Genomic DNA, 144,179 nt, shown 5'->3' on the forward strand with positions numbered 1-144,179 from the left:
AAGGAGTTCGACAGAATATTATACACATGGTCTTTATGCTTACGTAACATGTTATGTTGTTTTCAGGGGATGTTCCGCATTTAGTACTTTATGCATCCATTGTAAGCCATCTGGTTATATTAGAGTATTCTACGCAAGGTGTTCTAGGCCTACGCAGCATGCTCAACCGTGCAGATAGATTAAGGTACACGAGAGGTCTATGCGTACACAGCAAGCTACAGTACTCTGACGGCGTACTAGACGCGGGTGTGTATGCATACGTAGCGAATTCTCTCGGTCCTATTGGGGACTCCGACCGTGGGCACACTGAGACTTGATGCCCCCCGGAGTCCGGGGTGCCCACTGTCGGACTACCTATACTACCCACTTCACGGGGGTATTAAGTGTAAACAGAGATATCTCTCAACAGCCCCATAGGGCCCCTCAGAACACGGAGGGTGGACACGTAAAGGAACCATAAATCCCGGTAGCGGTTGGGGTCCACCAAAATTGATATCAATAGCTGGGGGAGGGGCACAGTTTTGTTATAATTGTTATAATTGATAATGTTTCGCATTCTCTCTTTCCATGTATCACTGCTCACGCACTAACATATCCAGTGTCCGTGGGCAGCTATGGCCTGAGACCACTAAACCAGAGGCGGGCGGCCCCTAATGGGTACATCCCAACCCAGTGCTAGGGTGGGCATCGTTCACAGAGGCCCCCATGGAGGGGATACCCCATACTCGCACAAGTCAGGGCACTCATCACCTAGGAACGTCAGAGGACCCCCCCATGTGATCCCCATGTGCACCTCCTCTCCCCTTGCACCCCCACACCCCTGTTCTCCCTTCCCACCCCCTGCCATCTCGGAGCCTGAAGGCTTTTACTCACGGGGATGGGCGCAATTGCGCCTCCCACACTCCACCAATAGCTCCCTAACTTGCTCAAGATTAGCTTTTTTCACCGGTGTAGACACCCTCTTGGTACAGGTATCCATGTCTTATACTCCCCGGTATAACGGGAGAATGGATCTGGGTCCCACGCACCACATCGGACTGGCGATTAGTAAGACCAGTCTCTTTTCTACCTCTTTCTTCTGTTCTTCCTCTCTCTCTTCCCTCTTCCTCCATCTCCTTCCCCCTCCTGACCCCTACCCTGCGGCGGGGAGCAAAAACGACAGAGACCCACGACAGGAACCGTATAGGCTTCCTCTTGACAGACCACGGAACGGGGGCAAACGATCCCCAGGCTACTATCAGCACGATACAGACCCATGTAGATGGCTCTAAAACTAACATCATTGAATGTGAAGGGACTTAATGCACCAAAAAAGAGAAGGCTCATGTTTAGGGAAATGAAAAGGCTGAGGGCGGATATAGCTTTTTTGCAGGAAACACATTTAACCAAGCGCACAACATTTCACCTTAGTAACCGAGCATACACCACTTCATTCGAAGCTAGATCACACTGCAAACGCAATGGGGTGGCTATACTTATACACAACACATGCCCGATGCTCATACAATCTTCCGAACTAGACGAGGAAGGGAGATATGTAATAGTAACAGGCACCCTCCATTCCCACCTGATCCACTTGATTAATATCTATGCCCCCAACGCACCGGTAGCTGCCTTTTGGGACCAATTAACCACTAAAATTAGGGCCTTGCCCCACGGAATGATTGTACTGGGGGGGGACCTCAATGCCGCACCGTCCCCAGCTGCAGACAGGAGCTCCCGGGGGGGTCAACCGAGATCACAGGGCAGAGGGGGCCAGGACAAACTACTTCACGACTTCATTAGACGCACGGCTCTTATGGACGTCTGGAGGGCCCAACACCCCAGTGAGAGAGATTTCACCTTTTACTCTGCTCCCCATGGGTCCTACTCGAGGATTGACTGCTTCCTTCTAAATAACGCTGGTATGGCAAGAGCGATAAAATCGGAGATAGGGTCAATCACGTGGTCTGACCACGCAGAAGTATCTCTCACATTGGGAAACCTAACAACGGCAACCCCATGGACTTGGAGGCTGAGCCCGGGTCTACTACAAGACAAGAATACCCAGGAAGAAATCAACACATACTTCCAAGAAAATGACACTGAAGGTATGGCCCCTGCTATTGTATGGGCGGCCCACAAGGCGGTGATCCGGGGCACTTGCATCAAACTAGCAACAAGAAAAAAAGCAAGAAAAATGAAGACCCTGAAACAGCTCCTTGAGACTCTGCGACAGACTGAACATAAACATAAGTCGGCACCCACACCACCACTGTATGAACAACTGAAAGAGGTCAGGAGATCTATATCAGAACTACTCCTGGATGATACGGCTAGGGCAATGGCGTGGACAAAAAGGACATACTACGAGAAGTCCAATAAAATGGACACAATGCTCGCCAGAACCCTGCGCCCCAGACAAAACCGAACTCCCATCGCAGCGATCAAACACCCTGACGGGACGACTAAGACATCGCCCATAGATATCAACAAGATTTTCACAGACTACTATAAACGACTATATAACCACTCTCCTGGGACCACGAGCGCGCAAGCCGAATCGCTCGAAAACATGCAAACCTTCCTAGGCGACTTGGAGTTACCGAAATTACCCACAGTAGCATCAGCACAACTAAACGAACCCATCACGACAGAAGACATTGATAAGGCTATCACGGGATTGAAGGGCAATAAGGCTCCAGGACCGGATGGCTTTGATGGGTCGTACTATAAAACTTTCCGCGAAGAATTATCACCAAGACTGGAAAAACTCTTTAACCATTTCATGGACGGAGGAACGGCGGAAGGTGAAATGGCCATGGCCAACATAATCCTCCTACAAAAACCAGGCAGGGACCCCATCCAACCGACTAACTACAGACCCATCTCCCTGATTAACCAAGACATTAAGATCTTAGCAAAAGTACTGGCGGACCGACTCAACCCCCATCTAAAGACACTGATACACCCAGATCAAGTGGGGTTCATAACTGATCGACAGCTTTTCGAAAACACCAGGAGAAGCGTCGACCTCATATGGAGACAAAACAAAGTTGGAGAGCCAACCCTGGTTGTATCTATAGACGCGGAAAAAGCTTTTGATAGGGTCGCATGGCCCTACCTCTTCGGCCTCCTGGAACATCTGCGTTTCCCAGACAGATACATAGCCTCAATTAAGGCAATGTACACCCATGCCTCTGCCCAAGTTAAAACACCCGGTGCAAACCCCGAACCCTTTAAACTGGGAAACGGGACACGCCAAGGATGCCCTCTATCACCACTCCTGTTCGTGCTCACTCTGGAACCATTACTACAAGCATTACGGCTACACCCGCACATCAAAGGGATAAAGGTGGGAGGCAGTGAGTTTCTCGTCTCAGCGTATGCGGATGACGTCCTACTGACCCTCACAGACCCAATGGAATCCATGAGAGCATTACAAGAAACTCTCGCCCGATTTGGGGTCTTCTCCGGCTACAAAGCCAACTTAGACAAATCCAGCGCACTCCCGCTGGGGATTCCAGCGGGGGACGTGGCGGCATTGGGGGACACCTACCATATACCCATAGCTAAAGATCATCTTAAATATCTAGGGGTACTACTACCGAGTGACCCGGATAAGCTTTATAACCTCAACTACGCCCCACTTATACAAACCCTGATTCGAGACATAGATAAGTGGCAGGATAAACCCATATCCTGGATAGGCCGCCTGCATACCATTAAGATGAATGTCCTCCCCCGCATATTGTTCCTTTTTCAAGCACTACCAGTAAAGATCCTAAAATCAGATCTTGCCCACTTACAAAGGGCTATAGGGAACTTCATCTGGCAAAATCGTCGCCATAGGATATCCAGGAATATCCTGTACAGACATAAACAGAGAGGTGGGATGGGCCTACCACACTTATACTATTACTACCTAGCAGCCCAACTGGCACAGGTGGCAATGTGGCACGCGCCTCTGGAGGAGAGACGGTGGGTGGACCTAGAATCCCTGATGACTGGCCTAGATCTCCCACAATATCACATGTGGCTCCCAAAGCGGGACAGGCCTATCCTAAGAGCCACGTGCCCAGCAATCTTAAACTCCCTGAGAATTTGGGACCAGACGGCGATAAAATACAAATTGGCATCGTCCCCATCACCACTCACTCCCATCCTGAGGAACAGGGGTTTTCCGCCAGGAATGTCGGCAAGGGATTATAAGAACATAGAGAGGGTGGGCATACAAAGAATTTGTCATATGTACAACGGAGACCAATTGGTACCCTTTGCACAATTACAACCACTAGCACACCTCACCCCCACAGACTTCTTTAGGTACATGCAAGTTAGGGATTACGTACAACAACCAAAAATACAACAGGCAGCCCGAGGTACCCCCTCTTTCTTTGAGAAGATGTGTCTTAAAGGAATTGCACAATGAGGACTCATCACTATTATATATGCACACCTCTGCTCAGAAACACGAGAATGGGGAACCCTAACATACACAGATGCATGGGAACGAGACTTGGGGGAGGTGCTGGAGGGAGTGGAATGGAGGGAAATATGGGAGGCCAACACCTCGGTATCCATGTGTGTCACCCACCAGGAACAGGCGTATAAAACTATGTTTCGGTGGTATACCACACCTGCTAAATTGCACTCTATGAGACAAACACCCACTGACACTTGTTGGAGGGGTTGTGGAATAAAGGGTACTTATGTCCACATGTGGTGGGAATGCCCCCTAGCACACTCCTATTGGTTAACAATATGCCACCTAATAGAAAGGATATTCCACAGAGCGCCGGCCCTGAACCCTTGGACGTACTTACTGAACCGATCGGTTGATGGGTGGACACGGCGGGAACAAAAACTGATCCATAAGATCACTCTAGCAGCAAGGAAAGCAATGGCACAGGCCTGGCTACAAACGACACTACCACCCATACAGAGGGTTATATCCGACCTAAAAGAAATACACCTCATGGACAACTTAACCGCTCGATTGAAGGGAACATTACCTAGTTTCGACAAATTATGGGACCCATGGCACAGTAGTGACGTGGTCTGACCCACCCACCCTGACCCAATTGCGTAAAGGGGGGGGAACGACCCAGGACAGAACACAAGTAGCAACCCAGTTAAGTACCGGACATACCACCGCGGACATAGACAACGTATATGGATGCGTTGCACCGCTGCAGGACCCCTTCCCCCCCCCACCCCCTCCCCCTCTCTCCCCCCCCCTTTTTTCCCTGCACTCTTCCTCTACTCAATCTTCTCTTCTGCCCCTTACTCGTATACTTAACTTCCTACTCTTCTTAATTCTTTCTCTATATACTCATGGTGACAACATAAATTTAAATATGCTAAGCAAAAGTAGGTTATAAGCCTACCTGTACACTATATTAAGCCCACGTTCGAGGTCGGCAAATGTGACACATTTATTGATTTTCATTGTTTATTATACATATTAATGATAAAGCGCTTACAAGTTATGTATGATATTATTCAGTTATTGTTTATATAAAAAAAAAAACCCTTGACAAGGAGACAAGAGGACTTACAGCTACACAGCTTAAGGTTTATATTATGGAAAAGCACATGCTGGTCAGAACCGTGATTACTTGGGCTTCTGCGAAAGCCATGATCCAACTGTGTGTATCCATGTTGGCAAAAGCCATATTGCAACTGTGTTTTATCTATGTCGGTGAAAGCCGTAATGCAACTGTGTTCACCTAAGCTCTGTCAAGTGAAAAATAAAGAAATAAAAAAAAAAAAAAGAAGGGTATTACACAAACTCCTGCAGCATGGCTTGTACTGTAAATTGGAGAAATGTAGCTTTGACCAGTCTCAGATAGACTTTCTTGGATACGTGATTTCTGGGGAAGGCTTTAAGATGGACCCTGACAAACTCCAGTCCATTTTAGAGTGGCCTTTGCCTAAGGGACTCAAGGCTATCCAGAGGTTTATTGGTTTCTCCAATTATTATAGGCGCTTCATTAAGGGATACTCTTCTATTATTGCACCTATTACCAATATGACCAGACAGGGGGTTGACACTAAGACTTGGTCTAATGAAGCTCTCGCTGCTTTCAAGACTCTCAAGGATCTTTTTGCTTCTGCTCCAATTCTAGTCCATCCTGATACGACTCTGCCGTTCCTACTCGAGGTCGATGCCTCTGAGACAGGCGTAGGGGCTGTTCTGTCGCAAAGGTTAGGGGTGGATAAACCACTACACCCTTGTGGTTTTTTTTCTAAGAAACTGTCTGGTCCTGAAAGTAGATATGACATTGGCGACAGGGAACTCTTAGCGGTCATTATGGCCTTAAAGGAGTGGAGACATTTATTGGAGGGGACCTTACATCCTGTTACTATTTTGACAGACCACAAGAACCTGTCCTATATTGGGGAGGCCAAGCGCTTGTCCTCCAGGCAAGCTCGTTGGTCTTTATTCCTCACGCATTTCAATTACGTGCTCACTTATAGACCTGGTTCTAAGAACTCCAAAGCTGATGCTTTGTCTCGCCAATATGAACCTTCTACTATATCTGAACCGGTTCTTTCCTCTATAGTTCCGAAATGCAATATTATCGCCAACACGAATCTCAAGATTCACTCTCCGTTACTTGCCGAGATCATTAAACTGCAACATCTAGCTCCTAAACAGACTCCTGAAGGTCGACGTTTCGTTCCTCCTGTTCTACAACTGGAACTGTTGCAATGTTTCCACAACAGCAAGGTGGCTGGACATCCTGGTATTCGCAAGACATATGCTTTGATCTCTAAGGACTTCTGGTGGCCTGATTTACGGAAGGATATTAAAGATTTCATCGGTGCATGTGAGGTTTGTACTAAGACCAAGCAACCTCATACCCTTCCCTGTGGATTTCTGCATCCCTTAGAGGTTCCAGAGAAGCCATGGTCCTGTTTGGCTATGGACTTTATTGTCGATTTACCTATCTCTAAAAAACTGACTGTTATCCTCACCGTGGTTGACAGATTCACCAAGATGGCTCACTTTGTTCCTCTGCCTAAACTCCCGTCTTCTCCCAAATTGGCGGAGATATTCGCAAGGGAGATTTTTCGATTACATTGGATACCCTCCCTAATTGTATCTGACAGAGGTTCCCAATTTGTTTCCCGTTTTTGGAGGTCCTTCTGCTCTCAACTGGGTATCAAATTGAATTTCTCTTCTGCCTATCATCCTCAGTCTAACGGAGCTGCTGAACGCACCAACCAAAAGATTGAACAATATTTACGTTGTTTTGTTTCCGAACACCAGGACGATTGGGTTGGTTTGATTCCTTGGGCGGAGTTTGCACACAACAATCTCGTTTGTGATTCTACTCGTTCAAGCCCCTTCTTCATGAATTATGGCTTTCATCCATCTATTCTTCCTTCGGCTTCTTCTTCCCAGGGGGTGCCATCGGTTGATGTTCATGTTGCCAATTTGAGGAAGTTGTGGGATCAGACTCGACAGATTCTTCTGCACAATTCTATGCTGGTTAAGAAACACGCTGATAAACGTAGAAGGGCGGCTCCGGTGTTTGTTCCAGGTGATAGAGTATGGTTGAGTACAAGAAACATCCGTTTAAAAGTACCTTCCATGAAGTTCGCTCCTCGTTATATTGGACCTTACAGGGTGCTAACGCGCATTAACCCAGTTGCGTATCATCTAGCTCTTCCAACTGCCTTACGCATCCCTAACTCATTTCATGTTTCATTGTTGAAACCACTAGTCTGTAACAGATTTTCCTCCACATCATCCTCTCCTCGCTCTGTTCAGGTGGAGGGTCAGGAGGAGTATGAGGTTAACTCTATTATCGATTCTCAATTCTCCCGGGGGAGAGTACAATATCTGGTCGATTGGAAGGGATATGGTCCTGAGGAGAGGAGTTGGGTACCTCAGGAGGATGTTCATGCTCCTCGTCTCCGCAGGGCGTTTCACTCCCGCTTCCCATCTCGTCCCGGTTCCTTCCGCCCGGTGGGCGTATCTGAGAGGGGGGGTACTGTCAGGGTACCTGAAGTCTCTACCTCCGAGAGAGGTAGAGACTTAGACGTCCATCCGTCCGGACGGGCTGTTTCCTCTGTTCCTCACGGTCCATCCGGTCACGTAGACGCCGGCCGCGAGGGACTCACTCCCTTTTCTAGCATGACGTCCGGAAACCGACGTCATGACGCCAACCCGGAACGACCTGTCACTCAATCCTTCAGAGACTAATCAGGACTCGTCGGAGGCGTGTCTACCCTTCCGAGCCAGGGTATTTAAACTTGCTTCTCCCATTTGCTCATTGCCCTGTCGTGGTTCTAGTCTGCCTAGTCACACAGTGCTCTTGTATTTCTGTTATCCCTTTGGTTCTGACCCGGCTTGTTTGACTTACTCTGTTTATCTCTGTTACCCTTGACCCGGCTTGTTCCTCGCTTACCTGTCTTCTCGTTCCCTCGACCTCGGCTTGTCTTTGACTATTCTCTATATTCTCCGTACGTTAGTCCGGCCATTCTAAGGTCCGGTATACGTATCCTGTACCTGTTTGTACTCTGCGTGTTGGATCCCTGTCCCGATCCTGACAGACTGCTAGGAGTGTTGGTTTTGGTTTTTCCTATTCGGCTGTTTACAGCATTCGTATGGTTCCGGTTCGGCTGTTTACGGCATTCATATGCTTGTCCGGTTCGGTGGCTTGGTGTCTACAGTAGCTGCCTGTACATCTGGAAGGGAATATCTCCTAAACGGCTGTTAACCCCTTTTATGCCTGGGGGTGCCGTTACATGACCTCTTTCACATTCCTATATAATTTACATTAACCCCTTCTAAAATCTGTCCTCTATAATCAAATTGGCCCTTGCACCTCTACCAAGTGGCCAATTCATATATGCACTACACAAATTACATTAAATGGCAATATTCTATAGTGCAACAACGAATTATGCACCCTTGCCATGACACCAGATATCCATCAGACTTCTCCTAGGATGAGTAATCAGGAGAATCTATGGACATAGAGACTGACAAGGACGCCCCACGTGTCTCTGAAGAGAAGCAGCTTAAGAGAAGGCGCAGGAGACTTCCTTATGTTAGGAGGAAACGCAGTCCATTACGGAATTTCTCAAGCCAGCAGAGGTGGACCATTTAATAAATAGAGCAGGCATAGGCAACCTTTGGCACTCCAGATGTTTTGGACTACATTTCCCATACAGCAAAAATGCTGACAACGCATCAAGGGAGATGTAGTACACAACATCTGGGATTGCCTATCCCTGAACTAGAGTTTGCAAGGACTCTGAGGCATGGGGCACTGCTCCCATAGTAGATGCGGTGGTGAGACTGGTTAAACGTACCACTTTACCAGTGGATAATGCATGTTCATTTAAGGATCCTATGGACAAAAAGATGGACTCCAATCTTTCCCCAGCATATGTTACTGCTGGCTCAGGATTACAATCGGCAGTAGCACTAACTTCTGTGACCAGAGCAATTTAAATGAAGGTCTAAGATGGCAGGAGCAGTGTGTGTGTGTGAGGGTTGCAGAGTGTGGGGTGTTGAGTGTGAGGGATGCTGTATGTGTGTGGTGCTGTGTGTGTTGAACGGTGCAGTGTGTGAAGGGTACTGTGTGTGTGTCAGGGGGTGCTGTGTGTGAGGAGTGCTGTGTGTTTTTATGAGGGGTGCTGTGTATGAGGAGTGCTGTGTGGGGGTGCAGTGTGTGTGTGAGGGGTGCTGTGTGGGGGGGTGCAGTGTGTGTGGGAGTGATGTGTGTGAGTGGTGCTGTGTGTGTGTGTGTATGTGTGTGTGAGGTGTGCTGTGTGTGTGTGAGGATAGATGTGTGTGAGGGGTGCTGTGTGTGTAAGGGTTGCAGAGTCTGAGGAGTGCGGTGTGTATGACGGGTGCTGTGTGTGTGGTGGGGGTGCTGTGTGTGTGAGGGGTGCTGTGTGTGTGAGGGTTGCAGAGTGTGAGGGGTGTTTTGTGTGTGTGTGTGTGAGGGATGCTGTGTGTGCGTTTGTGTGAGGGGTGCTTTGTGTGTGAGGGGTGCTGTGTGTGTTAGGGCTGTGTGTATGTGTGTGAGGGGTGCTGTGTGGGGGTACTGTGTGTGTGTGAGGGGTGCTGTGTGTATGTGAGGTGTTGCAGAGTGTGGAGGTGTTGTGTGTGAAGAGTGCAGAGTGTGAGGGGTGCTGTTTGTGTGTGAGAGGTGTGCTGTGTATGTGTGGAGTGATGTGTCTGTGTGAGGGTTGCTGTACGTGAGGGGTGCTGTGTGTGAGGGGTGCTGTGTGTGAGAGGGTTGCAGAGTGTGAAGGGTACTCTGTGTGTGTGTGTGTGTGTGTGTGTCAGGGGTGCTGTGTGTGAGGAGTACTGTGTGTTTTTGTGAGGGGTGCTGTGTGTGAGGGTACAGTCTATGAGGAGTGCTGTGTGTGGGGGATGCAGTGTGTGTGGGAGTGCTGTATGTGTGAGTGTTGCTGTGTGTGTGAGGGGTGCTGTGTGTGTATGTGTATGTGAGGAGTGCTGTGTGTGTGTGAGGGTTGATGTGTGTGAGAGTTGCAGAGTCTGAGGGGTGCTGTGTCAGATGGTTGTTTTTTGTATGTGTGTGTGTGAGAGAGGTGCTGTGTGTGTGTGAGGGTTGCAGACTGTGAGAGGTGCTGTGGGTGAGGGGTGGTGTGTGTGGGGGGGGATGCTGTGTGTGTGTTTGTGTGAGGGTTGCTTTGTGTGTGAGGGGTGCTGTGTGTTTGAGGGGTGCTGTGTGTGAGGGGTACTGTGTGTGTTAGGGCTGTGTGTATGTGTGTGTTAGGGGTGCAGTGTGTGGAAGTGTTATGTGTGTGTGAAGAGTGCAGAGTGTGAGGGGTGCTGTTTGTGTGTGTGTGAGGTGTGCTGTGTATGTGTTTAGTGCTGTGTCCTTGTGAGGGTTGCTGTGCGTGAGGGGTGCTGTGTGTGTGTGTGTGTGTGTGTGTGAGGGGTGCTGTGTGGGGGGGTGCTGTGTGTGTGTGAGGGTCGCAGAGTGTGAGGGATGCTGTGTGTGTGTGTTTGTATGAGGGGTGCTGTGTGTGTGAGGGTTGCAGAGTGTGAGGGGTGCTGTGTGTGTGGGGGGGTACTGTGTGTGTGAGGGGTGCTGTGTGTGTATGTGAGGGGTGCTGTGTGTGTGTTTGTGTCAGGGGTGCTGTGTCTGTGATGGGTACTGTGTTGTAGACTCAACTGCTCTCCCAATGGCATATGCTTATTGAAATTATCAACAGTTTTTTTAAAGCCTTTCCTACACTTACTCTTTAAAACACCAGAGCTTTTTTCCTGCAATCTCCTAATCCAGTGCAGTATTGTCGACATTTCCTCATTTTCTATTTATGCATGGCCATGTATACATATGTGAAATGTTTTGTGTCTGCATGTCTGTTAAACAGTGCACTCCAAAATTGAAAAATAAAGAAAGTAAAAAAAAAAAAAAAAAGAAAAAGATTATCAGGAGTTATCTTCTTTAGAGAGAATAGATTATACAGACTTGGAAGAGAGTACAGGATATCTAAATCCTGGAGAAATAGGCAGTCTGGAATCAGAGGAGGAAGACCAAGAGGAACTTCTTCCAAAAGCTCCATAGCATTATGACAGAGTTCTCTCCAAGACGCATGGAAGAAATCTACAAAAGACAAGTAGGTTCTAGACATAATCCGAAGAATAAGAATTCGACAGGACTCCTTGATTCTTTCAAATAACAAAATGGCCAAGAGACAGAGAAACAGCTATCGCCCTTCAGGAATTTATTACCTCTCTGGAGAAAGAAAGAGTTATTACTCAGGTGCTAAAGACAGAAATATTGCAGGGCTTTTACTCTCATCTTTTCTTGACAAGAGAAGCCTCAGGTGGGTGGAGGCCCATTTTAGATTTACACAGAGTGAATCAGCTGTTTGCAAATTCAAGATGGAATCTCTTCAGTCCATAATAAAGACACTTTTTCCAGGGCAATGGGTGATATTGATAGACCTTTTGGGTGCTTACTTTCACAACAACAGAAGTACCTATGATTCCCGATGGAAGAAGGTCTCTTTCAATTCAAAGCTCTTTCTTGTGGCCTCAGCACGACTACAAATACATTTACAAAGGTTCTAATTATCCTCAATACAGAATTGAGAAAACAAGGGATATTGATCCTTCACAACCTGGACGATATTCTGATTACAGCAGACAACAAGGAGATCTTATCCTCTCTGAGAAAGATCTGTACCCAGTTTCTACAACAACATGGCTCGAAAATCAATTTCAGCAAAAGCCATCTATCCCCTTCCGAATCCATAAGTTACTTAGGAGCCCTGTTTAACACATCAGCAGATACGGTTCAGCTGTCTCAAAAAGAATGGTGATGCTAACCAAGAAGGTAAATTAAATTTAGTTATGCGAAATATCCCAGGCAGAGAAAACCATGAGCTTGTTGGGTTCCATGTCTTCCACCATAGGTCTGACAAGGTGGGCTCAGTGGAGAATGAGGGCCTTCCAAGTAAATTTCTCTTTCGCCAGTTCACTTTGGGGAAATCTTCACCAACTCATCAGAATTCAAACACTGGTCCGTCATTCTCTGATATGGTGGTTGCACAATAGGTCTCTAGTCAAAGGCTTTCCCCTAGGAGATATTACATGGACTGTAGTAACAACAGATGCCAGTCAATGGGGAGCCCACTTACAAAACTGTTTAGATTAAAGGAGGTGGGTCTTCACAACACAAAACACTCCCTTCAATCTCCTGGAACTTCGGGCTGTTCTAGAAGCCTTAAAACATTTCTCCACAGGTGGGTAAAGATAAAGACAGACAACGCCACTGTAGTCGCCTACATCAATCATCAAGGAGGGACGAGCAGATGCAAAATTGTGGAAATTATGTAGAGGTTAATGTCTTGGGCTCAAACATACCTGGCAAGTCTGAGAGCGGTCCATCTTTCAGAATTCAGGGTTCAGAAGCGGATTTCCTCAGCAGAGTCCAGCTGGATGCAGGAGAATGTAGACTTTTAGGGATTGGGGGGGAGCTACCCATTGTTGTGCGGCCATGGTCTATGACCAGGGAAAAGCAAAATATATATATTATATATTAAAAAAATATGTATATATGTGTGTGTGTGTGTGTGTATATATATATATATATATATATATATATATACAAAAATAGAAAAGCAAGGCACTCCTCCTGTAAATCTTTAAACAAAATCAAAACTGCCTAGGTGCAATCCCGCGTCAAAAATATATACTAATAAATAAAGGGAGCACACTAGGGCTTCTATTAAGTGAAAACATAGTATTTACTGTATAAAGGCATAATACAAATCCTGTGCAAAAAAAATCGACGTTTCGACCCTCCTGGGGTCTTTATCAAGATCACCACCCCAAGCTTTATTTCATATTTTTTTATTGTGGATCTCTCCATCTTCCTTGTCTCCATATCTCTCCATATCATGATGGTTATATTTATCTTTGGTGGAAGACATCGAGTTTGATTTGAAGAGCCCTTTTACTTCTGTTATTTTGTAAGTGTATTCAATAAAGCTACTTTTTCAATACCATACAGCTATACACTATGGTTTGCCTTTGTGCTTTGTTTTAAGCATTCATCTATATATTGAGAAGAGAAGAAGCATTTGAAGAAGACTGACCAAACCCTGCCTTTTATACCTTTGTTTGTGAGTGCATTTTAGTTTTCTTTTATTGTATGTTTTTTATTTTTTAGTTTGCACCTTTGGTCTCCCTTTGTATCTCTTAGGTTGTGCTTTTTAGTGTTTTAGATGGTCATCTAAGGCAGGTATTCTAGATACAAAAGCTTCTGCCGCAAAAAACCTGTATGATGGAACCCATAGTTTACATAAAAGGGCTCGGACCAGAGGAATCATGATTAGCATTTTTCCTAGTCAAGGCAGCCAAAGGCAGAAAGCCGGACCAATTTTCCTTTACAAAGTAACAGAGGTACTGCTCCAGAGACTGGTTTAATATTTCAGTGGCACATTTGTTTGGTGGTGATACGCAGAGGTGAAAGACAGCTTGATGCCTATCACTTCACAGAATTTTCTTTAAAACTGGGAGATGAACTCAAGTGCGTTGTAACACCTTCCACGTTCAACAGAAGATGGTAACTTAGGGGAATTAAATTAGCCATTTTAGAAAGTTAGTCACTAAACATAAGAATGGTAGTGAAACCTTGAAATGGAGGCAAAACTACAAATAAATCCATGGAAAGGTGTGGCCATGGACACCTCGGAAATAGGTAGTTGAGGATGTAGGCCACGGGGAAGGGAATGTCAAACCTTGTTCTCGGCATAACTGAAATGGGCAGCTACAAAGTCTTTGACATCCTTCAGCAATCCTGGTAACCAAAATGCTTTGTATAAGAGAAATAGTCTTATGAGTAACCGTATGCCCTGCAAATCTGCAGATCTAGAAGTTTCCAACAGTTGTTTCAGAAAAGAAGCAGATGTGAACCATTCCAGCAAATGGTTGGCACTTCTGTACCCAGGACATTATATGTATAAGTATGCATTAGAATACTTTGTATTATTATGCCAAGTGTCCTGTACATTAATCTAACTGCAAATTTAAAAGATATAACTCAAAAATTTATTTACAAATAAACTACATAGAACATTGACAAAATAGCATGTTACCCACTGTCTAACACTAAACTTTACCAGGAAATATAACAAAAATCCCTCAATTTTTTTTCCATTGTTGTGTGATTCCATGTTCCATCCATGCTTTATATTTTTTTTTTTACATAAGAAATCCATAATATTTTAGATAAAAGACCCAATTTAGTTGTGTCCTAAGGTGTTCACTCAGTCCTGTTACTCTAACATATTCCCCACTCTGAAAAACTTGGAGCATTCCAAGACGTATTTTCAACAGTTAACTGCATCAGCTGGAACTTCTTGGGACATGAGAAGACAAAAAGTACGTTAGAATGTCACTCACAACGTTCTATCCTGTTACGGAAATTATGTCTTAAATGTTGTTTGTTTTAAATTGCACATTTTTGGTAAATCACTAGAATTTACTCAGTGTCTCATGTGGCTATATCAGTCATGTTACTCAAATAATAAGTAACAGGGCTGAGTAACAGTAACAGGAGTAAGTAGCGCCCTCTGGTGTATTGATTTGTTAGTGTGTATTTTTGTTGACATATAGTACTGTTCACTTGATTTTTAAGCTTTACAGTTGAAATTACCGAAGTTTAGACATTTAAGATTAATTTTACAAGATGAATACCTGTCACGGTTTAGTAGATAGAGCCCAGGATGCAGTAGCAAACTGAGAAAATCTGAAGCGAGGTACAGTTAAGGATGAGGCAGAAGTGAGGTTAAGCAGGCAATAGGTCAGGCCAGGCAGCACATATTCATAAACAGGAGACAAACAAAAGGACAAATACCAGATATTCAGAACAGAAGCAAGGAAGTAACTGATATCAGCAAAGAGCACAGAGTACTGAGCACAGGTAGCATGTATAAGCATATTTAACCCCTTAAGGACACATGACGTGTGTGACATGTCATGATTCCCTTTTATTCCAGAAGTTTGGTCCTTAAGGGGTTAAAGGAGAGAAGGAGCACAATCCCTTCGGTGTCATACCCTGGTACTGCCTCCCTGATACTTCCCCTTTAAGGAATGGCCATTTGCCATTTAAGACGCTCTGGGATCGACGTGCTTAGAACAATGCTGTGGTCATTGGCTGGGCCGAATTACTAGATCTGGCCTTGTGCGACTGCCTTCCTTTCTCTGCGACGATGGGCTGACAATACCATAGTTTCGGGGAGCCACTCCGACATTTTTATTGATATAATTTTAAAGATTGTAATTCTAGTCATTTTATTATTATTTTGTTTGCAATACTTTGGTAATACCGTACGTAAGTACAAAATACATAGTCTCTGGAGCTGTCGGGGATGGTTCACTCTTCTGTTCACCTACTTGCATCATGTCTAAATATCTCTCATGATTACTTTCTTCTTACTTGCGCCTTGACGTGTTTCTTTAGCTAGTTTTAACTTTTATCATAAAAATGTGCAGAATTTTTATATGCCACTTACTTGATGATTACCCAATGTGGAAATGCTTGCTGAAGCTGCTGTTGTTGTTGCAAACTTGCCACTGTCTAAATTCATGCACAACAAAAATAAAGAATGATATATTTTTTTTAAAAATGGGGGGGGAAAATACTTATTCAAAGTCATTCAATATTGCTTCTGATATTTTATTAAACATCACCAGCATGAAAAAAATAAAAAAATAAAATAAAAGTGCAAAAGGACACAAAACGTAAGCAACTCTGCATGCATGCCAGCCTGGGTACTACTCTATTTCCCTGAGACTGTGATGCCAAGACATCTTTTAGCATACCATGCAAATCGATAATGTTTCAAGTGATACCGCCCATGTGTTTTAACATCCTCCAAAGTCTGAAGTAAAACTGTATGGCATCATTTATTGAAACATTGGGTCTTGGCTATTGGTGGGGATACCTGTGTCCTTCTCTCAACTGGCTTGCCTCTTTCAGAAGCTGAATAGCTCTCCTGTGCACCACAAATCCTTAGTGGTGGTGGTGGGGGTACTGTTGCTGCTCCTGCAGTATTACCATACTTAGCCTTATAGTGCCCTTTTTATAGAGCATTAATAATGTTATATGTGGCACGTGTTATTTCAGTTACACTGCTTAAGAAATGTTAGTTTCGGTTTGATGCTGCTTTCACATGTCTGTGGTTTATCAAGTTATTTTGGTGTTGTAATTGATAGTTTTATTAATGTATTGATAACTCATTTTGAATGTTTAATGTGTGGTACAGAGATTGTTTTTACTGAATCTACAATGGTTGAAGTGCTTTTGAAATATATCGAAATGGTTAGAATGTGATCAATTCAAAAATTTTACTGGTTCAGTAGGTGTAATGAACCCCTTAATAGTTAGTTAACTGGACTTAAGTCTTCTTCTTCACTCCATCTCCACGCTCATCTGCCATGTACCCAAAACTATGCTTTTTAGCAGCCATTCTGCACAGTATATACTCCAAGTCAGAAGCCATGCCCTCTCTTCGCTCACACAATGCTACAATGGTTGTCTGACATCTTCCAATTCCCACAAACATTTTGCCCAGCATTTGTCAAGACGGAAGCAATAATCTACACTTTTCATGAAAATTGCACCTCTCACTGACTATAGATTATGTTTTTTCCTTTTTATTATAGCAACAGTTATGAGGTGGGGTTTGCCTTTGTGAAGTGCACCTATTGATAAGCTACCACTGCAAATATTGAAGTCACTCTGGCTTACTCTGTCTCTCTGAATCTGCTTGATTGTTTTTCTCTTATTGTCTACAAATGCCTGTCTTCATATGTCTGCTACATGCATATGGATATGGAGTAGAGAAACCTGAGGGAAGTGGGTTTTTTTTTTGTGAACATGGCTTTAAGAGGTTTATGTGGCGAGGTAGCTGTGGGGTCTTGGCCTTGGGACATTTCTGCATCAGGGAGATCATGACTCAGGTTGTGATAAAGAGCTGCACGCATTGGTAATATGGAAGCATTACCTACGTGTTTGCATCTGAACTGGGAGAGTTATTCTTTGATTTGTTTATATTTTGCTTTGTTTTTTTCTCTATATGAAGGACAGATGATTATTAAATGTGGAATTTGGTTTAATGGTGTCATTCATCAACCTGCTACAGAGTACTTGAGAGGAAATTCATCCTGGATAATTCTAAGGAGCATTGAATTTCATGTATCTGCACTGTGGTTGGAAATTCCTCCCAAGAAAAATGTTGCTGGACCTATACTTTAATTACTTAATAACCAGCTTCACCGATTAGAACACACCATTTACTCAGTAGGAAATAATTGAGAAATGTTAGCTCTCCTTTCATACTTGGCTATTAGTATACATCTTTGGAAGATCACTAATGTTTCTTGAGGGATTGAAACTTTTGCATTTAGTATATTTGAGATAGGGCAAAAAATACAATTAATTGTTTCATTTGCAAGAAAGCAACATTAGTATGAAGAATGGTCAGTGAAGTGTTCCAAGGCTGTTTATTAGATTTTCATATACATGTTATGGATGGCAACAGACATAAAGGGGCAATCTAAGTTCCACTTTCACATTTGAACTATTACCCATATTTACATAGCATTCATTGGATGAGCATTACCCTCCCATTACTTTCATGTTTATTATTGCTATATTATAAACCCTAACCACCATAACTACTAAATATCATTGTCGGTTTATGGTGGTCAGTGGGTGCTGTCCCCTCCAGTTTGTGTCAAATCATTTTAGAGTAGTTTGACAAGCACTGAGATTCTCCCGGTGCCTACAGCAAGGCCATTGGTAGCCATTGGGCTTATGAAAACATGTGCAGTAGGCCATCCAGCGTTATAGGGGAAGCTGCGATAACAGGCAGAGACTGCCTGACTGGACAAACTTGTAAGTTCAGTTCCACATCAGGTGAGTGCAGGCAAGGTGCCAGGCACTGGGTGAGTGCCGTATGAGAGCAGTGAAGATACCCAGATAGTCTCATTTTGTAAAAGTATTCAAATGCTTTGACAAAAACTATGGTGTGTTGTTGACAGACTCTTTGCATCATTGCCACTACAATAAGCTGTAGCCATGGGAGGTATATTCCACAGCTCCTTGCACTATATTCACCTAAATCTATGCTCCCTTAAACAGTCTGCTGTAGTGTTTATGATGCCAAGAGGTGATACCATGGTAAGAAGTTAAAGAGTTTTGACTCTTACTTCGCTCCCCCCACGTGCCTTCGGTACAGCCTCCATTTTTTTACATCTCCAATCTGTACATTTATACTTTCGCAACCTTTCATAACCTAAATTCAGAGTTTCCATGGAATTTGAATGCTCTCAGCTGATTAATCTTGGGAAAATACAGACAAAATTGATATACAGTAACTTAAGCAAAAGCAAGGCACCCAGATAAGTGCATAGTCGTTTTAAAAACAGTTTGAGTACTCACTGTTGGATAGTGGCAGTGGACTCTTGGTAGCATCGAGAGCTGCAGTGGTTATAGTGCCTTTGAATTTCCCTTTAAGTCCATAAATTACCTGAAAAGCTAGAGGCTTTATTTTCAACTGTATATATTTTAATTGCTCTATACTGACTCCACCACTCTTATGAATGCAGAACTATTTCAATGTTGCTTGAAAGAACAGCTATGTTTTTCACCTGGCATTTTCCTGTGGGCTTTTTAAATGTATGTGTTTTCTCCCTCCTCACCCATGATCCTCTCTCTTTATATATATATATATTATTATTATTTATTTATTTTTATTATTTTTTTTACCGATGCTGCTTTACTCTGTCTTCATAAACTTTACTTCCTGAAATCCCTCTCCCTGTTTTCATTCTCAATTCAACTAACATCCTGTCAATCATAATGTAGATCTGACTGGTGCAGTATCACATATGACAAGTAATCCCTTGATGATTTCATTGGGAGACAGTGCCTGGCACATCATAATAAAGCCTGCTGCTGGGGGGTACAATGCAGCATTTTAACGACAGCTGGCTCCGGCTCAGTCAGATTTCTTACAGTTATATGGGCTATAAATATAATTTGCTGCTCATATACACATGGACTTAAATTGAGAACAAATTAACTAAACAGGATCGTGGCACTTGCAACAAACACCAAGCCAGTACTTTAAATGGTACCTTTAATTTTCTTGTAAAATTTTCATACAGAATGGCAGTTTTGCAGACAGCAATTTTCTGGGTGATAGCAGTTCTCATTTCAGGCTCTCTCGAGCCCTAAATTATAGTAACTGGGCATGTGTAATCTTTATTTTGGCATTACATGCCATCTGGTATTGTAGGATAATTCCTAAACAGGGATTATTATCCTTATGCTTGGGGAGAGTGTGCATGTAAATGGATGAAGTCTAAGACATACAATATGCATTCAATTCTATAATGTACATACGTGCAATTACACCACCCCAGCTGGATGCAGGAGAATTGTCTAAACCTCTAATTCCTGTTTCATTAAACCTATTGCTCATCAACATTTTGGTAATTTTATAGATTACGCTGTTTCCTAATACCTTCTCATAATTCTCATTCTTAAAACCCAATTATGATTTCTATGGAAGTCATAGTTCCTTGCCCACTAACCCCACTAAATTACCTCTGCAGCCCTTTTGTGTCCAGAGTGACATCATCACCCTTTGACTCTTGGTGCATGCACATTTGCACTTAAGAACCCGCTAAGAAATGCTGCACAAGTGCATGCACGTTCAGGTGTAAGCAGGGTTAAATCTCCACTAACACCAAGGAGTCCGAAGTATCACTCAATACCTGGGGCTCCCCTCTTTAAAATGAGGCCATTTTTAGTGGCCCTAGACTGACAGATGAGCTGCATAACTATTACAATGCAATGCGGTATGAGAAAAGTTTAATCCCTGCTTGCACCTGGAGAACCAGGTAATAAATAGATACTTGGAGCTCCTCTCTGTCACCTTGGGCTATTTTTAGTGGCCTCAGATCAACAGATGCACTGTTGCCTATTGCTAATTCCCTGCTGTGAGCAGGGTTAAATAACACCAGGGAGACCCAGGTATCAATCGATACTTGACGTTCCCCTCTGAAGCTGGGGCCACATTTAGAGGCCCGAGGCGGACCAATGAGGTTTACGCAGCATTCAAAGTGAGCGCTTCATGTAGCCCTTTAAATCCATTGAGAACTCCATGGCTGAGCAGATCACACTCAGCAGGTGCTCAAGAGAGATCCCCATGGTCTGAACACACCATGACAGCTTTTCCCAGCACCAATCACAAATTATCTTCATGCCTGATGTTCAGCATTACAGGGCTATCCCTGTAATGCTGAAAACAGCAAGAAGATGATGACAGCATACCACTCTTTACTGCTTTAACTAGGAAACCCATCTGCTTTTATCAGTACTGATATTAGCAAAGGGTCTCCTTAGGGTTAGTTTTAGAGTGTGTGTAGGGTTAGCATTAGGGTTTGAATTAATGCTGTTTTATTGTTAGCGATTTTGTAGTATTAAGGTTAGTGGTCAGGCTAATGGAGGTAAATGGATAGTTAGTGTTAGCATAGGGTTAGGGGTAAAGTTGGTATAGCAATTGGGGTTGGTATATGGTTAGTGTTAACTGCCAAAAATGAATTTAGATCCTAGACATTCGAGGCATTTAACAATCAGGACCTATCTATTTTGAGGGGGTTATTTTAGTTGCACTGGATGTGTATGTGACAATACAGCGCTGGCGTCTCTGCTACAGAAGATGAAGCAGTTCAGACACGTTATTTTTTTGTGGGTTTCTTTTGCGAATCTGCACAGCTAACCGTTATAATAAGCGCTAAGACCCGTTACTTTAAATTGTGTATCTACTGGCAATACAGGATATTGTGCACTGATAGCTCCAGCTCATATAGTATATTCTATCTATCTAGAAATAGATACAAGGTGCAATAAACCACAACTGTTTAGAATTGGCGGCTACATACGTTTCACAAGCGTCTAAAACTGAGTAAAAGCTCAAAAGTCAAAAAAATGTATGTGCGCTCAAAAGTAAATATAGTAAGAAATGTGTAATAAATTTATTGAGTAATAACTCATATAAAATCACTATACAAATTAGGTAAATACAAATGAATAAATCAAAACAGACAATCACTGAAAAATAAAAATATGAACCTGAACCCACTGTTTACAACAATGCACAAATGAACTCTATATCATGGATACATCATATACATTGTGTAAAAAGTATCAACCGGCTGCCTAATAAATGACACAAAAGTAATAAAAACACAAAATGAGTACAATGTGTACAAAATGTGTACCGGAAAAAAATGTAAATTTACAAAACGAATATAAACAAATATAATAGAACAATCAAATAGGTTGTATGAAAAAATAGTACCTGCCTCTGTGTGGGCCCCCCACCGAGGTATATATCATGGGAATCTGTACTGGAAAAAGCAAAATTAAATAGACAATAAATGAAAAAAACTTGTAAAAAACTTGCAGAGTTCGAAGCAGCAGACCTCCGTTAGATGGCGATGAAATAAACCGCGGTCGGAATCTTCAAAAAAGACCGCGGTGTAGTTATAGCGAACCACCCACAGATGCAGCTGATGGAATACAAACGAGCTGGAAGCTAATACCGCGGTCGGAGTCCTCACAAAAGACCGCGGTATAGGTAAATGAAACGGCGGTCAGCGAAACCGAAGGTCCTCACCTTCCAGGAATCCAGAGTAAGAAGGCATAAAGAACTCTCACAGAAAAAATAAAAAATAAATAAATAACTAAAGTAAAAACAAAAGTAAGATCAAAATAGGCAGCCGAAAAAACAGCGGGTCCAGTGATGAACTACAGCCACGTCTACGCGTTTCGTCCCGCCCACGGGACTTTATCAAGACTAGGTAGCTGCAGACAGGGCTTGATTTAAATACCCTCAACAATTAGATGAAGTAATTAAACATCAAAGGGAAACACCCTAATTAAGGGAAATTAATCAAATACACTTAGCCAGATAGATACAATTTATATGCATATGTATATAAAAAACAATCTTTAGAAAAATATAAAGTATATAATCTATAATAGTTAGGCAACATAAAATAAATATAAATAGTTAAATAAGAATATTAATCAAAAATACAAAAATATATGAAAACCAAGCACAGGAATTCAATTACATCACCATTTAAAGGGACAAACTTGATTGTTACAAAGTCTAATTAAAATTAGGAATGAAATGAAAATAAAAATAATAATAAACATAAAATAAAATCAAGGATCCCTGATAGAAGTTGGGACGTCAATACCGGTGGCCCGAAACAGTACATAAATATCTGACAGAAATATTGTGGGGACAGAACCCCCCCCCCACACACTAGACATAGGGCAAAATGAACCAAAAATCAATATAAATATAATAATAAAAATAAACATAAACACCCCATTAAACACAGGAGTAACATAAACTAGAATACTCAGAACAACTCCAACTCCTCATTCAAGCCATTAGGTGTCATGGTATTAAGCCTAAAGATCCAAACTGACTCAGACTTGATCAGTTCCCTTTTCCTTATAGCCCCATCCTGATGGGGGGGAATGTACGCTATCCCCATAAGTTGGATACCAGATGGATTTTTCTCATGGAAAATGGCAAAGTGGCGGGTTACTGAGGACCTGAGGGGGGTGTTTTAGTTGCACTGGATGTGTATGTGACAATACAGCGCTGGCGTCTCTGCTACAGAAGATGAAGCAGTTCAGACACGTTATTTTTTTGTGGGTTTCTTTTGCGAATCTGCACAGCTAACCGTTATAATAAGCGCTAAGACCCGTTACTTTAAATTGTGTATCTACTGGCAATACAGGATATTGTGCACTGATAGCTCCAGCTCATATAGTATATTCTATCTATCTAGAAATAGATACAAGGTGCAATAAACCACAACTGTTTAGAATTGGCGGCTACATACGTTTCACAAGCGTCTAAAACTGAGTAAAAGCTCAAAAGTCAAAAAAATGTATGTGCGCTCAAAAGTAAATATAGTAAGAAATGTGTAATAAATTTATTGAGTAATAACTCATATAAAATCACTATACAAATTAGGTAAATACAAATGAATAAATCAAAACAGACAATCACTGAAAAATAAAAATATGAACCTGAACCCACTGTTTACAACAATGCACAAATGAACTCTATATCATGGATACATCATATACATTGTGTAAAAAGTATCAACCGGCTGCCTAATAAATGACACAAAAGTAATAAAAACACAAAATGAGTACAATGTGTACAAAATGTGTACCGGAAAAAAATGTAAATTTACAAAACGAATATAAACAAATATAATAGAACAATCAAATAGGTTGTATGAAAAAATAGTACCTGCCTCTGTGTGGGCCCCCCACCGAGGTATATATCATGGGAATCTGTACTGGAAAAAGCAAAATTAAATAGACAATAAATGAAAAAAACTTGTAAAAAACTTGCAGAGTTCGAAGCAGCAGACCTCCGTTAGATGGCGATGAAATAAACCGCGGTCGGAATCTTCAAAAAAGACCGCGGTGTAGTTATAGCGAACCACCCACAGATGCAGCTGATGGAATACAAACGAGCTGGAAGCTAATACCGCGGTCGGAGTCCTCACAAAAGACCGCGGTATAGGTAAATGAAACGGCGGTCAGCGAAACCGAAGGTCCTCACCTTCCAGGAATCCAGAGTAAGAAGGCATAAAGAACTCTCACAGAAAAAATAAAAAATAAATAAATAACTAAAGTAAAAACAAAAGTAAGATCAAAATAGGCAGCCGAAAAAACAGCGGGTCCAGTGATGAACTACAGCCACGTCTACGCGTTTCGTCCCGCCCACGGGACTTTATCAAGACTAGGTAGCTGCAGACAGGGCTTGATTTAAATACCCTCAACAATTAGATGAAGTAATTAAACATCAAAGGGAAACACCCTAATTAAGGGAAATTAATCAAATACACTTAGCCAGATAGATACAATTTATATGCATATGTATATAAAAAACAATCTTTAGAAAAATATAAAGTATATAATCTATAATAGTTAGGCAACATAAAATAAATATAAATAGTTAAATAAGAATATTAATCAAAAATACAAAAATATATGAAAACCAAGCACAGGAATTCAATTACATCACCATTTAAAGGGACAAACTTGATTGTTACAAAGTCTAATTAAAATTAGGAATGAAATGAAAATAAAAATAATAATAAACATAAAATAAAATCAAGGATCCCTGATAGAAGTTGGGACGTCAATACCGGTGGCCCGAAACAGTACATAAATATCTGACAGAAATATTGTGGGGACAGAACCCCCCCCACACACTAGACATAGGGCAAAATGAACCAAAAATCAATATAAATATAATAATAAAAATAAACATAAACACCCCATTAAACACAGGAGTAACATAAACTAGAATACTCAGAACAACTCCAACTCCTCATTCAAGCCATTAGGTGTCATGGTATTAAGCCTAAAGATCCAAACTGACTCAGACTTGATCAGTTCCCTTTTCCTTATAGCCCCATCCTGATGGGGGGGAATGTACGCTATCCCCATAAGTTGGATACCAGATGGATTTTTCTCATGGAAAATGGCAAAGTGGCGGGTTACTGAGGACCTGAGGGGGGTGTTTTAGTTGCACTGGATGTGTATGTGACAATACAGCGCTGGCGTCTCTGCTACAGAAGATGAAGCAGTTCAGACACGTTATTTTTTTGTGGGTTTCTTTTGCGAATCTGCACAGCTAACCGTTATAATAAGCGCTAAGACCCGTTACTTTAAATTGTGTATCTACTGGCAATACAGGATATTGTGCACTGATAGCTCCAGCTCATATAGTATATTCTATCTATCTAGAAATAGATACAAGGTGCAATAAACCACAACTGTTTAGAATTGGCGGCTACATACGTTTCACAAGCGTCTAAAACTGAGTAAAAGCTCAAAAGTCAAAAAAATGTATGTGCGCTCAAAAGTAAATATAGTAAGAAATGTGTAATAAATTTATTGAGTAATAACTCATATAAAATCACTATACAAATTAGGTAAATACAAATGAATAAATCAAAACAGACAATCACTGAAAAATAAAAATATGAACCTGAACCCACTGTTTACAACAATGCACAAATGAACTCTATATCATGGATACATCATATACATTGTGTAAAAAGTATCAACCGGCTGCCTAATAAATGACACAAAAGTAATAAAAACACAAAATGAGTACAATGTGTACAAAATGTGTACCGGAAAAAAATGTAAATTTACAAAACGAATATAAACAAATATAATAGAACAATCAAATAGGTTGTATGAAAAAATAGTACCTGCCTCTGTGTGGGCCCCCCACCGAGGTATATATCATGGGAATCTGTACTGGAAAAAGCAAAATTAAATAGACAATAAATGAAAAAAACTTGTAAAAAACTTGCAGAGTTCGAAGCAGCAGACCTCCGTTAGATGGCGATGAAATAAACCGCGGTCGGAATCTTCAAAAAAGACCGCGGTGTAGTTATAGCGAACCACCCACAGATGCAGCTGATGGAATACAAACGAGCTGGAAGCTAATACCGCGGTCGGAGTCCTCACAAAAGACCGCGGTATAGGTAAATGAAACGGCGGTCAGCGAAACCGAAGGTCCTCACCTTCCAGGAATCCAGAGTAAGAAGGCATAAAGAACTCTCACAGAAAAAATAAAAAATAAATAAATAACTAAAGTAAAAACAAAAGTAAGATCAAAATAGGCAGCCGAAAAAACAGCGGGTCCAGTGATGAACTACAGCCACGTCTACGCGTTTCGTCCCGCCCACGGGACTTTATCAAGACTAGGTAGCTGCAGACAGGGCTTGATTTAAATACCCTCAACAATTAGATGAAGTAATTAAACATCAAAGGGAAACACCCTAATTAAGGGAAATTAATCAAATACACTTAGCCAGATAGATACAATTTATATGCATATGTATATAAAAAACAATCTTTAGAAAAATATAAAGTATATAATCTATAATAGTTAGGCAACATAAAATAAATATAAATAGTTAAATAAGAATATTAATCAAAAATACAAAAATATATGAAAACCAAGCACAGGAATTCAATTACATCACCATTTAAAGGGACAAACTTGATTGTTACAAAGTCTAATTAAAATTAGGAATGAAATGAAAATAAAAATAATAATAAACATAAAATAAAATCAAGGATCCCTGATAGAAGTTGGGACGTCAATACCGGTGGCCCGAAACAGTACATAAATATCTGACAGAAATATTGTGGGGACAGAACCCCCCCCCCCACACACTAGACATAGGGCAAAATGAACCAAAAATCAATATAAATATAATAATAAAAATAAACATAAACACCCCATTAAACACAGGAGTAACATAAACTAGAATACTCAGAACAACTCCAACTCCTCATTCAAGCCATTAGGTGTCATGGTATTAAGCCTAAAGATCCAAACTGACTCAGACTTGATCAGTTCCCTTTTCCTTATAGCCCCATCCTGATGGGGGGGAATGTACGCTATCCCCATAAGTTGGATACCAGATGGATTTTTCTCATGGAAAATGGCAAAGTGGCGGGTTACTGAGGACCTGAGGGGGGTGTTTTAGTTGCACTGGATGTGTATGTGACAATACAGCGCTGGCGTCTCTGCTACAGAAGATGAAGCAGTTCAGACACGTTATTTTTTTGTGGGTTTCTTTTGCGAATCTGCACAGCTAACCGTTATAATAAGCGCTAAGACCCGTTACTTTAAATTGTGTATCTACTGGCAATACAGGATATTGTGCACTGATAGCTCCAGATCATATAGTATAGTCTATCTATCTAGTCCACTGGCAATTCTCTGGGAGCAACTACTCTATAGTGGACAACAGCAATTGTGCGCAAAGGAGGTGCAAGGGGTAAACCATCAACCAATGTCCCTGTCTCACTTACTCCGACACAATGTAATCCTGCAGAGTCAGCTTACCTTTAGAATTATGCTTTGTACAAAAAGCAATAGGAACATTATTATGGTTCCTGGCATCTTTGGCAAAACAAGAGCCAAAATAGGCCTGCCATGATGACAGACCAGTAACATAACCATAGCTCTGTTACAGTCCTGTCCTTCACAGTGTCAAAATGATTATAAACAAAAATGGAGAAAAAATAAAATATCCCCATTTTATTCACACTTAATGTTTCGTTAGGTATACATATAGGATATTAAAAGAAAGCACTTTCTATTCTTTTTTTTTTTGTCAATCTTTATTTTATTGAGGCATAAATGGAGGGTACAGAAGAGAAAAAGGAAAATGCAAGGGTATTCCGCACACGATAAGGGTTATTACAGCTGTAACAATGCTAATTACATTTCCGAAATAAAACGTGCCTCATTTTTTATTTTTTAGGTCTCTTAACATAGGCGTATATCCAGTGGTGTATCCTGGTTTTGTGCTGCCCTAGGCAGGACAAAACTCAGGCGCCCCCCTCCCTTCCCCCCCCCCCCCGCGCGCCACCCCCACCCAACCTTTAACCCGCCCCGCATTCTAAATACACACACACACATTCACTGACAGATACGCATACACTAGCTAACAGAAACACACACTCGCTAACAGAAACACAGACACACTCACACTCAGTAACAGACAAACACACTCACTAACAGACACACACTAACAGACACACACTCAGTCACTAGCAGGCACAAACTAGCAGACACACACACTCACTAACATACACACACACACACAGTCAGACACACACACACACACACACACTCACAGGCAAACACACTAACAGACACACACACTAACAGATACACTAACACACACACACACACTAACACACACACACACTCACACTAACAGACACACACTCACTAACAGACACACTCACACTCACTAACAGACACACACTCACTCACTAACAGACACACACTCACACTAACAGACACACACACACTCACTCACACTTTTTTTTTTTTTTTTTTACTTACACCCCCCCCCCAGCCTCCTTACCTTTGGGAATGCTGGGGGGGGGGGGTCATCTTGTTTTCCCTGGTGGTCCAGTGGCTGCTGGGCGGTCGGGCAGCACTGGTGGGCGGCTGGCGAGGGAGCACTTCCTCTGAGCTGTCTGCTCAGCTCCCTCGCGCGCCGCACAGTGAGGCTGGGAGGCGGAGCCGGAATATGACGTCATATTCCGGCTCCCAGCCTCACTCTGCGGCGCGCGAGGGAGCTGAGCAGACAGCTCAGAGGAAGTGCTCCCTCGCCAGCCGCCCACCAGTGCCGCCCGACCGCCCAGCAGCAGCCCAGCATGTCTGTTAGCCGCAAGGCTAACAAGACATTTGCCTTGGGCATTTGGGGGGCGGCTTTTTTTGCCGCCCCCTGGAAAATGCCGCCCAAGGCAAATGCCTTGTTAGCCTCGCGGCTAATACGCCCCTGCGTATATCAAGCAGGTTATGTTAAGATGTGATCTAAAACAATGGTTACGTGAATCATATTAAATAGGCTAAGCATCGCTAACGGTACAGTCGTGCCATTTAAATTTAGGATTAGGTTACATGCTGGGAGCTAAAAGTGAATAGGTTAATTCAAAGTAAAAGGTACGAGTTTAAACTATAGGTACAGATGCTTAAGGGAAACAGGCTTAATCTAGTAGTGAGGTTCATGCATTAGAGATACATTTTAGTACAAGCTTAGGTTGTTGGGCATGTTCCTTTAACACATTAGTTATTTGTATGGTAGCTTGGTCTAACCAGTGTGTATCTGCACAAGGACTATAGGTAAGCACCATTGCATGGTATTACAACTGGTATAAGTATAGAGTTGCAAAGTTAAGTTAAATCAGTAGTTAAGTCATGTAGGTAACAGCATCAATAGTTAGATCGTTTAGGCATTAACATTGACATTGCGTTGAGACTAGAAACAGGCTTGGTGATAGTAAATGCTGTGTCTGCTGGTGTGGTATACATTGGTTTTCGATATGGTAAAACAAAAGAGCACTAGAAGTGCAGGCTAGGGTGTTTTAATGTGGTTACTGGCGGTGTGTGAAGCGGAAGTCGGGAAGTTATTGCGGGTGCCACTGTATATTATTGCTTAGGGGTTGGGGTGTTACATGCCATGTAGGTCTGGGTTGTTACCTGCTCTGATTAGTCGCCTGAGTGGGCCTCCTCTTTTGAGGCAGCTGAGCAGGCGGTCAAGCCAAGCAGGCGCTCAACTTTGTCCGTTCTGTTTGTCAGGGCACTCGTTATTAATGTGGGTGCCTACACTGTCTTGTCGAGACATCTTAAACAAATCAGTAGCAAAACATAAGTAAAACAATATAACATATTAGGGAACAAAAGAAAAAAAAAATTAGGAAAAGCGCACGAGAGACAGTGTCAACGGACAGTTTGGATTACTCTCTCTGCGTTTGAATGTTCTCAGCCGTAGGGTGGCGGGCTATGTTGTTGCCCGGTAAAAGGGGAGTTCGGGGAAACGTCCCGGTAGGCCTAGCCCTGATTCAGGTTGTGGCGGCTGCGGGCTGTTGACGTGGCACAAAGATCGGTGCTCCTGCTGCATTCTTCCCCCGGTTGCTTGTGCTGTGCTGTGGTGGTCTCAGGTTCTCCAGTGTCCTTGTGGCCTCCTGCAGGTTCCGCACCACCAGAGGGCCGCTTGCGCCTTCTATATGTAGGGCGCGGCCTGGGCCCCAACGGTACCTGGTTTTTTGTTGCAACAAGAAGGTCGTGAGCTGCTTGAGAGATCTTCTCCAGTTCAGTGTGCCACTTGACAGGTCCGCATAAAAGGACAGAGTCATGTCCTCAAACAAGTAAGTTGTTAGGCCTTTGGTGGCGTCGAGAACGGCCCTCTTGTCCCTCATGTTTTGAAAACGGAGGATTATGTCCCCTGTGGCTGCTGGAGGTGCAGTAGTTGGCCGCGGCAAGCGGAAGATGCTGTCTAATATTATGGATTTGGCCACCTTCGGGGTCAGGAGTGCAGTTAGCAACCGTCTGATATAGTGTGGAAGTTCAGCCTCCGGTACAGAGTCAGCGACCCCCCTGAGCTTCAGATTTGTCTTCTTGAGTAGCCAGTTGCTGTTCATGCAGTGAGGTTAGTTGTTTTAGGTCGTGGACTGCCGCTTTTAGCTCCTCTATCTGGCGTGTGTGTCCGGTAGAGGTGCATTCTACCGTCCCGAGCCGTGCTGAGAGGCCTTTCAGGTCTTCCCTTATCGTGGCCACTTCTGCAGAGATTTTGCTATGGTGGGCGGCCATGAGCTCTTTGATTGCCTCCATGGTCACCGGTGTGTTAGCTGGTGCGGGCACCCGCGGCCTGTCTGGCGGTGGTGGGGCTCTTGCCGGTGTGTAGCCCCCGTCCCCCTCATCGGACGAGCCGTCTGTAAAGTCGGAGCATCCCCCATGCAGAGACGCCATTGTTGCTCCGGCTGTCTCCTGGGCCTGCTTCCACATGTCCCCGATGTTCATACCCAGACGGGGCTTGTCGGGTTTTTGTTTTTTCATTTTCCTGCCCATGTGGATCAGGTAAGTAATGGGGCACTTTGGAGAGCGTTTGGGTCGCAGTTGGGTCCTGTGTGTCTCTGTTTAACACGCTTGGAGTCAGGAGCTCCGCGGCCATGCGACTCTCTCTGTCCGTTGCTAGACCGGAAGCAGCACTTTCTATTCTATAATAAGCAATATATAATATGTATGAGGGCACTTAAAGTAAAACCCTCAAATGATGGTTAAACAAACCCATATGGCAAATTCCAGGTTATGTTTTAGAAACATAGAATGTGACAGCAGATAAGAACCATTCGGCCCATCTAGTCTGCCCAATTTTTTAAATACTTGCATTAGTCACTGGCCTTATCTTATAGGATAACCTTATGCATATCTCACGCATGCTTGAACTCCTTTACTGTATTAACCTCTACCACTTCAGCTGGAAGGCTATTCCATGCATCCACTACCTTCTCAGTAAAGTAATACTTCCTGATATTATTTTTAAACTTTTGCCCCTCTAATTTAAGACTATGTCCTCTTGTTGTGGTAGTTTTTATTCTTTTAAATATAGTCTCTTCCTTTACTGTGTTGATTCCCTTTATGTATTTAAATGTTTCTATCATATCCCCCCTGTCTCGTCTTTCCTCCAAGCAATACATGTTAATTTCCTTTAACCTATAATAGGCATAACTGAAACATGGTGGGATGAGACACATGACTGGGCAGTTAACTTAAATGGGTACACATTATTTAGGAAGGATAGGAAAAACAAGAAGGGTGGTGGGGTATGTTTGTATGTCAACCATGATTTAAAGCCAAATCTTAAGCAAATTGAATGCGATGAGGAAAATGTGGAAGCTTTATGGGTAAATATCTGCTTGGGGGAAAAGAAGGGAAACCAACTATTGGTTGGGATATGTTATAAACCACCTAATGTTAATATTGACGAGGAACAACAGCTGTTTGAGCAAATTGAGAAAGCTGCAAATCTTGGTAACACTTTAATTATTGGAGATTTTAATTACCCAGACATAAATTGGGACATAGGGACTAGTAGCTCAGCAAAGGGAATTAGGTTTTTAAACTTGTTAAATGACAACTTCATGTCACAACTTGTACAAGCACCAACTAGAATGGACGCTTGTCTGGACCTGGTTTTAACAAACAACGTTGATCTTTTGACCAACATTCAAGTAGGTGAGCACTTGGGAAATAGTGATCACAATATAGTGTCCTTTGAAATAAACTCAAAAAAACAAAAGCACATGGGGTATACTAAAACATATAATTTTAAAAAGGCCAATTTCAATAAGATAAGGGAAGCTTTACAATATATTGACTGGCATAAACTCTTTAGTGAAAAGAACACTGAGGATAAATGGATCATCTTCCAACAAATATTAGAAAGGTACATTTCTCAGTATGTACCATTGGGAAATAAGTATAAAAGAAACAAATTAAAACCAATGTGGCTTAGTAGAGAAGTAAAACAAGAGATTAAAAATAAGAAAAGGGCATTTAAAGCATTTAAATCAGACAAATCAGATGCATCTTATAAAAGATATAAGAAAGCAAATAATGCGTGCAAAAAGGCAATTAAACTTGCTAAACTTCAAAATGAAAAAATGATAGCTAAAGAGAGCAAAACCAACCCCAAAGCATTTTTTAAGTACATAAATTCCAAAAAACCCAAAAATGAAAGTATAGGTACACTTAAAACTGAAACGGGGGTGTTGGTTAATGAAGACCAAGAAAAGGCAGGAATTCTAAATAACTATTTCTCCTCCGTATATATTAAAGAAGAACCCATGGCAATAGATGTGCAAATGATTGCTACTAAAAACTTGCAGAATAATTGTAATTGGTTAACTCAAGACAATGTGCTGCAGCAACTAAAGAAAGTTAATATAAACAAAGCTCCAGGGCCTGACGGTATCCATCCACGTGTACTTAAGGAACTAAGTGTAGAAATAAGTGAACCTCTGTTTTTAATCTTTCAAGATTCTTTTCTTTCAGGAAGTGTTCCGGAGGATTGGAGGAAGGCAGATGTGGTTCCTATATTCAAAAAGGGTTCAAAATCCTTGCCTGGAAATTATAGACCTGTGAGCTTAACTTCTGTGGCTGGTAAAATATTTGAAAGGTTATTAAGGGATAATATTCAAGAATTCCTTGAGAAGAATATGGTTATCAGCAAAAATCAGCACGGTTTTATGAAGCACAGGTCATGTCAAACTAACTTGATTGCTTTCTACGAAGAAGTAAGTAGAAGTATAGATCAGGGTGTTGCAGTGGATGTGATCTATTTGGATTTTGCCAAGGCATTTGATACAGTTCCACACAAAAGATTAGTGTTCAAACTCAAGGAAATCGGTCTCGATGAAAATGCTTGTTCTTGGGTAGAACATTGGCTTAAAAACAGAATACAAAGAGTTGTCGTTAATGGTAAATTTTCAAGCTGGACAGAGGTGGCAAGTGGTGTCCCTCAGGGGTCTGTTCTGGGACCCCTTCTATTTAACATTTTTATAAATGATCTTGAAGACAGCATTGAAAGTCATGTTTCAGTGTTTGCAGATGACACAAAACTTTGTAAAATAATACAATGTGAGCAAGATATTACTTTGCTGCAGAAGGATTTAGATAGACTGGGGGACTGGGCACTCAAATGGCAGATGAAATTTAATGTTGAAAAATGCAAAGTTATGCACTTCGGCGTAAAGAATACACAAGCAATGTATACCCTTAATGGAAGCGAATTAGGGATAACAACACACGAAAAGGACTTGGGAATTGTTATAGACAACAAACTATGCAGCAATGTGCAATGTCAATCAGCAGTGGCCAAGGCCAGTAAGGTATTGTCATGCATGAAAAAGGGCATTCATTCTCGGGACGAGAATATCATTTTGCCTCTCTATAAATCACTGGTAAGACCACATATTGAATATGCTGTGCAATTTTGGGCACCTGTTCTAAAGAAGGATATCATGGCACTAGAAAAAGTGCAGAGGCGGGCTACAAAATTAATAAAAGGAATGGAACATATCAGCTATGAAGAAAGGTTAACAAATTTAAACCTATTTAGTTTAGAAAAACGTCGCCTGAGAGGGGATATGATAACATTATACAAATATATTCGGGGCCAATACAAACCATTGTGTGGAAATCTATTCACAAACCGGACTTTACATAGGACACGAGGCCATGCGTTTAGACTGGAAGAAAGAAGATTTCGTCTAAGGCAAAGGAAAGGTTTTTTTACTGTAAGAACAATCAGGATGTGGAATTCTCTGCCTGAAGAAGTGGTTTTATCAGAGTCCATACAGATGTTCAAACAGCTACTAGATGCATACTTGCAAAGACAGAATATTCAAGGATATAATCTTTCAATGTAGGGTAATAACTGCTTGATTCAAGGATAAATCTGACTGCCATTCTGGGGTCAAGAAGGATTTTTTTGTCCTAGCTTGTTGCAAAATTGTGCTTCAAACTGGGTTTTTTTTTTTTTTTTTTTTTTTTTTTTTTCTTTTCTTTTGGATCAACAGCAAAAAACAGGTGTGAGGAAGGCTGAACTTGATGGACGCAAGTCTCTTTTCAGCTATCTAACTATGTAACTATGTAACCTTTCCTTGTAAGTTTTATCCTGCAATCCATGAACCAGTTTAGTACCCCTTCTCTAAACTCTCTCTAAAAGTATCAATATCCTTCTGGAGAAACGGTCTCCAGTACTGCGTACAATACTCCAAGTGAGGTCTCTCCAGTGTTCTGTACAATGGCATGATCACTTCTCTCTTTCTACTGCTAATACCTCTCCCTATACAACCAAGCATTCTGCTAGCATTTCCTGCTGCTCTATTACATTGTCTGCCTACCTTTCAGTCATCAGAAATAATCACCCCTAAATCCCTTTCCTCAGATGTTGAGGTTAGGACTCTATCAAATAGTCTGTACTATGCCCCTGGGTTTTTACTTCCAAGATACATTATCTTGCACTTATCCACATTAAATGTCAGTTGCCACAACTCTGACCATTTTTCTAGTTTACCTAAATCATTTGCCATTTGGCTTATCCCTCCTGGAGCATCAACCCTGTTACATATCTTAGTATCATCAGCAAAAAGACATACCTTACTTTTGGTTCAGAACTTGGACAATTACCTTCATCCTTATCGTGTTAATCATATAACACATGGCCAGCTTTTAGTCAGCTATTGTGTTGTGCAAAGTAATCAGATGCACCTAGTCCTATACTAAACTTCATATGTAACCATACAAAAAAGTGCATAAGTGATCAAAACTTATATAACCAAATGTGGAGTGCTACAAGACTGTGAGGACTCCTTTGTTTAATTTGCTATATTTGAATATATTTTGAGTGTGCACAAAGCTGCTACCTAAAAATTATTTTTTTTTAAGTGCTATTTTCACACTTTGATCTCTACTTTAGTTCTTCCACCTCTGTATTAAATAAGACACTAATCCTGCATATTCTAATTTTCTGAAAAAGAAATATAAATACATTTAGATATATGTAACATTTTGCTATCTGTTTTGCCATTTCTAAAAAAGTACACTAGACTTTTATTGGCCATTACTCTGGTTCTGTTCTTTTTTACCCCCCCCCCCCCCCTCCCCCCTCTTCTTTGAGTCCTCAAATTAATTCACAGCAAGCAACCTAGTTTAAGTAGCAGAATAAAAATGCATTTGTGCAGAGTACTGCTGACCACGAGCAATAGTAAACTACATTTCTGGTTATACTTAGGTAGTGTCAGTGTTCATTAATATAAATCCCACCTAGTTCCATGCATGTCCCTTATTTAGAATTGGAGTCATGCCATGCATTATATAAGCAACCTTAAATTTTACTTTGCCCTTGGCTTTGCTGCTATGTCAATGTTATCCAGTACAAGCCCATATAATTGACAAGTGTTCTTTAACACTGCTGTCCCTCGTATATCTACATAATTATATAGCATAAAAGCACTTGTATTATTACAATTAACTAACTTCTTAGATTTTTTAAATAATATTCATGAAGGTGAATCCCTATCTAGCCTTACATTCTAAGTATTTGTGTTGAAATGATAGCAGTGTCACGATGCTTGCAGACAATATTTTTCCGCAATATTTACTGCATTGGGTTATTTTTTTTAAATGAGCTACTGGCACATGACAAATGCAATGCAGGTGTTTTTCATAGCCTGTTGAACCCTCTGTATTAAAACTAGACTAAAATTACATAACATTGAAAAATGCCTCAATTTCATACCAGTTTCTTAGACTTGAATAAGTGATGCCTTTTGTTTACATGCTCAAGGCAAAAGGCATGAGTAGTGGGTAATCATTTTAATTAAGTAAGGGCATAACATTTTAGTGGTCAGGTCTTTTTTCAGTAATTAGAGACTTTGTATCTCTATGCAGTGGATTTTAGTCCCATGGAACCATCCCAAACATCTTGTTCAATACCAAGTGTATCTACTGTCAAGCTTACTTGTATAGGAATTGTCTGCTCTAGCTTACTCCAGTAGTTTAAGTCAGAGTCTCTTTCCTGACTACACCATGCAGCTCAGCCCATGCCAATTCAGCCATCTTACGTTGTCTTCTCCAATCTCCAAATCTGGGTCAAGAATTTAGCTTTGTTTCCACCACATTACAATTAAGGTCACAAGGTACTGTTTTTATAATATCATTGTCCTTTTTAGTAAAGTCCTACAAAGTCACATTACTGATCCTGCAAACAATTGATTTTTTTTCTGTTGTAGAGCTACTTGAACAAATTGTGATATTCTAACATTTTAGAGGTGTTCAATTCAATTTCTCCAGTCTGTGCAACAATGGGCAGTTGCAAATTACACTGTAATCTGTCTTCCTGACCCATGGCTTGACTTTTTGGCTTTTCACCTCCATAGTACGGGTGTTAAATAGTACCATTACAACTTTGCATCAGTGCAAAATAAAGTTGGCCTGTCAAATGATCTGCACATTTGGAGCTTGCATAGTGGGAACATGGGACCAGCTTTCCCAAACTATGCAATTTAAGCCAACCAATCAGAACACTCTGATAGGCAAGTCCCACTCATCATGCATGATCAAAATATCTCCCTGACTGGCCCTGCTTTATTTCTTTTTTAGCATGGTGCCGATGGATTTCACCAGTTCAATGTGTGATATTTATTGTTGTGGGCTGTTCAAAGTCTTAAGGCCACCCGCAATATATTGCGGTCTATTGGTGGTGGTATCAGTGGCAGGAAATACCTGCCACTGAAGGAGAAGGAGAGTTCGGAGTCAGAGAACACCTAGGCAGCGAGCCTGCGAGGTAGAGGTGATGGTGGCGCTGTTGAGGAAGACAGACACGGGAGTAGCAATGTTGTAGAATTATTGATTTCATTAAAATTGTCTTAAAAGAATGCTTTGTCAGGAGGAAATGTGCATCAGCGGAACAATGAGTTTCTGTTTAATGAAACATTGTTCCAACTGAGCTACATTTTGGTCTTAATAAAATATGTGTCAGCTGAATCATAAAATGTGTATTTACTAAAAGAACCTTGGAAACTAACTTTGAAACTAATAATGCCAACTACTCAAAATTGCTGCCAAAGCCCCCCTCCCATCGAGTGAACACTTTCATTTCCAAGATGGTGCTGGAATCCAGGGGAGAACTTCATGACGACAGTAATGATATAAGATGGCACACCCAGTAGGACGTGCTTTGAATGAACCACTTAACACTTAACCAATTACTGATTTATAATTCTATGTTATCTTGAATTCTTTAGTGATGTAATAATGCCTTTATAAGGGTCTGCGCACCCATTTTTCAAGCTAAGCCATTACATTTTCCGAAGTTCTTTCATTAACCTGAACCCTGTGTCTCAGTGTGAATTTACTTCTGCGTGCACGCAACCTTATTATTTTTAATTTGGACAGGAACAGATAGTCATTCAAACTTATTTGTTTGCATAAAAGAATCTAGTACAATTTGGCGCATCAACGTGGGGCTCTGGGTTATGCCCTGCCGGACAGCCGTCCAAGAAGACGCTGGGGGGGTGAATCCTGGGGGAAGGAAAAGAGCCTGATCACCTCTGAGTACACGGTAGAGATTGCTGCAGCACCTAGCCGGTATGTTCCTGCCCCTGTGATTGACCTGTCCCAGTGTCTGTGACTGCTGCCGAGAGGACATCAAAGTCAGGTAATAACTTGCCCAGAGACCTTGTATTTTTTTTATTGATACCTGCATGTTGACTATCTGTTGCCTGGGTGTGTTTGTATTGCTTTGTATTTAGCTTAGTTCCCGGGGAGAGTGAGTGCCTGTTTACCCCTTTTAGGTGGCTTTGGCAGTAAGGAAAAGGGGGGAGGGGGGGAGAATCTGGTGTAAGTTTGCGTGGACTCGCTACTTTCTAAAGATCCTCAGCTGCCTGTTAACCTCTTTTAGGTGCCAAGTGGCTCTGGCAGATAGGAAAAAGAGGAGGGGGGACCTGGGGGAAGTCTGTGTAGACTCACTGCTTTCTGGGGGTCCCCATGGTGTCACTTTGACGGCCTGGCTAGCCCCATTGTGCTCATTACTCTGCTTGCAGAGGGTGGGACACTTCAGCCTCGAGCGCTGAGGCTGGTAGTGTTGCGTTTTTTTTGTGGCGTGTGGATTCGGGCAGGTATTGCTGTCTCCATCACCACATGGTAGTGAGACTTGCGGGTGGGTCCGCAGGGGCACTACGGGAGTGAGGGAAGAGGTGGTTACGAACCACTGTAACTAGGGAGGCGTACGGGACTCGGGCCGGTGTTTGCTGTTTTCCGTCGCCGCCCGGTAGTGAGACTTGCTGAAGTCATTCCCCGAGCGGGGACACTACGAGGTTGAGGCAGGTGGCTTCGGCCACACGAGTAAAGGAAAGGGATTACTGTTGATTTTATTTGAACTGTGATGCATGCACTGTATTTTATTTGAAATGTTGTCTTAATTGTCTGTCACACTGATTCCTGTGCTTACTCTTATCTTACTCTCTGTATTATTTACTCTTTCCCCTCCTATTTTTCTTTGTTGAGAGAAGTGATTGGTCACACACTTCTCGCCACGCTCCAATCCGCGGCTACCTCGGGTAGGCGGAATTAGTGACTAGTCTACGTTTTGGGAAGACGTACGTAGGAACCTACTCTTATGTAGCAGTCGAGCACTGTAGACCTTCTCTTCCTCTCTTTCTCTATATCTGGGACGCCTTATATAGGGAGGATGGGACAGAAGTTAGATAAACCCAATAAGGGTTGGTTAGCGTGTGATTTGGTAGAAGATAGAGAAGGAGAAGAGATGGTTAAGAAAGTTGATAAGATTGCTAAAGTATGTGGAATTGCTGTCCCTCCGTGCGGCAGGTTGCAGCCAGAAAGCTGGCGTAAGTTACTGACAGAAAAGAAAGGGAAGCTGTTGGACCATGATTTAGTCCGTACAGCAGAAGCCTGGTAACGAGTAGCAAGAGCTATTCAGCAAGAGGGATGGGTCGAGGAAGAAATTAATCACAAAAGTTTAAAGATTGTTTGTGTATTCTAATAATTGTGTTACTGGGAAGTTCTCCCAGCCAGCGCCCTATTATGGTGCCCTGGAGGTGACCACCAGTTCCTGCCCCCCCCCTCCTGCTAGAGCCCCTGTGTCACCCCTTCTCAGGGCCTGCGTCCCTCTCAACCGCCCATTTCCCATCTCTCAGCCCATGTAACCTGACTTGCCCCCCACCACAGCCCCTGTCCACCCCTCTCAGCCCCTGGGGGAAGAAAGAGACACACAAAGGGACTGAGATACACAAGTGGGGTTGTAAGAGACACACAAATGAGTGTAAAACATAGTAAAGGAATTCTGGACCTAGTTTAGAGTGAACTGCAAGCTTTGCTCACATGAGCAATATTTAAGTTTAGGAAAACCATGAGAAAGTAATTTAAAGCGACACTGTCATGGCCGAATCCCGTTTGTTTTTTTAACCCCCCTCCCGACTCCACTGCATTTAAATGTCCCCCTAGTCACCCCCAAATGCCCCTAAGCCCCCCATATTACCTATTTTTAAATCTTTATTTCATGCCCAGACCTAGGTCCTGGGCGCCGCCATCTTTGTGTGAGTAGATGAAGTTCCTGTGGGACACGTCATCTGCCCACACTAGATAGCGCTGTGAAATTCCCGTGAATGCCCAGTTTAAAGCATGCGAACGGGAATTTCATTTATTCATTCATTCGTCAGAAATGCGAATAAATTAATAGAAATTTCAAATGAATGAACAAAGACCTCTTGATTTGTTCGGTTTAATATAAGGAGGGAGCTACCGGCGCACAGCTCCCTCCTTGTAATATGTAAAAACAGAAACGTCAGGGAGCAGTGCTCCCCGAAACTTCCTAACTCCCCCCATGTCCTCCCTTACTCTATGGGGGTGATAGCATAAGAGAGATTAAAAATCATTGCCTCTACTCGCTATGCCGCCAGTGGCTGCTCACTGTTAAAATAAAGACCTTTAGTGTCCCCCCTCCTGAGCCCCCACCCATGCCGCGCGAGTGGGGGCTATTAACCCCTTAAAGACCAAACTTCTGGAATAAAAGGGAATCATGACATGTCACACATGTCATGTGTCCTTAAACTGAAGGGGGGACCTAGCGTCATCGTCCCCCAGCCCCCACCCATGAGCGGCGGCTGGGAGCCCTAAATGAAAATAGCATCATCCCCTCATTTCCATTTAGATCCCCCGCCCGCCGCTCATGGGTGGGGGCCTGAGGGAGACACTAGGGGGCTTTTTTTTTCTTTTTTTGCGAGTAGGGGCAGAATTTATTAATACTAAGTAATCTTTACTTAGTATTAGTAAATTTGTTTAATTTAGGTCTTTCAGACTTTTGGTAGATAGCTCTCTAATACCGTGGGAATTAGAGTTAGCTACTAAGCGGCTGCAAGATGCAGCCGCGGCACGAATCGGAATTTAATTAATTCTAATGAAACTCCAAACCAAACGAAGTCCCGAATTGCTGTGGTGGAATCTCAGTAAAAATAAATTTACTAGGACAAGAGTGCCATGTGGCATATGTGTAAATGTTGGTGTATCAGTTACACGTAGCTAAGATACAATCAACACTGTATTGAGCAAATGCAGGAATGCAGAAACTGAAAACACTTCCCCTCCTCCATTGTTCTGGGTGAGCCATGTGGTCTAACAGGTAAGGGAAGTTAGGCTTTGTTCAGCTGATTGTGGGTAGAGTTAACTATAGGAGGAGCTATATGTCTATATCATGCATTTACACAGTCAGTTCTGGGCTCAGATCTTGTTGTATTTTGGTGACATAAGTCCCTCTGAGTCCCGATCGGTGAACCGAATAAAGAATCTCTTCCTTCCTGAAGAAACCTGTGTCCATCTCTCTGTGCTTGGCTTCCGTCAGTTTCTCCAGTATCATTGCGGCCTAACACGAATGGAGAAACCGCTCTCATTCTGTTATGACGAAATTAGGTAGTTTCGCCAGCGTTCTGTCTAAGTGACAGGACGTTCGGGAATACTGACAGGAAGCATCACGAGATCACGGATCAAAGGTGAGAATTGTGGGAAAATATCTCTGACCACAGGAAAAGGAGAACACTTTGCTCCTCCGCTGGTCATAGTAGGTCAGGCGTAGGAAACCTCCATAAGACAGATAGTCCCTACTTTGTCTTATGTTTTAAAGAAAACTAGAGCAGACAGGAATAAATAAAGAGCAGATCCTGAGAGAGGGAGAGAAGAGGAATCAATTGGGGAAAGGTAAGTTCGGCATGACAGTGCTGCTTTAAGTTGTGTTCTGTCATGCATATAGTCCTTTTGACTGGGCCTTTTGCAGATGGCTGTACAAATTTTCTATTGAAAACTCCACCCAGCCAGCTGCCCAACCATTGTCGGTTTGACAGCTTACTCTGGGAAACACTTGGAGACTCCAAGAAATATAACCTCTACAGAAGGGGTGCCCAAAAGGTAAATCCCAATAAGTTTTAAAACTATGTCCGTGATGCCAGGCAAAGCCTCATGGCAGTTGTAGTTCTACAACATCTTTGGGCAGCTCTGCTCTACAGTGGTCATGGTACTTAGATTCCTACAAACAAAGGCACCATCCCAGTGGAGAGCTATCACCGGGCTGCCTCCTGAACAGGGCGTCACAGACATGTCCTGTGTTTATAATGCTGTGTTTAATGATGGCTGCCCAGTTTATTCTTCTTCACTCCTAATCTTATGTAACCATTCTTAATATCACCGTTACACGGTTCATGGATAACTATGAAAGAAACGGCGCGAACTGCGCGATCACGAACTAACAACGCGTTCTATCTGAACACCGTGTCTCAGTCTCCCAGCCCACCCCCCGCACGGAAGTTACGTCGGTAACGTCAGTAAGCAGCGACTCGCTTCCGGTCACGCCCCCTGCTGTCTTTTAAGGCCTGTTGCGTATCGCCGAGAAGCGGCTTTGACATTCGGACTTCAAAATGGCGGACAAACCGGGTAGGTTAAGAGCGGTCACGGCAACATTGAATGGAGGAGGCAGTAGGCAGTATTCAATCCCCCCCCTCACCGTATTTCGTAGAGAGGATGCCGCCTTACCGCACGCTGTGTCTCCGTGACATTGCTGTGACGGCTAACCTTGTCACTGTGATAGGCTCTGCATGGAATGCCGAGCTGTAACATTCACTAACCGGCACTGCATGGAATGCCGAGCTGTCACATACATATAAAAACACAATACAATGTCTAATTCCGCCACATTGAGGGCGCAGTTATTTTATCCTTAATGTTGCTGTGATTTCAATTCGCTGCAGTTTGGTGAATAAACCTCTGAGACCCGGAACATAGATGGAGGTGTTTTTTTTTTTTTAGGAGGCGGTGGAGGTTTCTTGATTTATTTGTACGTTGTATTCTTTAGAAAACCGTGGGATTAAAATCTAGATTGAAAAGAAACCAAGCTAAAACCATAGTGTCAGTATAGAGTCTGTGACCTTGGGAATGTCACCTCTGTTATCCAGCTGAAGAACTTTGTCTCCCTTTTATTATGCATTATCCCTGGCTGACACTGTCTATATTCTGCCCACACTTATTATCTGCAGTCGGCTGTTACCTCTCCCCACCTTCACTACTGCTAATGGAGAGCCAGAAGCTTGTAACCAGGAGCTTCTGTTAGCTCTCCTGGAATAAACCCAGCAATCCAGGGCTAGTTCATTGGTTAAAAGCTGATTGATCTCTCAGCCAACAAGCTAAGCCCTGAACTGCATGGGTTAGCTCAGACAGACATCTTCAGTAGTGAAGGCAGGGAGCGAGACCTGTCAGATCCCAGGTAAGATGTTAAACCAAACCTAGAGCTCAATTTAAGTCAGTGAGAAGCCTCTGATAATGTAATTTTGCTGACAAAGAAGGCGCATCCAATAGCTGAAGATTCTAGATCCGCAGATGTTGTAAGGTAATATACCCTCAATAATAAAAAATGCATCTACCGGTTTTTTTTTTAAACCTCACCTCAATATGGTGATTTATTTCTGAGTTTATATTTTTCTCTATTTTGCTTTTTTGTTTTTCTACCATCTTCCTTTTTTTTTTTTTGTACTCATGTTTAATTACATTGTCTTGATTGCAATAAAAAAATACAACAGTGTTCCTTAATTTGTTACACTAACAAGTATTACAGTCACATGCCATACTCTGAATTCGTTGAGTAATCTGTTTTAACTTGTGTTACTTTAGTGCCCATTGCAGAGAGACGGTTACTGGATGTTAAAGTGGGGCAGGTGCCTGCCTGGCTGACAAGTCGTGACTTTACACCAAATGGCATTATAGCAGGTATCCGGAAAGGTTAGTATTGAATGAACATTACCAAATGCTCTACCCCTTTCAGTTAGCATTGCCGGACCCAATGTATTTTCCTACAACATATAAACATATCACTTCTTCGTGCTTATGGGCTGCATATAAAACTTGGTCCATTGCAGTATTTATATTCTACCCGGGGGGGGGAATCACTTAATATTTCTTTTGGGATCTGTGCTTGTTTAGTCAGTTGACTTTTATGTGCCAAATGTTTAATTAACCTCGTTCTGTATATCTATTTGTATTTTCGTTCTTCTTAAGTTCCTTGGGATTTTTCTTGTTTAAAGGTTATGCTTATATTCAATGTATTGATGAAATCAAACTGCTGTTGCAGGAAAGAGAAATTGTCATGTCTGTATTTTCTCCAGCAATTGCAATTTGCTTTCATCCATTCTTATCTACATCTATGTTCAAATAACCATTATTTTTTGTTTTGGTTTTTTATATTTTACTTCAGGTTACAATGGATATTATAACAAGTATATAAATGTCAGAAAGGGAGGCATTGGAGGATTAACCATGCTTCTAGCTGGCTATGTAGTGCTGAGTTACGTCTGGGAGTACGATCACATAAGTAAGTAGTAACACTTGCATACCTCCCTTTGAGGGTTTTTACCTGGTGACCAAACAGACATCAGTAAATTTTGCTAAATTATTTTTGTAAAGGGACACTCCACTGCTCAAAAAGTAATAAAAAATACTGTTTCGATTTATCCCAATGAAAACATACATGCATTTAATTGTGTAATTTTTAATTGGGGGGTATATCAACAAACCGCTCGCAAAAGCTGCAGTTCTCTTTTCTAAAGCTTTTGCAAGCCTTACTTTTCTAACCCATGCCAAAAGTCTTTACGTGGCAAATTGTTTCTGCCACCAGAAAGTGATGGAACTGGTTGGTTGAATAGTAAGGGGGGGAGGGGTTGTAACTGTGTTATAGTGCCAGTGTTTATTGAATCTGCACATTTTGTAAGATAGGGGGTGGGGGAAGAGGACACATTCTTCAAACATAAAGCACTTCAGCAAGCTGCAGTGCTTCTATGGTCTGGAGTGTACCTTTTAAAGACCTTGTATAAACTGGTTTCCTGGCTGTATCAATACTGAAGCAGATAAATGTGAATGAATTAAAGACCTATATTAAGAAGTATAAGGAAAGGATTGACTATCTGGAAGATACATTTGTTTCTCTACATTGCAAAGTAAATTCTACATGAAACTAATGAAGTCAAGCAGCTCTGTGTTCTCCTCTTTATACGCTTAACATGCTACTGGAGAATGTGAAAATGTGTGCCTTCACTTTCAGCCACTAATAATTATGTATGCCACTAATATGTAATATATTGCCCGAGAGATTTTTCAATCCCTCTGGCACAAATCGCACCTACCACTCTCACATGTAGTACTTGGAAGATACTTATTTCTACTGACAGAAAGTGACCACAAAATTGGCAAACTTCTTGTACAAAATCTATTTAGTCTTCTTAAGACTTTTGCTGTTACTAAAAGCTTAATTTCCTATCAAGTTAATTGTGCAAAACTGTAGTTCACATAGCGTCTTTATTTTTGTCAGTTAAAAAAGGCATCCATTTTCATTTTAAAAAAACAAGTTTGAATGCTGTCTGAAAAATAACATTTCAGATTCTACATCTTTGCATTTGTAGCTGGAAACCTATAAGACTGTTTTCAGCATTTCCCAAAGGGACTTTACCCAGTCGATGCCTGTGCAAATAATTTAATAATTGACGTTCACTGCTGATGATCAAATTCAGTTTTTTATATGTCTAAATCTCTTTTCGTTTACATAGAACTTATTTGTAGCAGACACTTGAATACACTAGAATTCATTTCAGCGCATAATTTGGACTTATATCTAATTGAAATTATGGAGTTTTGCCCATTTAGATTTGGAACACTTTTTGTGTGTAGTTTGTGTACCTTTTACTGGACAATGGCAGCCCCTACAAAAGCTTTTATGTTAAGTGAAATTTGTAGTTACTGTAAGCATTTTCTATTGCAGAACACGACCGTTCGAAGAAGTACCACTAAGCAATCTGTGGTTCTAATTGGCATCTATTCCTTGTACAGTGAAGCTTGTTCAGACCAATAAATCTTATTCTACTTCACATTTGTGTTTTGTATTGTTTATTATTTGTCTGTCATGTAACATTGAAAGGTCATGCTCATGTTGAAAAGTAGACATTCATCCATAATTTGCAGGAATTCCAGAATCTAGCACAATCTGAAACAAACCAAAAACGAAAGAATTCGGAATGAATTTATCCGGATTATTATTTATTTATTTTTAATAAGATCGCAAATTAGGGATTCGTCTATTAGGCTACTGAAACTATATAATTAGGGCTTTTTTTTTTTTTTTTTTTTTTTTTGCTCTTTTAGCTGTTTGGTAGCTCCCTCATTTGGTATCCGTACGTGGAATTGCCCTAGTTAAGAATTTCCAACTAGGGACTTATCTACAAAGCAACTAAAATAGCAAATTTAAAGGAACACGATCGGAGTCAGGAGCACAAATGTGTATTCCTGACCCCTATAGTGTTAACAAAAACAAAACATACTAGCCCTCCTTAAATGGCTGAGATCTTCAGAATTGAGGATCTCAGCCAATCACAATGCTTTCTTATAGGAAAGCATTGGCTTGGCTGAGATGGTCGATTCTGATTATCTCAGACGGGGCGGGTCAAACGCAACCCTGCCTAATCGGCATGTCCTCATAGAGATGCATTAAATCTATGCATCTCTATGTGAAAAGTACAGCTTCCCATGCAGAGTGTTGAGATGCTGAACGTCTTGGCACGTCTATACTCTAAGACAGTGTTTACAGCAAAAAGCCCGCAAGGACAGGTTATACTCAGAACAACTATGTTAAGCTGTAGTTTTCATCTTCTGGTGACTATAGTGTTCTTTTTAGAAACAGGACTTTTTAGATTTATATTTTTTTCAGCTGTTTAGCAGATTGCTCCCTACTGGGGTGTCCTTTTAATGGGTAATTCCATATAAGGAACCAAATTAGTGAGCTGTTGTTTAGTAGATAGCTCTCCAATTTGGTGTCCTTTAACATGGCAATCTGACTACTACTAAACCCCGCCCTATACGGAAATAATAAATGCCCGAATTTCAAATTTAAACATGTGCACATGAATTTTAAATTCATGGTGAGGACAAGAAGGGGGAAACAAAACACCGCACCCAATATGACTTGAAAAATTTAATCCAGAAGTTACAGATGGGCCTCTACTATGCCAAGATATTTAACCCCTTAAGGACACATGACGTGTGTGACACGTCATGATTCCCTTTTATTCCAGAAGTTTGGTCCTTAAGGGGTTAAACCCGTTTTTCCCCCAAAGTCTTTATACACATTCATTTTATGGCTTGTAGTAATATATTCTCAGATAAGAATGCTAAACAATGTATCCTAGTACCTGGAACTTGACCTTTTTAATTTTAACCTAGGTATATTTATAAAGGAAATGTTAAAGGACCACTCTAGGCACCCAGACCACTTCAGCTTAATGAAGTGGTCTGGGTGCCAGGTCCAGCTAGGGTTAACTAATTGTTTTATAAACATAGCAGTTTCAGAGAGTTAAGCCTTCCCCCTAATTCTCTAGTGGCTGTCTCACTGACAGCCGCTAGAGGCGCTTGCGTGATTCTCACTGTGAAAATCACAGTGAGAGCACGCAAGCGTCCATAGGAAAGCATTATGAATGCTTTCCTATGTGACCGGCTGAATGCGCGCGCAGCTCTTGCCGCGCGTGCGCATTCAGCCGACGGGGAGGAACGGAGGCGGAGAGGAGGAGGAGGAGAGCTCCCCGCCCAGCGCTGGAAAAAGGTAAGTTTTACCCCTTTTCCAGAGCCGGGCGGGAGTGGGTCCCTGAGGGTGGGGGCACCCTCAGGGCACTCTAGTGCCAGGAAAACGAGTATGCTTTCCTGGCACTAGAGTGGTCCTTTAATGGAGCCTGTGTTTAGATGACTAAACTGCTGGAAGGGTACCTAAAATCAATAAAGTGTGTGTTTTGGTTTTTTCAATTGCAGAAGTCTCACAAGCTTCTGTGTCACGGGTTACCAAGTGGAAGTTTATGAGAGGAATATAACCAGATTTAGTTTTCTGAAGTAGTAATCTATGAGGGTTCAACAGAGGTGGCAAGTGGTGTCCCTTGGGGTTCTGTTCTGGGACCCCTTCTATTTAACATGTTTTATAAATTATCTTAAAAAAAGCATTGAAAGTAATGTTTCAGTGTTTGCAGATAAGACACTCTGTAAAGTAATACAATGTGAGCAAGATATTGCTTTGCTGCAGAGGGATTTAGATAGACTGGGGGCCTAGGCACTCAAATGGCAGATGAAATTGAATGTAGAAAAATGCAAAGTTATGCACTTCAGCGTAAAGAATGCAAATCGATTTAGGGATAACACACACGAAAAGGACTTTGGAATTGTTATAGACAACAAACTAACTATGCAACAATGTGCAATGTCAATCAGCAGTGGCTAAGGCCAGTAAGGTATTGTCATGCATGAAAAAGGGGCATTCATTCTCAGAATATCATTTTGCCTCTTTATAAATCATTGGTAAAACCACATCTTGAATATGCTGTGCAATTTTGGGCACCTGTTCCAAAGAAGGATATTATGGCACTAGAAAAAGTGCAGAGGCGGGCTACAAAATTAATAAAAGGAATGGAACATCTCAGCTATGAAGCAAGGTTAACCAATTTAAACCCCTTTAGTTTAGAAAAACGTCACCTGAGAGGGAATATAATATTATACAAATATGTCTGGGGCCAATACAAACCATTGTGTGGAAATCTATTCACAAACCGGACTTTACATAGGACACAAGGTCATCGATTAGCCTGGAAGAAAAAAGATTTTGTCTAAGGCAAAGAAAATGTTTTTTTTTTTGTTTTGTTTTTGTTTAACTGTAAGAACAATAAGGAAGTGGAATTCTCTGCCTGAAGAAGTGGTTTTATCAGAGTCCATACAGATGTTCAAACAGCAGCTAGATGCATACTTGCAAAAACAGAATGTTCAGGGATATCATTTTTCAATTTAGGTTAATGCTTCTTGATCCAATGATTAATCTGGCTGCCACTCTGGGGTCAATAATGAATTTTTTCTTTAGTTATTTGCAAAATTGGAATTGCTTCAAACTGGGTTTTTTTTTGTCTTCTTTTGGATCAACGGCAAAAAATGAATGTGAGGAAGGCTGAACTTGATGGATGCAAGTCTCTTTTCCGCTATGTAACTATATGTAAGAGCTACCATCAACTGTGATTTCATATAAAATGAAAAAAGTATGCTGTACATTGGTTCAGTAAAGTACAAGATACTCCTTGCATAAAAATTGTACAATAGTGAGCAGCAGACTCCCATAAATGAGAGCTGCTATGTTGTGCATCACAAAATAATTCTTTAAAGAAACGTTTTTAGCTCATGTTATCTACCTTCACATTTAAGAGTGTCTCAACTGAAATAATGAATAAATTATACACACACGCTAAAATATTAGAGAAAGCCACTCATAAAACACTGAATGTATGTCACGTCACATGTATTAATTTTATAACACCTGCTACAGCTCCTAAAATTTGAACACATTCAATTCATGACTGACCTGAATAAATGCTACAATGGAATATGGTTTAGAAGCAGTGGCGGAACTACCGCAGTCGCCAGTAGATCCGCCAGGGCAGCACGTTAAGGGGCCCGTCGGGTGGCCCATGTTGTTGGGGTCACCCGATGGCAATGAATATCAAGGCAGCTCAGTTGCGCTTTAACAGCGCAACCGGGCCCCCTATGATGAGGTCAGAGCGCAGGGAGGAAATGACTGCCCCGTCACTTCCTACCAGTAACCACCGGGAGACGCGCAGGAGGAAGAGAGGAGGGAGTCAGAGTGGGAACTCTGACACCCATCAGACTGAGCCACCACTGGACCCCTGGGAAGTCACCCTGCTGCATCTAAAAGGTAGGAAACAGGAGGGTTACTTAAACATTTTGTTAGTGTGTCTGTATGTATGTGTCTACATGTCTGTGTGTATGTATGTATGGGTCTATGTTTGTATGTGTGTGTGGGGGGGTTAGACCATGGGGGGGGGGGCCAGGGCAATTTTAGCACCAGGGCCCGTGGTTTCTAGTTATGCCTCTGGTTAGATGTTTCATCTTCCATTCACAAATATATATTTTAACTAATGGTTGTCATCTTTCTCTCTCCCCCCCCCACCCTCCTTCCCACATTAGAGAAAGTGCTCTTCCCTCTTCTAAGGGCTGAAACGCATGCTGGGCACCTGCATTTTATACTCTAATTACTGCTCGGAGCTTTGGCGCCAAATTCAAAGAGGAAGGCCTTGAAGAGTATTTAAACCCAGTCAGCAGCCGGATGCCGTTCAGCTCTGTTGTAGGTGTGCTCGCACCAGCCCTCCAGCACACTCAGAGGCCGTTTTAGGTCTCTTGTCCCATGTGTAGTACCGTTAGGTAATCTCTCTTTTTTTTCTAGTGTGTCTGTGTGTCTAGTGTGTCTATGTCTAATCCTGTGACTTCAGAGAAACCTGTGGAAAAACGAAAATGTCTTTCCAAGTCCAAAAACCTTATCTGTGCATTCAGCAATCAGCCTATGCCTGATGGTTATGAAAATAAACTGTAATATTTGTTGTAAAGAGGCAGCGGAAGATTTAAAGAAAGCGGAGGTTTTCTTGTCTTGGTTCCAGTCTAATCTCCATCAAACCTTTGGAGAGATAAAGGAAGCAGCTATTCAAGACTTGATTACAGGTTCTTCTGTTATGGTACATAGCGCTTGGTTGGATTCATTTGGAAAAGTATATATGTGAGAATTGAAAGAAGATCCAGTCAAACTTCTGCAGGATATCAGAATGGTTTCTGATTTCTTGGCAGACTCTAGTTCAGAAACTCTTAAACTATTGTCAAAATCCCTGGAATCAAGAGGTTGGTCTCCGGACTCTGCATCCAAACACAACTTATGTGTCATGCGATTCGAACAGGGGAGACTGTTTGTTTTTTTTCTCAACTGGATGACCTGCTAAAAATTGCAGGAGGGAAAAAAGCACTTCTAGAAAATAATAAGAAAGGGTTCTTTAATAAAAGTAGATCATCAACAGATTCCTTTCGTTAAGACCAGGCTTTCCTATGGGGATTCCGGTGACGCTGGAAGTTCTCATGATCAAAAGCCGTCTAAGAACCCGGAAGTCCCTCTAATGGATGCCTGGTAGACAGACACTAGAGGAGGACCTAACCCTGCAAGGCAATTATTGCAGTTTATAAAATGCTCAGGGTTAAGGGTGATGAGAGTTCGCACCAAGACCACTTCAATAGGCTGAAGTGGTCTTGGTGCCTACAGTGTCCCTTTAAGGTTCAAATACCTCCTAAATTAACATGTTCAGATTCACTCACAATGCCACTACGGTCAGGGCCGTTTGAAGGAATTTGGGGGCCCCAAGCAAAACAGACATGGAGGCCCCCACATGCACGCTCAAGGTCTGGGCCCCCCGGCGCCTGCACCCGGGTCCTCCCCCCCCACCCCCCGAGTCCGCCCACAGGGATGCAGTGTCTGCAGGGCCGGTACAAGGATTTTTGCCACCCTAGGCAAAAGTAAAGTTTGCCGCCCCCCATGTGACATCACAGTGCCCCACCCATATGATCTGCCATGTTAACTAACACAGTGCTGCAGTGCCGCCGTGTTTACAATAAAAGGCCTGCAGGGACAGGCTATAGACACCAGAACCACTACATTAAGCTGCAGTGGTTTTGGGGACTATAGTGTCCCTTTAATGTGAGGTAAATTAGAGATTAGTGCCACGAATAATATACTAGATTGCCTACTTACAACCAGATGAGGATGATGATGGGCTTCAGCTGCTGTCTGGCTCCACTGGTCTGGTGTAGAACAGGCTCTCTGGAGGCGGTTTGTAACTGTGGTCACAAAAATCAATGTTCTGGGAGAACAGGAAGCAGCTCAATTTTTTGAGGGCCATTTACACAGCTCAAGGTCTGGGTCCCAGGGTCCACCTTCATGTTCCACCAATGAGTTTGTTCACAGGGGTGTGTGTGTGGGGGGGGGGGAGGATGTCCTGATGTGTGTAAGGAATGCATTGTGTGAATCTGTGTTTGTATGTGTAAGGGCTGCAAGGTGAGTTTGTGTATGTATGGGATGCAGTGTGTGTGTCTGTAAGGCAGTGTTTCCCAACCCAGTCCTCAAGGCACACCTACCAGTCCAGGATTTAAGGATTACCCAGTTTTGTCTAAGGTGTTTTTAGAAAAAAAAGAAAAAACACCTTAGACACAACTGGGTCACCCCTAAATCCTGGACTGGTAGGTGTGCCTTGAGTACTGGGTTGGGAAACACTGCTGTAAGGGATGCACTGAGTGTGTGGAAGGGGTGCATTGTGTGTTGCTGTGTGTAAGGGATGCATTGCTTGTGTATGTGTGTCTGTGTGTAATGCATTGTGTGTTTTTCTGTGTGCAAGGGGTGCATTGTGTGTGTGATGGATGTCAATCTCTCCCCCTACCACCGTCAATTTCCTTCTTCTCCCCCCCTCTCCAATTTCCTTCTTCTCCCCCTCCCTCTCATTGCCTTCTCCCCCCTCCAATTTCCTTCTTCTCCCCTCCCTCTCATTTCCTTCTTCTCCCCCTCCCAATCATTTCCTTCCTTCTCCCCCCCCTCCAATTTCCTTCCTCCCTCTCCAATTTCCTTCCTCCCCCCTCCAATTTCCTTCCTCTCCCCCCTCCAATTTCCTTCCTCCCTCCCCCCTCAAGTTTCCTTCCTCCCTCCCCCCTCAAGTTTCCTTCCTCTCCCCCTCCCTCAAATTTCCTTCCTCTCCCCCCTCCCTCAAATGTCCTCCCTTCCTCTCCCCCTCCCTCAAATGTCCTCCCTTCCTCTCCCCCCTCAAATTCCTACCTCTCCCTCCCCTCCCTCAAATTTCCTTCCTCTCCCCCTTCGAATTTCCTCCCTCCCTCTCCCCCCCAACATTTCCTCCCTCCCTTTCCCCCCCACTCCCTCAAATTTCCTCCCTCCCTCTCCCCCCTCCCTCAAATTTCCTCCCTCCCTCTCCCCCCACTCCCTCAAATTTCCTCCCTCCCTCTCCCCCCACTCCCTCAAATTTCCTCCCTCCCTCTCCCCCCCACTCCCTCAAATTTCCTCCCTCCCTCTCCCCCTCCACCCACTCAAATTTCCTCCCTCTCCCCCCACCCACTCAAATTTCCTCCCTCTCCCCCCCACCCACTCAAATGTCCTCCCTCGCCCCCCCCACCCACTCAAATGTCCTCCCTTCTCCCCCCCACCCACTCAAATTTCCTGCCTCTCCCCCCACCCACTCAAATTTCCTCCCTCGCCCCCCCCACCCACTCAAATTTACTCCCTCGCCCCCCCACCCACTCAAATTTACTCCCTCGCCCCCCCACCCACTCAAATTTTCTCCCTCCCCCCCACCCACTCAAATTTTCTCCCTCCCCCCCACTCAAATTTTCTCCCTCCCCCACTCAAATTTTCTCCCTCCCTCCCCCCCACCCACTCAAATTTTCTCCCTCCCCCCACCCACTCAAATTTTCTCCCCCCCCCACCCACTCAAATTTTCTCCCTCCCCCCCACCCACTCAAATTTTCTCCCTCCCCCCTACCCACTCAAATTTTCTCCCTCCCCCCCTCCAATTTCCTCCCTCCCTCTCCCCCACTCACTGCAATGTCCTCCCTGTTGGCTGTCCCTGACACCCGGCGGGCGCGCGAGGGAGCACTCTCTCTGGCTGAGTGCTTCCTCTTCAGCTCCCTCGCGCGCCCGCCGGGTGTCAGTTGCTTGTTTTGCCTGCCGGGTAGCGACGGGCCTGACTACGGTGGCCTTCATCAGCAAGCAAGGAGGGGCCTGTTCCTCTTTTCTGGAGAACCTACTTGGAAGCTGAGACTGATTTGGGCCCCTTAACCTCTATTTACGGCCCCAGTGAACCTGCAGAAGCAAACCCTGTTACTACTTGTGAAGAAAATAGACTAATTTTCGGTATTTTCTTCTTTTATTCGTGATTTCCTGCTTTATTTAGTTTATTTAGTATTTATTGGTTCGGTAGATTAAACTACCGAACACCAACCACCCTCCTGGCTCATTATCTTCAAAGGGAACCGTCTATTAAGGGCTCTCTGGGCGGCCGCCGTTCGTATAGTCGAATGCCACGTGGAGGAGAAAACAGCGGCCATCTTGTTTGCACGAAAGGAGGCAGCGGGACTTGGCCGTCGAGTGTCTGGAACTAAAATCGGACATTCGACTTCCCGAACACCGCTGAAAACATACGAACGCCTGCTTCCTTTTGTTGCCGAACAGCTAGGAAAGTGCCGTTCGGTAGTTTGGTTCCCACAAACACGGGGAACAATCACTCCTATGAGCCAGGAGGCTCCGTTAGTGGGTTTATTAGTTTATTTTGCTTTTTTAAAATTTACCTACCCCACACACGGAACTCATGGAACTATTTTGGGCAGGAGCCTCGTGTGTGGTCGGTGAACTAAGACTTCCATACTTTTTGAGAACCCCTGGACCGATCTGGGTGAAATTTGAATATGTTGGTCTCCCAGATCGGTGCTATCAGGGGACATGTCATTTGTGGGGATAACGTATGTATAAAGGGGTGTTCAAAGTTTTTGGGAAATTGTGTGCCCTTTGCCTGGAGATAATTGGGTTATTCCTTAACTTATCTCATTATCTCCCAGGCAGAGGAAGAGAGTGGTTTACTGTAAATCTGTGTTATGATTGATTGTCACGTTTGTTTACTGTGGGAGGTCCTCTTGCAGGAGGATTTCCATAAAAGCCAGTGTGGCATCTATAAAATATTATTCCTGTTGTACCCTTCATGAAGTCTAGTCTCTTGCTTGGGGAACCTTTTATTTGCTGGGAAGATTCATCTTGGAAGCTGCATTCATCTCTATTATTCCTCTACACCATAACTACAGCTATAATCACTTATGCTCAGCTATTGGGAAAGGTATAGAAGAACTCAGTACCATAACCACTGAGGTTTTTAACAACTGGTGGCAAGCGACAGGATTGAAAGGGACGCCTAAAGACAACTGGTGAATGGCCCAGCAGTACAAGAGACTAAAAAGGACTATGCTAAAGGATCTGCTGGAAGCCCGAGGTCAGGTGGCAAGCAACAAAAAGAAAGCTACCCTCATAGCAGAACTGATGGAGGGCGACAAAACCAGCAGCATGGCGAATGTCAGCCGGGATGAAACAGAGTTCCAGCAGACAGAAGGTGATGTGGAGGCTAAACCTATTTGGTCCAAACCCCCACCAGAGATGGTGGCGCAAGTCCTGGCTCAGGTAAGCGCAGAGCCCAACAGGCAAGCCTAAGCCAAAGGGAAACTGCTTCGTTGTCTGGATCTATAAATGGAGGGCAGCGGAGAAAAATTCATTATGCTGCATTTAAAGTTTTTTCGGATGAAGAGATGGAGATTGACGCATATTTACAGGATTTCGAACGTCAGTGCGCTTTGGAGGGTCAGGAACCAGAGCAATGGGCTGCAATCCTAAGCAGCAAGCTCACGGGCCGAGCAGCGGAGGTATACCAAGCAGTTCCTGACGCAGCCATACATGACTACACCAGGGTAAAAGACATTCTGTTAGCCAGGTATGTTGTGACCCCAGAGACCTACAGAAAAATGTTTCGAGCGCTACGAAAGGGGAGTCGAGACTCTTATACAGAATGGGCATTCAGGATGTATTGGGCAGCCCAAAACTGGATACAAGGCTGTCAAGCCACTATGCTAGAGGAGGTTATGCAACTCCTCTTGCTAGAACAGTTCTTTGACCATGCACCTGCAGACACCAGAGACTGGGATAGGAAGCCAACCACCGCAGATGAAGCGGCCAACTTAGCGGACAAGCATCATGAGGGGAGAAAAGGAGATACTAGTGGAGGTCGAAATCTGGTGAGGACCAGCACTACAATGCCAGGGCCCGTGACTACTCCCAGGCCTAACCCTTACACACCTGCTTCTCAGCCCAACAACAACCGGAGACCCCCACTGGTATGTCACCAATGTAACCAGCCGGGACATTACAAAATACATTGCCCACAGCGTAGCAGGGGCAACTGGGATCGGCCAACACCACCACCGAGGGCGGCCGCACATTCTTATCACCACGAAAGCAACAACACCGATCCAGAGCAATGAGCCGTGCTCCATGAGGTGAACCCGGCACAAGCAGAGGGGGACAATCGGGTACACCACCGGCAGTGGGTTACCGTAGATGGGAAGGAGGCAGAGGCACTTAGAGATTCTGGGGCCACACTCACCCTGGTACAACCTCATACCGTGTCCGCAAAGGCACGCACCAACCGGACTCTTGCAGTACGAGTAGCAGGAGGCGCCATCCACAAGCTGCCCACAGCTCGGGTACACTTAAACTGGGGCACAGGGGCCAAGCAAATGGAAGTAGGCATTATGTCCAGCCTACCAGTGGAAGTGTTGTTGGGAAACTATTTGGGGTGCTTAACTTCTCAACTGACCAACCCCGATCCAGCCAGGACCTGCCCCGTGACTACCAGGGCGCAAGCCCGTCGAGATGGACTTGCACACTCCGAGGAACCACAGGTAGGAACCGAAAACCCTGTAGTCTCCCCTGACCCTTTCTGGGGCACCCCCCAAAATTGTGGCCAAGCTCAGCAGACAGACCCCACGTTAGCCGGTTACAGGAGGGCAGTAGGATCCCCTAAGGAGGGTAATGCCCAGGAGAGTTTCCGCTGGGAAAACGGACTCTTATACCGAGTCACAGGGGGAGTGGGGAGTGAGACGGCCCAAGTTATAAAGAGACAGCTAGTGGTACCCCGCAAGTAAAGAGCAGAACTCCTAAAGCTCAGCCATGATATCCCGCTAGCAGGACATCTGGGTATCAAGAAGAATAAGGACCGCCTCACCCAGACGTTCTTTTGGCCCGGGATATCAAAAGATTTGCAGACTTACTGTCGAACATGTGATACATGTCAACGGATAGGGAAGAGGGGGGGACCATCCTAGGGCCAAGATACGCTCTTTGCCTATAATAGAAGAGCCATTCTACAGAGTGGCAGTGGATCTAATAGGGCCCCTCAGCAAACCCAGCTCCTCAGGAAAACGCTACATCCTCACGGTGGTGGACTACGCCACCAGATACCCTGAGGCTGTGGCGCTCTCCAATATTGAGGCAGAAACTTTAGCAGAGGCTCTAGTCTAGATCTTTTCCAGGGTAGGCTTCCTCAAGGAAATCCTGTCTGATCAGGGAACGCAGTTCACTGCAACTGTGACCTAACAGTTGTGGCAGAGCTGCGGGGTAAAACCATTGTCCTATACGGGAGGGCAACGGAGGAGAGGAAGGGATCCCCGTCATACCATACGTACTGGAGTTTCGAGACCGATTGCAGGCTCTGACCGACTCCGTCCGGGAGAACCTGCAAGCGGCAGAAACGGTGGTATGACAGGGGAGCACGACATAGGGTCCTGGAGGTAGGGCAAAAGGTATTGGCCCTCCAAAAGAGACAAGTTACAGGCGGCTTGGCAAGGGCTTTTTAAAGTGGTGGAGCGGATTAGCGACACCACCTATATTGTAGCCAAATGTTCAGATGAAAGGATCAGACGGGCCTTTCATGTGAACATGTTGAAGCCGTACGTTGAACACCCGAGGACGTGGCGGCCATTTGCGTCCCGTCCACAGATGATAGTGAGGGGCTCTCCTTGCCCGATCTGCTGGCAGCTAACCAGGGTACCTTAGAGCAGGCCGGGTTGGGTGAAAAGTTAGATCCGACACAGCAGGCAGACGCAAAACAACTGCTCCCGGAATACCTAGGGCATAGAGTAGGGTCCGGGTAACAGCGTCCCGAACCAGCCAAAGTGGAGGCCATAGCAAATTGGCCCCAACCCCACACAAAGACGCAAGTGTTGGCATTCTTAGGCACAGCAGGGTATTACCGGAAATTTCTCCCAGAGTATAGTGCCCTGGCCAAACCCCTCACCGACTTAACCAAGAAGTCCTTGCCCAAACAGGTAGCGTGGTCCCCGGAGTGCGCAACAGCTTTCCAGAGACTTAAATCTGCCTTAAGCAAGGCTCCAGTATTGGCGGCCCCAGACCCTAATAAAACATTTCTTGTTCATACAGATGCCTCTATGTTTGGGCTGGGAGGCATGCTGAGCCAAGTGGGGGACGATGGAATGAAGCACCTGGTGGCATATATCAGTCGCAAACTATTACCCCGAGAAGTCGGCTATGCCACCGTGGAGAAGGGGTGCCTGGTGCTAGTATGGGCACTAAAGAAGCTGTAACCGTACCTTTATGGCCAAGCATTCACCTTACTAACTGACCATAACCCCCTCATTTGGCTCAACTGAGTCTCTGGAGATAATCCCCGGTTGCTCCGCTGGAGCTTAGCCTTGCAACCATACAACTTTACCCTACAATATCGCCCGGGCAAACAGAATGGTAATGCGGATAGCCTTTCCCGCCAAACGGACTTGGATATATAACTGTGTTACCCGGACATCCCCAAGCCAACCCGACAGAGTCTAAGCGGGTATGCCGACCCATGGAACTAAGGGGGAGTATTGTGAAGAAAATAGACACATTTTCGGGATTTTCTTCTTTTAGTTTGGTTCCCATGAACACGGGGAATTATGCCAGGAGACTCCGTTCATGGGTTTATTCGTTTATTTGGCTTTTTCGAAATTGACCGACCCCACACACTGAACTCATGAAACTGTTTTGGGCAGGAGCCTCGCCTGTGGTCGGTGAACTAAGACTTCCATACTTTTTGAGAACCCCTGAACCGATCTGGGTGAAATTTGAATATGTTGGTCTCCCACATTGGGGCTATCAGGGGACATGTCATTTGTGAGGATACCATATGTATAAAGGGGTGTTCAAAGTTTTGGGGAAATTGTGTGCCCTTTGCCTGGAGATAATTGGGTTATTCCTTAACTTATCTCATTATCTCCCAGGCAGAGGAAGGGAGTGGTTTACTGTAAATCTGTGTTATGATTGATTGTCACGTTTGTTTACTGTGGGAGGTCCTCTTGCAGAAGGATTTCCATAAAAGCCAGTGTGGCAACAATAAAATATTATTCCTGTTGTACCCTTCATGAAGTCTAGACTCATGCTTGGTGAACATTTTATTTGCTGGGAAGATTCATCTTGGAAGCTGCATTCATCTCTGAGCGCCCAACATATCAAAAAAGTGCTCTGATCTCACGAACGCAGCCGAAACGCCACCTGGATAAAAGTTAGACTGACCACAGACAAGGTGCTTGCCCAAAAGAGTTCCATGAATTCAGGGAGTACAAAACATAAAATAACAAAATAAATAACCGTTCGTCCGTACATTGGTCGTGTGCCCTTCATTTGGGAGTTTGCTCCCACCGAACGCCGCTCTTCTCAGACAAATAAAACCAAACACCTGTGGGGGTGGAAGTCCCAGCGATGTTCACACAGTCGAGTGCCTGATAATAGTTTCATACACTTGACTACCAAACACCACGGTAGGCATTTGCGAGAACAAGATGTGCACCACCTTGTGTTTGTCCATACGAGCTTCAGCCACCCAGCCGACCGATTAGAATGTTAGGGTAATTGCCTCAGACATTTATGGAAGTGGTAATTCTATTCGGCGAACCAAAAATAGAGATTATGGTATCAAGAATCAACAAGAAAGTCAATAAATTGCCTCAATCAATGGTTCAGAGAATCCAGACTTTATATTTGCCCTATTGATTCTTTGGGATTTTCCTCTTTCCACCAATTCCTTTGATTCCAAAGGTTCGACAGAAAATAGTCCTCGACAAGGCAAAAGTTGTATATCTCTCCTCTGAAAACCATGAAGCTCACAGCATTATGTCTTAAGTCCCTAGTCATAGATTGTCTAATTCCAGCCAAGAAAGTGTCAACTGGTAAAGTATACTCCAGAATTTGCACTGAATTGTTAGTGTAGTACTCACTTAAGAGGTTTACCGTGATGTGGCAGGTGAGCCTACCGATCAATGGCCATTGGAATGAAACTAAAAAATATCAAGTTATTTAAATGTGCATTAAGACCTGGGATAGTGCGCAAGTAACTTTTTCTTTGGTTTTTAAATACTATGTGTCTGCAGTAGATTGGAAATAATTCTGTGTATCCATGAGTTTATAACTTGAGTTTCATTTGTGTTTTTTTATTTATTTTTTTTAACACTTAAAGAAAGAAAACACAACAAGAATTTACATTATTTATTTAAAAAAATAATTGGCAAAACTAATTTACTGCCAATATTTCTCAGCACAGGAGGATAATCTTTATAAACAGTTCTGAACAAAACATTAGAATCACTCATATTTACATCAAAATCAGGAAACATCCTGAATTCAAAAGACAAATTAAAAAAAAACTAATTGATAAAAAAAAAAAAAAAAAAAAGTGAAATTATCCACCCACAATATCTTTAAAGTTCTCAGTTTTTTTAAATCATCCAAACACAGTTTGTGAGTTACTGCCCACTCAGGAATGCAAGGTGACCTTTTGTACATCTGTTAGCGTAGTGTCCTTTCTCACCGCACTGTAAGACAAAAAATATATATATATATTTTTTTTACCGCATCTCTATCATATTCACACACTACTTACAAATACAAAACATATACATACATATATATCCCTACAGCATTTTAAGAGTCACTCTAAAAGGGACACAATAGTCAACAAAACAACTTTAACGTAATTAAACAGTTTTGGTGTATAGATCATACCCCTGTATTCTTACTGCTCAATTCTCTGAAATATAAGAGTTAAACCACTGTGTTTATGCAACCCTAGGTACACCTCCCTGCATGTGACTTACACAGCCTTTCCAAAAACTTCCTGTAAAGAGTCATCTAATGTTTACACTTCCGTTATCGCAAATTCTGTTTAGTTTAGAATTTCCTATCTCCTGCTCTGTTAATCGCTTGCTAGACCCTGCAGGAGCCTCCTGTACGTATTTCAAGTTCGATTTACAGAGCAGAAGATAAAAACTTTTAAAGCAAATTAACATCTGATTAAAAATGAAAGCATTTTTTCCTGGCTAATCCATGGCAGCATCACAATAGGGTAAGCTCTGCCCACTCAGCTATTTTAGGATTGTAAATAAATTATACATAGTATCCCCTTCCATTCCATTTTCAGCCAGAAGAGGTGTGGCTAGGGCTGCATAAACAGAAACAAAAGTGATTTAACTCCTAAATGGCAGTGAATTGAGCAGTGAAACTTCAGAGACACAAAAACTGCCTCATTAAGCTAGAGTTGTTTTGGTGACTACTGTCCCTTCAAAAACCTATGCTCAGAAAAGATAATGCAAGGAAATGCATGCCATGTTACTGGACACAGTAGCTTAGCATTGCAAAAATTGGCACAACACAAATCATTATTATTTTATTACTTATAAAGGGCCAGCAAATCCCATAGCCCTGTACAAATGCTTCATTTTAAAACGGTCCTCTTTCACAGACCTCAAAATATGTTTTTCCCCCCTTCTTTTTTCAGACAAACCTGACATAATCAGAAGTGATGGTGATGATGATCTCAGCCAACCACAATGCTTTCCTATAGGAAAGCATTGTGGTTGGCTGAGATTGTCAATTCTGATGATCTCAGCCAAAGAGGCAGGCTTGGAGCCAAAAGCCACCCTGGCCAATCAATGCAAGTCTATGAGGAAAGTTCAGTGTCTTCATGCAGAGGGTGGAGACACTGTGCAGCACTGCCCAAGGAAACACCTGTAGCAGCCATCTGAGGAGTGGCCAGTGGAGGGATCCATAGATTGTAGACTACCATTTTCTCTGAAAATACAGTGTTTACTGCAAAAACCCTGCAGGGACATGGTACAGACACCAGAACAACTACAATAAGCTGTAGTTGTTCTGTTGACTAGTGTCCCTTTAAGGGTTTTTCTGTTAAGATCTCTGAATTATTCATTAACATGTAAGGTATGTACAATGCCATATTGTGTGAGGAATTAACACATTTACAATTGAATGAGAAAAAAAATATTTGTTTTAATGAACAGTGTATGGCTGTAGGATTAAATCCCAGTACACACCTGGAAACCCAATTATTATTAGAAACCCGGAGCTCCCCTCTGTCAGCTGGGGCCCCAGATGTTTTGATGAGCTGCATGCAGTGCTGAAAGCCAGCACTGCATGCAGCCCTTTAACTCCATAGAGAACATTGCAGCTGAGCTATCAAGCTCAGCTAGAGTGATTTTCTCAGTGGATATGGTGCTTGGGAAACCTACAAGGTCTGAACAGACCCTGGAGGGTCACTCTCTATGGCCCAATGCCACTCTGATCAGTGCTGGGTTTTTTCAGTTGCCCAGAACTGATCACAATGCATTGGGCATAATGTCTTTAGTATTAGAGATAGAAGACGGCAATACTGAAAATAGCCAGTAGATGGCAGCAACGTACCACTGTCTTCTTGAGTGTAGAATTACTTTACAAATATCAAAACTGATTTTAGCATAGGGGAATCTTTGGGATTATAATTAATTTAAGGATAATGATTTTATTTAGAAGAGTATTAGATTTATTATTAAGGGATCCTATAGTGCCAGGAAAACAAAGCTGTTTTCCTGGCATAATAGGTTTAATAGGTTCACGCTCCCTACCACAGGGCTAAAGAGTAAAAAGGTCAGGCTCCTCCCATGCCGACGTCAGCTGGTGGGGGAGACCTAATGTGCATGCGCAGCAAAGGCCGCGTGCACAATAGACTTCCCCATAAGAAAGCATTATTAAATGATTTCCTATGGGGAAAATCTGACGCTGGAGGTCCTCATGCAGGGCGTGAAGACGTCCACCGTCAGATAATGGACCAAAGGTAGACAGCAACTGAGGACAGACTTACTGGCTTGCTATGGAGGCTTGGAGTTACTTGTAAAGTACATACACATCAGTAATTACGCCTACCCAGAATCCCTTGCAGTAGTGAGAGCACTGTTAAAGTGAGATTTCTGTGGCAAAAGCAAATCTTATGGCTTGACTGGTGTGTGTATTTGTGTTTAGCAATGTATTAACTATCCACTTACATCCACACTTTTTTCCCCACCACAACTCTTTTGGTATGTAATAATAAATACAAATGTATATATGTATATGCCACATCAAATTAAAGCCCTTGTTGTCCCTTTAAAAAAAAAAAAAAAAGGTATATAATTATAAATGTCTTTAAAACAAAAGCATGAGGATTGCCGTTAGGGTACCCCATGCGTGTTGTATTTTCATATGCACGGCAAAAAAAAAAGCCATTTAAACAAAAAAAAAAAGGGTATATAATGTGTTGGTGCAATAAACGAGAAAGATGCAAATTGCAGTTGAACACAAACAGCAAAAATATGCAAACATTGCTTGTGTCCTTAAAGGACCACTATAGGTACCCAGACCACTTCAGCTCAATGAAGTGGTCTGGGTGCCAGGTCCATCTAGGGTTAACCCTGCAGCTGTAAACATGCTATGTTTACACTAGGGTTAATCCAGCCTCTAGTGGCTGTCTCACTGACAGCCGCTAGAGGCGCTTCTGCGCTTCTCACTGTGAAAATCACAGTGAGAAGACGCTGGACATCCAAAGGAGAGCATTGAGAAATGCTTTCCTATTGACTGTTTGAATGCATGCGCGCGGTTCTTGCCATCGACAGAGGGAGGAGAGTTCCCCAAGCCCAGGGAGTCCGTCACTGGAGAAAGGTAAGTGTTTAACCCCTTCAGCCCAGCGTAAGTGGGACCATGAGGGTGGTAAAAAAAAATGAAGGATCTCCCAGTACCATAACCACTACAGTGAGTTGGAGATTTCCTTTAACCCAGTACTGTCAGTCAGTCTCTCTCAATCACTGTGACTAAGAAAGACAAAGGAGCAATGCAGGACAGAACACAAATATAAGCATACAACTACTTCAAAATCATACTGACCTTATAGCAAGTAACCTGGTCCAGAGGTCTTGGGCCTCTATTACCCATGTTGTTGCTTTGGTGCTGCATGACACCAATAGTCTGAGGAGAACGCTGCACACTGACAGGGGAGTTCTGGCTTGTTAACTGAATGAGGGAGGATGATCTCTGTAACACCTGGTTGTTATTTTGCTGTAGAAATAAAAAGTAGTCAAAGAAACAGAACAAAATTCCAAACAGGCAGGTGTGTGAGATGCCTGAAATAAAGGAATACCTTTTGCTGGATCTGCGTTTGCTGAGGTAGAGGGGGCTGCTCCGTAGTGCCCATAGGCAATTCAAATCGCGGACTGCAAAAATACAAAGAAACTTTCACTTACTATTAAAAGCATATAAAAAAAAAAGTTTACAATTATATGTAACAAAGTTCGGAGAAAAATCTATGTGCAAAAATTTAATTACTTTTGTAATTGTAGTGATCACAAAAGTGACAGCATAATCACTTTTGATTACGAGCAGGGTCATAAATGCCAAAAATAATCAAGCAGACATTTGGCCCTTGATTGGATTTCAACTTTTCTGCAAAGGTGATCATTCTTTATACAAATATATGCATTCTATGTTATTTATTATTTCCGGTCCCTTTGTAATCTGTATGCAAGAAGAGATGCTTCAGTTATAAAGTGTGTTGTACGTAGAGATTTATTCTACAAAATATGGATAATTCAGCAGCTACTGTGACAAAGCCACAACATTAAAACCACTGGCCTAGCATAGTGTTGGTCTCCCTTAATGCTGCCAAAACAGCTCTGATGCTTTCAAGGCATGGACTTCACAAGACCTCTGAACGTGCCCTGTGGTAACTGGCACTAAGGCATTAGCAGCAAGTCCTTTGAATCCTGCAAGTAGCAAGGTGGAGCATCCATGGATCGGATTTGTTGTTCCAGCAAATCCCACAGGTGCTCAATTGAATTGAGATCTGGGAAATTTTTAGGCCAAGGCAACACCATCAATTCTTTGTCATATTCCTCAAACTATTACGGATTAATTTTTGCAGTGTGGCAAGGTGCATTATCCTGCTCCAAGAGGCCACTGCCATCGGGAAAGACTATTGCCATGAAGGGGTGTACATGGTCTGCAACAATCTCTAGGTGGTATGTTTCCAAAAAACACCCACAGAATGCCAGGACCAAAGGTTTCCCAGCAGGACATTACACAGAGCATAACACTGCCTCCACTTGCCTGCCTTCTTCCCATAGTGCATCCTGCTACCATCTCCTCCAACTGATCTAAAAGAAAATGTGATTCATCAAACAAGGCAACCTTCTTCTATTGCTCCACCTTCCAGTTGTGATGCTCTCGTTCTCATTTAAGGCGCTTTCAGTGGTTGACAGGGGTCATCATGGCTAAACAGCTGCAGCAAACTGTGATACCCTTTGTGTTCTCATACCTTTCTATCATGGCCAGCATTACGTTTTTCAGCAATTTGAGCGTAAGCTCTTCAGGGTGATCAGACCATAAGGGCTAGCCTTTGTTTCCAACGTGCATCAATGAGGCCTTGGGCACACATGACCCTCATGCCAGTTCACCGGTCATCTTTCCTTGCACCACTTTTGTTAGTTCCTAGCCACTGCACACTGTAAACACCCCAAATAACTTGCCGTTTTGGGGATACTCTGTCCCAGTCGCCTCACTATTTGGCTATTGTCAAAGTCACTCAGATCTTTCTGCTTGCCCATTTTTCCTGCTTCTAACACATGAAATCAAGAACTGGAGGTCCACTTGCTGCACAATACATCCCACCTAGTCATTTCACCTGTCAGTGGTTTTAATGTTGTGGCTGATCAATGTATAATCCATGAGATACAGTAGCACAAAATTAATTCTAACAAAGGATCCTAATGCCCAATACAACACAACCTTATGAGAATTATATAGATTTTTTATAATGAAAAATAACAAATATAACAATGAGCACTTCCAGCACATATAGAGAAAAGAAATTCACAACAAAATATTCATGCTACTAGAAATGTTGTGGTGGTAAACGTAGTACTACTGAAACATGTCTGCAAACATACTTATGCCAAGTACCCAGGAATATCAACAGAGCACAGAGAAAGTCATAAAAATAAATGATACTCACTGCATGAATTTACAGTTAGGACCCTCCAGACAGAATCCCACAAGGTAGTTCACACAAATGACCCTGCGTGTGTGTCGGTGCCTACAAAGAGGGCCTAGAAAAGTGACAGAATATTAATATATATTAACCACTAATATAAAATTATATTTATATATATACACACACACGTTCGGTGTTTGACAAGTTAAAGATGAATGCAAAGTTATGTTGCAGAATTTTACAAACATCCATTCTTACCATGTTTACAGAAGCCACGGTCATACCAAGGACAATCTTTGATCTTTGATTCTGGATCAATGTGTAGAAATGGACATTCTTTGTTACTGCATTCTGCTGTCAGATGGAAAAAAAAAAAATACAAAAAAACAGGTTAGTTTGATTAAATGCTGCCACCTTCCCACAGAAATCTGCAAATACACAAACATTTCTTGCAATTAAAATCATCCAGAGCAATGGTTTTGAAACTGTGTGTGTCTCCAGCAACATCAAAAGTATGCTACAAATAAGGTAGAAAATGATTATGTTTGTCCCCAGCAGCAATACGCGCTGACAACAGATGCAATTTGCAGAAGTGGTCAGGGTGCTTGTAATAATCCTTTAAGTAAGGCTACCAGCAGTGCCAACTAGCTCATGTGTTTTACTGTCACATAACAAGAAAAAGGTTAAATATTTTGTGACGGAGCAAGCAGAAGTTTTCCCTGGATATGGAGAAAACTGAAATGTTTGATAAGAAGCATTTTTGTTTTGTTTTTTTTAAATCGTACACCTTACATGCTGCAATACACAGAAATAAGCTTTTAACATGTAATTACCGTAATCATAATTGCTGCATGGAACAGTCAGCATCACTTACCGAATTTAGAGTAGAAGTAACACTCTGGCATCTTGGTCATGTCATATTCATGGAGAAATTCACATTGGTCACCTTTCTTGCACAGACCACGCAACCAATGTTTACAAACCACCGTCTTCTCTCCGCTGATGTGTCGAAAAGGGCACATCCCTCCTAAATCAAAATATCAGAAACCACATAGAAAAATAATTAGTACTAGGGTAGTTCAAATAACTGTCTGTAAATAAATTCTGAATTTGTAATTAAAACAGGACTATTACTTTTGAGGGTTTTTTATGAACACTCAATAAGACTTAAAATCCATAGCAATTAAAAACACAGTGGGGACTACTTTGTCATGTTTATGTGCTGTTAGGGCAAAATATGGCAAAGGGCAGTGCTTCAAACCGCTTCTGCTGCTATATCTTGCCTTTTTCAGTCACCTTTTGCAGTATCATTTCACTCAATGCTCTCTCTCAACACACATTCATAAATTTACTTGTAGAGACCTTCCACAGGCCTTCACTTTGTACTCTCTCCACGAAGAAATTGTAAAAAGAAGAAAAATGGGACCCAAAATGAACACTTCCCCACAGAGGACAGAGTTTAAGGTCAGTATAATCTTCCTCCTCCTCCTCTCCTGCTTGATGAACATTGTGGAATCAGGCAAATGTACTGATGTACTGTGGAATCAGATGCCTTTGGGAAAAGAATGCAGGTACAATGCTCCATTTAATTTTATTTTTTATTTTTTTTAATAACGTTCACGCCACCCATTTGAGAGGCACTTGGACTGTATAATGCAAGGGTGGAATCTGATTCTCTACATATCAAAATCAGTTTAAACAAGAACTGGAGAATGGTACCATTATAATGTTGAAACTAGTTATTATTGTGTATATTCAGCACCTTTAAGCACAAGGACTAAAAAGAAATGCTACTATCATAAGTGGGAAAAGCAGGACTATTTAAATATCAATTTTATTCTTTAACCATTAATATTCATTTAACCCTTGGCCCGGAGCATAAAAATCCATGAGGGGCAAAGGTCCAGTGATAATACCAGTTGCACATAAATCAGCATTGTTTTAATTACCTTTTACACATGCTGACTTAAGGAAGAACTCACAGACAGCAGCACCAGATTCTGCAAAAGAAAAACATTATACATAAGAAATACTGCAAAATATCTGTCATGGTAAAAGAGACATTGCGGTACACCTACATACAAACAGCACAACAAAAACCTCACTGAACAAATTATCCAGTTACCTATACTTCAAATCATGCCTATTCATGCTTAAAAATGCATACATTTTATGGTTTCATCATTCAGCTTTCTAACTAATCCCCGCACTGTTCTTTAACTTTAATTAATTACTATATTCTTAAACTGATATTTCCTCCTCTTTGAAGTCTGTTGCTTCAGAAAATTACATTTAGTATGTTTTCATATATGCAACTCATAAATAAGATTTCATTGTCTGAACATAATCTCAGGTATTAAATAAAGCCCAAGTACAGGGTACTGAGAACTGTATTTGTATTGAATCAGTAAGACCATCTATCCTCCAGCAGTTACAGCAAGGCAATTCCAGTCACGTCTATGAGTGTTGAGGATGGCAAGGATACTCTAGGTCAGTGGTCCTCAAACTCCAGCCCCCCCCCCAGATGTTGCTTAACTACAACTCCCGTGATTCTCTGGCTATCTATGTAATTCAGAGAATCATGGGTGTTGTAGTTCAGCAACATCTAGGGGGCCGGAGTTAGGTCAACAGCTCTTTACATGACATCTAGAGAGAAGAAGAGCCAAGTATTGTGACAGCAAAAACACAGCTCATACACACTCTTGCACTGCAGAGCAAAGTATTCAGGCAGTGTGTTGGCAGGAGGTGTGAGGTCAAATCGCATTCTGACACTACCAGTCAGGAATCAGGATGCTGGATGATTTGCAAAGGAGGCAGAGAAACCTACCACAACACTAACAGGGTTATTCACTAAAATGAGAATTTAAAATCAAATTTAAGGACAGAGTAGCTTTACTGAAAGTTTTGCATCGCCAGCTTATTGGCTCAGCAGGTGAGCTAGGGCCTACACTGCTGTACTTAGCTCAGAGGTGCTGCTTCTAGGCCAAGAGGAAGAGAACACAGACGCCCACTGGACCCCAGGTAAACTGTCAAGCTGTTAACAAATGGTATAACTACTCAACCCTGTTACCACAACCACTACAGTGGGCTCTAGTGGTTATGGTGCTTGGAGTATCCCCTTAATCCGCTATTTCGATTATGAATTGGGTTATAGTGGCATTGTATATATTTTTTGCCCAATATCAAATAAAAAGTGATCTTGACAAAGGATGGCAGGGAATCACGTGTAAAATACTTACATGTTTTACTGCTAAAATTTATCAATTTAAAAGGGCACTATATGCAGTTTAATGAAGCAGCTTTAATGTACAAAATATAATAAATTAGATTTTTGGGGCTTCCTTTTTGTTTATGTAGCAGCTCGAACTTCCCAAACTAGAGTCTCTTCCTTCTGGTTGTAGGTGAGAATAGAAAAGGGACTATAGGGAAAGAAGCGCTTTACGGGTGAGGTCCCTGTCTTCAGAATCCAATAGAGCAGTATAAAAGATTTTTTTTTAAAAAAGGGGGAGGGGAGAATCCAAATATAGTGTAGTACATCTTACAGCAAAATGGCAGGAGAAAAAAAAAAAAGGTATCGCACTTATACTTTTCTGGACCTGTTCATACCCCTGCAGTCTCACTGCTCAATTCTGTGTCTTTTTTTTTTTTTTTTTTTTAGTTAAAACACATATGCAGCCTTCGTTACACCTCCTGCATGTAAGGTGCAAAGCCTTCCTAAACACTTGCTGTAAAGAGTCTGTTTAAACTTCCTTTATTTCAAATTCTGTTTAAATTTAGAATTTCTTAGCTTCTGCACTGTTACTAAAGTTAAATTTACAGAGCGGGATGTAAAAACTAAGGTAAGTTAACATCTGATAAAAATGAAACCGTTTTGGTTTCCATGCAGGCTGTGTCAGTCACAGCTAAGGGGTGTGTGGCAAGGGTTGCATGGACAGAAACAAAAGTGGTTTAACTCCTAAATGGCAGGGAAGTGAACAGTGAGTCTTCAGTGGCAAGATCTATACCTCCAAAATGTTTCATTAAGCTAAAGCTGTTTTTGTGACTATAGAGTCCCTTTAAAGGACCACTATAGTGCATGCGCGGTAAGAGCCGTGCACGCATTTAATCAGTCCATAGCAAAAGCATTTCTCAATGCTTTCATATGGACGGCAGCATCTTCTCACTGTGATTTTCACAGTGAGAAGCACGGAAGCACCTGTAAATGAGACAGCCACTAGAGGCTTGATTAACCCTAATGTAAACATAGCAGTTTCACAGCAGGCAGGGTTAACCCTAGATGGACCTGGCACCAGACTACTTCATTAAGCTGAAGTGGTCTGGGTGCCTATAGTGGTCCTTTAAGTTTGATTGAGAGCACTCTTTGTAAAAGTTAGCAGTTGGTTACCATGGTGAAACACGTTTTTTTTTTTAAATCTCTGACAACCTGCTGAACTCCAGCATATGTGGAATACAACTCTCAACATTCAGCCAGCAACTGTAAAGTGTGACTACCAATATTCTGCGACTCACAAAACCCAGCAGCCAGGGAGTGCAACTCCCAATACTAATCCAGCAGCCAGGGAGTGCAACTCCCAATACTAATCCAGCAGCCAGGGAGTGCAACTCCCAATACCTAATCCAGGAGCCGTGGAGGGCAACTCCCAATACTCAGCCAGCAGCCAGGGAGTGCAACTCCCAATACTCAGCCAGCAGCCAGGGAGTGCAACTCCCAATACTCAGCCAGCAGCCGTGGAGTGCAGCCAGCAGCGCAGTCTGAGTATTGTGCGGGTCGCTCTCCCGCTGTATATATTTATATAGAGAGGCTGCAGGCTCGGCCCTGCACTGGGTACAGTCAGTCCGGGTACATACTGTCCATTCCCGGGAAGGGGAGCGGTTGGGCCCCCAGCTGCTGTTCCACAGCGAGCTCCAGGTCGAACCGGATGTGATCCACACAGGCGATAAGCTCCTGCATTGTGACCGGCTCCGAGTCCCCCAACACCGTCTGCAAGCATCAGCCTCGGCCTCCACAGAGCCAGCACCAGCCTCACACAGAGAGAGAGAGAGCAGCCACACCGCGCAGGGCACGCCGGGAAGGGGGAGGCCCGGGGCACGCCGGGAACAGGAAGTGGTGTGAACAGAGCATGGTGGGAGGAGAGTCCATGTGAGGACAGGACAAGCTGTGCCAGTGAGTTACACCGCGTTATACCGCTCCCATTCCGTATGACACGGATATTATCACACTGCAGGGTTATTATTCACCGAGCTCCAAGCTGTGTGTTAATAAGAGCGGGTCTGGGCTATTCATACAGCGATCTCACAGTGAGCTTCAAATGGGGTACAACTGAAAACACAAACTATGAGGGATTTTAAATTCACCCTGAAATCTTACTCTATGGAATAACCAGAAACAGTCCGAATGCAGTGTATGAACAGACTGATTAGTTTAAGTTGAATGTTGGCATTTTGGTTTTCATTTCAGACTCAGTGACAGATTTCTTTAATATTTTTACTGCAGTTTATTATTGGTACAAAAGATTTATTTATTATAACGGTAGCAAAAAAGTGATGTTGCCCTCAGGGCTTGACCTTGTAGGTGTTTTTCCCCAAGTTGCCCAGTTTGCACTCTTTTTTTATTTATAAAAGGTAAAAACGTCTGATTGCTCAAACTTAAAGGGACACTATAGTCACCCAGACCACTTCAGCTCAATGAAGTGGTCTGGGTGCCAGGTCCCTCAGGTTTTAACCCTTCAGATGCAAACATAGGAGTTCCAGAGAAACTACTTTGTTTACATTTGGGGTTAAGCCAGCCTCTAGTGGCTGTCTTCCGGACAGCCACTAGAGGCCCATCTGCGACACTGGAGGCATATTATTCCTCCATCGCACAATGCTTTCCTATGGACACTCTGAATGCGCGCACAGCACTTGCCGCGCATGCGCATTTGGCTCCGCTGACGTCGGCGGGGGGGGGAGAGGTCACCGATGCTGGAATAAGGTAAGCTGCTGAAGGGGTTTTAACCCCTTCAACGCCAACTGAAGGGGATCCTGAGGGTGAGGATCCCCCAAGGATTATATAGTGTCAGGAAAACCACTTTGTTTTCCTGACACTATAGTAGTGATCCTTAAATACAAAGCATAAAACAATAAGTAAGCAATTTAATTCTTATTATTACATTCTGGCTTATGCATACATGACTTTTCAACAGTCAGCTGGTATTCATTTCCTATAGGGGCTTTCAACATGCTGGAGTGAATTGAGCAGTGAAATTGCAGGGGAATGATCTATACACTAAAACTGCTTTATTTTGCTAAAGTAATTTAGATGACTAGTGTTCCTTTAACATTGCAATGTAAACATTGGAGTTTCTCTAAAATTGCAAGGTTAAAGCGGCACTGTCACTATCTGGGGACTTTAAAAGAAAGAAACGAGTGATCGAGGGTTCTAACAAGTAGACCCAAGATCATAACTTGGATATCTGAAAATGATGGTCTAGATCAAAATAAAGATAAATAAATAAACAATTACTTTATTAGATGTTAATATACAGAAAACCTAACTACTTGCTCACTAATAAAACAAAATATGTGAATCCCAGAGGGGAGCTATAGAAAGCTCAAAATGTCAAAATACCATACTGAGCCATCTAACATAAAAGTGCCTGAGGTAGGATAAAATAATGCCAGTGGCTGATCCTATCTAGAAGGTGAATACCAAGACCACCCAGTATAGGACAAATCCTTTTATACCTCTAAAAGAATGGCTGTAGTTGCAGAATATCTACATAAAATGTAACAAAGTATATCCAGTTTTAAACTATAGTAGCGCTTGTATGAAGATTGCAACAAATAGAAAAAAGAAACGCTAGACCAGGGGTAGGCAACCTTTTAGCAGCACTGTGCCGATATAGGATTGTGATGTCCTGTAGCGTGCCGATCCTATTTTTTAAAATTGAGGTCTTTATGCTGCAGTATTTTGCTTGTGTTATTTATACTGTAATTGCTTTGTATATTTGTATTTGTGCGGATATGAGCTATTATATTGTATATGTTCAGGAGTAGTTTGTGGTATCGGGTATGATACATATGAATGTGGGCTGTGTATCGGGCTGCTTGTGGAATTGTGTGTGTGGATGGATGTGTCACATTGTGTGTTTGGTAGTGTGTGTATGTGTGGGGTATTACGTTTGTGCGGGTTGTGTGTATGTGGGTTGTTCGTATTATTTGTATGAGGGGAGGGTTATTGTGCATTTCTGTGTATATCTAGCAGTATGGGTGGCTTCCCTAGGTTCCAGTGGAGACCTGGCTGGCCAGGTACAGGTGAAGGGCCGGAGCTGCAATATCGGCTGGGGGCTGCTCTACCACAGTGTGGATTTCCATTCACAAGTGCTGGGAGGAAGGGACCTGAGATCACTTACTCTATGTGCTGCAATGCATAAATTGAGGATTGTCCTTTTCGTATTAGCAGATATCTGAAGTTTCACTGGGACTCCTGATAGGCCAGAGCCTGTTTGGCTCTAGCAGCCTTGAGTGCCGTGCAAAGACACCTTGAGTGCCGTGCATGGCACTAGTGCCGTAGGTTGCCTACCCCTGCGCTAGACTATATGAGAAAACTGGACTGAATACTGATATACTCAGCATAAGGTAGCTCAAAGTACTACACCTGGTGGAGTCTTAGTCCCCCCGAATAGCTGACTTAGTAACTGAAACTACAAAAGTCTTGTAAGTCGTCTATCTTTCTAGTACTAAAATAAAGGAGTAGGACAATATAGCTGATAAACTAAATGTAGCCACTTAGTAAAAAATGCTCCCTGATAGGCAGAAGACTGCTGACTATGTTACTGAAACGGCAAATATCTTATATATAGTCTATCCTTCTAGTACACAAAACGTGCAAAGTAAAAAAATAACATATTGCCTAACGCGTTTTGGCGCTACTAAAGCGCCTTTGTCAAAGGCAGAATTCTGACAAAGGCGCTACATGGTCTGTCTGCATGATTTTGTGTACTAGAAGGATAGACTATATATAAGATATTTGCAGTTTCAGTAACATAGTCAGCAGTCTTCTGCCTATCAGGGAGCATTTTTTACTAAGTGGCTACATTTAGTTTATCGGCTATATTGTCCTACTCCTTTATTTTAGTACTAGAAAGATAGACGACTTACAAGACTATTGTAGTTTCAGTTACTAAGTCAGCTATTCGGGGGGACTAAGACTCCACCAGGTGTAGTACTTTGAGCTACCTTATGCTGAGTATATTAGTAGTTAGGTTTTCTGTATATTAACATCTAATAAAGTAATTGTTTATTTATTTATCTTTATTTTTTATCTAGACCATCATTTTCAGATATCCAAGTTATGATCTTGGGTCTACTTGTTAGAACCCTCGATCACTCTTTTCTTTCTTTTCAAGTTTAACCAGGGTTACCCCCTATTTTGGATATCTGGTAGACATCACTCATTCACCTCAATTGGGAGTCCGTGCTTATTTGTGCTTTTTTTTTTATCTGGGGACTTTACAGAATTATAAATGTCCCTGACAATGACATGAGGAGGAGGTGAAGGTGAGATTTACTTCTGTACTCTTGCGCATGCGTGAGAGTGCATCATTGAAGTCTATGGAGGCAAGAGTTTGAAAGTTATCCCATAACCTTCAAGTTTATAGTCAGTGCCACTGCCATAAATACATTGTAGCCAATAAAGCTATTTACCTACTGATATACTGGTTAGCAGAGAATTCAGAACCATTTTTTTTATCACAGAACAAAAAAAAAACATGCAAATCAACAGTTAAAATAGTATCTTCAAATGACATGATGTATACATTTTACAAATAGTCGGAATTATATACTTAACCAGGATTGTCTGGAATTTACCAGGGAATTTTAAATGTAAGGCTAAAATGGAAAAACAAAAATCTCTAGCTCTCCTAATCTTCCACCTTTAATATTTTGGCCTAACATTCGAATTTTCAAGATCAATTCCCAAGCATTCCCAGTGGATTAAATTCCCTGCTTGTTCATTATATCTTGTTTTCTCTGTGTATTGTCTAAAAATAATTTATCTCTTGGGGCCTGCATCCTACTGGATCTTACCGCTCCCATTAGCAATATCTGATTTGCAAAACAAAAGCATGCGGCTTATTTACAATATACCCCATTATCTGATTAGTGTGATGAATTAATGGAATTATTTTTTTATCTTTCAGAAGTACTCACTAATGAGTAATTATAAGAATGCAAAACTGGATTTCTTCTCTAAACCAAGAATTATAATCAGTTGAAAATCACCAACTATTTTTCCAATTGTACTGGTTTAGCAAAACTTTGCATTTCTAAGATATGTAAGCTCTGCTACAGTATTTTAAATATATTTTACATTACACAACTAACATCTCAAATTGTTTTATTTGCTTTTTTTTTTTTTTTTTCAGTTCATTAACATGTCCAGTCAGTAATTGGATTTTTGCTGCTATCATGCGACTCCTGCAGTTTGTCACTCGTTGCATGTCACATCATTTCCAGGTCCCAAGATGTGTCTGCCAGGCGGTTCTGTTGCATAGAACGATTTACCAAACACACATATGTGACGTTTCCACTAACTGGCATGGGTCATTTTTGTTCACAACCCAGCATTATTGCACTTCAACACATACCCAGCACTCAGTGCCAAGAAGTAAGAGGATTCATACATTTGAGTCTGATAATTCCACTAGTGATGCACAGGATAGTACAGAGGATGATTTTGGGACATTATCCCAAAGGTATTCATCCAGAGCTGTGTTCAAGAAAACCTCCCCAGATCTGGAAAACCTGAGACATGCAGAAGATGAAATAGAAGAGAAAGAAACATTAACTCTAGAAAAAGTATCAAGAAGGAACACTCCCTACTGGTACTTCCTACAGTGCAAAAGCAAAATAAAAGAAGGCAAGGTAAGCACATACACATAATATTATCTGTTAAAGTGTAAAATGTATGCTTCAATCTCGATCATACCTCTCCATGTGCTAGATTGCTGGTGGCAATTCTCCTCTGCTGACATCACTCCCTCTTGCTGTAGGGGCGGGATGTCAGAGAGGACAGCATGTTTGGAAGATTGGAGGGGTGCCACCATTGGACACCTGTCGCCACTATGCTGTGTGTGCGAACAACAAACATCCAATATGGACAGAACTGACACTGCTGGTGGTGTAACTCCATCTCCAGTAAAGGGGTTATACACTGTGTGAGCAGTGTGTGTCTTGGTGTCTAAAGTCTCTGCGTTGTATTGATTTCTATTTTTTTATCTATATTTCGGATAGAAAAATCCCCCCAAAATGCATCAAGTTCCATATTTGTGTTTTAATGTAAGAACTGCCTGCTTAACCTTCACGGTGTAATTCTCTCTTTGATGCACAGTTAGCTGAGGCATTGGAGCTGTTTGAAACAAATATGCTGCAGGAGGAGCATCTGCAACCCGAGGAAAGTAACTACACTATTCTGATAGGAGGATGCGGGAGAGCCGGATACGTAAAGAAAGCCTTCAGCTTGTACTCTGATGTAGGTGCTACAGCAAACATTACTTAATTATTAGAGGTTTTGTTTAAACAGAATTGATTTTTTAAATGTTTAAAATGAGAATTTCTTAATTTAATTAACTCCTTCCTATAGTTATAGCATGCTATGCTGTCCTACAAAAAGAGGGCTTTAAAGCCGTTAGGGCGGCATAGCACGCCCTAGTGATCGGGCCCCCCTCCAACACAAATACTCGTCTGATCCCTTACAACCCAGGCATTTCCTCCTCAGCCAGTCCTGCCGATTTGAGCTTGTGATTGGAATGACACCACAATCACATGACTGAGATCAGCAAGATTAACTGCAGGGGGTCTGCAGATCTATAAATATATACAAACACACACACAAGTTCAGGCACTTGCACTCAAACGTAAATATTAATACCCAGTGCCAAGTCACATAAAGTAGATATTCCATACAATACCGGCACTCTGGTATTTCCAAATATTTCTTCTTCATTCAAGCAAATCCAGGTCAACGTTTCAGCTCCTCAATGGAGCTTTCATCAGGAAATCCGCACAGTATGTCCTGATGAAAGCTCCATTAAGGAGCTGAAACGTTGAACTGGATTTGCTTGAATAAAGAAGAAATATTTGAAAATCCCAGAGTGCTGGTGTTGTTTGGAATATGAATGAATATATATATATAATGTGGTTCTTTGTTGAGCTAATTTGCATGTCTACCCAGAATCCCTTGCAGTAGTTAGAGCGCTGTTAAAGTGAGATTTCTGTGGGAAAAGCAAGTCTTATGGCTTGACTGGTGTGTGTATTTGTGTTTAGCAATGTATTAACTATATATATATATATATATATATAATATATAAAATCTAAAACGGTGCTGCATGGCATTTTCTGCCTGGGTTATTATAACTAATACAAAAATTATATAAATACACAGACATTATATATACATATATTATTTTATTAGTTATAATAACCCAGGCAGAAAATGCAGCACTTTTTTAGATTTTATTCAAATTAAACCGTGTTTCATATGTAAATATTTTATGTGAAATAAAAGCTCAATTTGTCCTGAACAAAATTATATATTAAGTGTGCCCTTAATATGAAAGAGATAAATTATGGATGAACAGACCTATCGTTCAAATTTTAGATTCTTTTTTTATTTAGAGGTTCATACTTTAATAGTTTTTTTCCCCCAAGGAAAGTACAACACATAAGCACTGAGAATTACAAGGTAATTTCAGCAAAAATGATATTGGTGTGTGAGGTACATATATACTCATAGCATAAGCATATTGTACAAAATGTTATATGGAGAACAAAAATGTATACATATTATTTCACATGAAGAAATAAAAGTAAATATAAAGAGAAGTATTGAGCTTGGGTGGGGGTTGTTGCATATGTTTAAACATTTTATAGGGTATCAAAAGAAAGCCCTGTTTCTTCTTTAAACTTGATTTATAATATGTATGGATGCACTTAAATGAACACTATAGCATCAGGAACACAACAGCATCAGGAACACATGTATTCCTGACCCTATCGTGTTAAAAACAACATCTACCCCTGCCTTGCCTTTCTAAATATAGTAAAATCTTACATTAATTTCAGTCTTGGTGCTCTCTTTGCCCCTGATCTGCCTGTTTGGCTGATATAATCAGAAGTGGTGGTCTGAGCCAATCACAATGCTTTCCCGTAGGAAAAGAGACTGAGACTGAGACTGAGACTGTCGAGGGGGCAGATCAGAAGCAGAGCAGCACAAGCCAAACACAGCCCTATTCAATCAGCATCTCCTCATATAAATTAATTGAATCAATGCATCTCTATGAGGAAAGTTCAGTGTCTCCATGCAGAGGGTGTGCAGCACTGCCCCCAGAAGGCACCTTTTGTAGCCATCTGAGGAGTGGCCAGTGAAGGTATCCCTAGGCTGTAATGTACACATTGCATTTTCTCTGACAAAGACAGTGTTTACAGCAAAAGGCCTGAAGAGAATGATTATACTGTAGTTGATCTGGTGACTGTATTGTCCCTTTAACAGAGTGAAATTGTGGTAAAATGAATGCATAGCAAAAGTGCTAAAAAGGTGGTCACAAACGCATTGCATCTCAATAAAGCCTTGGTCCTTAAGGGGTTAGGATCCTATAAGCTGTGTTATTGACAATACTGGTAATTCATGCCTTGTATGGATCCATTATATATTATTTTTTTCTTTAATCTGCTCCAGTTTTCAATAAGAACACAGACCTTGCTAATGGTTTGCTTAGGGTCTTTTATGGTCTTATTTTCATAGACCTTGCAAGTGCCCTGCATGTTAGCCTTATATAAGGGGTTTGTAGCAATCTTTAAGTATATCTTGTTATCTATTTAATTTACCATAGTCCAAGCGGTAGTCATGATATCCCCTTCCTTTCTACTGTGGATTAAAAATAAAACATATCCTATTAGCTTGTCATTTACTGGCAAGCTAAGGGTGGAGTTTCCCTTTTTAAGGTTAGGAGGAATCGTGACTGCATTTTATTTTTTACCTTTTCAATGCTCCCTGCCCTATGAGAGAGGAAAGGGCAACTACCCATTAGTGATGACTGCCGCTTGGACTATGGAAAATGACATTTACGGTAAGTAATATTTTTTTTTTATCCAGAACCGACCATTAAGTGTCCCTGTGGAACTGTTCTGGGCAATCCTGGGGGCTCAGACGTAGGTCAGTGGCAACGAACTGGTCTTCCTAAAGGCCTGCGTTGAGCTCTGGTGGTGTTTATTGGTCTAAAATGCCAAGTGACAATCACAAACTGCCGCCATCTGTTTTTAGTTTTTCTGTTTTGTACCCGATGTGTGCGTGTGCTCTTTTAAAAGGTCAACACATTAATTTATAAATACTAGCAAATAGACTTTCTAAAAATGCACCAAAACTTGTTAAAAATATGTCTCTTCCTTTGCCTTAATATTTTGCATCTTAGATGAAGAAGCGAGATCTGAAGCCCACAGATGCTACATACACAGCTCTGTTTAATGCATGTGCTGAATCTCCATGGAAAGACTCAGGCCTGCAACATGCTATGAAACTACATCAAGAACTGAAAAACAAGAACATTGAGCTAAATATGATCACATATCGGAGCTTGATGAAAGTCTGTGCACTGTGTGGAGGCCTACAGAGCAGCTTGGAAATATTCAAGGTGAGTCCACTGTTTAAGCATTGCATGGCTTAGCATGTTCAATTAAAGTACAAAGACCTTAAAACATTAATGTATTTTTCTTTCCCTTGAGTACTTGAGTGAAGATATTGGTTTAAAGTACTCCTTTCATACAAAATGCAGTATAGCATAATATGGAGATTAGTATTTCAGGAAAAGTTATACCCCCATTTGTATTGTTAAAGGGACACTCCAAGGTCCATAAGAATGTGTCTCCTGTATAGATTAATGGAGTCTTCATGTCCCTGTCTCCCGGCACTTGGTTGCTTAGAACAGCAGCAGTCTGCAATTCACTCCATACTGCAAGGTCCACCTTTGTGTCTGCCTCAAAGGTTTCAATGAAGAAGCCTGTGTCTGGGGGAAAAAAACAGACAAAATAAATATAAATAATTCAATTAAGAAGGCTAGGATTATCTGAGAGGTTGAGCCACTTCAAAGATTTAGGACCATTGTGCAACAAAAAGGTTTTTTTTTTCAGCTTCTATATATTTACTTTATTTGAAGCCCCCTCTCACCTTTTATTTTTTTTTTTTTACTTTAGATTTATCTTTTATTATTATTATTATTATTATTATTATTATACAACTTGGTCTAATTTATTTCACATGAGGGCAAAATAAGCAAAACAAAGCAGTAAATCAAAAAAATTGGTGAGATCAAAAATGGAATTTGAATGTAAAACACAATAAAAGAATTGACAGGTAACATAAGTTAGCATTATGAACACAACACTTTTGTTTTTGCTCCCATTTTCCATGAGCTGAACTTAAAGATCATTCTAAGACTTTTTCAATGTACATAAAAGTCCTATTTCTCTCAAATATTGTTCACAAATCTATCTAAATCTATGTTAGTGAGCACTTCTCCCTTGCCGAGATAATCAATCCACCTCACAGGTGTGGCATATCAAGATGCTGATTAGACAGCATGATTATTGCAAAGGTGTTCCTTATGCTGGACACAATAATACTATTAAGTATCTGGATCTAGTATAGTCACCCAAACAGTCCCTGTTTGGGTGACTATACTAGATCCAGATACTTAATAGTATAGAATTGTTAAGAGCCAGTCTGAATAAAGCTCAGTACTTCTATCTATTTCTAAGGATATACTGGTAACATAACTATACCACCCAGGGGTAATGATATATATTTGTATCTACTTTTTTTAAATTCACATCCTATAGGGATACTTCCTTATTTTGTATCCAGTACTTTTCATGACTTCTTTCTAGACTACTTGTATATGTCCAGGTTTACACAGATAGCCACAGTTTGCCTTATGGCATGGTGACTAATATCTTAGGTTTTCTAAACCTTATGTGTGCTATGGCAGTATAACACTTCATAGGATGTTCAGTGATGCCATCAGAGTATAGGAATACCCCCGTATGTACCTTTGCCAGGTATTTCTGGATGTTGAAGGGGCACATTTGAGATGCAGCCATGCAGTTTTTTTCTAACTTTGAAGTTTTATGCTGTGTCCATGTTCCATTTTGGAGTAGTTTAGCCCACCCGGGGCTTAACCCCGCAACGCAAGCAGAAGTCAGCAACCCGAAAGCAGCAACGGTCCGTCAAAGTCTCCTGCTGCTCCCCATTGAAGTGGGACCTGGACCCAGAGCGCTCCCGAGTCCAGGACTGGGCAATAACTGCCCCGGAGGGGCCCGAGGTCGGAGGGGCACCTTTCCTCCGTGACTCCCCTGTAAGTGCCCTGACCTTACCGACTATGGGAGTCGGCTGACTTTCATTGCCTCATCAAGTGATGAACTGCTGCTTTATCACTAAGTCCATGCAGATCTCGCAGACTCTCCCCTGTTTTACTCGGCTTTGACCTTTATGATTTAAATTTGGAGTGTTAGCTTACCTATGTGTTCCTAATTCGTGCCCTCAGGTAAGCGGGGACGGATGTCCCCAAGATAGGGCCCACAAAATCCACATGCTCAAGATTACAAACACATCTAGAGAATAAGCTAAGAACGGTGAAACTGTAAGCAAGCTGTTTCTTAACATTGGGAACATTGGGTGATATGATGGGGGTATAAACATCCGGCTTTAGATCTACATAACATTACATTTATGAAAGAATAATCAAATAGGGATTATAGCAGCACAGGACTTTAGAATAGTCGGGCAAGGGCCATCTATGGCACAGCAGCAATATGTCCCTAAGCCCGCCGAGTCTCCATCCGTCTCCCCCAGGCAGGCCTCAGCCCGTCAGCAGGACTCTCCATGGTTCTGTGGGCACTCAGGCAGGAACCATCCACATGACCCCCACACCTAGAGTCTACGAACCGTCTGCCCCCTGCACCTCCCCAGAACCTCTCAAGCCTCTGTGGAGCGTGAGCCCCCATGTCTCTACTTTCGCCGGCCACACTCTTGGGGATGGTGCACGTCAGTCACGGCCACCGGTCCGCCGGACAGCCCGCCACCACCTTGTCCACAGGGCTCACGGCATCAGGGACAAGTTTCTCTGGGGACCCCTCAGACCCGGAGGCCAGGGCACCTACTCCTCTTGCGGGCTGGTTGCCGGAGAATCCATCTGGAGGCCGGTAGCACCGAAGGCCACATGTACTGTCCAAGCCGGACCCCCACGGTAGGTGAGTATTTTTCGCTGTGTCCCGTCTCAGAGCGGTCTGGAGCGCAATTAAATGGGTTCTAAACAGCCGATTGTAAGGTATCCTCCGCTGTGACTGTCCCCATATCCGTATAGTCCAATCTTCCGACAGGCTGTTCTGCAGGCAGCCTTTGCCAGTGTAGGCGATCGGCACAACACCAGCCCGGGGATTCCCGTCGCCATGAGGGCCGCCGCCTTTTTCATGTGCTCGGGTCTGGAGCTAAAGCTGCATTTATTGCATACACTGAAAAGGAAGTATTTTTTGGAATTGGGAGGGTGTGGCTAAGAAGGGTGTGGCTATGTTGCAGCATTATGCAAAACAATTTAACTATTCTGGGGAACAAATAAGATTTAAGCTTGCAAAAGTGCCAAAACCTATAAGTGTATTAAAGAAGTTGTCTTTGTGACTGGAATATTCCTTGAAACAGGTATAATGTTTTGTTTATGCAAAAAATCTTGTTTTAAATCTGTTGGGGTTAACATGTTGGTTGGTTTTAATGTATCATCTGTATCAGAGCTCAACATTTCCTCTAGCAATGAGGTGAGTGGAAATTAAGCCCTGGTAAGTGTGTTATGAACCGTCCAAGTTTGCATTGGCTACTAATGAAGAATTAGAAATGTTAAGCCCCAATCTACTATGTCTTATGCATCAGAAATAATCATCTACAGCCTGCAACATGTGTTTAAAGATTTAACTTTATTTTTATGATATTGGTTAACAAACCATTGTACCAAGGAAGGAGCCAAACAGACATACTCGAGAACCAGTTTGGTTTTTTTCAATGTGTATGCCTTGTGGGGGTGCATTTGGGTCTGTGTAGCCCACATGATGACTATTTTCATTAGCACAACCCTTTGGATTGAATCTTTATTGCATATTTAATGAAGATTTTGTCATCCTAAATGGTGGGTTGACAAGCTCTCGAGATTCCTTTATTTTTAGGATTTAATAGTTTTACAATAAGCACTGTAACATTAGGGCAAAGAAGGCTCACACACCAACAAAGGAAAAAAAAAAACAATCACAACCAAGGTATAGCATTTAGTGAGATTTTTTTCTAATATTTTCTCCTGAAATACATTTCAGGTGTATGTGACCAAAATTCAATTTTTTAAAACGTTTCCTTCAATTAAAAAAAAATATATATATGAAAAATTAATAGTGTATATTAAAGTAAATGCAGGCAAACATGTGAGATTGTCTTCTATGTGGCATATAATGGGAAAACATATATTATGTCCGTGGGTCTGGGAGAAGATCCTTACTTTTCATATTGTCGTTTTACTCCCCTTGGAATAAAAGGGTTAAGGCACTGTATTGTTGTGGTTTCCAAGGTTTCCAGCCCCTAGTGATATTAAAGCAACAATTGCTTACCATTGCAACATTATATCAAGCCATAACCATTTAATCCTAGTGTACATGTCATATAAAGTAATAAAAACAAAATCACTTTATTCATTTACATTCATTTATTACAATTACATGTTTGTTAGTCCACCCATTGTAAAGCGCTACGGAATTTGTTGGCGCTATATAAATATAATAATAATAATTCATATTTTTTTCTATCCATTTTGCTAGCAAACATTTAAATTTAAAGTAAACATGTTAGCTCTAGTCAGTGTCGATGGCTTAATTTTCATGTTTGTAGTGTCTCTGAAAGGTGTTGGCATGATCCAACAGTGAGAATCATATAAATATAAAGGATACCAATATTTGGAACATATATTTATAAATGCTAATGGTTATGCTATGTATGTGTAAACAAACACTATTGTTTCTTCATTCATGCAATTTATTAAATGGTACTGTAACTGCTTCATATCATTGAAGTGCCTGGAGTACAATTGCGCTGTCCCTCCATGCATTTTTAAACAGTTTTCAATAGTGTAATGCTAAATAAGTGTTCTGGCTAATGCTTCATCATTATCCTGAGCAGCTCTCTGTTGTGCTGATTGGCAGAGTGTATGAGATAACGGATTTCAGCCTATGCAGTCACCCATTACTGAATAGGTGTGGCTGAGAAAGCGTGTGATCTCTGCCTTAACCATACTTCCAGTGGGGCTGAGCTTTGGGCAACTTCAATTAGTGTTGAACCGCTCAACAATACTGAATGAAGAGACTGCGCTAAGGGGCTGCAGGCACTATAACTAATTCAATGAGATGGAATGGTTATAGTCCTAAGAGCGACTCTTTAACCCCTTCCCGACCGCTGACGATTCAGGACCTTCATCAGAAAAATCCCCCCTGAGGACCATTGACGCTCCTGAACCGTCATAACGGAAATCTTTACTTACCCGGTCGCCGTCGTTCCCCCGGCGGCGATCGGCGATGCTCCCAGTGTGGGGAGACTGCCTGCAGCCCAGGCAGTCTCCCCGCGGTGAGTTAGGACCCGCGGCCACGTGATCGCTCAATAGAGCGGTCACATGGTCACAATAGGTGTCCATGTATCTTCCTGCAGGGGGACTGCCTGTGCGAACAGGCAGTCTCCCTGCAAGTGTAAAATTAAAAAAAACAATTATATAATTCTATATATATATATGTGTATATATATATATATATATAGAGTGAGAGAGAGAATACACAAGATCCAGCGCACTCACCTATCCACTAAACAGCAACTTCAATGTTGAAAGATTTATTTTTTTTGAAAAAAACCTAATCTAGGCAAAAATAATGGGGGTTTAGTTACATTATATGTCAATGTACCCCATCTTTGGCAAGTCCTACACTAACAGCCTAGTGTCTGCTCTTATGAGATTAACCCACTTACTTGGGGGAAAAAATCCATCTGGGGCTCTCTGCAGTACAAGGCTAACTAGGGCCCTGGGATGAGGCACCTGTGACAGGGAGGGGTGCATTGACGTTGTGGCAGGCTCATGCAATGTATGATCATATAATGTAACTAAACCCCCATTATTTTTGCCTAGATTAGGTTTTTTTCAAAAAAAATTTATCTTTCAACATTGAAGTTGCTGTTTAGTGGATAGGTGAGTGCGCTGGATCTTGTGTATTGTATAATTTGGCCCCCAGCAGCACCCCCATTTATGCATGTTCAGGTGAGTGCAGCCAACCCCCCCTCCCCCTCCTTGTTTCATATATATATATATATATATATATATATAAGATATAAAGACATATATTAGATCTATATAATATATGTCTATATATCTTATATATATAATGTCATACTAAGTGTATATATTAATATAAAAATTACTTATAATTAAATTACACGTGTGTATATATAATATATATATATATATATATATATATAATAACAATATATATAAAACACAAACAATAAGTAAATTTAAATAAATTAAAAAAACGCAAAAATAATAAAAATGTAAAAAAAATTATATATATATGAAATTTTATTCTAACTGTATTTTGATATTCATTTATATATATTTATATCAAAATACACTTAGAATGAAGTTATATATACATCTATGTATATCTAAATAAATCAAAATATTACGAAATATCTATATATCCATATACAAAAGTACCTAAATAATTTCTTAAATATTCACGTAGTCTTCAAATATATAAACATGCATATATATTTAAATTCTACGTGCGTATTTATGTAATATTTTTACACAATTAAGTAATTTTATTGATTGCAATTTGAAGGACCTGCCTGATAACCCAGGCCGAAAGTCCAGAGAATTTAATTTGCTAGGACTGTATTTAACCCTGTAACTTTCTATGACACCCTAAAACCTGTACATGATCCAAAGTAGAACCCAAATCATTCTGCTTCTATTTTTATTTATTTTTTCTAAGCAGTGCAGTATCTTGTGTTGCTAATTCAAAGGTTAGTGATGTTCTAATACAATATGTAATTAAATGCCTTTGATATAAAGTACCGCAAGAGAGCTCAATATTTGAACTGATGCTACATTCTAAATGCATGTCTAAAATCAAAATGTTATGTTTTAAGTGAATTATGAGCAAACAAATGTAAACATACTGGGACAAGGGTTCTACTCTAATGGGCTTACAGCCTAAACAAATGAACCCACAGGTTTGATGAGTTATGCAAAAGTATTTTCTACATGTGCTATATTTTAAACCTGATTAGAAAGGCTCAAATGGCATTATGTTTGCTTACACAGCTTTCTATTTCTCAATGACTTTCTTACATTTCCCTCATTGCATTAACACCATGATTCTCTGTACTTCAGGAAATGGTACAAAAGGGACACATTGTTACTACAGATACTTTCAACGTACTTCTAATGGGCTGCATCGAGGATAAGACAGTGGGGTTCCGTTATTCTCTGCAGGTATAGTTATTCTGAAATTAATTATTTTCTCTTTTTTTTTTTGCCTGTTTACTGGGTACACACGTTTGTATAGTATTCTTCCATAACAAGATTATGTTCACAAAATCCTATCTTCACAACAACAACAAAAACTTGCTCTTTGGAAAATGATAACCATATTTAATATTCATGCATTTATACATTCATTCTTGTGCTCTGTAGAGTGATTGATTTGCAGTAAGTTTTGATTCTGTCTGTTAGAACCAAGCAGACAAATATTAGTTTGTGTAATAATGCTTTCATGCTTCTGTTATTTCCTCAGGAAAAGGTGATTCAATTTTAAACTTCGCTCTCTCTCTTTAACACAGGTTTGGCGACTGATGTTGAGCCTAGGTTTAAAGCCCAACATTAACACATACAATCTGCTCATTCGTGCTATCAAAGAGTGTGGAATTGGAGACCCTAAAGTGGCATATGATATTTTGTTAAGCCCCAGTGAGCATGCATTGCCAAAGAAAAAAAGCAGGTTTGGAAAACACAAGCAAGCTAACAAAGTGCCTACAGTTGGAGTAATAACTGAGCAAGAAGTGGAGATGTTAAAGCAGCAACTAGTACTTGAAAGTACGGCCAGTGTCAAACAATCTAATCTTAGTGGAATAGATGTAAAATCAGCTCAGAAACCAGCTATGATAAAAAGTATTTCATCCCAAGTAACTAAAGAGGTGGAGCCCTTTAACTCTGACACTGTGCTTATTGATGCTCAGCAGCAACCACCAAACCTCCTTAATCATGTTGTAGAGAAACATATGGTAGTTTCACTAGGGAATGTCCTCGAACCCTCTGATCGGCTTGCTTTGGTTGGCGACATGGAAGGAATCCTGCAGAAGATGAAGGAGGATCAAGTGAAACCTACGATAAAAACTCTAACACTATTGGCTGATGTAACAAAACCTGGCAGCCAATCAGAATCTAGCCTGCTCAGCATCATGGACTTATTAAATATTAAGGTGGATGTGACGTTTTTCAACACTTTGGTGAAAAAAAGAAGTAAAATTTTAAATCTAGCATCAGCAAAGGTAAGTTGCCGAGATTCTAGCAAAAAAAATATTGTATTATACTTATTTGCACAAGTACAGTATCCAGTGCCACAGAGTGAAAGCACTTACAGGGGCACTTCAGGCTGAACAAGGCATTATATTTAATGTGTTCTATAGATAATGCATTGAAAAATTATATGCAAAAACAACCAATCCAAATCAATAAAAGATACTTACATTTAATTATGCATTTTTCAGTAAATCTCTGGGCTTTTTAAACTCCGCAGGAGCACTGCCTAACCCTAGCCTAGAACATAAAGTGATCAGCCAATTAGGCGATTTTGACTCCTAAATCCTTGTGTAGCAGGACATTGTGGGCAAGATAGGGTTTTTTTTGGGAGTTCTAACGAACACCTTGTTTACTTTATAAAATCTAGTAGCTGAACTGCAACTAACAGGAATGCTTCCTTGCTTTGTGGCAAGTATGCAGGCTTGCCAAGGCACTCAAATGCCTTTTTTTGTGAATGTAATTGAATCAACTGTTTTTAAGCTTAATTTTACTAATTTCCCTGCTCATTATTATTAATAGCCCTTTACCAGCGCAGTTCGAGCCTCATCAATGATGTAACAGGTAGTGCGCAGGAAATCGTGGTGCATTTGCAACTTGCACTGGCTATCAGAACAGACATAAGTTTAGCAGAGGACATTTATTTATATAGATTGATAAATGTCAGCATGTTTATTTTTAATTTCAAGGTATAGCTGCAGAGCTGACCTACATATGGTCCTAGTGGATCGGACTCAGGTTGTTCCTTAAAGGGAGTGTCATGTTGCCACCTAACAGAGTGAACTGGCAACACAGCATAATTCACTCTAGGTAGGACACCACCATCTGCTGCAGCTATAATATTTTAATGTAGAGTGGCTAAGTGGCATGGGAGTTCTCTGTGATTGAGCATACTCTGATAGAAATCTTCACTTCAGTGCCGGCTGCTGTGGGTGCCAATGGAGGAATTGGGAATATTACACTATTCGTTTTATGAAAGTGTGTCAGTATGCCCTAAAGCGGATGTTATATCCTCTCCTAACGGCACTTGTAGGCACACTAAAATAAACTTTACATTTTCTCCATTCATAGGAATTACTGCCTGTTTTGGTTCAAAAAGGAATTGCACCTAACATCCAGACATTCTGTCACCTGGCTTCAGCTTGCCACAAGAGAGAAGATGGTTTGCAGCTTCTTGAAGACATGGTGGTATGCATGCTAAATATTCTTCCTTTATTAACCCTTCTTCCTCCTCCTCCCTCCCAAAAAAAAACCCCACGTGTTCACTATTAAGGGTTAATAAGTGTGTAGGGGTTTAGAAAAATAAGATTTTGGCTTTTAGCTTAAGGTGTATTGTCTATCAAATACAGAGAACTTTACTGTAGGTTATGTGACTTCCCAAACACTCGCAGAGTTTCACTCTTGCCAGTATGATCGCATTTGTGCATGATTCTGTCATTGTTGCTCTTAAGCATCTTTTTAAAAGATGTATCTTCTTTAATTCAGTTATATGCAGTAGTTACAGAGCTGCCTAGTATGTGGTGGTTTAAAGGAACACTAGCATTAAAAATAATTCCATTTTACCCACCTGAGAGTCAGGTAATTGGTGTCCGGTTCCAAGCCCCTCCTAACCATGACATAAAACTTCACAAAAGTAAATAAACAAGTCACTCAATGTATTGCAAGAATAGTTATTAGAAAGGGAGAAACGTGTACTGCCTTTAATCCTAGGAAATAATACATTCACCGTCAGTAAAGTTTAGTTTTCACCTGTAGGTAAAGGCAGTACACACTTACAAAATCTACTTAAATGGCGCATCTTCTTCATTTAATCACCGCCTGGAGCACCTTACTCTCAAAAGAAAACTGCTTAATGAATGTATGAATGGAAGACCACGTCGCCGCCTTGCAAATCTGCATTGGTGAGGCCAAGGAGGAGGTGGATCCCTATGCTGCAAAGAGTATGCCAGAGACAGCCTCTTTAATCCATCTGGCTAATGTATCTTTCAAAGCCATAAAACGTTTATTTGAGCCTTTGTAAGACAAAATGATCTTCCAACTTGCAAAACTCCTTGGTTCTATCCAAGTAAAAGTGCTAATTTCACATCATGTGAGTGGAGATTTACAAAAAGTAGGTAAAATTATTCCTGATTGATGTTAACTGAAGACACTTGTGGTCGAAAAGATGGATGAAGTCTCAGAACCACTTTGTTCATATGGAAGACTAGATGCGTTTCAGCATGAAGGAGAGCTTGTCTCTTAGCAGATGTAATGGCTACTAGAAAGATGGTCTTCCAGGTGAGTATGTTGATAGTGACTAAAGATAATGGTTCAACAGAGGTTCACAAAGTGAATTGAATATTGAATTCATGTCCCACGGTGGCATAATCTCTCTAATTGTACGAGCTACAGTTGACAACCTGAACTTTTAGTGATGCAGGTCTTAGACCAGGTGTCAGCAACCTTTCCATATGAGGGCCAAAACCATGTCATATAATGCATGGCAGACACCATTTAACTATATAGCTACCCTTCTCTTAAAGCTCACTTCCATTGATCTTCTTTAGCAATGTAATCCCCGGTGTTCTCTCCCAGTGCCATCTTTCTCTCAATTCTCACTTCTATTGTCCTTTAGGAATGAAATCACCCTCACCCAGTGGCCCCCTTTACTTAATTTCCAACACTATTGTCACATCTTTAGTGTCCCATTTGTGCCCCCCTTCTTTCACATCTCACCACCATTATCCCCCCCCCCATCTGTTTTCACTTCTACTACCCCTTCTTCAGCAGTGTCCACCCAGTGCCACCATTATTCCAATTGCCCCACTTCTTTAAGTGTCCCCTAGTGTTTTGTCCTTGTCCCATTTATTCCCAGTTGTGTAGAAACTTAACCGTAGCCTAATGTATTTGTCTTTTTTACCTCTGTTTTGCCATTGATTTAATTTGTCTCACCCACTGTCTCCCCCAGAGTCTGGGTGGTGGCTGTATGTAGTGTATGCACGCACTGGCTGTTCCATTTCTTTTATCTTGAGGTAAACCTTTCTTACCTTCTACCAATTGCTTGTAATGATGGTCTTAACTGAGAACTACCGTATATACTCGAGTATAAGCCGACCCGAATATAAGCCGAGGCCCCTAATTTTACCCCAAAAAACTGGGAAAACTTATTGACTCGAGTATAAGACTAGGGTGGGAAATGCAGCAGCTACTGGTAAATTTCTAAATAAAATTAGATCCTAAAAAAATTATATTAATTGAATATTTATTTACAGTGTGTGTATATAATGAGTGCAGTGCGTGTATGAGTGCAGTGTGCGTGTATGAGTGCAGTGTGTGTGTATGAGTGCAGTGTGTGTGTGCGTATATATTAATTGAATATTTATTTCCAGTGTGTGTATATAATGAATGCAGTGTGTGTGTGTGTATGAGTGCAGTGTGTGTGTGTGAGTGCAGGGTGTGTATATGAATGAAGTGTGAGTGCAGTATGTGTGATGCAGTGTGTGTTTGTGTATGTGTTGGTGGGGGTGGGCATTTCATATATTATTAATTATAATTTTTTTAATTTTTTTATATTATTTTTTTTTTATTATTATTATTTTTTTAATTATATTTAATTATTTTTTTTTCGTCCCCCCTCCCTGCTTGATACATGGCAGGGAGGGGGGCTCCTTCCCTGGTGGTCCAGTGTCATTGGTAGTTCAGTGGGGGGGCTGGCAGAGCTGTACTTACCTTTCCTGCAGCTCCTGTCAGCTCCCTCCTCCTCCGCGCGGTCTGTGCAGCTCCCTCTGTCTGCTCCCAGTGTAAGTCTCGCGAGAGCCGCGGCTCTCGCGAGACTTACACTGGGAGCTGACCGAGGTGCTGAACGGACGGCGCGGAGGAGGAGAGAGCTGACAGGAGCTGCAGGAAAGGTAAGTACAGCTCTGCCAGCCCCCCTCTCCCCCCTGTCTGTATTATGGCAATGCAAATTGCCATAATACAGACTATAACTCGAGTATAAGCCGAGTTGGGTTTTTTCAGCACAAAAAATGTGCTGAAAAACTCGGCTTATACTCGAGTATATACGGTAAATAGTATTCTTTGTTCAGAGGACAATTCACACATGGAATGCTTTCAGCAGTTCAATTTCTTAGCCCTTATTGCCACCTTGTCTAATAATAATTTAAATCATTCCACTGTAGCGCCTACCAAAAATCTGCTGCTAGTCTTTGTTTTGGAGAAGTATAACAGGATCTTCTGTTTGCTGATAGAATACGTTCTCCAAAGAATTTAGCCACAGGGGCCACGGTAATGAGTACTGAACAGACTGTTTTGTTTGTCATTTTGTCTATGGAATCCTGAAACCTGCCAGCATCCCAAAAGGGTAGGGTGAATTTCTCCCTGAATTGTGCTATCCGAATATCTGCTTTAGGTAGATCATTGATATTGTCCTCTTCTTTAAGGGTGAAAATGTTTGTTGTTGAATGCATGTTTGGCTGTAACTTGTTATTCTCTGGACATGGCCTTATAAAAGTTGGGATAGACGGGAAATACCTTGGCTCCTTTACATTTCTGATAAAGATTCATCAGAGGAGTAAAAGGATTCTGAATTAGGAGTAGATCTGTCAAAACTCTCCAAACAGTAATCATCCTTTTCTGTATAACCATGGAACTGGATTGTTGAGAAGTTTGCAAAGACTGTAATGCTGCAGAACGAATGTCAAAAAAAGTCTGTAGGTTCATAACTAACTTTTTCTTGGACCCATCTGGCAACTGAAGATTGCATGTAGAACATGTTAAAGGCTTAGTTTTGCCACAACTTTATGCTTTTCCATGCTGGTCAGCCACATCGAGAATTAAGCAGTAGCCCTTTCCTCATGATCAGGAATACTTCCTGCTCTGCTGATGACATGCAGATAATTTGGTATTGTGGAGTTTTATGCTATAGGGAGGAGAGGCTCAACTTAAATTCCCGTCAATTAATTTTGTAACTGTGTTTATATTGTCTGTCTATATTCTGTTTTCATAAATTTTAAGGTGCTCTAGCTTGAGTGCTATTTAAGAACTGCTTAATTATACATTGCCAGTGTTGTTGAAGAACCAACTTGTGTACTGCCTCTATCCACTGGGGGGGGAGGGGAGGGAGTGAGAATATGTATTTCACGAATAAACTTTTCTTTCAGAATACTGGTGTATTGCCCAACAATTATATATACAGCACCTTAATTCAAGTGGCTTTGAAGCGCTTAGATTATGTCTACCTCACAGACATCATCCGGGACATGAAAGTCAGAAACGTTGCCCCCAATGAAGTGGTGATTCGGCAGTTGGAGTTTGCAGCTCAGTACCCACCAAAGTTTGACAGAGTACGTACAATGTAAACACTTAAAAATGGGCAATTTTACATGGCAGGAGTCTATACTACAGCAGAAGAAATGCTTATGTAGAACTGTAAACAAATTATAACTTTGAACAACAGTAATGGGTTATGGATATTGGTACACATTCTCCGTGGAGTGAGGAAGCCCACAGCCCGCCCCAACTAAAAGTATGGCCTAGGCAGACTGCACTTATTTTCTTCAAATCAGCAATGTGCTTTTGTGGCACGCTGAAAGCAGTCTGCTACACTCTCAATTACCCCCATCCTTTGCTTCTTTATTGGCCTGACCAGCATAGATGAGATCTTCCATTCAGTGTTAACCGGTTTTACTACTCCCGATACTAAAAACTACTTCAAATGAGGTAAAGCAGTTAGTGTCTACATGGTCTCTTTAATACCAGTTCACATCGAACACAGAAATTTTACAGTTACTTATTAAGAACACAATGCATTCATAAATATTCACAATGCATTCATAAATAATAACAGGGACACAAAGCTGTATTCCTGGCACTACCGATCCTTCTGCCTCCCACTCGGTAAATAAAGGGGAAAAAAAAAAAAACCTTGATTTACTTACCTTATCCCAAGCTGCGATGTCCCTCGGCGCTGGGTCGAAGCTCCACTCTCTCCTCCGCCCCATGACAATCAGGGTCTAATGCGCATGCGCAGAAATAGCTACACGCATATTAGACCTCCCCATAGGAAAGCATTGAATCAATGCTTTCCTATGGGGAAAAATCTGAAGGTCCTCATGTGAAGCATGAGGATGTCCAGCGTCAGATAACGGACCAAAAGTCCGCTTGGATTCCGGAAGCCCTCAAGACAGCAACTGAGGGCAGACTTAGTGCTGCAATGTAAACACTGCAGTTTCTCTGGAATTGCAATGTTTTACATTGCAGCACTAAGTGCAAAAGGGACGCAGCACCCAGACTACTTCAGTGAGCTGAAGTGGTCTGAGTGCCTACAGTGTCCCTTTAAATAAAAGTTACTGGTGATGGGGTTTACTCTTAAACACTTGATTATAGGCATGCAGCAGACAGTTCTAAACAACTGTGTACCAGTTAAGATATTCCTCGCCAATTATATTTACTTATTTCTTTCTAAATCCTAGTATCAGGGTAAGAATGTATTCCTGGAGAAGATTGATGGTTTCCGTGGCTATTATAATCGCTGGTTAGGATGGATGGCAGCAGAAGAAACACCACATCCGTGGGAAAAATACAGGACCAAACGTAAGCTTAAGGAGCATCTACCATCCGACACTGAATAATAAAACTATTTATTGATAATTGCCTGAAGTTATTTTAAATTATTTCTGAAAAATTGAAAATTAGAAAGACAATATGTTCTAGTTTTGCAAACAGCATAAAATTCAACATCAATACAGCAGATGAGCAATAAAAGCAATATTTATTACACACAATACAGATATACATTAAGAAAAGAAATAGAACAGATTTATCTTCTGAAAACCATGCAGCCCCTCTTCAGTGTTAAAAGTTTTTATCCAGAGCACCCTCTACAGCCACAGTGTGTGCATTCAATAATCCTCCCCTGCAAAAAAAAAAAATATATATATATGTTTAAATAAATAAAAACTCAAATATACTTTCATGAACACCTACATGAGCCTCAACTAAAGTATGTGTTTCTTATAAATGCACCTAATTTCTGAAGTAAACATAGGCATAAACAAGTGATGAAACATTGCCAAACATTTTTATTACGGCATTTAAAAAGCACCAACAAATGCTGCAACACTGAACATTTTGAGGAAGAGACAGACCAATATAAAAGGCAAAGCTGCGATCTTAAAAGGTTATAAAATCAAGCAAGCTCTGCATAATAGCCATACAGTGGGCCATCTTTAGGGCTCTCCTACACAGTTACTTAGTGAATTTCAAATTCAAAAGGAGACTATATTGCCAAGAATACAAAGCCGTATTACTGGCACTATAGCTCCACCCTCCCTCGGGTGAAAAAAAGAAAAAAAAAAGTTAAAAACCCTTAACTTGCCCTATCCCCGCACTGATGTCCCTCGGCGCAGAGTCGACACTCCGCCCCCATCTTTGTCCCACAATAAGGGAGTGACGATGCACATGCGCGGCAGATGCAACGCACGCATTGAATCAGACGCTGGAATTCCTCATGCAGAGCGTGAGGACGCCCAGCATCAGATACAAGACCAAAGGTCCGTTTCAATCCAGAAAGCCCTCTAGTGGATATCTAGTAGACAGCCACTGGAGGCAGACTTAGTGCAATGTAAGCGTTGCAGTTTTCTCTGTTTTACATCGCAGCACAAAGAGCAATAGAGACACTTTCCTAAACTAGGGTAGCCAAAATGAAAGCATTGTTGAAATAGATAATTTTTAAGTTAGGCTAGTTTGACCTGAAATTTACTTTAAAAATCTCACTTTAGTGAATAATCCTGTCATTCACAACCAGGAGGAAGTTATATCACATCTCTTGAGTGCAAGGGAGCCCCTCATGCAGTCTCTGCAGCCACAGTCTGCATAGACAGTCCAGACACTTGCAGTTAACAGGTGGCTATGATCTATAACAACTGCTTAGTATGTTCATCTGATTAAAAAAAAAAAATCCTAAAATGGCTTAAATTACATAACTGACCTTGCAGTAGCTTACAGATTTATTTTTTTATTTTGTTCAAGATAAAATAAGCTTTGTGAGAACCAAAAGGTAAAAACACAGAACAAACCCTCAAAGAGATTCAATTGTTCAATAAGTTAAACAGTTAAATAAAAAGTGTTTAATATTTACCACTTCCAGCTTGCTCTTCGGCACCCGGCAAATACAGTTTGTTCCAAAGTTGGTGTCTCGTGTCTGTATACAACGCAAGCAGCACAAGTTTTCATATCCTTGTTTCTTCCACTTTGCAATTAGGTTTTTATCAGCATATCCTTCTCTGATACAGTAATCATACAATTCTGCAAAAAAAAAAAATCACTGATCGTTAACAATTCTTTATAGCAAACAGCAACCGTAATTAATTATGAAGCAGCCGCTTTAAAAAAGGATCAATCTGGTCACCAGAACTACTTAATTTCAATTAAGTTGTTAAAGCACCTGAGTTGGAATCTTACACAATGCTCTCAGCCCATCACGGACGTCTCACTGATGCTTCTGCAGCATGAGGCAGAGGGTCCAGCAGGACAGGCACTGTAAAGCACTTTGGGGTTAAACTGTTCTAATACCATAAGAGAACAACATCCATTACCTCCAAACGCCATTACAACTTCAGTCAAATTAAAAGTAAGGAGTGTTCCTTTAACCCCTTAAGGACACATGGCATGTCATGTCATGATTCCCTTTTATTCCAGAAGTTTGGTCCTTAAGGGGTTAAAAATGTTCTCCAAGTTCATTATTTAGCTGCCGTTTGGGCATTTTCCAGCTGAGTTATCCCATTACACAGCTAATAAATCGAAAACAATGTACTACAGGAACAAACATTTATTCCATTTACAAAATACAATCAGTGGTTTCTGGAAGTAATAAATATTTTCTTAAGATTAATTGGTTATCTATTAAGTGTAAAGAAGCTATTCTGAATAACAGTGTTTTTGTCCTGGGTAACAGAATATGCAAAAGTAAATATTACATAGCACAAAGTACTATAATGGTATGGTAATATTTAAACATTTTTGGGATTTTGCAATACACGACTTTTTATACATTAGGTTACCACCTACATGTTTTCTGGGTGAAATGTGCTACCAACTACAAAGAAAAAATAAATAAATAATTCCAAACCTGAATCCCATCTCAGCAAACAATTATACTGCTGCTTTCATTACAAAAATTAATGAGCCAAAACTATTTTGTAGCATTGGTATTCTGTTTGCTAGAACAAAAATCTAATTTTGAAGCTTGAGTTAATGCTCTACAGTTCCTAAATTTTATATTAAGAATTCCAGATATTAAACTGTATGCAAGATTGGATTTGGGAACGAAAACAAACCTCTGCTAATGGCCTTCCTTTTATAGAAAAGGTCAAATATGTAGCGCGTTTTCTGATGATGAATTCGGAAAATAGGCCACAATGATTCCACTTTACGCTTTCCTTCATGAGGTTCAGTTTCAGCTGTAACAGAATAGAGACAAAAAAAATGCATAGCAGTGAGATATAAGTTTTAAAAGACAGATTAATTTACCATATCCACGTTATCAGAGTGGTGGTTGTGATCAGTGAGACCCTTCAATGAGGTCCCAAAACAATTCTAAGCCAGTTTGAAGAGGGGGGGGGACGGGGACAGAGGAACACTTTGTGTGTTAGTAATACAGCTCTCTATTCCCAAAACTAAAGTGTTCCTTTAATACCTACACACAGATCGAGTTGCTAATCTCAGACTTGTTTCTGATACCACAGAGAAAGTCAATTGCCATCTTGATATTGCCTAAAATTTTTGATTCATTGGCCTTTACTACTGAAGCTGCAAGGACAATTCTCCATAGAGAACCTTAATACAGTGGAACCTCGGAAGTCGAACAGTCCCATTCTCGAACAATTCGGAAGTCGAACAAACATTATGAGTAAAAAATGTCTTAGGACGCGAACGATCTTCGGTACCCGAACAAATCATGCCACAAACATGTTCAATTAGACACATTTTAAAAGCCAGAAGAACAGTTGCGTATCCCCATTCATACAATAATATATCTCTTCTTACGCCATCAACTCTCATTACAGGTAAAGTGAAGTTACATTTACTGTACATTGTGTTTTCCTATGCTTTTTATGCACGCAAGGCATTATTATACTATAATATTTTGTTAAAATGCTGTAATTTTAGGGGGCTGGAACAGATTAATCAAATTTACATTAATTCTTATGGGAAATGTTGATTTGGTTCTCTAACAAATCAGAACTAATTAAGTTCAAATTCCGAGGTTCCACTGTAAAAGTAATAACCACAAATGTATACTTTGATTCTTATCCCCAATGCACCTCTGATCCAGCATATTCTTCAGATATCCTACTTCCAAATGTGTTTGGTCAGAATTTAATGGGCAAGAGAGCATAATCTCTCAACCACCGAATACCATCCAAATAAGAAGTTACACTTTATGTAGATTTGAAAGGAGGCTTGGACCTAGTGACCCAGCTAAGTGTAAAACTGCTTGACTGGTTATAGTGGCATGGCGAAAATAATAATACAAAAGCTAAGCAACCCAAAGAGGAAAACAATAGCATATTATCACAAATATCAATACACAAAATAGGTAGATCAGTGTCCATAAGGGGTTCACTGGTTTTGCACCTCTGCCTAAGTTGTGTTTCAGCAGACATACCAAGGAATCCATGTTTAAAATAAAATATGAGGCAAAAAAAATATAAAAATGGTTCTTTGCTGAACTCATTTGCATATGCCAATCAAGAATCTATTTTCTGTGGGAAAAGCAGGTCTAATGCTTGACTGATGTGTGCAGATCTGTATTTACTATCCACTGACTTCAGGTATAAGGTATTTTCAGTCATTTATCCCCCACTATAAACTTTCTTGGTTTGTGAGATAGAGATTGTTATATAGAGCTATCTAATTAGTTTCCCCAAAGAAAACCAGCTAACCACTTAGAGGGACACTATGGTTATATAGTCACCAGATCAAATTTAACGATCTCAGCCAAGGAGGACAGGACAATCACAGCAATAAAGACGCAGTGGTGGAAATCAGGTGAGTAAACTCAGCATTTACTCCTCCAACTGGAGCGGGAACCTAAACATTACTTTTACATCTATAGTGTCAGAAATACATGTTTGTATGCCTGACACCATAGTGTATACAATTTCCCATTTGAGTTATTTCTAAAATATTGTAATTTTAAGCACTGACAGTTTTATACAAATTTAAAGTGACAAGAAAGGCATCAAAACAGCTTTAGCTTAAATCAGTTTTAGCTCTTGTTCTCGGCCATTTAGGAGTGAAAAATAACGTTTGCTTTGGTTTATGCAGCCCTAACTGCACCTCTACTGGCTGTGACGGACACAGCCTGCATGAAAAAAAAAATGGTTTGATTTAGCATCGAGATCATGCAAGGACATGATCTATACACCAAAACTGCTTCCTTAAGCTAAAGTTATTTTGGTGCCTACAGTATCCCTTTAAACTAGACTTATTTTGGTAAAGAAGAGTATTGCAAATGTGTGTTTTTAACCCCTTAAGGACACGTGACATGTCATGTTTCCCTTTTATTCCAGAAGTTTGGTCCTTAAGGGGTTAAACAAATGTTGCTATATTCGCCTATTTTTAACCATTCAGACATTACCGAGCTAAAATGATTTACTAAACTCTTGGTTCTAGTGAACTGAAATCCAAATGGCAATCTGAGCAAAAATAGCTGACTTGGGAGGAAAAATAAAAATCCCCCACCCCTCTATTATCACAGTTTGGGTAATTGTAACCTCAGATTTTGCCATTTGGACTTTGATTCGTTACAATCCCATTGAACAATGCTCTAGGTGCAGGCACTCCAGGTGCTGCTGACTACATGTCCCACAATGCTGTGTGGGAGTCAGTGTGCAGCATGTTGCTCACCTTCCCTCATTTTCTGGTCCAGCTCATCCAGGGTGGGCTCGATCAGCTCCCAGCCGTCCGGTGGAGATTTCTTACTCCGTTTAACTTTGGGCATGTTGTCCGCTATCCGGCCGTGAGTTAATAATCAGTAACTGAGCCGAGATGGGGGGTCGCCCTCGCTGCCTCGCTGCCGCCCTGTCCCGGGACCCTCTGCGAGACTCACTGCAAACAGCAGACTGTATACACTCTGGCTTCAGACCCGCTACTGCCGCCTCTGGGCGCGCGCACTTATGACGTCACCACGCGGCCTAGCCTCTCACTGGGTTTCCGGTCGCTGTGAAATGACGCCATTACGGTTACCGCGCTGCACCCTGGGCCTGCCTATTGAGCGGAGGCAGCCTGAGGCTGGGACTGAGAGCCATCGCCGAGGCGGCCCACGTTGCGTCAGTTTTAGCTGCCCACCGCAGTGCCTGCCGGGAAAACAAAGAGCGCCGAGCTCAGATCCTGTCTGCTCTCCAGCCCAGTATTATCCGGGACACCGCGCCCCGGAGCCGGTCTGCCGCCTGCTATCTCGGCTAGCTGCACCCGCTATCGGTTAGTGCCGGAGATCAGGCGAGACAGAGTCCGGAGCCGCGTGCTCGCCAAGGCGGGGGATCGCCAGACACAGCGGGGGGATCATGCCGAAAGGAGGTAACGGGGGACCGGGGGGGCCGATCGGCATGTGGGGGGGACATTCACCGGCCGGCTGTATCGGTAGAACCGGCACACTGACCGACCGACCGCACATGGGATGATGGCTGGTGGAGGCAGAGTGCCGGTACCGGGAGCTGGGATTATATACACTGTATTATATATATATATATATATATATATATATATATATTTTACAATTATTAACCATACGCTATTACATATATTATATTACATATACTGTATTACATATATATTACATTTATTAACTATATTATATATATATTACATTTATTACGTATACTGTATTACATGTTAGCCGTACTGAGAGCTGCTTCCAGTACGATTAATGTAACGCAGGATCCCAGCCATAGACAGCTGTCTGTGGACTCCTCTCCCAGTCATGCTCAGCCAGCCAGCCAGCAGGCGAACTGGGGATCATGTGCAGCCCTGGTGACCTACATCCAGAGAGATATCACTGGGTCACCGCTTCTTGATCCAATGATAAATGGATAAATGCTTTCTGCCATTTTGGTGTCAAGAATAATTTTTTTTTCATTGTTTGTTGCAAAATTGGAAAGCGCCTCAAACGGTGTTTTTGTCATTTATTTTGGATCAACTGCAAAAATAAATGTGAGAAAAGCTGAACTTGATGGACACGTGACTCTTTTTATCCTCTGTAACAATGTAACTAGCAATAAATGATTGCTCAGCATATGGATGTCAGGTGTACCTGTGCAGCTCTGGATACTAGCAAAGCTATATCTGTATCCTGTGATACTAGCAAAGCTATATCTGTATCCTGTGATACTAGCAACGCTATAGCTGTACCTGCCATGCTTCCCATATGGAACTGCCATGTGAACACACATATATGTAGGTCTGGCATCAGTAACATGTGTGGCTGAAACATTGTCACAATAAACATGTTATCAAATCCAGTATAAGCAAAAGATGGATTTGACTAGGAAACACTGTAATTTCAAAGTCTTTAAATGGTTTTCCCACTTGCTTATATAAGTCTAGTAGTATTTTTATTTGCGTGCTTATTCATGACTATATTTCTGTAAGCTTTTGTAAGGAGCGCACTAAATGAGAGAGATGGATAGATATAGTGACAAGCTCATTTGTGGGAACAGGTTTGTAAAGTGGTTAAATGTTTTTATGTATGTAATTTATGAAGAATATTTCTTAATACTTTGATAAATCATTTAGGTTGTTATTTTGATTTATGTTTGATTCCACAAGATAATTAACATGTAGCTAGCTACCAGTTCTTTTGACTGCCAGGAGCTGGATTTTACATACACTTTTTAATATTGATATTTCTCATTTATCTACAAGTACTAATTAAGTGTCCACGTTATATGCAGAATCTGCATAAATATAAAGCTATATAAGTTGTTCAAGCTTCAAAATATACTTTCTTAACTACTTTTATGGTAGAAAGCAAAATGGTGGTGTGGACCGGGTAGAACCGCCATAGATTGAGCGATCGGCAGGAAAGGTCAGGCTGGAAAATGAGTAGCTCCGAGGAGGTTTCGTGGATCTGAGATTACTGATTTATTATGCTTGGTTTGTTTTCAACTGCAACATTTAATGAAAATCTATAGAAATACCCAACATGTCTAAATCAGAAGCACTGTTACATTCTCAGCATATCAATGTCTGTTTAAATAAAAAAAGAAATTGAAAAGGTTAAGATTCCATATAAAGTGTAGGGATTCTGGTGTTTCTAAAGAAAATAAATGGCTTGGAAACTTGCTAAAATTCAGGGTGACCTGGCTGTACATGTGAGAACATGTCTGTACCACAAGTTGCACCGTATCCCTGCCAAGATTATTTTTTACAATAGATGGGAGAGCCTTGCATTGTGCATCACTGGCAGTACACTTTCTAGGATATAATCCATCAAAAGGGAGTGGTTTCTGTTCTCATTAAGGGCTTTCCAATTTCATGGAATCTTTGTAAAGTATTTATTGCTTCTTCAACCTGCCTATTTATCCCAATTAATGGAACTGAATTCTAATACCACAGGTACATTTTAATTATTTTTATATTGTTATTAAATCACAATTTCCATCATCCCTAATAAAATGGCTGCTCATTTACCAGAGATTTTTGTTAATACAATTCAGCTAAACTACAAAACTGAAAACTGAAGTGCTAAATGCAAGCCTCTCAATGATAAAACATCACTTCTCTGAAGCACTAATAGGACAATGCCAAATACTTACCAGTATAAAAGCCATGCATTAAATTAATCTTCCAATGATCGAAATATGTGTATATATCACATAATTTTTCCAGCATTGTTTATATTGTTTGAAATCTTTATACATGCAATATTACATAAATAATGAAATGAAAAAACACAAAGGCGTTGCCCATGTAAACTTTAAATTTACTTTAAAAATGCAGTCCATCCTAAATCAAACACCACATGTCTTTATTTTACGCAGGTAGAAAAGGAGGCCATAAAGGTCGTGTGAGGCAATACACTAGTCCAGAGGAGATTGATGCCCAGATTAAAGCAGAACATGAAAGGGCACAGGTGTGTACAATATGTTTTTGTTATTTAAAATCATATTTTAATGCATTATTCACATGTAATAGCGCTTCATTCCCTTATATTATTTACCTAGTTTGTTTATCTCTAATGAACACTGCTTTTTGTAGCACACATACATCCTTTCCTATTCTGTGTCTATTCACACTCTAATTTTAGGTCCTATGTTTCCCACCTCATTTATATGGACCCTTGGTAGTCAGTCCTGTAGTATAGTCAATAGTTCTTTCTCTCTCTAATTCTCAGGAAGCAGAATTGGAGGAAGGTGGCGGTGGTGCTGCTGGCGGCGACCCCACCAAGCCAAAAAAGGACCAGAGTTCAGACGAAAGTGATGATGAAGATGATGAAGATTATCAGGTATCACCTTATACTAACAATACTTGTAATGTATGTTGTACATATAACTTCATAGTGCATGAATATATCTGGTATGTAAAGGGAGATTAACATAAATCATGTAAATATATGTTTGGAGTCTAATAATATGGTGCCAGGAGTGCCCCGGGGCACCCCTCCTAATCGTTAAACCATTTTAGAACAGTTTGATTTCTTACCTGGATTATGCTAGGAGCTGCTTTTGCAGCCTTCAGCTTCCTGCTACTGTTAAGACAAGGTAGTGGGCCCGGAACCCAGGTAAGATATCAGCAACTCCACCCAAGGTACATGATCACCCATTTTTAATTGCGGTTATACTGTATGACACCCTGATTTACTCTCCTTGCGTCTGTAGGAATCCAGCATCACCTAGGTCCACAATGACCTCTTGCATATGCCAGAAAGAATCTGGAATTTCCTGGCTTTTCTTCTGATCTGTGGGGATATTTATGGGATAATAATTGTAAACAGATGAGAATTGCCCACGATTTTCAATTCTCAGATCCCAAAGATCGTTATCGTTCTAAGTGAAATGTATATCATATAATAAATCACAATTTGTTATAAAAATAGATAATTTATTGTGACATTTTAAAATATAATATTAAGTAACGTGCGTGACAATAAAGGGACACTGTAGGCACCCAGACCACTTCTGCCCATTGGAGTGGTCTGGGTGCCAACTCCCACTACGCTTAACCCTGCAAGTGTAATTATTGCAGTTTTTTTTTATAAGCTGCAATAATTACCTTGCAGGGTTAACTCCACCTCTAGTGGCTGTCTAGTAGACAGCCACTAGAGGGCACTTCCTGAATTATAGCACAGAAAACCTGTGCTAGAGCGTCGCTGGACGTCCTCACGCTGTGTGAGGACCTCCAGCGTCTCTCAATTCTCCATAGGAAAGCATTGAAAAGCATTTTCAATGCTTTCCTATGGAGAGCTCTAATGCGCATGCGCGGATTGTTTTCCTGGCACTGGAGTTTCCCTTTAAATTAAAAACAAGGGACTAAGCAACATTACCTCTTCCTTATAGAATTCCCGTTCAACACCCCCACCATTGCTTAATGAGACACTCCACATCACCAAAGCTTGCTGCAGTTCTTTATGTGAATAGTGTGTCTATGTTTTTATTAATTTATTTTACAAAAAGTGCAGATTTTAGTAGAAATTGACACTATTTTAAATTAACCGCCCTGGCTATCAATGAGACCACTAAACTCTGGAGTCAGGCAATTGCGCACAGCACCTGTGTTGCAAAGACTTCTCATTGAGCTACACTGAGGAAGAAGGGTGGGGCTTGAAAATCCTTCAGATAAGAGATTTTAGATATTCCACAATTAAAAAATGCATTAATTAAATGCATGCATGTTTTTCATTGGGATACATCTACTAAATTGTGATTATTTATAGATTTATTTATTTATTTATTTATTTTATTGAATTTAGTTAGTGGAGTGTCTCTTTAACTGCATTTTAAAAACTTTGCTGGCTCATGCGGGACACCTGCTGCTGCAAGCTCCTGACACTGAATGAAACCTTCTATACTTGCTGTTTTTAGATTAACCCTCCTATGACAAAATGCTAAATTAAACACATTCATTTTTTATTGGGGGTATATCTACTAAACAGTGATTTTTGTTTTGCCTCTGGGCAGTGGTTTCTCTTTAATTTTAAGTTATAGAACACCATTTCCTACCTGACTGAAATTGTTATATCAACTCCTAGTCCATTATGAATTGTTTTTTTGTTCACAAAATAATCTGTAGTTTCAATGATGCCCTTCAAGTTATTCAGTCATCCATATGATTTAATTTTTTTTTTTTTTTTCTTCTTTTCATTCATTCTCCATTGTCTCCCACAGAGGTTAGCGTTTGAGCATTCTTGCCAAGCTATTCACATAAAACTTGCTCCTTGTACTGTACCGGCATGTCTAATTTTATAATGTATCCTCTGTACCCGCTTATCACTGCATAATTAATTTTTGTCACACACTTTATTTTGAATGGCTAGTTTTACAAAATATTTGGTTTTTGTTCCAGCAAAAGCGCAAAGGAGTAGAAGGTCTGATCGATATAGAAAATCCTAACCGAGCAGCACAAACTGCCAAGAAGGTCACCCAGGTTGATGTGGAATTACCTAAAGAACTATCTAGAAGAGAAAGGTAATATTTAAACATACAAAAGGTACTCTTTAATGCCAGCTTTTTTTTTTTTTTTTCTTAATCGATCTATTGAGACCAAAGTGTTGGGACACCTGTCCATCACACCAACGGGGACTTTTATGACCGCTTCCACTCTTGTGGGAAGACTTTCCATAAGATATTGTAGGGTTTCTGTTGGAATTTTTGCCTATTTACACAGTAGAGCATTTGTTAGCTCAGGCACTGATGTTAGACGAGAAGGCCTGTCTCGCAATCTCCGTCCCAGTTCATCCAGGTGTTCCATTAAGCTCCAGCCGCACAGTTTTTTTGTGTTGATATTAATGCTAGTGAAAGTTTGGAATTCTTCAGCTATGGAATTAGCAAAGCGTTGACCACTTTTACGCACCATGCACCTCCGCATTAGGTGACCCCGCTCTGTGACTTTGCATGGTCTTCCACTTCGTGGCTGAGTAGCTGCTCTTCCTAAACATTTTCACTTTCCAAGAATACCACTTACAGCTAACTGTGGAATATCTAGTAGGGATGACATTTCACAAACTGACTTATTGCAAAGGTGGCATCCCGTCACAGTACATCTTGGCTCTTCAGAATGTCAGAATTACCTCTTTTTTTTTTTTCCACAAATGTTTGTAAATGCATACTGCGTGGCTGGATGCTTGATTTTATACACGTATGGCAATGGGTCAGATTGAAACACCAGAATTCAATAATTCTATACACGTGTATGATAAAAAACTCAAGCGCAACTAGATGCAAAATGTGCACACACAGTGCTGTATACAATTCATTAAAGGACTAAACAACAAATGTTCCATGTTTTTCCTTTATCAGTGCATTTCTAGTATTGATAAAGGGAAAACCCAAAAGGTTTTTTTAGTCCTTCAATATGTTGTATGCAGCACTGTGTGTGCACATTTAGTATCTAGTTGCTCTTCTTTGATTTATTTTTTTTTTTTTTTTTTTAACCTTGTGCATTTGAATTTAACCCTGCTTTGAGCAGAAAGGTACTAGGCCAGCAGCACAGTGTTATTCGGTTTGTATTTTTAGGGGTATTTCAATAACCCCTACTTTGTCTGTATGTGGCTTTATTATATATGTATGTCTCTCTCTTTTTGTTGTGGTGTTTTTTGTTTGTTTTTTGTCCCTTCTCATTGAATTGATCCAGGTTTATTTGTAAGACTTACGGTAATTCTTACAGATTCTTTCTATCCAGTACCTTTTTCTTTGGTATTGGTTGCTTCACTGTAGGGTTTATTAATTGAACAATGAATTGCAGTGAAAGCTGAACTAAAAGATTCAGGGAAACATTTACTAAAGTTAAGTTCCTGCTATGTTATATCATCATTCTGACCAATACACCTCAATACTTATTGGTGCTACTTCATTTAACAGCTCACACACTGTCAGGGATCATGATTGTTAAAAAAAAAAAATGTAAATAGTTTTTTTTTAAAATTTGAATTGTGCACGGTAACTGTAGTAAGAGTTGTAGTATTAGAGGTGTGAGTAGTTGTAATAGTTGGTATTCATTGTCTGAAGTCCAGCGGTATAAAGAGGGCAAACACGACACAGATTTGCAGATTTCATTTCTTTTTCAGCAGTACATTTATTCATGCCTGCCTTTTGGGTGCTCCCTCTTTGCCACAGTCCATGAGTGTGCTCCGTTAGCCCCTGCCTGTCCTGCTTCTTCCAATACATCCTGGAAGATCAGTCATTGATTTCTGTGTTTGTTTGGTAAAGTGGCCAATTCCTGTTGTCTGAATATGCCTGGGTACAGACAAATCCATTTGCATCTGATTACAAAATTAACCGTGAAATGTCCCAGGAGCCATCTATACATGACATGCAATGTGTAAATACAAAATCATAAATTGTTTGTAATCTTAATAAACATTTTTATTTTGAGGAGGAACCATTTCTGCTTGAATGTGATAATATTGGATGCTGTGGTTTTGATAAAGAGTTGCATAAAACTGCGTTTATGAATGAATTCAGTTTCCCTGTACTTGCAGTCCTGTAATTTATATATTTACTTATTTTTTTATTTTTATTTTTGTATGTCTCCTTATCGGTTAGGGGGTTTTAAAAATAAAGTTTTTCACTTTTACCCGGTCAGATGAAATATTTAGTGAAATTAAAACGCAGAGTACTCACTGTAATGTATAATAACATTTTACAAACACATCTAAATGTTGCATTCTGATATCTTTGCTAGGCTTTTGTGATTTTAAATAATGTATGCTTAATTTTATTTTTTGGACAGGGAGGAGATAGAAAAGCAAAAGGCGAAAGAACGTTACATGAAGATGCATTTAGCTGGAAAAACAGACCAGGCAAAAGCTGACTTAGCCCGACTAGCAATCATCCGCAAACAGAGGGAGGAGGCAGCAAAGAAAAAAGAAGAAGAAAAAAAATGTTAGTGTCTTTTTAAATATTTGCTTCTTCCTGCCACAGGATTGGGGAGGGATTGTATTTACTCATACATATGTCAAAGTGTCAGCTGAGCATTCTCAGCTGATGAGCACCGCCCTAGTTCAGTTGGCACTACAAGCCAAGCCTTAAAGGTTACCCGACACTGTAACCAGTATGGCACACTTACCAGTTGTGAATTCCTGCTAGCCAGTGGCAAGAGGAAATTTTGAGCCCTGATGCAAGTTCATTTTGAGCCCTGATGCAAGTTCATTTTGAGCCCTGATGCAAGTTCATTTTGAGCCCTGATGCAAGTTCATTTTGAGCCCTGATGCAAGTTCATTTTGAGCCCTGATGCAAGTTAATTTGTGAACTGAAATGTCCACCTTACTTTGCAATACAGCTGGAAGATATTCAAAGATTGTGAGTATTTGTTTACCATTGCTTACTACAAGTGACTTGAGGCAATAATTAGGTATTCAAATCACCAGAGCAGTGAGTGCAAGGCTAATTTATACTTTTGTTTATTCATATACACAAATTCCCTATACAAACATCCTAAATACTTTACTAGGACGTATGAAGAGGAAAATGTACATATTCTCGTTTTGAAATGATTTGACTTAGGTCTTTTGGGTGCCTGCTGCACTACTGGTCCTTCTGGATAATGCTGAAGATGAAGTTGCCTTTCCACTCTACAAATATCCGTTTTGTCCCTGTCTGGGCCTCATTCATTCGCTTAGTGTCAGCTCACTTTAGGGGAGGTACTATAACTGCACTATGGAGACAGACATTTTACTTGGGCGTGCAATTGATATGCCCATATTGGGACAAGATGCCTCGGACTCATGCTTAGAATTCTTCCTATTTAATTGTTGACTAACATTTTTTATTGAGTGTGTTACCGTAAAATGTTTGTTTTTTATCTACCACATTTGACAGTGAAACTTTTGAACTATAAGACGCTAAGAGATTATATTTCTTTTTGCAGTAAAAGATTCAACGGGAGCACCAGCCAAAGGAATGCAGTCCCTGTCCCTTAATAAATAACGTGGCCAACATGGATTAGTGCTTCAGGACCCTGCAGTCATTAAAGTACTTGACAAATCACCTCCCTGCTCACCTACATACCACCACTCCATTGAGTTGATACAGAGTTTCCAGGCCAGGATAAAGCTGTCAGAGACTGAATACACACTATGCGCATATGAATTGAAACACAGAGTGTTTACGGAGCTTGGGTTGTTAAAAGGAGGGAATAAAGTTTAGAATTCAAATGAAAGGATTACTATTCAATTTCTTTTCCATTTTCTGGAGGCACACATGTGGTTGTATGAATCCTATGTTCTCTAAATATAGCATTTTAGTTATTAATGAAACTCTTCAGATGTATTTAAGCCTTGAGGCAAATGTTTGACTATGTAAGGGCGAGGCAGAGCTTTTATAAACTGGTACACGTACTCTGTCCTTGCTCTATTTACCTTAAAATCTCCATTAAGGGAAGTTTCCTATGGTCTTGCAGTTTTTTGCTATTTGACACGTAGTACAGTAACAATTCTTTAAATACATTTTTGGTACTAATGATTCTGGCATAATTAAGAATATAGCACCAACATATTCTAGCAGCACTGTATAATAAGTAAACAACACAAACATTTACATCTAACAAAATACCTATGACATACAAGAATAATAGGTGAAGAGGGCTATGCCAAAACAAGGTTACAATCTAAAGATAAAGTGTGTGGGTAATTCAAGTAAATTTAAACGCTATGTACATTAGGGCTCGACAAATCTCAGGCATCAGGGTGCCATGGCAAAAAAATTTCCTGGTTCTTGGGATTTGTGAGTCCGTTCTCTCCGAGGCGGCCAGCATCACATATTGTGGGCGGTCGGCGAGGGAGCTGTGATCTTCCTGTTCTGCTCCCTCACACACCACTTAGTGATGCCAGGGCCGAAATTTGAAGATCATTTTAGCCACCGCCTTACTAAGCAGAATGTGAGGGAACAGATCAGGAAGATCAAAGCTCCTTCACCGTCCGCCTACCGTATGAGCAGCTGGCTGCCAGTGTTACAAACGCTGGTATTGCAGATACCCGTTCGTCTGTTTCCTCCAAAACTGCTGGAGCCTGAGTGATTATAGCTCGCAGTTCGGGTGTTGATTCGAACGTTCCAGACAAAATACAGCATCCAAGCAGATTCTTCACAGCAGGGTAGACCGTTACCCAAACATCAGCCTAGACGAGATGAAGGGTATAACAGGACTGCTTTATTCAGGCTAACTGCCTTGCTTTTATGCCGTTACAAACATACAGGGTTTCCATTGACATTCCAGGGGCATTCCCCACTGGACCTGAGAGGGGACAGTGACAAGTTACATTTTACAGTTCCATTGGCTCTCAGGTCCAACAGTAATCCAATTCTTCCCCTGTACTTGGGAGATAATTGATATTTAGCTTAGTGCTTGATTCAATTATCTCCAAACCCAAAAAGCACACATTTTCACAAAACTCAGAAAGTACCCCAAACTTTCTTGCAACCCCACAAAAAGTGATGTCACCTGATAGCCCTGATCTTGGTGACCAACATATTCAAAAATCACCCAGATCGGATCAGGGGTTCAAGAGTTTCATGGAGGTCTTAGTTTGACTGACTGCACACGATGCTCCTGCCCAGAAATAGTTACATGAGTTTAGGTTGTACGGTCGGTCTATTTCGGAAAGTCTGTAAACTGAACAAATCCACACCGGTACCCCCTGGCTCATAGGTAGCGTTTGTTCCCCTAGTTTGTGGGAACAAAACTACCGAATAGCGCTCTCCTGGCTAGTCGGTGAAGGGAAGCAGGCATTCGCAAAGTTTGACCGGCGTTTGGGAAGTCGAGTGTCCGATTTTGGTTCCAAACACTCGGCAACCAAGTCCCACTGCCTCCTTTCGTGTGAACAAGATATGCCACACAGGAAGAGCACTTAATTCTATGGTTTCCTTTGAAGTTAATGAGCCAGGGGAGTGGTTGGTGTTCGGTAGTTTTATCTACCGAACAAGAAAAATCCAATGCAATGAAAAAAAACGAAGTAGTTGCTTCACACCCAGTGAAAGCCGATCCACTCCAGCTCTCCCAATGGTAGGGAGGCTGGGTGAAATAAAATTGAACTAAAACACATAATTTGTGAGTGTCTGTCATGTTGTGTGTGTTTGTAGGTAACCAGACCCTCTCCGATCTTATGGGAACAGTATTCATACTTGCCTTTTTCCCCCACGCCGTGCTGGCCCAGCATCTGTGGCTGAGCTAATCAAACTTGATGATCTCAGCTAATCCAGTGCTTTCCTATAGACAAGTATTGGGAAGTTATTGTGAATGTGCTGTAAAACGATGCACCAATCAGCATCTCCTCATAGAGATTCATTGAATCAATGTATCTCTATGGGGAACGTTGAACGCCTCCATGTAGTGTATGGAGACTCTGAATGTAGGTGCTGCACACGGATAGGAAGCACTTTGGTAGCCAACTTTTCTCTGAAAAGGCTATAGGGACAGGCTACATTAAACTGCAGTGATCCTGGTGACTATCCCTTTAATACCGTATTTATCGGCGTATAACACGCACCGGCGTATAACACGCACCTCATTTTTAGAAAGAAATTCCAGGAAATTTCCCCCCCTCCCATAGTATTCCCCCCCCTCATCCCATAGTATTCCCCCCTCATCCCATAGTGTTCCCCCCTCATCCCATAGTGTCCCCCCCATTCCATAGTATTCCCCCCCTCCCCTCCCATAGTATTCTCCCCCCTCCCCTCCCATAGTATTCTCCCCCTCCCCTGCCATAGTATTCTCCCCCTCCCCTGCCACAGTATTCTCCCCCTCCCCTGCCACAGTATTCCCCCCCTCCCCTGCCATAGTATTCTCCCCCCCTCCCCTCCCATAGTATTCTCCCCCCCTCTCCTCCCATAGTATTCTCCCCCCTCCCCTCCCATAGTATTCTCCCCCCCTCCCCTCCCATAGTATTCTCCCCCCCTCCCCTCCCATAGTATTCTCCCCCCCTCCCCTCCCATAGTATTCTCCCCCCCCTCCCCTCCCATAGTATTTTCCCCCTCCCCTCCCATAGTATTTTCCCCCTCCCCTCCCATAGTATTCTCCCCCTCCCCTCCCATAGTATTCTCCCCCTCCCCTCCCATTCTCCCCTCCCCTCCCATAGTATTCTCCCCCCCTCCCATAGTGTACTTCCCCCCCCCTCCCCTCCCATAGTGTACTTCCCCCCCCCCCTCCCCTCCCATAGTGTACTTCCCCTCCCATAATTACTTACCTGTCCTGAAGCGTGGGCCGGCTTCACAGCTTGCACCGCGGTACAGGAACTTTAATTTCATGTTCCGGTTTCCAGAGGGACTGAAAGGAAGTGTGCACACTATTGTGCACACTTCCTTTCAGTCCCGCCGGAAACCGGAACATGAAATTAAAGTTCCTGTACCGCGGTGCAAGCTGTGAAGCCGGCCCACGCTTCAGGACAGGTAAGTAATTATGGGATATCGGCGTATAACACGCACCCACGATTTCCCCCCCTATTTTCAGGGGAAAAAAGTGCGTGTTATACGCCGATAAATACGGTAATTGTATTTTTGTCATTGAAAATAAAGCTTTGAAAGTTAAAAAAAAAAAAAAGGCTCCTAATTTTTTTTTTTAGCTGGCTTCTAGATTCAAAGCAAATTTGTCAACAGCAACTGCTTCCTGATTACCTTAAATACCATAACAAATAAAAAATATGTTTGGCAACATAAAAACATATATAAATTAAACACAATAAAGCACCAATGGCTGACGAGAAAACATAAATTATGCAGTATATATAAAAATAACAAATCGCACAGCGCTGGCACCCTGCCGTATGTACCAGTAAATAGGAAACACATTTCAACATGGATCAGTCTTTTAGTGTTCTGAGCCAGCAAATGGAAATAGTTTTAAATTTTTTATTTTGTTAAAGGGAAACTATTGGCAGCTAGACAACTTCAGCTCGGTAAATCATTAAATTTTGAGAAATTGCAATGATTACACTGCAGGACTAAGCCTCTGGTGGCTGTCAGACAATCTGCCAATCTACAATAGGCACTTCCTGTTGGTTAAGTGACTTTTGGTCGTCTACTGCTAGATGTCCTTACGCTCTGCATGAGGATATCCAGCACCAGTAAAATCCCCATAGGAAAGCATTGAAGCAACCACCGATGGCGGAGAAGGCGGAGTGTTGACCCATTGCCAAGGGAGATCAGCACTGAAATTGGGTATATAAGTCTGTTTTTTTGTTTGTTTTTAACCCTTTCCACGCTGGGGTTGAGGGGAACTATAGTGTAAGGAATACAACTTTGTATTTCTTACACTATACAATCCCTTTGTTTTTGAGTGTTTGAGGTTTATCAATGCGTTAACATGAGCACCTTGTATAATTTTTTTTCAATGTATCATTTTTATTACAATTTTAACAATATATACATATATAGGAACAGAAACAAACCATGTGGTGCCATTTGGTTATGAAGCACAGTTTTGCCAAACTCTAATAGTAATGAGGTATAACAAGATACCACAATATGCATATGTAAAATACTACATTTTGAAACATGGTGCCATCCAAGATGACCACCTGTTATTGAATTGATGCAGAGAACCAAGAAGTCTATAGGACATTTCCTCATAAATTTTATTCATGACAACTCTCTCTAGAACAACCAAATTAGGGGGTCGGTAGATTTCCAAGCTTGAGCCGCACTAGATTTTACCGATATTCATATATGCGTGACAATAGTTTATATTTAATTGGGGATAAGGAAACACGTCAAAGAGAAACATTTGTGGAAGCAGTAGAAAGGAAATCCCATCACTGATGCAACAGTCTGAACTGTGGTCCAAAAGTTTGTAATTTCGAGGTAGAACGAGAATGTATGTTAGAACGGGGACACAAATGGAAATAACATTGATAAATAGTGAGGTTGAAAATACCATTTCATTAACAGTTTGCGATGTGTTTCCCAGTGAATTAAACATGAATCATACAAATGGCATTGGACCATTCTGCCTGCGAGAGGTGTTTACCCAGTTCTTACTCCCATTTAACCGATAGTACAACTTATCGAGCCTTGAGAGGTCATATAACACAATGAAAGAAACTTAGCGGATTTATTTCCACCTATGCACATCTTCCCAAAATCATTGACCAACTCTGGTTGTAGCCGGTTCCTTTCTGAGGTAGTAAAACATTCTTGATCCTAGAATAGCTCTCTAAGTGGGAGGATAATTGCCTGTAGAGTATGAAAAGGTTTTACATTTAATGAGGAGAAAATGTAAGACACTCTGGAGATGCTTCTTGCACTCCAAGAGGTAATGTTTAGAATCCAGAGAATTAAACTCCACATTATGCAGTGGAGCTAGCAGCAATATATGCAAGGAAGAGATCAATTTGTGTTTAAATTCATGCCAGACCTGTAGTGAAAAACATGTCATCAACAAAAGTGAAAGTGGGGCATGTCATGATACCGGCACCCACAATAACTGGACTAGAGTGAATGTTACCGGTAGGTACAAATTTTCTAGCATAGACCATATTGGGGGATCGGGGCTTTTAAAAATCTGTAGTATCTAGGAGAGAGGTGATGCTCTATAATAGGTTTTAATGTCAGGAATACAGCTAGCTCAGCCTCTATCCCTTCCTGTACCCACCTCAGTCCCTATGCCCAGGGTGACCAGTTTCACCATGTTTACAGGGACATATGTAGGTTTCTCATATTTATGAAAAGAGCTGCCCTGCAGTGTGTATAATGCATATTCTGCATTATTGCCTAATTGTTTAATCTAACAAACCTTTTGCATTCTACATACTACAGGAGCTACCCTTTTGATGTGCTGCCCATCAATATGTGATATGTTTCCCAGAAAACATGGTGGATCTGGTCATCCTGAATTTGTCGTTTGGCCCCCCCCCCCCCCCTCTCCCTCTCCCCCCACCCACCACAACCCTGTGGTTCCCCTCCTCTCTCTACAGCCATATCTCCCTGCTGCGAGGGAGCACTTTCCCCTGAGTGCTCTGCTCAGCTCCCTCGCACGCCGCAGACGTCATATTCCGGCTCCTGGGATCACTCTGCAGCGCGAGAGGGAGCTGAGCAGAGAGCTCAGGGGAAAGTGCTCCCTCGCCAGCTCCGCCCGCCTGCCCGGCTTGTCAGTTAGCCGCAAGGCTAACAAGACATTTGCCCTGGGCATTTGGGGCGGCTTTTTTTTTTGCCGCCCCCTGGAAAATGCTGCCCAAGGCAAATGCTTTATTTGCCTCGCGGCTAATACGTCCCTGTATATAGCACCAATATATTCTGCAGCACTGTACAATAGGTAATACAAGACAAACTACTAATTCTAACACAACGTGTTGACATACAGAAGCACAACATCACAATCAGCATCCCAAAAACACATGTTTGAAAGGCTACTTATAAGTTTGCACGTGTGGAGGATGCTGCATGCCTGCAAGGGGTACTCTATCCAAAACGGTGTTTTATCAAAATTGGATTAATCTCTTAAAAGTTAATCTGGCACTGTTTGGAGGCCCTGCAGGTGTAGAAGTTATGACTGTGTGGCTCTCACGTAGCCATTGTGAGTGTTTGACAGCTTACACATAGTGATGTCCCGAACTGTTTGCTGGCGAATAGTTCCTGGCGAACATCACATGCGCTGTTCGGTCCGCCCTCTATTCGTCTTCATTGAGTAAACTTTGACCCTGGCCTGTACCTCACAGTCAGCAGACACATTCCAGCCATTCAGCAGCAGACCCTCCCTCCCAGACCCTCCCACCTCCTGGACAGCATCCATTTTACATTCATTGTGATGCTGCATTCTTAGTGAGATTAGGGACAGTGTAGCTGCTGCTGATTTGATAGGGAAATTGATAGCTAGGTTACTGTATTCAGTGTCCACTACAGTCCTGAAGGACTCATCTGATCTCTGCTGTAAGGACAGCACGCCAAAAAGCCCTTTTTAGGGCTAGAACATCAGTCTGCTTTTTTTTTTCTGTGTAATGTAATTGCAGTTGTCTGCCTGCCAGCCAGCCTGTGTGTCAGGCTCACAGCATATACTGTGCCCACTTGCCCAGTGCCACCACTCACTCACTGGTGTCACAATAGCTTGCATTTAAACAAAAAAAAAACTTTTTTAATGTAGTATAATAGCAGTCAGTTTCCTTCACTATTGTGCGTTTCAGGGCCTGCCCAGTGCCACCACTCACTCACTGGTGTCACAATAGCTTGAATTTAACAAAAACAAAACTTTTTGGACTGTAATATAAAAGCAGTCAGTTTCCTTCACTAGTGTGCGTTTCAGGGTCTGCCAGGGCACAGTGTCACACCAGTGCAACTCATATCTGGTGTAACAGTAGTGTTCCTTTAAAAAAAAAAAACATTTTGACTGTAATAGATTGAATAGCAGTTAGTTGTCTGCCAGCGTGTGTGTCAGGCTCGCAGCATATACTGTGCCCACTTGCCCAGTGCCACCACTCATATCTGGTGTCACAATAGCTTGCATTTAACAAAAACAAAACTTTTTGGGCTGTAATATAATGCAGTCAGTTTCCTTCACTAGTGTGCGTTTCAGGGCCTGCCCAGTGCCACCACTCACTCACTGGTGTCACAATAGCTTGCATTTAACAAAAACAAAACTTTTTGGGCTGTAATATAATGCAGTCAGTTTCCTTCACTAGTGTGCGTTTCAGGGCCTGCCCAGTGCCACCACTCACTCACTGGTGTCACAATAGCTTGCATTTAACAAAAAAAAACTTTTTGGACTGTGATATAATAGCAGTCAGTTTCCTTCACTAGTGTGCGTTTCAGGGTCTGCCAGGGCACAGTGTCACACCAGTGCAACTCATATCTGGTGTAACAGTAGTGTACATTTAAAAAAAAAAAAATAGAATTTTGACTGTAATAGATTGAATAGCAGTTAGTTGTCTGCCAGCGTGTGTGTCAGGCTCACAGCGTATACTGTGCCCACTTGCCCAGTGCACCACTCACTCACTGGTGTCACAATAGCTTGCATTTAACAAAAAAAAACCTTTTTGTACTGTAATATAATAGCAGTCAGTTTCCTTCAAGAGTGTGCGTTTCAGGGCCTGCCAGGGCACAATGTCACACCAGTGCAACTCATATCTGGTGTAACAGTAGTGTACATTTTAAAAAAAATTGAATTTTGACTGTAATAGATTGAATAGCAGTTAGTTGTCTGCCAGCGTGTGTGTCAGGCTCACAGCGTATACTGTGCCCACTTGCCCAGTGCCACCACTCACTCACTGGTGTCACAATAGCTTGCATTTAACAAAAAAAAACCTTTTTGTACTGTAATATAATAGCAGTCAGTTTCCTTCAAGAGTGTGCGTTTCAGGGCCTGCCAGGGCACAATGTCACACCAGTGCAACTCATATCTGGTGTAACAGTAGTGTACATTTAAAAAAAAAAATAGAATTTTGACTGTAATAGATTGAATAGCAGTTAGTTGTCTGCCAGCGTGTGTGTCAGGCTCGCAGCGTATACTGTGCCCACTTGCCCAGTGCCACCACTCATATCTGGTGTCACAATAGCTTGCATTTAACAAAAACTAAACTTTTTTGACTGTAATATAATAGCAGTCAGTTTCCTTCACGAGTGTGTGCGTTTCAGGGCCTGCCAGGGCACAGTTTCACAGCAGTGTAACTCATATCTGGTGTAACAGTAGTGTACATTGTTTTAAAAAAAAAATGTTTTGACTGTAATAGATTGAATAGCAGTTAGTTGTCTGCCAGCGTGTGTGTCAGGCTCACAGCGTATACTGTGCCCACTTGCCCAGTGCCACCACTCATATCTGGTGTCACAATAGCTTGCATTTAACAAAAAAAAACCTTTTTGGACTGTAATATAATAGCAGTCAGTTTCCTTCACGAGTTTGCGTTTCAGGGCCTGCCAGGGCACAGTGTCACACCAGTGCCACTCATATCTGTTGTCACAGTAGCTTGCACGCATAGTACCACTAATCGAAAAAAAAATGACAGGCAGAGGCAGGCCACCCCGCAGGGGCCGTCGTGGTCGTGGTTCTGTGATTCCCTTTGGCCCTAGAATAATGCCCAGTGTTCAGAGGCCACGTACCCTGAACTCGAAAAGTTATGAGGATATAGTTGACTGGCTAACACAGGACACCCAATCTTCTACAGCTTACGCTCGGAACCTCGACGCACCATCCTCCTCCAGCTTAGCTTCGGGCACCTCTCAAGTTACCACTCGCCCGCCTGCCGCCACCACTAACACTAGCACCACAGCCGCTTCACTTGGTATGTCAGAGTTATTTACACATCAGTTGGAAGAAATGAGTGATGCGCAACCATTATTGCCAGAGGATGTAGATAACAGGGATATGTCTTAGTCAGGCAGCATTACACACGTGCGGTGTGATGATGATGATGTTGTACCCACTGCTGCTTCCTTTGCTGAGTTGTCAGATACAAGTGAAGCGGTTGATGATGACGATGCGTCCGTGGATGTCACGTGGGTGCCCGCTAGAAGAGAAGAAGAACAGGAGGAAAGTTCAGATTTGGAGACAGAGAGGAGGAGGAGGAGACGAGTTGGAAGCAGGGGGAGGTCGTCGCAAGGAGCTAGTGGCACAGTCAGACAGCATGCAGCGGCACCCGGGGTCAGCCAGACAGCACGCCAATTAACGCATGCTGTTGCCACCACCAGAATGCCGTCATTGCAGAGCTCAGCAGTGTGGCATTTTTTTGTGTGTCTGCCTCTGACAACAGCGATGCCATTTGCAACCTGTGCCAAAAGAAACTGAGTCGTGGGAAGTCCAACAACCACCTAGGTACAACTGCTTTGCGAAGGCACATGATCGCACATCACAAACGCCTATGGGATCAACACATGAGTACAAGCAGCACACAAACTCAAAGCCGCCATCCTCCTCCTGGTCCAGCATCTTCAGCCACGTTAACCACTGGTGTCCTCCTTGCCCCCTCTCAACCATCCGCCCCTCCGTCTCTCGCCTTGAGCAGTTCCTGCTCATCTGCCCACAGTCAGGTGTCTGTCAAGGACATGTTTGAGCGTAAGAAGCCAATGTCACAAAGTCACCCCCTTGCCCGGCGTCTGACAGCTTGCTTGACTGAACTCTTAGCCCGCCAGCTTTTACCATACAAGCTGGTGGAGTCTGAGGCATTCAAAAAATTTGTAGCTATTGGGACACCACAGTGGAAGGTAGCCGGACGAAATTTCTTTGCACAAAAGGCAATCCCCAACCTGTACTCGATTGTGCAAAAGGAAGTAATGGCATGTCTGGCACACAGTGTTGGGGCAAGGGTCCATCTGACCACTGTTACCTGGTCTGCAAAGCATGGTCAGGGCAGGTATATCACCTACACTCAGGGCCGGCCTTAGGCATTTAGACGCCCTGTGCGAAAAATCTTCACAGCGCCCCCCCCCCACGTCATCCATGTATGCTGTTATGTTTGTGTTGTCTGTGTATGTAATAGTACGTGTGATGACTGTGTGTGATATGTATGCTATGTGTGATATTTGTAATGGGTATATTAACAGTGTGTGATATGCGTGTATTGGTTGTATGTGACACACACACACACACACAGAGTCAGACGGCCATACACACACAGGAAGACATCCACACACACACACACAGAGACACACACAGGCAGACAGTCACACACACACACAGACACACACAGGCAGACAGTCAGTCATACACACAGACACACACAGACAGTAATACACACAGAGGCAGACAGTAATACACACAGACACACACACAGTCATACACACAGAGGCAGACAGTCATACACACACACACACACACACGCAGACAGTCATACACACAGACACACACAGGCAGACAGTCATACACACAGACACACACAGGCAGACAGTCATACACACAGACACACACAGGCAGACAGTCATACACACAGACACAGAGAGGCAGACAGTCATACACACAGAGGCAGACAGTCATACACACAGAGGCAGTCATACACAGTCACACACACAGAGGCAGACAGTAATACACACAGACAAACACACAGAGGCAGACAGTAATACACACAGACACACAGTGGCAGACAGTCATATACACACACACACACACACACACACGCAGACAGTCATACACACACACAGACACACACAGGCAGATAGTCATACACACAGAGGCAGACAGTCATACACACAGACACACACACAGAGGCAGACAGTAATACACACAGACACAGTGGCAGACAGTCATATACACACACACACAGTCATACACACACACACAGGCAGACAGTCATACATACACACACACACACACAGAGACACACACAGGCAGACAGTCATACACAGGCAGACAGTCATACACACAGTCATACACACAGACATACAGAGGCAGACAGTCATATACACACACACACACACACAGAGGCAGGCAGTCATACACACACACACACACACAGAGGCAGACAGTCATACACACAGACACACAGAGGCAGACAGTCATACACACAGGCAGAGAGTCACACTCACCTGACAATCACACAGTTACCTGTGGAGTTCATTGTTGAGGCAGTGCAGCTCCTGGTGACTGTTTGGTGGGGAAGCAGGGACTCCTTCCTGCTTCCCCTGCAGCAGTTTTCCGGCGCTTTTAGCTCCGCCCCCGCCGCACGGTAAGCTCCGCCCCCGCTGCAAATTTTTTTTTTTAAAAAAATGTTGTTTATTTGTTTTTTTTAATCGGCTGTGCGGCCGCACGGCGCCCCCTGCTCCATGGCGCCCTGTGCGGCCGCACAGCTCGCACACCCCTAAGGCCGGCCCTGCCTACACTGCACATTGGGTAAACCTGCTGACGGCTGCCAAGCATGGAATGCGTGGCTCTGCAGAGGAGTTGGTGACACCGCCACGACTTGCAGGCAGGCCTGCTGCCACCTCCTCTACTCCTCCTACTCCATCCTCTTCCATAACCTCCTCGGCTGAGTCCTCTTCTGCTTCTGCGTCTTGCTCCACATCAACGGCACCCCCCCAGCTCCCCAGGTACTGTTCCACATCCCGGATACGGCAGTGTCACGCCGTTTTGGGGTTGACTTGCCTGAAAGCAGAGAGTCACACCGGACCAGCACTCCTGTCCGCCCTGAATGCACAGGTGGATCAGTGGCTGACTCCGCACCAACTGGAGATCGGCAAAGTGGTTTGTGACAACGGAAGAAATTTGTTGGCGGCATTGCATTTGGGCAAGTTGACACATGTGCCGTGCATAACAAAATAGAAGGAAAGTCGAGGCACTCCAAGGTACAAATCAGGCAATTTTATTGAACCCACTCCATCGCAACGTTTCGACCTACACGGTCTTTGTCAAGCTACTAAGTGCATGTATACATTCATTTTTATAGGAATACAAGTGATTAACAATTAACAAGATCCCATCAAACAATTAGTTAAAATTACATCCATATAGAACCCCCAGAATGGCCACATTGATAGTAAAGGCTAACAGCTGTGTCACGAGTGCCAATTAACTCAATTGGAAGCTTTCTCAATCAGTACCATCCCTGGGATATGGAGACAAAATTGGAAAAAATTTAAATTAAAAAGGTAAATATCACAGTAATAAACAATAAAATGAATCAAAGCCAGATCGAGTCCAATTTCTCTTCAAGCATTACTATTAATAACTTTAGTATGATAATATTTGATTCTCTGACATATATAATATAGAATATATACGTATGTAAAAAAATAAAAGAACATATATAAAAGTGATAAAGATAAACACGTAAACACGATAAAGATAAACGTGCATTGCACATGTGTGTAATCTGATCGTACAATGCTTTGTGCATAAGTACCCGGGCTTACAGGATGTCCTTAAGCAGGCCAGGAAGGTGTGTGGCCATTTCAGGCGTTCCTACACGGCCATGGCACACTTATCCGATATCCAGCGGCGAAACAACATGCCAGTGAGGCGCTTGATTTGCGACAGCCCGACACATTGGAATTCAACACTCCTAGTGTTCGACCGCCTGCTCCAACAAGAAAAAGCTGTTAACGAGTATTTGTATGACCGGGGTGCTAGGACAGCCTCTGCGGAGCTGGGAATTTTTTTGCCACGTTACTGGACGCTCATGCGCAATGCCTGTAGGCTCATGCGTCCTTTTGAGGAGGTGACAAACCTAGTCAGTCGCACCGAAGGCACCATCAGCGACATCATACCATTTGTTTTCTTCCTGGAGCGTGCCCTGCGAAGAGTGCTGGATCAGGCCGTAGATGAGCGTGAAGAGGAAGAGTTGTGGTCACCATCACCACCAGAAATGCTGGAAGAGGATTGTGAGGAAGAGGAGTCAGAGGAGGAATGTGGCTTTGAGGAGGAGGAGGAAGACCAACCACAACAGGCATCCCAGGGTGCTCGTTGTCACCTATCTGGTACCCGTGGTGTTGTACGTGGCGGGGGGGAAGAACATACCTTCAGAGAGATCACTGAGGACGAGGAACAGGACATGAGTAGCTCGGCATCCAACCTTGTGCAAATGGGGTCTTTCATGCTGTCGTGCCTGTTGAGGGACCCTCGTATAAAAAGGCTGAAGGAGAACGACCTGTACTGGGTGTCCACGCTACTAGCAGAAAGTGCCTGAAATGTTACCGAATTACGGCAAGTCGGAAAGGATGCAGCAGTTCCAAAATCAATTAAAAAGTATGCTTTACGGGGGGCGGGGCCTGACCGCCGACGGGATCAGACGTGTTTCGTCTGAGCTCCCGCTCCGGGGCCCGAGCAACGGGGCTAATCGGCGGTGCACCGGGGGCACCAAACTACATTGTGGGCTCAGCTGATCCCCAGCCACTGGGGAACGCGGTGATACCGCTCCAGACCTCACCCGTCACCGACGACGCTCCGGCACAGACCCGGAGCTAGCTGGAGCTTGAGCCGGGATGAGACGGCCGCTCTCCCGGGTCTCTGGCCGGCGTCACGCTCCCCCCCCCCTCTGGAACGGGGGGGTTATCCCGGTCTGCAAGGGCGCCAACTCACATCAAGCTGGGCCTACAACAACCGTCCGGGAGTGAAATAATTACCAGGCAACGTTCCTAAGATGGCCGCCGCACACCAGCCATGTGCGCTCACTCAGCACCATCAGACCACCAAGGCCATGCAGGCGGACTACACAAGACAAAGGTACAGTCCAGGGGCATCAAGCAGGGAGGAATACAGAGCGGGAACAAACAGAGTAAAGCAACCCCACGGGGGCCCGCAGAACCTAGCATTGCCTGCCCCGAGGAGAAAGACCAGAGGGACTGAAACACCTAATTGCCCTGCCAGAAACAATCTTCCCTACCAGCCCAGACCTGAGCCACCGTAATCACTGTTACAAGCCACCGAAACTGCATAGGAAGATGCCACTGCACCACTGGGGCACAAGAGGCACTTACCAAGTACCGGAGTGGGCTGACACCCCAGACAAAGAACTCAGAGACTGCACCTCATAATACCTGTGGCATCAGCCTTATTTTGGGATAACCCTGCGACACATGCCTGTCAAACATGCTTTATGACATGCTTAAATAACCTCGTTAACGCGACGCCTGTTCCTGGACTCCACGACAAGCGCTGGACCCGCAAAATCAGTGGACTACGCCCGAAATTACGCATTGACGACTGAGTGCATCATACCCACTGCATTTTATCCCAGTGTCCCACCTCACCCTCCACTAACATGAATAATAGACACTGTATAGCGTATATATTTCCAGGGGGAGTGTGGGGGGAATGTGTGCTAGCCATCTAAGTAACCTAGAACAAGTAGTGCCATAGCATACGCGGAAGCCATCTTGTGATAAAGCCGCACTTAATGCCTGTGAAGCGGTGCCATTATCCGGTTGTTCCTCCTTACTTGTATAAGCGCCCTAGCTAAGCAACTGATTACTTGTATAAGCGCCCTAGATAAGCAACTGATTACTTGTATAAGCGCCCTAGATAAGCAACTGATTACTTGTATAAGTGCCCTAGATAAGCGATTGTACACACGTTCTAGTTTTCCATAGAACAGTCAGGAAATGGTTAGATACTAAAGCGATGTCACTCAATTTAAATATAACTTTTAAGCTACAGTTACTAATTGATAAAGCAACTTATTACGACAATAGTAGTTACCTAGCTTGTAACTAGCCTGTATTACTAAATTAAAAAAATTGTGCGCTTGATCTAAATGCTGTACAACAGTGAACGACTACGTGTTTTTAAACTGTTTGCAATTGTTGTTGTGGCATGGTTGACATGCAACTGTTATTTCATGCACAGTAAAAATAAAGAATTTAAAAAAAAAAAAAGTATGCTTTACACAGCGTATAAGGGTGATGTCACAGCACAACGGGAATCTAACAGGGGAAGAGGTGAAAGTAATCCTCCTCCTCCCACGACCACGCCGGCAAGGACAGGACACTTTACAGACGTGTTGTTGATGGAGGACATGCAGAGCTTTTTAAGTCCTATGCATCACCACAGCCCTTCGGGGTCCACCCTCAGAGAGCGCCTCGACCGACAGGTAGCAGACTACCTCGCCTTAACTGCAGATATCGACACTCTGAGGAGCGATGAACCCCTTGACTACTGGGTGTGCAGGCTTGACCTGTGGCCTGAGCTATCCCAATTTGCGATAGAACTTCTGGCCTGCCCCGCTTCAAGTGTCCTGTCAGAAAGGACCTTCAGTGCAGCAGGAGGTATTGTCACTGAGAAGAGACGTCGCCTAGGTCAAAAAAGTCTAGATTACCTCACCTTTATTAAGATGAATGAGGGATGGATCCCGAAGGGACTGACAGTGGACGATACATTCGACTAAAAAAGGCCTGATGAGGGGGACTACTTAACACACCACTCCTATCTGGTGGCACATTAGATTGCACGTGCAGTGCCCCAAATTTGAAGTAGGAGGACCGACCAAGCATCTTTTTCCATCTCCCGCTTCCTAAAATCGATGCCTTATATACACGTCCCCTGATAGGGGACGTAACAGTGATTAAACTGATAGGAATAGTACTGCTTAACACACCACTCCTATCTGGTGGCACATTAGATTGCACTCGCAGTGCCCCAAATTTGAAGTAGCAGGACCGACCAAGCATCTTTTTCCATCTCCCGCTTCTTAAAATCGATGCCTTATATACACTTCCCCTGCTAGGTGACGTAACAGGGATTAAACTGATAGGAATAATACTACTTAACACACCACTCCTATCTGGTGGCACATTAGATTGCACGTGCAGTGCCCCAAATTTGAAGTAGGAGGACCGACCAAGCATCTTTTTCCATCTCCTGCTTCCTAAAATCGATGCCTTATATACACGTCCCCTGATAGGGGACGTAACAGGGATTAAACTGATAGGAATAGTACTACTTAACACACCACTCCTATCTGGTGGCACATTAGATTTCACGCACAGTGCCCCAAATTTGAAGTAGGAGGACCGACCAAGCATCTTTTTCCATCTCCCGTTTCCTAAAATCGATGCCTTATATACACGTCCCCTGCTAGGGGACATAACAGGGATTAAACTGATAGGAATAGTACTACTTAACACACCACTCCTATATGGTGGCACACTAGATTGCACGCGCAGTGCCCCAAATTTGAAGTAGGAGGACCGACCAAGCATCTTTTTCCATCTCCCGCTTCCTGGGTGGAGGAAGAGAGACCTTCAATGACATCAGTGAGGACAAGGAACGGGACATGGCTAGCTTGGTATCCAACCTTGTGCAAATGGGGAGTTTGCGTTTCTGCAAATGGACTGTTTGCGGTGCGTTAAACGGGGAGTTTGGTCTGTCACTGTGAAGCGGGAGTAACCCTTACACTACCTGATCGATACAACATCATACCTGATGTTTTGAAGCACGTTATTCCAAACAATTTAGGAATGTTAGGTGATTTATGCCCTTTATGGATTAAAACCAACTATGTAATTTTCCATGGGAGTTTTGCCATGGATCCCCCTCCGGCATGCCACAGTCCAAGTCTTAGTCCCCTTGAAACAACTTTTCCATCACTATTGTGGCCAGAAAGAGTCCTTGTGGGTTTTAAAATTTGCCTGCCCATTGAAGTCTATGGCGGTTCGCCCGGTTCGCCCGTTCGCGAACATTTGCGGAAGTTCCCGTCCGCCGTTCGTGCACCCAAAATTTTATGTTCGCGACATCACTACTTACACATGTTATCTGTGTGAGAGTTGCACAAAGAAGGGGGGAGATTAGTAGTTGTAGCCAAACATTCCTGCCCCAGGAGAGGGGACCTCGATCCATCACTGCCCGAGTGCCCCATGAGTTGTCAGTCTGTCGATAATTAAAGAAACACTCCACTGCCCAAATACAAAAAATATTTTTAAAAATCAGTTTAGTAGTATATTTGAAAACAGCTTTAAAAAAGGCCACACATTTCACACATAAAGTATTTCAGGACGTTAAAATGCTTCAGGGATCTGGTGTGTCTCTTTAAGCATAGGCATAGTTAGACAGGTTAGTAAGAAAGAGCAGAATGTAATTTGCGAATAACATTTTCTCCTGACCTATGGGAATATTTAGTCGAGAATTTAATGTATCTTAATATGTAGAAGAAGTGACACTAGTGCAGGTATGAATATTAAAGGGAAAATTGGTACATGATGGGGTACATTGACATTGTGGCAGGCTTATGCAATGTATGATCATATAGTGTAACTAAACCCCCATTATTTTTTGCCTAGATTAGGTGTTTTTAATAAAACTAGTCAAATCTGTCAGCATCAAAGTAGCTGTTTAGTTGATAAGTGAGTGCGCTGGATTTCTATTTTTACTGTACTTATTGGCCCCCAGCAGCACCGCATTTAAGCATGTTTATGTGAGTGCAGCAAGTCCCTTGTTTTCCCATGAATATTAAAGGGGACAACCCTGGTGGGTTGAATTGGATATCTTACATGGTGTAGAGAGTTTTGTATTTGCTTTCAAAAATTATATAGGACAACAATTTGCACACAGTAGGTTTAGGTAGTGTAAAGATATTGCTTCAAGAATCTCTGCTGGTATAGTACCCATGGCCCCCAGAGGCAAGATGGGATGCCAAGGTGTCTACAATTTTTCACTAATAATGCATAGAAAATCCATCTGATCCAGGGGCTTTATGGGCACTAGGCAAGTTATGGCTTGAGTGACTTCCAACTAGAATGGGGCCTGCAGGGAAGCTACAAAGCTGTATTCCTAGCACTATACGTTCCTCTGGTCCCCACTCCCTTTGAGTGTGGAGAGTATGGGTAGGTAACCTATGTGTTACTCTATTGTGGGCATGGACTAGAGGTGCCGCAACCGTGTAACCAAATATGTCCCATTAAGAGAATTGCCTTCATTGGTCAAATTACCTCTATAGACCATTTTATGGGCCAGCCATTTAGTGACGATGGAATGACCCTCTGTAGTGTATAGATAATATTTATTTAGAGGATTTACAAAAGGAGGGAGTTGCATCCAGTAAGTGGTCATTAAAATACCCCTACCATGCGAGCTGTGGGAAAAAAAGGTAGTAACTGGGCCATGATCATTTCTTGTTTTAGGGCCAATCCCAGCATTTTAGCTTGAAGAGAATCTCCCTATTCACAAGGCATAAGTCAATGCTTCTGTATGTGAAATAAACAGGAGAATAAAAGGGGACCCACTTCCATAGAAAATGTTTTGAGAAATAAGTTAATTTAGTTGTCATTGTTCAAACATCCCTCTAATAGCAGTTTTCTACCTTCACTGAAACTGTCTAGAGCCACTGAATACCCACTCTTCATGAAATAATATGGACACACCTCTGGATTTTGAGAGAGCATAGGTATGAAACACTTGGGTGCAAAGTGGAGATTGTAGCTTAGGAGGAACCTTAACACAGGAATGAGTCTCCCGGAGACATGAAACAGCAGTCTTAGAGGAGACCAGTTCCCATAGGAGAATCCTGCTCTTATGGGGGAGTATTAATTGTCGTCGTCGTCCCCCGGCCCCCACCCCTGAGCGGCAGGTGGGGGCCCTAAATTAGAATAAGGGGGGGACCTAGTGTCCTCGCCCCCACCCCTAAGCGGTGGATGGGGGACCTAAATTAGAATAGGGGGGGACCTATTGTCCTCCCCCTGGCCCCCACACCTGTGCGGTGGATGGGGGACCTAAATTAGAATAAGGGGGGGGACCTATTGTCCTCCCCTCCGGCCCCCAACCCTGTGCGGTGGGTGGGGGCCCTAAATATCAATAAGGGGGGACCTATTGTCCTCCCCCCAGCCCCCACCCCTGAGCGATGGGTCGGGGCCCTAAATAAAAATGTAACCCCCCCCAGGTGACTAGGGGTTCCCAAACCACTAAACACCCCCCTCCCAAGAAAATTAATGAACCCCTACCTACCCTCCTCACCCTAAAAATAGTGAGGGGGGACCAATAACTAGGTACCTGTAAAAAAAAAAAAAAAACTTACCATTTGATGTCTTCTTTTTTCTAAAATCTTCTTTTTTCAGCCCTAAAAAAGGCCAAATAAAAATCCATAATAACAGTCGCACTTTGAATTTTTTTTTTTTTAAACCCGAGCGCATAAAAATGAATCCGGCTCGGGGGGCGGAGCCTGACCAGGAACTGTAATGGCCGCATAGCGCGATAGCTCCCGCCGCCGGGCATACCAAACAGCCACGATACCAGCCGCAAACGGTGCACGGAACCCCCAGTGACACAGCACACATCCCGGAACCCCCACAGCCACCCGCGGACATGGGAGGGGGCCGGAAAAAGCAAGAACAGACGCCATCTGTGGCCCCTCTGTTCCGGCAACCACGAGGTCAGACGCCCTCTTCCCCACAACGGCGGGAAGACTCTGCCTCCGACTCAGACCGCAGTGAGGCAGCAGGCTCATCCTCCACGCCGATCACTAATACTGCTGCGTGAAGCTGCAGCTGACATAAAGAAACATATGGCAGCAGAACTTATGCATATGCATATGCATATGCTCTCCACGCTGCGAGAATTGTTCCTCACAATCCTCCCAGAGGCAACGCCACAAGACCAAGCCATGGACCGAGCGCACAGAGCCATAAAAACCCCTAGCCAAAACCAAATGGCGCCCCGAGATGTAATAGTACGCCTTCACTACTTTACCATTAAAGAAGCCATCATGGCGGCCACACGCAAAACCCCGCCAAAATTTGACGCCATCACTCTCCAGTTTTACCAAGATGTCTCACCCATCACATTAACGAAACGCAGGGAGCTCAAACCCCTCACCAGCGCACTGGCACAGGCAAACATACCATACCGGTAGGGACACCCATTCAAGCTACTAGTCCGCAAACATGACAGTACCCACGTCCTTCAAGACACCTAAAAAATGGCGCCCTTTGCTGCCGCACTGGGCATCAGCCTACCCGAAGCACAAGCGCACTCCAGAAATCCAGCGGACAACGCCAGACCACAAAGGATGCCACTCTGGGAAAAACTACGGACACCCCGGAACCGACCACCCAAGCGCCAGCAGCAAACATCGTCGCAGACTCACGACCGGGACACCTGAATAGCATGGGACCAGTATATTATGGACTCAACCACTCACAGGCAGAGACTTGAAGGGACTGAAAATTTTGATCACCTTCGAGTGCTGGAACGCACACCACTATATCCTTTTACGCTACGATTTTGGCGCTACTTAAGCCATGGTTTATTAAGGTCTAATGGGACACAAAACATACACTGGGACACTAATACAGGGCACTGAAAAGGGCCTACAGCGGGGAAGGGGAGGGAAGGGGAAGGGACCAGGGCACTTGAAGAAAAGAGGGGGGAAAGGAGGGAGGGGATACACGGGGTGGGAAGGGCGGGGGGGAGACAATAGGGAGGTATGCTCTACTGCAGATATGCACAAAATGAGAAAGGGACCCCCTAACGGTTTCCCCATGAAACGCCAAACCCAAAGCAGCCACGCTTGAACACCAGCACATACCCACTGGACCCGATAGAGAGGGCCTAGAGCGAACCCACCCCGGTGCACCAATCACAGCCCACATATACCCGGAGCGGGATGCACACCGAGACCGCACTGTGCAATGCACCATTTAGCACAGTACGGGGGTCACGAGACCCACCCAGATCGGGACAACTCCGCACACCCCACTCCATTAGGCCTGGCACAAAACCTAAGACCAGGCATCTATTATTTCTGTTTTATATGTTCGTATATGTTAAATTTAGTTCAATGGTTTGAATTGGTCTCACCAAGAGGTAACAGGACGGAAACAATATTTAGACACACGGGATACCGCCTACCACCGGGGGGAGGTATTAGCAAAACACTCTCCACCACACAACCATGACAGCTAGCTTGACGTGCATCTCAATCAACTGCAAAGGGCTAAATAACCCCACCAAACGTCACCAACTCATGAGATGGGCAAAACACACTACGCAGACAAACGCCCTTTCCCTCTCCTGAGCCACCACTTCCGGGCCTGCTACCTAGCCAACTCCAACTCAGGCAAACACAACGGAGTGGCGATTCTCCTAAGGAAAATCTGCTCCCTCCAGATCGCCACCACACACAGGGACCCCAATTGCCGCTTCCTCATGGTGGCGGGCACAATAGGCCCGACCAAATATGCGATCACCTCTGTCTATGGCCCCACAACCCCGGACCCGGGATTCTGGCCCACTCTACAGGCACATCTCAGCCTACACCCAAACTACCACCAGATTATAGGCAGACTTCATTTCCACAACCAAACTGATAGACGTATAGAGACTGCAACACCCCACCACACAAGACTACACCTTTTATTCCCACCCACATCAAACCTACTCATGCATAGACTACTTCTTGATTTCCCATCACTACTTCCGCTCATAACAACGACCTCCCTAGGCAACATAATGTGGTCCGACCACGCTGAGATAGCAATCACGTTCCAACCACCACAGATCTCCAGACCCTGGTCCTGGAGACTTAACCCGACACTACTCCACGACCCACAAACCGTACAACAAATCACAACAGAACTTAAAAACTACTTCGCCACAAATAAGGATACAGTACAATCTAAAGCAATAATATGGGCTGCTCACAAAACGGTGATCAGGGGCTCCCTCATTAGCCTAGCCACAGCACACAAAAAAAGACGCCTCGCCCACATACAAAAAACCCTAGCGACCATTAGGGACATTGAATCCCTACATAAAGTCACTCCCATCCCGGACCTCAGTACACAACTCCAACACCAACGACAGGTCCTCAAAAATGCAATGGCAGTGGATGCCACTAGAGCCCTCCAATGGACAAAACAAAAGTTCTACGAAAAGTCCAACAAGGCTGACACACTCCTGGCCCGCAGGCTGCGCAAGCGCATCCAGGCCAAGCAGATAACACGCATACGCACACCATCGGGCCACAACACAGAGATACCCACCAAAATTGCGGAGGCATTCCAACACTACTTTGCAGACCTTTATGACCACTCCCCCCAACACAGGCAACGAACTGCCAACCTACAGGATCGCATCCAACCTTTCTAGACCGAACCCACCTGCCCACACTATCAGATAGCGTGATCACCCAACTCTCCATGGAGATCACAGAGCAAGAAGTAGCAACTGCGATAGGGGCCACCAAACCCAACAAAAGCCCAGGACCGGACGGATATTCGGGCATATATTTCAAAACATTCCAAGATACTCTCCTGCCGACCTAGTACAACTATACAACTCCCTGCTGCAGGGAAACCCGCTTCACAAAGAAATGCTGCAAGCCAACATTTGCCTCCTACCCAAACCCAATCTACCCCTCTCAGATTCAGGCCACTATCGGCCAATATCCCTATTAAATGTAGATATCAAAATATTCACGAAAATACTCTCCAACAGGCTACTACCATACATCACATCAATAATCCACTCGGACCAGGTGGGCTTCATCCCTACTCGCCAAGCTAGTGACAATACCAGGAGGATGCTAGACCTGATATGGGTGGCCAAACAACGCTCCATCCCGACACTACTCCTATCCCTAGACGCCGAGAAGGCATTTGATAGGTTACTCTGGCCATTTCTCTTTGCAACTCTGGAGAAACTCAGATTCCCCAAACCGTTCCAAGACGCCCTGCGAACGATTTACTCCAATCCTACTGCTAACCTACTCATACCAAAATACCTCATCTCTATCTACAATGGCACTAGGCAGGGCTACCCCCTATCCCCCATCCTGTTTGCCCTCTCACTTGAACCACTACTGCATCTCATCCGCACCACACCCCAGATCACAGGCATCAAAATCCGCACACAAACATACAAAGCGGCGGCATATGCCGATGATCTGATGCTGTCACTCACAGACCCGCAAATCGCACTCCCACCACTTCTCAAACTCATAGACGACTACTCAGAGGAATCGGGGTACAAATTAAATCTAGACAAAACTGAAGCACTCATGCTGACAATAGAAGAAAACCATAGACAAACACTACGGAACACATATGCTTTCAAATACAACGCCTCACACATCTCGTACCTAGGGATCGCGCTACCAGCGGAACTACATTGCACATACGCATTAAACTACACACCGATGATACAAAAAATCACGGAAGGGGCGTGGCTTAGCGGTCTGAGAAGATGGCAGCTTGATCCTTGAGCTCCCCGCAGGTTCAGCCCGTAACCTCGCCTAAACCGCACTCTGACCACAGTGATGGGGAAGACTCATCGAGCCTCACATGCCCAATGACCGGGGGATGCCCCAAAGGGAACCCCGACCCCGACCATGAAGCGATACCTGCTCGCACAGGCGGACTTGGATCCGCAGGCCTCCAAGGACTCCACGGAGTCGGACATTTTCTCTGCGCACTCCCCAACGGGAGAGCAGGCCCCCACGACACGTGCAGCATGGGATGCCGCAGTACCGGACCTTATGGCCCTGCTGAAGGACTTATCCACAAAAGCAGACCTCAAGACGGCCAACGCTGAGCTGCGCACGTCGATCACAACGGAACTCCACGCGCTGAGAGAAGACATACAAGGCCTCAACCAGCGAGTAGCACAGATTGAAGCGGACTGTGACCACATGGCAGTGGCACAAGCTGCTAATACAGACACGCTGCAGCACCACACCACAGTGATGAGACAGATGGCCCTGCATATAGAGGACCTCGACAACAGGGGCAGACGCCAGAACATCCGGGTAAGGGGGGTCCCAGAGGAGCTAGATAACAACGCCCCAGTACAGGGTACACTCCTGGAGCTATTCAACAGGCTCCTAGCCAGGCGGCCCCTGACGCACATGGGCTTCGTCAGAGCTCACAGGGCCCTGAGACCCCAAGGGCCCCCGGGGGGACCTCCCAGAGACATCATCTGCTGTTTGGAGAGTTCCAGCTTAAGGAAGAGATCCTACGCAAAGCGCGTGCCGCGGAAAAGGTACTGCTAGAAGGGTCAGAAATTCCACTGTGGTGGAATCTCAGTAAAAATAAATTTACTAGGACAAGATTGCCATGTGGCATATGTATAAATGTTGGTGTATCAGTTAGTCAGTTACACGTAGCTAAGATACAATCAACACTGTATTGAGCAAGTGCAGGAATGTAGAAACTGAAAACACTTCCCCTCCTCCATTGTTCTGGGTGAGCCATGTGGTCTAACAGGTAAGGGAAGTTAGGCTTTGTTCAGCTGATTGGGTAAAGAGTATATGTGGGTAGAGTTAACTATAGGAGGAGCTATATGTCTATATTATGCATTTACACAGTCAGTTCTGGGCTCAGATCTTGTTGTATTTTGGTGACATTAGTCCCTCTGAGCCCCGGTCGGTGAATCGAATAAAGAATCTCTTCCTTCCTGAAGAAACCTGTGTCCACTTCTCTGTGCTTGGCTTCCGTCAGTTTCTCCGGTATCAGTACGCCATGCCGTGAACGGGAGGACTTGTCTGTTTTTTTTTTTTTTTTTTTTTATTCACCCTTCATTTTTTCACTTCAACCGCAACGCCTTGACCATTACACCCCATCCGGAGCCTCTCTACTCCAACCTTGGGACCTGCAACCGAACTTCCACCTCCAAACCCTGGGTTCGTGTGGAAGTGGAGGGGCCGTGGACTTTCAATCCTGAACCTGGCGGCAACCTTCCTCTCTCCGCATCCATACCGCAAGTATACCTCCAGGGAAAGGGGGGGGGCACGGGACTGCCACGCTTCCCCACTACCCAAGGCCAGCGGGCCGAGTCGGGGGGGGGGGTGAACCCCATGCCAGACAAGGTGGCGCTCCCTGCTTGAGCAAGGCACTGAGGGAAGGGGATGGACACTTTCAGGCTATGGACTTGTTCCTTCCTTATACTAGGGGCCAGGGGGGTACACCCAACCCTCCCCCATAGACACTCAGAAATCTTCAGCCCCCAGGCGCATTATGTAAGGCCACGCTGGGAAGATGTCAGGCTACTACCACCATGCCATTTACAGGGGTGAGGGGAGCCCACCACATTAGTACTCGGTGAGGGGTGGTGCGGCCCACGCAGCTATACCGTGGGCCCCCCAGGCGGGTGCAGAGTCCTTGCCGGGCTGCCGGTTTCACAGTCAGGTGCAGCTCTTCCAGCTTTCCTGACCCCACCCATACCTAGATGCAGAGGGCTACATGAGAGCCCTGAGATAGGTCTTTCTGGGACTATCCAGACATACGTTGACATGTATAGAGCAGGTAGAGGATGGGGCCAGGCTTGGGTAATGCAAATCACGGAACCCAGGGGGGGGGGGGAGGGGACGTCCACGGCCTCGGAGGGGACCATGACGAGGCTCTCAATACACAAAGTTAGGTATTTCTCCCGACCCTAGGTAATTAGGGATAACCCAGACACCAGGGGGGCGGCGGGCGAAGCACACTTAGGCGAGGGACGCCACATCATACCGATGGGCCGGACGACCCACTGGCTGCGGTCATGACAAAGACCTTGCAAACATTTGCTCATAGAGGTTCATCATAGGCTACACTCCCTACTTAGTGAGCCACGAGACGGGGAGACGGGATGTCCTGACTGGGCGGAACTCCGGGGGCTCGCAGAGGAACGTGACAATCTTTTTGGGAGCGTTCTGGACCCGCTGGGTTCTGCCTACTTGGGGCTTCTTGGACTCCTTTGCTACCCTATTGGCTAGAGCGTTTAGCCCTAGGTGCGCGGTGCACCCCCCCTACCCACGGGAGGGGGGGAAGCTCACTGCCCTCCAACGCTCAAATCCATAATCTGCCGTATAAGGCGTTACTCATCCGTACCCGGTCTCTAGACCCAGAGGGTACGTCCTTTCCCTTCTCCCCCTCAGACCTTCCCGGTTTTCCCCAAGTTACCCTATCCCATACTTTCTGCACCTGACTAGCGGACAGAAGTGACTGCATCGCCTTTGAGTGATAGACTCATATCCAGTATGTCTCTAATACCGGCCCCACTCACAATTTTCACACTGAACGCTAGGGGACTCAACACGCCAGAAAAAAGGGCCGGAGCTCATAAAGATTTTAGGGCAGCTCACGCATCCATAGTGTTTCTACAAGAGACCCACTTTCGAGCAGGCTCGCGACCCACACTGACAAATCAATTCTACCCCAGGGGATACTACAGCGACTTTCAGGGGGGTAAGTCCCGGGGCACGGCAATACTCCTACATAGACACCTCCCATTCACGGAAACTGGGGTCTTAACGGATCCGGAGGGCCGCTTCCTGTTCCTCAAAGGAAAGATCGCAGGCACGACATATACTCTAGCCACTCTTTACGCCCCAAACCGCGGGCAATATAAGTTCCTAGCCAAGATGCTCCGCGCGCTAGCAGGCTTCCAGGAAGGCATATTGATAGTAGGTGGAGACCTAAATGTAGCGTTAGACCCCAAATGGGACTCCTCCTCGGGCCACTCACACATTCCCTCACAATATCTTACGGCCATTAACCCCTTAAGGACCAAACTTCTGGAATAAAATGGAATCATGACATGTCACACATGTCATGTGTCCTTAAGGGGTTAAAGCTCTCCTGACCAGAACAAAACTAGTAGACTGTTGGAGAGCTTTCCACCCTGACGAAAAGGATTTCACCTTCTACTCCCACCCCCATAACTCCTACACCCGCATAGATTACCTATTAGTTCCCAGCCACCACATACCGCTAGTCTTACAGGCCGATCAAGGCACCGTGACGTGGTCGGACCATGCCCCAGTGACCATCAAATTACACCCCCCCCCCCACCATAGACCCAAGATCTCCAAGTGGAGGTTAAATGAATCACTGCTTACTAATCTAACGGTCACCTCAGACATAGGGAAGACACTGCAGGAGTACTTTACGAACAACACCTGCGAACAGACTTCCCCCACCATATGCTGGGAGGCACACAAGAGTGTCATAAGAGGTCATTTCATCCAAAAAAAGTGCCTCCTGAGAGAGGCCCGTATGGCTACATTACTATCGGACATAGCACAAGCAGACACACTTAACAAACAACACCAACTCCCCACACACCAGGCCACACTCCCCAGCTTGCGAAGGGAACTAACTACTATCCTTCACTCCACCCATCAGAGGGACGCTCTGCGAAACAGAGCCTTCTTTGCAATACATGGGAACAAAAGTGGGAAGCTTCTAGCGCGCATGCTAGCCAAAAGACGACACGACACATACATAGACAGGATCCGAGACAAGGCAGGGGTCCTACACAGACACCCGGCCAAGATCCAGGAAATCATTCGCACATACTACGCGGAACTGTACTCCCTCCCACGCCCACACACCGACGCCCAGTCACGATCACTCCAGACCTCAATAGATAACTATCTAAAGACCCATAGGCTCCCCTCCCTGACGGCCGCCACGGCCGACCAACTGGACGAACCCATATCCATGGGGGAACTCGCGCTCGCTATTAAATCCATGAAACCAGGTAGGACTCCAGGCCCAGACGGCCTGCCCATCAAATATTATAAAAGCTATGCCGAGATCCTGTACCCCCCACTCCTAGACATGTTCAATGCCATCAGGGAGGGACACGAATTGCCTACACAGGCACTCATGACACACATCACCATAATTCCGAAAGAGGGCAAGGACCGGGAGCACTGCGGGAGCTACCGGCCCATATCCCTCATAAATAACGACATCAAACTGCTGGCGAAAGTCCTGGCGACCCGGCTCCAGGTGCACGTGCCCTCTCTGGTCCATGCAGACCAGGTGGGGTTTGTGATGGGCCAGGAAGTGCCACGATTATGCACAGAAAGTCAGGGGACGACACGGGCCTTCTCCTGATGTCCACGGACGCGTGACAGGGTCTGCTGGACGTATATGTTCCAGACGCTGTCACATATGGGTGTGGGGCCATACCTGCAGGGATGGATTAAGGCCCTATACACTCACCCGACGGCGAACGTCCTGGTTAACGGGGCGCCCACGGAGGCGTTCCCAATTCACAATGGTACGAGACAGGGGTGTCCCCTGTCTTCATTGCTGTTCGTCCTGGCCCTGGAACCCCTACTCACCACAATCCGACACCACCCGGACATCAAGGGGGTACACATAGGAGACACACATCATAAACTTGCCGCGTACGCGGATGACCTCCTATTTTTCATAACCCACCCGGAAGTCTCCCTCCCCAATCTAGTGCAGGAGTTCCAAACCTTTGGCGGGATATCGGGGTACAAGATTAACTTCTCAAAATCATATGTCTTAAACGTCAGCGTACCCACAAGGAGAACGGCACAGCTCCATCGGAGCTTTGCGTTCCAATGGGCCACAGACAAAATCCGATACCTCGGTACTTGGCTGACAGTTAAGGAATCAGAGCTTTTTACAGCGAATTTCACCCCGATACTAGCTAAGTTCCGAACAGACATGAAGGAGTGGGCCCTCCCGCACATCTCCTGGTTGGGTAGAATCCAAGTAATAAAAATGAACCTGCTACCGAGACTACTTTACCTCTTCCAGGCCCTACCCATCACGATCCCATCCTCATTCTTTGCCGCACTTAGACAGGCTATGGGGGCTTTTGTTTGGGACGGGAGGAGACCCAGACTAAAATACGTACTACTCACCCAACCCAAGAACAAAGGGGGCCTAGCCCTACCCGATTTCCGGCTATACTACAAGGCATGCCACCTGCAACGCGTAGTGGAGTGGTCTAAGACTGGGGTCAGCAAACTGTGGAAACAGGCAGAGGAGGGGGAGGCTGGGCTTCCAGCCGCCCTCATCCCGTGTCTCCCCGTAGGGACAGACGGAAGGGAAACGCACTACTCCACATACACGAAAGTGACGCTGAAGATATGGCGAGGTAATGCCGGTAGACACGCACTCTCCACATACCCGTCCCCACTGCTCCCCCTCACACACAATCCAGGCTTCCCATCAGGCAGGGACCCTAGGGCACTATGGGCCCTGGTGCAATGCCCACTGCCAAGGCTGAGACATGTGTGCTCCGGTCAGGGGCTGAGGTCCTTGACTGACTTATGTGGGGACAACCATTCATAACCCACTTCCGCTATGCACAGCTAGCGAGCTATACCAAGACCCTACCACGCGCAGGAGCCCTCACTAGGGGACTCACCACTTTTGAGCAACTATGTGCAGACCCTGACCCGCTACCACATGGCATCTCGCACCTTTACACCCTCCTACAAACGCTCACACCCACGGCCACACCACGTTTTATGGGGAAATGGGAGGAGGCCCTTAATCATACATTTAGCACGGTTGAATGGGAAAAGATATGTGAGGTCACCCACCACTGCTCCATATTTAGCAAGAGTCAGGAGACAGCCTATAAGATACTCACACAATGGTACTGCACCCCAGACACGACTCAATACATACATGCCCACGGGTCCAGCATATGCTGGAGGTGCGCCAATGCAACGGGCACACCTTTACACATTTGGTGGGATTGCGAACTCGTCCAACCATTCTGGAGGACGATACATAAAATAGCCTCCCGCTTCTCTGACAACCCACCACCACTAGAACCTGCAGCAATGCTGCTCCACCACACGACCACACCGACTTCTAGATACAAAAAATCACTTACGATTCGTATTCTAAACATGGCCAAGCAAACTATACCTCAATACTGGAGAAAAAGCGAGACCCCTTATATACTCAAATGGTTCACCCACATGGAGGAACTAAGAGCGGTGGAAGAGCTCACCATGTTGGCAACTGAAAAACAACATCAGACATACTTAGACATCTGGACCCACTGGATACTGACCACGACGAAACAGGACTTCCTGACGTTGCTACATAACTAATGACAGGGATATACACTGCCTGGATGGCCATGGGGACGACGGACAGACCCTCCTCCTCCTTCCTTACACTTTCCCGTACCCCCCCCGCCCCTCGTAGTTTTAAATGAGAAACACTGCCTAGTTGTCATGCATGTTTACAGGCATGGGGAACACACTCCCCAACGCTCATATATCCCTCCAAAACAGGACTCCATCGCTATAGTCTGTTGATAACTGAGGCCCTCAACGGACATTATCCTACACGGACGTGTATCAACCGAACAGTGCTCATCCCTCCCGCGCATACAGACAACAAAACCACCCCAAAAGGGGCACATGGGGGGCGATAGGGGGATGCGCATTAGACACCTAAGAGGTAGCCAACTGGAGGGATCATGCCCTGCCCGAAGGGACAACAGACTAGCCAAGGGAGGTTACTCCACTTCATATGGCCAAAGAACACGGGATTACTGGGAATGACTTGGGAGAGGGATAGGGGGGTACACCCACATAGGTTTTCATTACTGTTGATATCTGGGACCTGCGTGTCCGACATTCCTGTTGAATATGATGACACAGACCTGCGAGTCTACACGATACTTACCTTTTTTCCCCAAAATTCAGGAAATAAAAATCATATTTACAAAAAAAAAAAATCACGGAAGACCTGCAGAGATGGAGGGACTTGTCTTTGTAGTGGCTGGGACGTCTAGCCTCGGTAAAGATGAATCTTCTACCAAGACTGCTCTATCTTTTTCAAACCCTCCCCATCCCAATACCCAACTCGGACTTCAAATACTTACAAACGCACATCGACAAATTCATCTGGTCGAATAAAAGACCGAGAGTGAAAAGGGCGACCATGTACATCCCCAACAGGACAGGAGGCCTAGGCTTACCCCACTTACAACACTATTACCACGCAACGCAAGCCACACAGATACAACACCTACACACCCCACCGGGGACAAAACGCTGGGTGGACCTAGAACATGGCATATTTGGCTTCGACCTCCCCTCATTATACCTCTGGGTCCCACGAAACTCCCGGCCCACACCACCGCCCATACCCCCAACACTATCAAACTCGATCAGCACCTGGGACAAACTTACCCGAAAATTCCCTATCATCAACAACCCATCACCACTGACACCCATACTGCGCAATAAAGCATTCAGCCCAGGAATGAATCCAAAAGATTTCGCACACTATGAACAAAACGACCTTTACAGGATCTACCACTTCTTCGAAGAAGGAAAACTATTGCAATATAAAGACCTTCCCCAACAACACACACCATACAACACACACGGCTTTTTCAGATACATACAACTAAAGAGCTTTCTGGAACTCCCCGAAAATAGGACAGCAGCCACCACCAGACGCACAACATTTGAACGAGCATGCATATACAACCCAGCCCGCAAGGGCCAGATCACAGACAACTGTAGCTTACTAATCACTACACATCCCCCAGGAGCAATGGCCTATGTGGCGGCTTGGGAGAGGGACCTGGGACCACCGGAGGACCCGACTGACTCACAGGACATATGGGAGGCCACAGCTTCTATCTCTATTTGTGTCAACCACAAAGAGCAGGCCTACAAAACATTACTAAGATGGTACCTAACTCCCGCACGACTTTACCGCATGCGTAAGACTGACACGGACCTCTGTTGGAAACAGTGTGGGCAAAGGGGAACATACATACACCAATGGTGGCAATGCCCAAAATTAGCACCGCTATGGGCAGAGGTGGCCCGCCTGGTCTCCAACTTACTCCACATAGATATCCCCTTAGACCCATGGATATGGCTCCTATCCAACCCCTGGGATAGGAGCCATATCCATGGGTCTAAGGGGATATCTATGTGGAGTAAGTTGGAGACCAGAGCCCAAAACAAACTAGCAAACAGAACAGCCCTGACAACAAGAAGGGCAATAGCAGAACTCTAGGGTACCCCGGAGGTTCCCACATTATCCACAATCATCCGTAAAACCAGGGAAGCCATTGAAATGGACAGACTCTCAGCCCTGGTTCATGAAACGGCACACCACTTTTACAAAATATGGGACCCGTGGCTGAGCGAGCCGGCCCTGACGTAACCGGACCTCGCTACGCTGCGGCCCCTATAAACGGCCAACGGAAGCATAGCACAGCATGGAGACCAGGGGGGGGGGGAACCCAATAGCAAAGCAAGCAGGGAAGACCCTACAGGGGCCCACACCCGCAACCTAATAGGGCCAACCCACAGCAGACCCCAGCAGACACCTAAAACCCCAGAACAGAAACACTAAAGCTTCCCGTGAGCACAACACCCAACCACTGAGACCAAAGGTTAACTATGTTTATACTTGACTGTATATTTATGTTTCTATTTAAGTTTTGTTGTTTATTATGGTTTCATAATTGTGCAACCTATCAATATACTACCAATGCAACAGTAAAGATGGTAACCAGCTATACAAAATGTCTAGTCAACAACTGATGTCAAACATGTCATATCATGCGATAAATGTGTATATATATATATATATATATATATATATATATATATATATATATATATATATATATATCATGAGATAAAATGCCATCTAACTGCTGCAGGGGAAGCAGGTGTGTGTGTGTGGCTGTTTGCCTCTGTCTGTTTGGCTGTCTGCCTGTGTGTTTGTGTGTGGCTGTCTGTGTGTGTGACTGTCTGTCTGTGTGTGTGTGTGTGTGTGACTGTCTGTCTGTGTGTGTGTGTGTGTGTGTGGCTGTCTGCCAGTGTGTGTGTCACTGTCTGTGTGTTTGACTGTCTGTGTCTGTGTTTGACTGTCTGTGTGTGTGTTACTGTGTGTGTGTGTGTGTGTGTGTGTGTGTGTGTGTGTGTGTGTGTGACTGTCTGCGTGTGTGTGTGTGTGTGGCTGTATGTGTGTGACTGTATGTGTGTGGCTTTTTGCCTCTGTCTGTTTGGCTGTCTGCCTGTGTGTTTGTGTGTGGCTGTCTGTGTGTGACTGCCTGCCTGTGTGTGTGGCTGTCTGCCTGTGTGTGTGTGACTGTCTGTGTGTGTGACTGTCTGTCTGTGTGTGTGACTGTCTGTCTGTGTGTGTGGCTGTCTGCCTGTGTGTGTGTCACTGTCTGTGTGTTTGACTGTCTGTGTGTTTGACTGTCTGTGTGTGTGTTACTGTGTGTGTGTGTGACTGTCTGCCTGTGTGTGTGTGTATGTGTGTGTCTGTATGTGTGTGACTGTATGTGTGTGTGTGCGGCTGTTTGCCTCTGTCTGTTTGGCTGTCTGCCTGTGTGTTTGTGTGTGGCTGTCTGTGTGTAACTGCCTGCCTGTGTGTGTGTGTGGCTGTCTGCCTGTGTGTGTGTTTGTGTGTGTGTGTGTGGCTGTCTGCCTGTGTGTGTGTGTCTGCCTATGTGTGACTATCTGGGCAGACTGGATGGGCCGAATGGTTCTTATCTGCCGTCACATTCTATGTCTGTGTGTGTTTTTGTGTGGCTGTCTGTGTGTGACTGCCTGCATGTGTTTGTGTGTGTGTATGGCTGTCTGCCTGTGTGTGTGACAGGGTGTGTGGGAAGGGGGAAGGAGGGGGGGAAGGAGGGGGCGAGGGGAGGAAGGGAAGGGGGGCGCTGTGAAGATTTTTCCCACAGGGCGTCCAAAGGCCTAAGGCCGGCCCTGGTTCTGAGGGGTGGACTTCTCTTGCCCCAAAGTCTCAGGGGAATAAGGGGCGTATCTTGGAGAGCGCATTTTCAACTGACACTGTTACGGCAGTGTTAATCATGGCTTGTGTTGAGGTGTTGAGTCACTCATCCTGGTGGTATAGTAGAGTTCTGTCAACGTTCGAGAAATGACACGTGAGTTGTGGCTGTGACAAAGTACAGGGTGCTGGCTGCCAAGCTTCAAGTATAATTGGGGCTCACCCAGAGATAGGTGCACTCTTAGCTTGTATGCAGGTATTGTGGTAGGAGTGCCAAAAAAGAGGGGGTCACTCTCTTATGAATAGCCCACCAGAAGGTCAGGGCAGGCGAATGTGGGAGGCCCAGTGGAGCTGTACCCTTGCAACACCAAGTTTATACAGTGACTAGTTGATGCAGGAAGTCATGCTTCAATCCATATATGTTATCCGTAAGAGGTCACCATTGAGTATGAGAAAAATTAGTGTGGTTTAACTGAGTAAGAGGGTGGGGGGGAATCACGCCTATTATTATGCAGCTACTTGATCAGCTAGCAGAGAGACAAGGGGCATACCCATGTATAGGTGGCATGGGGTACCACTAGATATTGGCAATAACTGCTCCAATGGTAAATCGTTTAACGTATATTGGCACTATGCAGGGTCACCTGGCAGCCCCGCCGACCAAACAGACAGTGCTCTCTGTGTCCCCTACACCCAAAGCACCCTACCTAAATTTTACTGGATGGGAAACAAGGCAGCCTAAATTAACATGATCGCGGCAACCACAATTTTTTTTTAAAAAAAAGGAGGCCACCAGAGGCTGAGAGACCCAAATCAGTGTATTTTTGATAGAAATAAGAGGCACAGAGGTAGGGATTACACAGAAAGGGCACTAAAATGTGGGTATACAGAGGTGTGGAAGGTTAAAGGCACACATTGAAAACAGTAATATAACAGTGTCCGCAGGCCCGTCAACTATCATGAGTATAAATAAAACTGTAATATAAACACTGGAACAAATACTCTGACCTGTACACCAGCGGCAGCAAAGAAAGATGGGAAGTTAGAGTGGTGAGGTCCTTTTACACCATCTTACAGTGTGTTTTTTTTAATTGGTTAAACTTTAATGTTACAATTTGTGCTTCTGGATTTCAGTAAATCCGGAGAATGAAATACAAAGTATGAAGCCTCCTGTCATGTTATAAAATGTGTCTTCTATCTGTTACAACTCATGTGATTATAAATTGTGAGTTCTAAAGCATAATCTATAGTTCCAACTCCAAAAACATGAAGCCAGGGTTTTAAACAGGTAACAAATGTAAATATCTGAAAGCGGGTGCCAGGTTCTACTGCTTTTTGCACCCCAGACAGCCACATTTTGAATGATGCTCAAGTACTTATGTTGACTATGAAGGGAAACATAGTCCATACATATCTAGAGAAAACCAGACTTTTCAGACTTTTCCAATTCTAATGAACAACACACAAACGCAAAACACAAATATGTGGAGCAAGCAAATAAGGAGGTAAAACTATTAGCTACATCTAAAAGCAAAACCCTTTTCTCCTGGTTCATCTTACCTGCACTTCTGACTTTCTCTGTTGGTAACAATCTAATTTGATGTGCTTTGCAGTTTCTTCAGATGCCAGTCAGGGTTACTTGTGACCATTAA

General features: G+C 43.1%; 5 protein-coding genes across 8 annotated transcripts; 3 read left to right on the plus strand and 2 right to left on the minus strand.

Annotated features, from left to right (window-relative positions):
* Positions 1-42,341: 42,341 nt before the first annotated feature.
* Positions 42,342-45,926, plus strand: ATP5MF (ATP synthase membrane subunit f). Its single transcript, XM_063430262.1, has 4 exons — positions 42,342-42,453; positions 43,684-43,791; positions 44,264-44,380; positions 45,821-45,926. The coding sequence occupies exons 1-4, from the start codon at positions 42,438-42,440 to the stop codon at positions 45,847-45,849; spliced, it is 270 nt and encodes an 89-aa protein (XP_063286332.1). The 5' UTR covers positions 42,342-42,437; the 3' UTR covers positions 45,850-45,926.
* A 14,096-nt stretch (positions 45,927-60,022) lies between these two features.
* CPSF4 (cleavage and polyadenylation specific factor 4) lies at positions 60,023-70,902 on the minus strand. Of its 3 annotated transcripts, none has more exons than XM_063430258.1 (8): positions 70,686-70,902; positions 67,787-67,837; positions 66,712-66,870; positions 66,096-66,188; positions 65,859-65,952; positions 63,990-64,062; positions 63,737-63,907; positions 60,023-60,363 (listed from the first exon to the last, which is right to left on the minus strand). In XM_063430258.1, exons 1-8 carry the CDS (start codon positions 70,786-70,788, stop codon positions 60,295-60,297), a joined length of 813 nt encoding a protein of 270 aa, XP_063286328.1. In that variant the 5' UTR covers positions 70,789-70,902; the 3' UTR covers positions 60,023-60,294. The 3 variants fall into 3 exon arrangements, with proteins under 3 accessions (XP_063286328.1, XP_063286327.1, XP_063286329.1); XM_063430257.1 differs by having other exon boundaries at positions 66,096-66,191; positions 70,686-70,900; XM_063430259.1 differs by having other exon boundaries at positions 66,096-66,191; positions 66,712-66,864; positions 70,686-70,899.
* Positions 70,903-70,935: 33 nt separating this feature from the next.
* On the plus strand, positions 70,936-94,147 carry PTCD1 (pentatricopeptide repeat domain 1). Of its 2 annotated transcripts, none has more exons than XM_063430256.1 (9): positions 70,936-71,001; positions 75,245-75,743; positions 76,210-76,350; positions 79,289-79,507; positions 86,336-86,437; positions 86,785-87,492; positions 88,592-88,708; positions 92,659-92,841; positions 93,970-94,147. In XM_063430256.1, the coding sequence occupies exons 2-9, from the start codon at positions 75,288-75,290 to the stop codon at positions 94,126-94,128; spliced, it is 2,085 nt and encodes a 694-aa protein (XP_063286326.1). In that variant the 5' UTR covers positions 70,936-71,001; positions 75,245-75,287; the 3' UTR covers positions 94,129-94,147. The 2 variants fall into 2 exon arrangements, with proteins under 2 accessions (XP_063286326.1, XP_063286325.1); XM_063430255.1 differs by lacking the exon at positions 70,936-71,001 and adding an exon at positions 74,349-75,154.
* Positions 94,148-94,251: 104 nt separating this feature from the next.
* On the minus strand, positions 94,252-99,686 carry BUD31 (BUD31 homolog). Its single transcript, XM_063430261.1, has 4 exons — positions 99,410-99,686; positions 96,835-96,957; positions 95,637-95,803; positions 94,252-94,412 (listed from the first exon to the last, which is right to left on the minus strand). Exons 1-4 carry the CDS (start codon positions 99,501-99,503, stop codon positions 94,362-94,364), a joined length of 435 nt encoding a protein of 144 aa, XP_063286331.1. The 5' UTR covers positions 99,504-99,686; the 3' UTR covers positions 94,252-94,361.
* A 53-nt stretch (positions 99,687-99,739) lies between these two features.
* Positions 99,740-108,874, plus strand: PDAP1 (PDGFA associated protein 1). The gene is made up of 6 exons (XM_063430260.1): positions 99,740-100,078; positions 102,541-102,632; positions 102,894-103,004; positions 105,062-105,183; positions 107,447-107,598; positions 108,584-108,874. The coding sequence occupies exons 1-6, from the start codon at positions 100,066-100,068 to the stop codon at positions 108,640-108,642; spliced, it is 549 nt and encodes a 182-aa protein (XP_063286330.1). The 5' UTR covers positions 99,740-100,065; the 3' UTR covers positions 108,643-108,874.
* Positions 108,875-144,179: the final 35,305 nt, after the last annotated feature.

The sequence above is a fragment of the Pelobates fuscus genome, chromosome 8, assembly GCF_036172605.1.
Source record: "Pelobates fuscus isolate aPelFus1 chromosome 8, aPelFus1.pri, whole genome shotgun sequence".
In the NCBI taxonomy this organism is placed as follows: domain Eukaryota; kingdom Metazoa; phylum Chordata; class Amphibia; order Anura; family Pelobatidae; genus Pelobates; species Pelobates fuscus.

What these genes read in the sequence shown, in the direction of transcription:
- PTCD1 (XM_063430256.1), top strand. Translation starts at nt 75,288, where the DNA reads ATGCGACTCCTGCAGTTTGTCACTCGTTGCATGTCACATCATTTCCAG. An exon ending in GCAAAATAAAAGAAGGCAAG is followed by an intron (nt 75,744 to 76,209) that starts GTAAGCACATAC and finishes TTTGATGCACAG; the next exon opens with TTAGCTGAGGCATTGGAGCT. An exon ending in GCAGCTTGGAAATATTCAAG is followed by an intron (nt 79,508 to 86,335) that starts GTGAGTCCACTG and finishes TCTGTACTTCAG; the next exon opens with GAAATGGTACAAAAGGGACA.
- CPSF4 (XM_063430257.1), bottom strand. Translation starts at nt 70,788, where the DNA reads ATGCAGGAGCTTATCGCCTGTGTGGATCACATCCGGTTCGACCTGGAG. An exon ending in TAAGTCAGCATGTGTAAAAG is followed by an intron (nt 66,871 to 67,786) that starts GTAATTAAAACA and finishes TCTGATATTTTG; the next exon opens with ATTTAGGAGGGATGTGCCCT. An exon ending in CCGTGGCTTCTGTAAACATG is followed by an intron (nt 65,953 to 66,095) that starts GTAAGAATGGAT and finishes TCACTTTTCTAG; the next exon opens with GCCCTCTTTGTAGGCACCGA.
- PDAP1 (XM_063430260.1), top strand. An exon ending in CAGAACATGAAAGGGCACAG is followed by an intron (nt 102,633 to 102,893) that starts GTGTGTACAATA and finishes TCTAATTCTCAG; the next exon opens with GAAGCAGAATTGGAGGAAGG. An exon ending in AAGATGATGAAGATTATCAG is followed by an intron (nt 103,005 to 105,061) that starts GTATCACCTTAT and finishes TTTTTGTTCCAG; the next exon opens with CAAAAGCGCAAAGGAGTAGA.
- ATP5MF (XM_063430262.1), top strand. An exon ending in TATAGCAGGTATCCGGAAAG is followed by an intron (nt 43,792 to 44,263) that starts GTTAGTATTGAA and finishes ATTTTACTTCAG; the next exon opens with GTTACAATGGATATTATAAC. An exon ending in CTGGGAGTACGATCACATAA is followed by an intron (nt 44,381 to 45,820) that starts GTAAGTAGTAAC and finishes TTTCTATTGCAG; the next exon opens with AACACGACCGTTCGAAGAAG.
- BUD31 (XM_063430261.1), bottom strand. Translation starts at nt 99,503, where the DNA reads ATGCCCAAAGTTAAACGGAGTAAGAAATCTCCACCGGACGGCTGGGAG. An exon ending in AAGGAAGGCCATTAGCAGAG is followed by an intron (nt 95,804 to 96,834) that starts GTTTGTTTTCGT and finishes TTTTTTTTGCAG; the next exon opens with AATTGTATGATTACTGTATC. An exon ending in CGAAGAGCAAGCTGGAAGTG is followed by an intron (nt 94,413 to 95,636) that starts GTAAATATTAAA and finishes TTTTTTTTGCAG; the next exon opens with GGGAGGATTATTGAATGCAC.